This window comes from Cetorhinus maximus, chromosome 29 (genome assembly GCF_964194155.1).
Source record: "Cetorhinus maximus chromosome 29, sCetMax3.hap1.1, whole genome shotgun sequence".
Taxonomy (NCBI): Eukaryota; Metazoa; Chordata; class Chondrichthyes; order Lamniformes; family Cetorhinidae; genus Cetorhinus; species Cetorhinus maximus.
In genome coordinates this window covers 10,611,165-10,755,343 of record NC_135907.1, presented here as the reverse complement: position 1 = coordinate 10,755,343, position 144,179 = coordinate 10,611,165, and positions in this window count along the sequence as shown.

Below are 144,179 nucleotides of genomic sequence, written 5' to 3'. Positions count from 1 at the left end.
CTGCAGAATAACACACTGTCAACTGCAGAATAACACACTGTCAACTGCAGGATAACACACTTCCAACTGCAGGATAACACACTGCCCACTGTAGAATAACACACTGTCAACTGCAGAATAAAACACTGTCAACTGCATAATAACACACTGCCCACTGCAGGTTAACACACTGCCCACTGCAGGATAACACACTGCCCACTGCAGGATAACACATTACCCACTGCAGGATAACACACTGCCCACTGCAGGATAACACACTGCCCACTGCAGGATAACACACTGCCCACTGCAGGTTAACAGACTGCCACTGCTGGATAACACATTACCCACTGCAGGATAACACACTGCCCACTGCAGGATAAGACACTGCCCACTGCAGGATAACACAACGCCCACTGCAGGATAACACACTGCCCTCTGTAACATAAAACACTGCCCACTGCAGGTTAACACACTGCCCACTGCAGGATGATACACTGCCCACTGCAGGATAACATACTGCCCACTGCAACATAACACACTGCCCACTGCAGGTTAACACACTGCCCACTGCAGGATAACACACTGCCCACTGCAGGATAACACACTGCCCACTGCAACATAACACACTGCCCACTGCAGGATAACACACTGGCCACTGCAGGATAATCCTCTGCCCACTGCAACATAACACACTGCCCACTGCAGGATAACACACTCCCCACTGCAACATAACACACTGCCCACTGCTGGATAACACACTGCCCACTGCAGGATAACACACTCCCCACTGCAACATAACACACTACCAACTGCAGAATAACACACTGCCCACTGTCGGTTAACACACTGCCCACTGCAGCATTACACACTGCCCACTGCAGGATAACACACTGCCCACTGGAGTTTTACACACTGCCCACTTGCAGAATAACACACTGCCCACTGCAGATTAACACACTGCCCACTGCAGGTTAACACACAGCCCACTGCAGAATAACACACTGCCCACTGCAGGTTTACACACGGCCCACTGCAGGATAACACACTGCCCACTGCAGAATAACACACTGCCCACTGCTGAATAACACACTGCGCACTGCAGGATAACACACTGCCCACTGCAGGATAACACACTGCCCACTGCAGGATAACACACTGCCCACTGCAGGATAACACACTGCCCACTGCAGGTTAACACACTGCCCACTGCAACATAACACACTGCCCACTGAACCATTACACACTGTCCACAACAGGTTAACACAATGCCAACTGCAACATAACACACTGCCCACTGCCGCATAACACACTTCCCACTGCAGGATAACACACTGGCCACTGCAGGATAATCCTCTGCCCACTGCAACATAACACACTGCCCACTGCAGGATAACACACTCCCCACTGCAATATAATGCACTGCCCACTGCTGGATAACACACTGCCCACTGCAGGATAACACACTCCCCACTGCAACATAACACACTACCAACTGCAGAATAACACACTGCCCACTACAGCATAACACACTGCCCACTGCAGGTTTAAATATTCCCCACTGCAGGATAACACACAGCCCACTGCAGAATAACACACTGTCAACTGCAGAATAACCCACTGTCACCTGCAACATAACACACTGCCCACTGCAGGTTAACACACTGCCCACTGCAGGATAACACACTGCCCACTGCAGGATAACATATTAACCACTGCAGGATAACACACTGCCCACTGCAGGATAACACACTGCCCACTGCAGGTTAACAGACTGCCCACTGCTGGATAACACACTGCCCACTGCAGGATAACACACTGCCCACTGCAGGATAACACACTGCCCACTGCAGGATAACACACTGCCCACTGCAGGATAAGACACTGCCCACTGTAGGATAACACACTGCCCACTGCAACATAACACACTGCCCACAGCAACATAACACACTGCCCACTGCAACAGAACACTCTACCCAATCACAACATAATACACTGCCCACTGCAGGTTAACACACTGCACACTGCAGGTTAACACACTGCCCACTGCAACATAACACACTGCCCACTGCAACATAGGACACTGCCCACTGCAGGTTAACATAATGCTCACTGCAGGATAACACACTTCCCACTGCAGGTTAACACACTGCCCACTGCAGGTTAACATGCTGCCCACTGCAGGTTAACACACTGCCCATTGCAGGATAACACACTGCCCACTGCAGAATAACACACTGCCCACTTCAGGATAACACACTTCCCACTGCACATTAACACAGTGCCCACTGCAGAATAACACAATGCCCACTGCAGGTTAACACACAGCCCACTGCAGGTTAACACACTGCTCACTGCCGAATAACACACTGCTCATTGCAGGTTAACACAATGCCCACTGAAGAATTAAACGCTGCCGACTACAGGATAACACACTGCCCGCTGCAGGATAACACACTGCCCACTGCAGGTTTACACACCTCCCACTGCAGGTTAACACACTGCCCACTGCAGAATAACACACTGCCCACTGCAGGGTAACACACAGCACACTGCTGGATAACACGCTGCCCACTGCAGGTTAACACACTGCCCACTGCAGGATAACACACTGCCCACTGCAGGTTAACACACTGCCCACTGCAGGATAACACACTGCCCACTGCAGGATAACACATTACCCACTGCAGGATAACACACTGCCCACTGCAGGATAACACACTGCCCACTGCAGGATAACACACTGCCCACTGCAGGTTAACAGACTGCCCACTGCTGGATAACACATTACCCACTGCAGGATAACACACTGCCCACTGCAGGTTAACACACTGCCCACTGCAGAATAACACACTGCCCACTGTCGGTTAACACACTGCCCACTGCAGCATTACACGCTGCCCACTGCAGGATAACACACTGCCCACTGTAGTTTTACACACTGCCCACTTGCAGAATAACACACTGCCCACTGCAGATTAACACACTGCCCACTGCAGGTTAACACACTGCCCACTGCAGAATAACACACTGCCCACTGCAGGTTTACACACGGCCCACTGCAGGATAACACACTGCCCACTGCAGAATAACACACTGCCCACTGCAGGTGAACACACTGCACACTGCAGGATAACACACTGCCCACTGCAGGTTAACACACTGCCCACTGCAGCATAACACACTGCCCACTGCAGGTTAACACACTGCCCACTGCAATATAACACACTGCCCACTGCAGGATAATACACTGCCCACTGCAGGATAACACACTGCACACTGCAGAATAACACACTGCCCACTGCAGGTTATCACACTCCCACTGCCACATAACACACTGCCCACTGAACCATAACACACTGCCCACTGCAGGTTAACACACTGCCCACTTCAACATAACACACTGCCCACTGCCGCATAACACACTTCCCACTGCAGGATAACACACTGGCCACTGCAGGATAACACACTCCCCACTGCAACATAACACACTGCCCACTGCTGGATAACATACTACCAACTGCAGAATAACACACTGCCCACTACAGCTTAACACACTGCCCACTGCAGGTTTAAATATTCCCCACTGCAGGATAACACACAGCCCACTGCTGAATAACACACTGTCAACTGCAGAATAACACACTGTCAACTGCAGAATAACACACTGTCAACTGCAGGATAACACACTTCCAACTGCAGGATAACACACTGCCCACTGTAGAATAACACACTGTCAACTGCAGAATAAAACACTGTCAACTGCATAATAACACACTGCCCACTGCAGGTTAACACACTGCCCACTGCAGGATAACACACTGCCCACTGCAGGATAACACATTACCCACTGCAGGATAACACACTGCCCACTGCAGGATAACACACTGCCCACTGCAGGATAACACACTGCCCACTGCAGGTTAACAGACTGCCACTGCTGGATAACACATTACCCACTGCAGGATAACACACTGCCCACTGCAGGATAAGACACTGCCCACTGCAGGATAACACAACGCCCACTGCAGGATAACACACTGCCCTCTGTAACATAAAACACTGCCCACTGCAGGTTAACACACTGCCCACTGCAGGATGATACACTGCCCACTGCAGGATAACATACTGCCCACTGCAACATAACACACTGCCCACTGCAGGTTAACACACTGCCCACTGCAGGATATCACACTGCCCACTGCAGGATAACACACTGCCCACTGCAACATAACACACTGCCCACTGCAGGATAACACACTGGCCACTGCAGGATAATCCTCTGCCCACTGCAACATAACACACTGCCCACTGCAGGATAACACACTCCCCACTGCAACATAACACACTGCCCACTGCTGGATAACACACTGCCCACTGCAGGATAACACACTCCCCACTGCAACATAACACACTACCAACTGCAGAATAACACACTGCCCACTGTCGGTTAACACACTGCCCACTGCAGCATTACACACTGCCCACTGCAGGATAACACACTGCCCACTGGAGTTTTACACACTGCCCACTTGCAGAATAACACACTGCCCACTGCAGATTAACACACTGCCCACTGCAGGTTAACACACAGCCCACTGCAGAATAACACACTGCCCACTGCAGGTTTACACACGGCCCACTGCAGGATAACACACTGCCCACTGCAGAATAACACACTGCCCACTGCTGAATAACACACTGCGCACTGCAGGATAACACACTGCCCACTGCAGGATAACACACTGCCCACTGCAGGATAACACACTGCCCACTGCAGGTTAACACACTGCCCACTGCAACATAACACACTGCCCACTGAACCATTACACACTGTCCACAACAGGTTAACACAATGCCAACTGCAACATAACACACTGCCCACTGCCGCATAACACACTGCCCACTGCAGGATAACACACTGGCCACTGCAGGATAATCCTCTGCCCACTGCAACATAACACACTGCCCACTGCAGGATAACACACTCCCCACTGCAATATAATGCACTGCCCACTGCTGGATAACACACTGCCCACTGCAGGATAACACACTCCCCACTGCAACATAACACACTACCAACTGCAGAATAACACACTGCCCACTACAGCATAACACACTGCCCACTGCAGGTTTAAATATTCCCCACTGCAGGATAACACACAGCCCACTGCAGAATAACACACTGTCAACTGCAGAATAACCCACTGTCACCTGCAACATAACACACTGCCCACTGCAGGTTAACACACTGCCCACTGCAGGATAACACACTGCCCACTGCAGGATAACATATTAACCACTGCAGGATAACACACTGCCCACTGCAGGATAACACACTGCCCACTGCAGGTTAACAGACTGCCCACTGCTGGATAACACACTGCCCACTGCAGGATAACACACTGCCCACTGCAGGATAACACACTGCCCACTGCAGGATAACACACTGCCCACTGCAGGATAAGACACTGCCCACTGTAGGATAACACACTGCCCACTGCAACATAACACACTGCCCACAGCAACATAACACACTGCCCACTGCAACAGAACACTCTACCCAATCACAACATAATACACTGCCCACTGCAGGTTAACACACTGCACACTGCAGGTTAACACACTGCCCACTGCAACATAACACACTGCCCACTGCAACATAGGACACTGCCCACTGCAGGTTAACATAATGCTCACTGCAGGATAACACACTTCCCACTGCAGGTTAACACACTGCCCACTGCAGGTTAACATGCTGCCCACTGCAGGTTAACACACTGCCCATTGCAGGATAACACACTGCCCACTGCAGAATAACACACTGCCCACTTCAGGATAACACACTTCCCACTGCACATTAACACAGTGCCCACTGCAGAATAACACAATGCCCACTGCAGGTTAACACACAGCCCACTGCAGGTTAACACACTGCTCACTGCCGAATAACACACTGCTCATTGCAGGTTAACACAATGCCCACTGAAGAATTAAACGCTGCCGACTACAGGATAACACACTGCCCGCTGCAGGATAACACACTGCCCACTGCAGGTTTACACACCTCCCACTGCAGGTTAACACACTGCCCACTGCAGAATAACACACTGCCCACTGCAGGGTAACACACTGCACACTGCTGGATAACACGCTGCCCACTGCAGGTTAACACACTGCCCACTGCAGGATAACACACTGCCCACTGCAGGTTAACACACTGCCCACTGCAGGTTAACACACTGCCCACTGCAGAATAACACAATGCCCACTGCAGGGTAACACACTGCACACTGCAGGATAACACGCTGCCCACTGCAGGTTAACACACTGCCCACTTCAGGTTAACACACTGCCCACTGCAGGCTAACACACTGCCCACTGCAGAATAACACACTGCCCACTGTCGGTTAACACACTGCCCACTGCAGCATTACACGCTGCCCACTGCAGGATAACACACTGCCCACTGTTATTTTACACACTGCCCACTTGCAGAATAACACACTGCCCACTGCAGATTAACACACTGCCCACTGCAGGTTAACACACTGCCCACTGCAGAATAACACACTGCCCACTGCAGGTTTACACACGGCCCACTGCAGGATAACACACTGCCCACTGCAGAATAACACACTGCCCACTGCAGGTGAACACACTGCACACTGCAGGATAACACACTGCCCACTGCAGGTTAACACACTGCCCACTGCAGCATAACACACTGCCCACTGCAGGTTAACACACTGCCCACTGCAATATAACACACTGCCCACTGCAGGATAATACACTGCCCACTGCAGGATAACACACTGCACACTGCAGCATAACACACTGCCCACTGCAGGTTATCACACTCCCACTGCAACATAACACACTGCCCACTGAACCATAACACACTGCCCACTGCAGGTTAACACACTGCCCACTTCAACATAACACACTGCCCACTGCCGCATAACACACTTCCCACTGCAGGATAACACACTGGCCACTGCAGGATAACACACTCCCCACTGCAACATAACACACTGCCCACTGCTGGATAACATACTACCAACTGCAGAATAACACACTGCCCACTACAGCATAACACACTGCCCACTGCAGGTTTAAATATTCCCCACTGCAGGATAACACACAGCCCACTGCTGAATAACACACTGTCAACTGCAGAATAACACACTGTCAACTGCAGAATAACACACTGTCAACTGCAGGATAACACACTTCCAACTGCAGGATAACACACTGCCCACTGTAGAATAACACACTGTCAACTGCAGAATAAAACACTGACAACTGCATAATAACACACTGCCCACTGCAGGTTAACACACTGCCCACTGCAGGATAACACACTGCCCACTGCAGGATAACACATTACCCACTGCAGGATAACACACTGCCCACTGCAGGATAACACACTGCCCACTGCAGGATAACACACTGCCCGCTGCAGGTTAACAGACTGCCCACTGCTGGATAACACATTACCCACTGCAGGATAACACACTGCCCACTGCAGGATAAGACACTGCCCACTGCAGGATAACACAACGCCCACTGCAGGATAACACACTGCCCTCTGTAACATAAAACACTGCCCACTGCAGGTTAACACACTGCCCACTGCAGGATGATACACTGCCCACTGAAGGATAACATACTGCCTACTGCAACATAACACACTGCCCACTGCAGGTTAACAAACTGCCCACTGCAGGATAACACACTGCCCACTGCAGGATAACACACTGCCCACTGCAACATAACACACTGCCCACTGCAGGATAACACACTGCCCACTGCAGGATAATCCTCTGCCCACTGCAACATAACACACTGCCCACTGCAGGAAAACACACTCCCCACTGCAACATAACACACTGCCCACTGCTGGATAACACACTGCCAACTGCAGAATAACATACTGCCCACTGCAACATAACACACTGCCCACTGCAGGTTAACAAACTGCCCACAACAGGTTAACACAATGCCAACTGCAACATAACACACTGCCCACTGCCGCATAACACACTTCCCACTGCAGGATAACACACTGGCCACTGCAGGATAATCCTCTGCCCACTGCAACATAACACACTGCCCACTGCAGGATAACACACTCCCCACTGCAATATAATGCACTGCCCACTGCTGGATAACACACTGCCCACTGCAGGATAACACACTCCCCACTGCAACATAACACACTACCAACTGCAGAATAACACACTGCCCACTACAGCATAACACACTGCCCACTGCAGGTTTAAATATTCCCCACTGCAGGATAACACACAGCCCACTGCAGAATAACACACTGTCAACTGCAGAATAACCCACTGTCACCTGCAACATAACACACTGCCCACTGCAGGTTAACACACTGCCCACTGCAGGATAACACACTGCCCACTGCAGGATAACACATTAACCACTGCAGGATAACACACTGCCCACTGCAGGATAACACACTGCCCACTGCAGGTTAACAGACTGCCCACTGCTGGATAACACACTGCCCACTGCAGGATAACACACTGCCCACTGCAGGATAACACACTGCCCACTGCAGGATAACACACTGCCCACTGCAGGATAAGACACTGCCCACTGTAGGATAACACACTGCCCACTGCAACATAACACACTGCCCACAGCAACATAACACACTGCCCACTGCAACAGAACACTCTACCCAATCACAACATAATACACTGCCCACTGCAGGTTAACACACTGCACACTGCAGGTTAACACACTGCCCACTGCAACATAACACACTGCCCACTGCAACATAGGACACTGCCCACTGCAGGTTAACATAATGCTCACTGCAGGATAACACACTTCCCACTGCAGGTTAACACACTGCCCACTGCAGGTTAACATGCTGCCCACTGCAGGTTAACACACTGCCCATTGCAGGATAACACACTGCCCACTGCAGAATAACACACTGCCCACTTCAGGATAACACACTTCCCACTGCACATTAACACAGTGCCCACTGCAGAATAACACAATGCCCACTGCAGGTTAACACACAGCCCACTGCAGGTTAACACACTGCTCACTGCCGAATAACACACTGCTCATTGCAGGTTAACACAATGCCCACTGAAGAATTAAACGCTGCCGACTACAGGATAACACACTGCCCGCTGCAGGATAACACACTGCCCACTGCAGGTTTACACACCTCCCACTGCAGGTTAACACACTGCCCACTGCAGAATAACACACTGCCGACTGCAGGGTAACACACTGCACACTGCTGGATAACACGCTGCCCACTGCAGGTTAACACACTGCCCACTGCAGGATAACACACTGCCCACTGCAGGTTAACACACTGCCCACTGCAGGTTAACACACTGCCCACTGCAGAATAACACAATGCCCACTGCAGGGTAACACACTGCACACTGCAGGATAACACGCTGCCCACTGCAGGTTAACACACTGCCCACTGCAGGATAACACATTGCCCACTGCAGGTTAACACACTGCCCACTGCAGGTTAACACACTGCCCACTGCAGAATAACACACTGCCCACTGTCGGTTAACACACTGCCCCCTGCAGCATTACACGCTGCCCACTGCAGGATAACACACTGCCCACTGTTATTTTACACACTGCCCACTTGCAGAATAACACACTGCCCACTGCAGATTAACACACTGCCCACTGCAGGTTAACACACTGCCCACTGCAGAATAACACACTGCCCACTGCAGGTTTACACACGGCCCACTGCAGGATAACACACTGCCCACTGCAGAATAACACACTGCCCACTGCAGGTGAACACACTGCACACTGCAGGATAACACACTGCCCACTGCAGGTTAACACACTGCCCACTGCAGCATAACACACTGCCCACTGCAGGTTAACACACTGCCCACTGCAATATAACACACTGCCCACTGCAGGATAATACACTGCCCACTGCAGGATAACACACTGCACACTGCAGCATAACACACTGCCCACTGCAGGTTATCACACTCCCACTGCAACATAACACACTGCCCACTGAACCATAACACACTGCCCACTGCAGGTTAACACACTGCCCACTTCAACATAACACACTGCCCACTGCCGCATAACACACTTCCCACTGCAGGATAACACACTGGCCACTGCAGGATAACACACTCCCCACTGCAACATAACACACTGCCCACTGCTGGATAACATACTACCAACTGCAGAATAACACACTGCCCACTACAGCATAACACACTGCCCACTGCAGGTTTAAATATTCCCCACTGCAGGATAACACACAGCCCACTGCTGAATAACACACTGCCCACTGCAGGATAACACACTGCCCACTGCAGGTTAACAGACTGCCCACTGCTGGATAGCACATTACCCACTGCAGGATAACACACTGCCCACTGCAGGATAAGACACTTCCCACTGCAGGATAACACAACGCCCACTGCAGGATAACACACTGCCCTCTGTAACATAAAACACTGCCCACTGCAGGTTAACACACTGCCCACTGCAGGATGATACACTGCCCACTGCAGGATAACATACTGCCCACTGCAACATAACACACTGCCCACTGCAGGTTAACAAACTGCCCACTGCAGGATAACACACTGCCCACTGCAGGATAACACACTGCCCACTGCAACATAACACACTGCCCACTGCAGGATAACACACTGCCCACTGCAGGATAATCCTCTGCCCACTGCAACATAACACACTGCCCACTGCAGGATAACACACTCCCCACTGCAACATAACACACTGCCCACTGCTGGATAACACACTGCCAACTGCAGAATAACACACTGCCCACTGCAGCATAACACACTGCCCACTGCAGGTTTAAATATTCCCCACTGCAGGATAACACACAGCCCACTGCAGAATAACAAACTGTCAACTGCAGAATAACACACTGTCAACTGCAGAATAACACACTGCCCACTGCAGGATAACACACTGCCCACTGCAGAATAACAAACTGCCCAATGCAGGTGAACACACTGCCCACTGCAACAAAACACACTGCCCACCGCAACATAATACACTGCCCACTGCAGGTTAACATACTGCTCACTGCAGGATAACACACTGCCCACTGCAGGTTAACACACTATGCACTGCAGGTTAACATGCTGCCCACTGCAGGTTAATACACTGCCCTCTGCAGGATAACACACTGCCCACTGCAGAATAACACACTGCCCACTGCAGGATAACACACTTCCCACTGCACGTTAACACACTGCCCACTGCAGAATAACACACTGCCAACTGCAGGTAAACACACTGTCAACTGCAGGTTAACACAATTCCCACTGCCGAATAACACACTGCCCATTGCAGGTTAACAGACTGCCCACTGCAGAATTACACGCTGAAAACTGCAGGATAACACACTGCCCACTGCAGGTTTACACGCTGCCCACTGCAGAATAACAAACTGCCCACTGCAGGTTAACACACTGCCCACTGCAGGTTTACACGCTGCCCACTGCAGGATAACAAACTGCCCACTGCAGGATAACACACTGCCCGCTGCAGGTTAACAGACTGCCCACTGCTGGATAACACATTACCCACTGCAGGATAACACACTGCCCACTGCAGGATAAGACACTGCCCACTGCAGGATAACACAACGCCCACTGCAGGATAACACACTGCCCTCTGTAACATAAAACACTGCCCACTGCAGGTTAACACACTGCCCACTGCAGGATGATACACTGCCCACTGAAGGATAACATACTGCCTACTGCAACATAACACACTGCCCACTGCAGGTTAACAAACTGCCCACTGCAGGATAACACACTGCCCACTGCAGGATAACACACTGCCCACTGCAACATAACACACTGCCCACTGCAGGATAACACACTGCCCACTGCAGGATAATCCTCTGCCCACTGCAACATAACACACTGCCCACTGCAGGAAAACACACTCCCCACTGCAACATAACACACTGCCCACTGCTGGATAACACACTGCCAACTGCAGAATAACATACTGCCCACTGCAACATAACACACTGCCCACTGCAGGTTAACAAACTGCCCACAACAGGTTAACACAATGCCAACTGCAACATAACACACTGCCCACTGCCGCATAACACACTTCCCACTGCAGGATAACACACTGGCCACTGCAGGATAATCCTCTGCCCACTGCAACATAACACACTGCCCACTGCAGGATAACACACTCCCCACTGCAATATAATGCACTGCCCACTGCTGGATAACACACTGCCCACTGCAGGATAACACACTCCCCACTGCAACATAACACACTACCAACTGCAGAATAACACACTGCCCACTACAGCATAACACACTGCCCACTGCAGGTTTAAATATTCCCCACTGCAGGATAACACACAGCCCACTGCAGAATAACACACTGTCAACTGCAGAATAACCCACTGTCACCTGCAACATAACACACTGCCCACTGCAGGTTAACACACTGCCCACTGCAGGATAACACACTGCCCACTGCAGGATAACACATTAACCACTGCAGGATAACACACTGCCCACTGCAGGATAACACACTGCCCACTGCAGGTTAACAGACTGCCCACTGCTGGATAACACACTGCCCACTGCAGGATAACACACTGCCCACTGCAGGATAACACACTGCCCACTGCAGGATAACACACTGCCCACTGCAGGATAAGACACTGCCCACTGTAGGATAACACACTGCCCACTGCAACATAACACACTGCCCACAGCAACATAACACACTGCCCACTGCAACAGAACACTCTACCCAATCACAACATAATACACTGCCCACTGCAGGTTAACACACTGCACACTGCAGGTTAACACACTGCCCACTGCAACATAACACACTGCCCACTGCAACATAGGACACTGCCCACTGCAGGTTAACATAATGCTCACTGCAGGATAACACACTTCCCACTGCAGGTTAACACACTGCCCACTGCAGGTTAACATGCTGCCCACTGCAGGTTAACACACTGCCCATTGCAGGATAACACACTGCCCACTGCAGAATAACACACTGCCCACTTCAGGATAACACACTTCCCACTGCACATTAACACAGTGCCCACTGCAGAATAACACAATGCCCACTGCAGGTTAACACACAGCCCACTGCAGGTTAACACACTGCTCACTGCCGAATAACACACTGCTCATTGCAGGTTAACACAATGCCCACTGAAGAATTAAACGCTGCCGACTACAGGATAACACACTGCCCGCTGCAGGATAACACACTGCCCACTGCAGGTTTACACACATCCCACTGCAGGTTAACACACTGCCCACTGCAGAATAACACACTGCCGACTGCAGGGTAACACACTGCACACTGCTGGATAACACGCTGCCCACTGCAGGTTAACACACTGCCCACTGCAGGATAACACACTGCCCACTGCAGGTTAACACACTGCCCACTGCAGGTTAACACACTGCCCACTGCAGAATAACACAATGCCCACTGCAGGGTAACACACTGCACACTGCAGGATAACACGCTGCCCACTGCAGGTTAACACACTGCCCACTGCAGGATAACACATTGCCCACTGCAGGTTAACACACTGCCCACTGCAGGTTAACACACTGCCCACTGCAGAATAACACACTGCCCACTGTCGGTTAACACACTGCCCCCTGCAGCATTACACGCTGCCCACTGCAGGATAACACACTGCCCACTGTTATTTTACACACTGCCCACTTGCAGAATAACACACTGCCCACTGCAGATTAACACACTGCCCACTGCAGGTTAACACACTGCCCACTGCAGAATAACACACTGCCCACTGCAGGTTTACACACGGCCCACTGCAGGATAACACACTGCCCACTGCAGAATAACACACTGCCCACTGCAGGTGAACACACTGCACACTGCAGGATAACACACTGCCCACTGCAGGTTAACACACTGCCCACTGCAGCATAACACACTGCCCACTGCAGGTTAACACACTGCCCACTGCAATATAACACACTGCCCACTGCAGGATAATACACTGCCCACTGCAGGATAACACACTGCACACTGCAGCATAACACACTGCCCACTGCAGGTTATCACACTCCCACTGCAACATAACACACTGCCCACTGAACCATAACACACTGCCCACTGCAGGTTAACACACTGCCCACTTCAACATAACACACTGCCCACTGCCGCATAACACACTTCCCACTGCAGGATAACACACTGGCCACTGCAGGATAACACACTCCCCACTGCAACATAACACACTGCCCACTGCTGGATAACATACTACCAACTGCAGAATAACACACTGCCCACTACAGCATAACACACTGCCCACTGCAGGTTTAAATATTCCCCACTGCAGGATAACACACAGCCCACTGCTGAATAACACACTGCCCACTGCAGGATAACACACTGCCCACTGCAGGTTAACAGACTGCCCACTGCTGGATAGCACATTACCCACTGCAGGATAACACACTGCCCACTGCAGGATAAGACACTTCCCACTGCAGGATAACACAACGCCCACTGCAGGATAACACACTGCCCTCTGTAACATAAAACACTGCCCACTGCAGGTTAACACACTGCCCACTGCAGGATGATACACTGCCCACTGCAGGATAACATACTGCCCACTGCAACATAACACACTGCCCACTGCAGGTTAACAAACTGCCCACTGCAGGATAACACACTGCCCACTGCAGGATAACACACTGCCCACTGCAACATAACACACTGCCCACTGCAGGATAACACACTGCCCACTGCAGGATAATCCTCTGCCCACTGCAACATAACACACTGCCCACTGCAGGATAACACACTCCCCACTGCAACATAACACACTGCCCACTGCTGGATAACACACTGCCAACTGCAGAATAACACACTGCCCACTGCAGCATAACACACTGCCCACTGCAGGTTTAAATATTCCCCACTGCAGGATAACACACAGCCCACTGCAGAATAACAAACTGTCAACTGCAGAATAACACACTGTCAACTGCAGAATAACACACTGCCCACTGCAGGATAACACACTGCCCACTGCAGAATAACAAACTGCCCAATGCAGGTGAACACACTGCCCACTGCAACAAAACACACTGCCCACCGCAACATAATACACTGCCCACTGCAGGTTAACATACTGCTCACTGCAGGATAACACACTGCCCACTGCAGGTTAACACACTATGCACTGCAGGTTAACATGCTGCCCACTGCAGGTTAATACACTGCCCTCTGCAGGATAACACACTGCCCACTGCAGAATAACACACTGCCCACTGCAGGATAACACACTTCCCACTGCACGTTAACACACTGCCCACTGCAGAATAACACACTGCCAACTGCAGGTAAACACACTGTCAACTGCAGGTTAACACAATTCCCACTGCCGAATAACACACTGCCCATTGCAGGTTAACAGACTGCCCACTGCAGAATTACACGCTGAAAACTGCAGGATAACACACTGCCCACTGCAGGTTTACACGCTGCCCACTGCAGAATAACAAACTGCCCACTGCAGGTTAACACACTGCCCACTGCAGGTTTACACGCTGCCCACTGCAGGATAACAAACTGCCCACTGCAGGTTAACACACTGCCCACTGCACGTTAACACACTGTCCACTGCAGAATAACACACTGCCCACTGCAGGTTAACACACTGCCCACTTCAGGTTAACACACTGCCCACTGCAGAATAACACACTGCCCACTGCCGGTTAACACACTGCCCACTGCAGCATTACATGCTGCCCACTGCAGGATAACACACTGCCCACTGTAGGTTTACACACTGCCCACTGCAGAATAAAACACTGCCCACTGCAGATTAACACAATGCCCACTGCAGGTTAACACACTGCCCACTGCAGAATAACACACTGGCCAGTGCAGAATAAGACACTGCCCACTGCAGGGTAACACACTGCCAACTGCAGGATAACACACAGCCCACTGCAGGTTAACACACTGCCAACTGCAGGATAACAAACTGCCCACTGCAGGATAACACACTGCCCACTGTAACATAAAACACTGCCCACTGCAGGTTAACACACTGCCCACTGCAGGATGACACACTGCCCACTGCAGGATAACATACTGCCCACTGCAACATAACACACTGCCCACTGCAGGATAATACACGGCCCACTGCAGGATAACACACTGCCCACTGCAGGTTAACACACTGCCCACTGCAGGATAACACACTGCCCACTGCAGGATAACACACTGCCCACTGTAACATAACACAATGCCCACTGCAGGATAATACACGGCCCAAAGCAGGATAACACACTGCCCACTGCAGCATAACACACTGCCCACTGCATGTTATCACACTGCCCACTGCAACATAACACACTGCCCACTGAACCAATACACACTGCCCACAACAGGTTAACACACTGCCCACTGCAGAATAACACACTGCCCACTGCAGGTTAACAAACTGCCCACTGCTGGATAACACATTACCCACTGCAGGATAACACACTGCCCACTGCAGGATAACACAACGCCCACTGCAGGATAACACACTGCCCACTGTAACATAAAACACTGCCCACTGCAGGTTAACAGACTGCCCACTGCAGGATGATACACTGCCCACTGCAGGATAACATACTGCCCACTGCAACATAACACACTGCCCACTGCAGGTTAACACACTGCCCACTGCAGGATAACACACTGCCCACTGCAGGATAACACACTGGCCACTGCAACATAACACACTGCCCACTGCAGGATAACACACTGGCCACTGCAGGATAATCCTCTGCCCACTGCAACATAACACACTGCCCACTGCAGGATAACACACTCCCCACTGCAACATAACGCACTGCCCACTGCTGGATAACACACTACCAACTGCAGAATAACACACTGCCCACTGCAGCATAACACACTGCCCACTGCTGGATAACACACTGCCCACTGCAGGATAACACACTGCCCAATGCAGGATAACACACTGCCCACTGCAGGATAACACACTGCCCACTGCAGGTTAACAGACTGCCCACTGCTGGATAACACACTGCCCACTGCAGGATAACACAGTGCCCACTGCAGGATAACACACTGCCCACTGCAGGATAAAACATTACCCACTGCAGGATAACACACAGCCCACTGCAGGATAACACACTGCCCACTGCAGGATAACACAACGCCCACTGCAACATAACACACTGCCCACAGCAACATAACACACTACACACTGCAACAGAACACTCTACCCATCGCAACATAATACACTGCCCACTGCAGGTTAACACACTGCACACAGCAGGTTAACACACTGCCCACTGCAACACAACACACTGCCACTGCAACATAACACACTGCCCACTGCAGTATAACACACTGCCCACCGCAACATAATACACTGCCCACTGCAGGTTAACATACTGCTCACTGCAGGATAACACACTGCCCACTGCAGGTTAACACACTATGCACTGCAGGTTAACATGCTGCCCACTGCAGGTTAATACACTGCCCACTGCAGGATAACACACTGCCCACTGCAGAATAACACACTGCCCACTGCAGGATAACACACTTCCCACTGCACGTTAACACACTGCCCACTGCAGAATAACACACTGCCAACTGCAGGTTAACACACTGTCCACTGCAGGTTAACACAATGCCCACTGCCGAATAACACACTGCCCATTGCAGGTTAACACTCTGCCCACTGCAGAATTACACGCTGCCGACTGCAGGATAACACACTGCCCACTGCAGGTTTACACGCTGCCCACTGCAGGATAACAAACTGCCCACTGCAGGTTAACACACTGCCCACTGCAGGTTTACACGCTGCCCACTGCAGGATAACAAACTGCCCACTGCAGGTTAACACACTGCCCACTGCAGAATAACACACTGCCCACTGCAGAATAACACACTGGCCAGTGCAGGATAACACACTGCCCACTGCAGGGTAACACACTGCCCACTGCAGGATAACACACAGCCCACTGCAGGTTAACACACTGCCAACTGCAGGATAACAAACTGCCCACTGCAGGATAACACACTGCCCACTGTACCATAAAACACTGCCCACTGCAGGTGAACACACTGCCCACTGCAGGATGACACACTGCCCACTGCAGGATAACATACTGCCCACTGCAACATAACACACTGCCCACTGCAGGTTAACACACTACCCACTGCAGGATAACACACTGCCCACTGCAGGATAACACACTGCCCACTGCAACATAACACACTGCCCACTGCAGGATAATACACGGCCCAAAGCAGGATAACACACTGCCCACTGCAGCATAACAGACTGCCCACTGCATGTTATCACACGGCCCACTGCAACATAACACACTGCCCACTGAACCATTACACACTGCCCACAACAGCTTAACACACTGCCCACTGCAGAATAACACACTGCCCACTGCAGGGTAACACACTGCACACTGCAGGACAACACGCTGCCCACTGCAGGTTAACACACTGCCCACTGCAGGATAACACACTGCCCACTGCAGGTTAACACACTGCCCACTGCAGGTTAACACACTGCCCACTGCAGAATAACACACTGCCCACTGTCGGTTAACACACTGCCCACTGCAGCATTACACGCTGCCCACTGCAGGATAACACACTGCCCACTGTAGTTTTACACACTGCCCACTTGCAGAATAACACACTGCCCACTGCAGATTAACACACTGCCCACTGCAGGTTAACACACTGCCCACTGCAGAATAACACACTGCCCACTGCAGGTTTACACACGGCCCACTGCAGGATAACACACTGCCCACTGCAGAATAACACACTGCCCACTGCTGAATAACACACTGCGCACTGCAGGATAACACACTGCCCACTGCAGGATAACACACTGCCCACTGCAGGATAACACACTGCCCATTGCAGGATAACACACTGCCCACTGCAGGTTAACACACTGCCCACTGCAACATAACACACTGCCCACTGAACCATTACACACTGCCCACAACAGGTTAACACAATGCCCACTGCAACATAGCACACTGCCCACTGCCGCATAACACACTTCCCACTGCAGGATAACACACTGGCCACTGCAGGATAATCCTCTTCCCACTGCAACATAACACACTGCCCACTGCAGGATAAAACACTCCCCACTGCAACATAACGCACTGCCCACTTCTGGATAACACACTACCAACTGCAGAATAACACACTGCCCACTGCAGAATAACACACTGTCAACTGCAGGATAACACACTGTCAACTGCAGGATAACACACTGCCCACTGTAGAATAACACACTGTGAACTGCAGAATAACACACTGCCCACTGTAGAATAACCCACTGTCAACTGCAGAATAACACACTGCCCACTACAGCATAACACACTGCCCACTGCAGGTTTAAATATTCCCCACTGCAGGATAACACACAGCCCACTGCAGAATAACACACTGCCCACTGTAGAATAACACACTGTCAACTGCAGAATAACCCACTGTCACCTGCAACATAACACACTGCCCACTGCAGGTTAACACACTGCCCACTGCAGGATAACAGACTGCCCACTGCAGGATAACACATTACCGGCTGCAGGATAACGCACTGCCCACTGCAGGATAACACACTGCCCACTGCAGGTTAACAGACTGCCCACTGCTGGATAACACACTGCCCACTGCAGGATAACACACTGCCCACTGCAGGATAACACACTGCCCACTGCAGGATAACACATTACCCACTGCAGGATAACACACTGCCCACTGCAGGATAAGACACTGCCCACTGCAGGATAACACATCGCCCACTGCAGGATAACACACTGCCCACTGTAGGATAACACACTGCCCACTGCAACATAACACACAGCCCACAGCAACATAACACACTGCCCACTGCAACAGAACACTCTACCCACCACAACATAATACACGGCCCACTGCAGGTTAACACACTGCACACTGCAGGTTAACACACTGCCCACTGCAACATAACACACTGCCCACTGCAACATAACACACTGCCCACTGCAACATAACACACTGCCCACTGCAGGTTAACATAATGCTCACTGCAGGAGAACACACTGCCCACTGCAGGTTAACACACTGCCCACTGCAGGTTAACATGCTGCGCACTGCAGGTTAACACACTGCCCACTGCAGGATAACACACTGCCCACTGCAGAATAACACACTGCCCACTGCAGGATAACACACTGCCCACTTCAGGTTTACACACTGCCCACTGCAGGTTAACACACTGCCCACTGCAGAATTAAACGCTGCCGACTACAGGATAACACACTGCCCACTGCAGGATAACACACTGCCCACTGCAGGTTAACACAATGCCCACTGCAGAATTAAACGCTGCCGACTACAGGATAACACACTGCCCACTGCAGGATAACACAGTGCCCACTGCAGGTTTACACACCTCCCACTGCAGGTTAACACACTGCCCACTGTGGAATAACACACTGCCCACTGCAGGGTAACACACTGCACACTGCTGGATAACACACTGGCCACTGCAGGATAATCCTCTGCCCACTGCAACATAACACACTGCCCACTGCAGGATAACACACTCCCCACTGCAACTGCAGGTTTAAATATTCCCTACTGCAGGATAACACACAGCCCACTGCAGAATAACACACTGCCCACTGCAGGATAACACACTGCCCACTGCAGAATAACAAACTGCCCAATGCAGGTGAACACACTGCCCACTGCAGGTTAACACACTGCCCACTGCCGAATAACACACTGCCCACTGCAGGTTAACACACTGCCCACTGCAGCATTATAAGTTGCCCACTGCAGGATAACACACTGCCCACTGCAGGTTTACACACTGCCCACTGCAGAATAACACACTGCACACTGCAGGATAACACAATGCCCACTGCAGGTTCACAAACTGCCCACTGCAGATAAACACACTACCCAATGCAGAATAACACACTGCCCACTGCAGGATAACACACTGCCCACTGCTGGATCACACACTGCCCACTGCAGGATAACACACTGCCCACTGCAGGTTAACAGACTGCCCACTGCTGGATAACACACTGCCCACTGCAGGATAACACAGTGCCCACTGCAGGATAACACACTGCCCACTGCAGGATAACACATTACCCACTGCAGGATAACACACAGCCCACTGCAGGATAACACACTGCCCACTGCAGGATAACACAATGCCCACTGCAACATAACACACTGCCCACAGCAACATAACACACTGCACACTGCCAGAGAACACTCTACCCATCGCAACATAATACACTGCCCACTGCAGGTTAACACACTGCACACAGCAGGTTAACACACTGCCCACTGCAACACAACACACTGCCACTGCAACATAACACACTGCCCACTGCAACAAAACACACTGCCCACCGCAACATAATACACTGCCCACTGCAGGTTAACATACTGCTCACTGCAGGATAACACACTGCCCACTGCAGGTTAACACACTATGCACTGCAGGTTAACATGCTGCCCACTGCAGGTTAATACACTGCCCACTGCAGGATAACACACTGCCCACCGCAGAATAACACACTGCCCACTGCAGGATAACACACTTCCCAATGCACGTTAACACACTGCCCACTGCAGAATAACCCACTGCCAACTGCAGGTTAACAAACTGTCCACTGCAGGTTAACACAATGCACACTGCCGAATAACACACTGCCCATTGCAGGTTAACACACTGCCCACTGCAGAATTACACGCTGCCGACTGCAGGATAACACACTGCCCACTGCAGGTTTACACGCTGCCCACTGCAGGATAACAAACTGCCCACTGCAGGTTAACACACTGCCCACTGCAGGTTTACACGCTGCCCAATGCAGGATAACACACTGCCCACTGCAGGTTAACACACTGCCCACTGCACGTTAACACACTGTCCACTGCAGAATAACACACTGCCCACTGCAGGTTAACACACTGCCCACTTCAGGTTAACACACTGCCCACTGCAGAATAACACACTGCCCACTGCCGGTTAACACACTGCCAACTGCAGCATTACATGCTGCCCACTGCAGGTTAACACACTGCCCACTGCAGGTTTACACACTGCCCACGGCAGAATAAAACACTGCCCACTGCAGATTAACACAATGCCCACTGCAGGTTAACACACTGCCCACTGCAGAATAACACACTGCCCACTGCAGGTTAACACACTGCCCACTGCAGGATAACACACTGCCCACTGCAGAATAACACACTGCCCACTGCAGAATAACACAATGGCCAGTGCAGGATAACACACTGCCCACTGCAGGGTAATACACTGCCCACTGCAGGATAACACACAGCCCACTGCAGGTTAACACACTGCCAACTGCAGGATAACAAACAGCCCACTGCAGGATAACACACTGCCCACTGTAACATAAAACACTGCCCACTGCAGGTTAACACACTGCCCACTGCAGGATGACACACTGCCCACTGCAGGATAACATACTGCCCACTGCAACATAACACACTGCCCACTGCAGGTTAACACACTGCCCACTGCAGGATAACACACTGCCCACTGCAACACAACACACTGCCACTGCAACATAACACACTGCCCACTGCAACAAAACACACTCCCCACCGCAACATAATACACTGCCCACTGCAGGTTAACATGCTGCTCACTGCAGGATAACACACTGCCCACTGCAGGTTAACACACTATGCACTGCAGGTTAACATGCTGCCCACTGCAGGTTAATACACTGCAAACTGCAGGATAACACACTGCCCACTGCAGAATAACACACTGCCCACTGCAGGATAACACACTTCCCACTGCACGTTAACACACTGCCCACTGCAGAATAACACACTGCCAACTGCAGGTTAACACAATGCCCACTGCCGAATAACACACTGCCCATTGCAGGTTAACACACTGCCCACTGCAGAATTACACGCTGCCGACTGCAGGATAACACACTGCCCACTGCAGGTTTACACGCTGCCCACTGCAGGATAACAAACTGCCCACTGCAGGTTTACACACTGCCCACTGCAGGTTTACACGCTGCCCACTGCAGGATAACACACTGCCCACTGCAGGTTAACACACTGCCCACTGCACGTTAACACACTGTCCACTGCAGAATAACACACTGCCCACTGCAGGTTAACACACTGCCCACTTCAGGTTAACACACTGCCCACTGCAGAATAACACACTGCCCACTGCCGGTTAACACACTGCCAACTGCAGCATTACATGCTGCCCACTGCAGGTTAACACACTGCCCACTGCAGGTTTACACACTGCCCACGGCAGAATAAAACACTGCCCACTGCAGATTAACACAATGCCCACTGCAGGTTAACACACTTCCCACTGCAGAATAACACACTGCCCACTGCAGGCTAACACACTGCCCACCGCAGGATAACACACTGCCCACTGCAGAATAAGACACTGCCCACTGCAGAATAACACACTGGCCATTGCAGGATAACACACTGCCCACTGCAGGGTAACACACTGCCCACTGCAGGATAACACACAGCCCACTGCAGGTTAACACACTGCCAACTGCAGGATAACAAACTGCCCACTGCAGGATAACACACTGCCCACTGTAACATAAAACACTGCCCACTGCAGGTTAACACACTGCCCACTGCAGGATGACACACTGCCCACTGCAGGATAACATACTGCCCACTGCAACATAACACACTGCCCACTGCAGGTTAACACACTGCCCACTGCAGGATAACACACTGCCCACTGAACCATTACACACTGCCCACAACAGCTTAACACACTGCCCACTGCAGAATAACACGCTGCCCACGGCAGGTTAACACACTGCGCACTGCAGGATAACACACTGCCCACTGCAGGTTAACACACTGCCCACTGCAGGTTAACACACTGCCCACTGCAGAATAACACACTGCCCACTGTCGGTTAACACAGTGTCCACTGCAGCATTACACGCTGCCCACTGCAGGATAACACACTGCCCACTGTAGTTTTACACACTGCCCACTTGCAGAATAACACACTGCCCACTGCAGATTAACACACTGCCCACTGCAGGTTAACACACTGCCCACTGCAGAATAACACACTGCCCACTGCAGGTTTACACACGGCCCACTGCAGGATAACACACTGCCCACTGCAGAATAACACACTGCCCACTGCTGAATAACACACTGCCCACTGCAGGATAACACACTGCCCATTGCAGGATAACACACTGCCCACTGCAGGATAACACACTGCCCACTGCAGGATAACACACTGCCCATTGCAGGATAACACACTGCCCACTGCAGGTTAACACACTGCCCACTGCAACATAACACACTGCCCACTGAACCATTACACACTGCCCACAACAGGTTAACACAATGCCCACTGCAACATAACACACTGCCCACTGCCGCATAACACACTTCCCACTGCAGGATAACACACTGGCCACTGCAGGATAATCCTCTTCCCACTGCAACATAACACACTGCCCACTGCAGGATAAAACACTCCCCACTGCAACATAACGCACTGCCCACTTCTGGATAACACACTACCAACTGCAGAATAACACACTGCCCACTGCAGAATAACACACTGTCAACTGCAGGATAACACACTGTTAACTGCAGGAGAACACACTGCCCACTGTAGAATAACACACTGTGAACTGCAGAATAACACACTGCCCACTGTAGAATAACCCACTGTCAACTGCAGAATAACACACTGCCCACTACAGCATAACACACTGCCCACTGCAGGTTTAAATATTCCCCACTGCAGGATAAAACACAGCCCACTGCAGAATAACACACTGCCCACTGTAGAATAACACACTGTCAACTGCAGAATAACCCACTGTCACCTGCAACATAACACACTGCCCACTGCAGGTTAACACACTGCCCACTGCAGGATAACACACTGCCCACTGCAGGATAACACATTACCCACTGCAGGATAACACACTGCCCACTGCAGGATAACACACTGCCCACTGCAGGTTAACAGACTGCCCACTGCTGGATAACACACTGCCCACTGCAGGATAACACACTGCCCACTGCAGGATAACACATTACCCACTGCAGGATTACACACTGCCCACTGCAGGATAAGACACTGCCCACTGCAGGATAACACACTGACCACTGCAGGATAACACACTGCCCACTGTAGGATAACACACTGCCCACTGCAACATAACACACAGCCCACAGCAACATAACACACTGCCCACTGCAACAGAACACTCTACCCATCACAACATAATACACTGCCCACTGCAGCTTAACACACTGCACACTGCAGGTTAACACACTGCCCACTGCAGGATAACACACTGCCCACTGCAACATAACACACTGCCCACTGCACCATAACACACTGCCCACTGTAGGTTAACACACTGCCCACTGCAGGTTAAAATGCTGTGGACTGCAGGTTAACACACTGCCCACTGCAGGATAACACACTGCCCACTGCAGAATAACACACTACCCACTGCAGGATAACACACTTCCCACTGCACATTAACACACTGCCCACTGCAGAATAACACACTGCCCACTGCAGGTTTACACACTGCCCACTGCAGGTTAACACACTGCTCACTGTCGAATAACACACTGCCCATTGCAGGTTAACACAATGCCCACTGCAGAATTAAACGCTGCCGACTACAGGATAACACACTGCCCACTGCAGGATAACACACTGCCCACTGCAGGTTTACACACCTCCCACTGCAGGTTAACACACTGCCCACTGCGGAATATCACACTGCCCACTGCAGGTTAACACACTGCACACTGCTGGATAACACACTGCCCACTGCAGGTTAACACACTGCCCACTGCAGGATAACACACTGCCCACTGCAGGTTAACACAGTGCCCACTGCAGGTTAACACACTGCCCACTGCAGAATAACACACTGCCCACTGCAGGGTAACACACTGCACACTGCAGGATAACACGCTGCCCACTGCAGGTTAACACACTGCCCACTGCAGGATAACACACTGCCCACTGCAGGTTAACACACTGCCCACTGCAGGATAACACACTGCCCACTGCAGAATAACACACTGCCCACTGTCGGTTAATACACTGCCCACTGCAGCATTACACGCTGCCCACTGCAGGATAACACACTGCCCACTGTAGTTTTACACACTGCCCACTTGCAGAATAACACACTGCCCACTGCAGATTAACACCCTGCCCACTGCAGGTTAACACACAGCCCACTGCAGAATAACACACTGCCCACTGCAGGTTTACACACGGCCCACTGCAGGATAACACACTGCCCACTGCAGAATAACACATTGCCCACTGCTGAATAACACACTGCGCACTGCAGGATAACACACTGCCCACTGCAGGATAACACACTGCCCACTGCAGGATAACACACTGCCCACTGCAACATAACACACTGCCCACTGAACCATTACACACTGTCCACAACAGGTTAACACAATGCCAACTGCAACATAACACACTGCCCACTGCCGCATAACACACTTCCCACTGTCGGTTAACACACTGCCCACTGCAGCATTACACGCTGCCCACTGCAGGATAACACACTGCCCACTGTAGTTTTACACACTGCCCACTTGCAGAATAACACACTGCCCACTGCAGATTAACACACTGCCCACTGCAGGTTAACACACAGCCCACTGCAGAATAACACACTGCCCACTGCAGGTTTACACACAGCCCACTGCAGGATAACACACTGCCCACTGCAGGTTAACACACTGCCCACTGCAGGATAACACACTGCCCACTGCAGGATAACACACTGCCCACTGCAACATAACACACTGCCCACTGCAGGATAACACACTGGCCACTGCAGGATAATCCTCTGCCCACTGCAACATAACACACTGCCCACTGCAGGATAACACACTCCCCACTGCAATATAATGCACTGCCCACTGCTGGATAACACACTGCCCACTGCAGGATAACACACTCCCCACTGCAACATAACACACTACCAACTGCAGAATAACACACTGCCCACTACAGCATAACACACTGCCCACTGCAAGTTTAAATATTCCCCACTGCAGGATAACACACAGCCCACTGCAGGATAACACACTGCCCACTGCAGGATAACACAATGCCCACTGCAACATAACACACTGCCCACAGCAACATAACACACTGCACACTGCAACAGAACACTCTACCCATCGCAACATAATACACTGCCCACTGCAGGTTAACACACTGCACACAGCAGGTTAACACACTGCCCACTGCAACACAACACACTGCCACTGCAACATAACACACTGCCCACTGCAACAAAACACACTGCCCACCGCAACATAATACACTGCCCACTGCAGGTTAACATACTGCTCACTGCAGGATAACACACTGCACACTGCAGGTTAACACACTATGCACTGCAGGTTAACATGCTGCCCACTGCAGGTTAATACACTGCCCACTGCAGGATAACACACTGCCCACTGCAGAATAACACACTGCCCACTGCAGGATAACACAATTCCCAATGCACGTTAACACACTGCCCACTGCAGAATAACACACTGCCAACTGCAGGTTAACACACTGTCCACTGCAGGTTAACACAATGCCCACTGCCGAATAACACACTGCCCATTGCAGGTTAACACACTGCCCACTGCAGAATTACACGCTGCCGACTGCAGGATAACACACTGCCCACTGCAGGTTTACACGCTGCCCACTGCAGGATAACAAACTGCCCACTGCAGGTTAACACACTGCCCACTGCAGGTTTACACGCTGCCCACTGCAGGATAACACACTGCCCACTGCAGGTTAACACACTGCCCACTGCACGTTAACACACTGTCCACTGCAGAATAACACACTGCCCACTTCAGGTTAACACACTGCCCACTGCAGAATAAGACACTGCCCACTGCCGGTTAACACACTGCCAACTGCAGCATTACATGCTGCCCACTGCAGGATAACACACTGCCCACTGTAGGTTTACACACTGCCCACAACAGAATAAAACACTGCCCACTGCAGATTAACACAATGCCCACTGCAGGTTAACACACTGCCCACTGCAGAATAACACACTGCCCACTGCAGGTTAACACACTGCCCACTGCAGGATAATACACTGCCCACTGCAGAATAACACACTGCCCACTGCAGAATAACACACTGGCCAGTGCAGGATAACACACTGCCCACTGCAGGGTAACACACTGCCCACTGCAGGATAACACACAGCCCACTGCAGGTTAACACACTGCCAACTGCAGGATAACAAACTGCCCACTGCAGGATAACACACTGCCCACTGTAACATAAAACACTGCCCACTGCAGGTTAACACACTCCCCACTGCAGGATGACACACTGCCCACTGCAGGATAACATACTGCCCACTGCAACATAACACGCTGCCCACTGCAGGTTAACACACTGCCCACTGCAGGATAACACACTGCCCACTGCAGGATAACACACTGCCCACTGCAACATAACACACTGCCCACTGCAGGATAATACACGGCCCAAAGCAGGATAACACACTGCCCACTGCAGCATAACACACTGCCCACTGCAACATAACACACTGCCCACTGAACCATTACACACTGCCCACAACAGCTTAACACACTGCCCACTGCAGAATAACACACTGCCCACTGCAGGGTAACACACTGCACACTGCAGGACAACACGCTGCCCACGGCAGGTTAACACACTGCCCACTGCAGGATAACACACTGCCCACTGCAGGTTAACACACTGCCCACTGCAGAATAACACACTGCCCACTGTCGGTTAACACACTGTCCACTGCAGCATTACACGCTGCCCACTGCAGGATAACACACTGCCCACTGTAGTTTTACACACTGCCCACTTGCAGAATAACACACTGCCCACTGCAGATTAACACACTGCCCACTGCAGGTTAACACACTGCCCACTGCAGAATAACACACTGCCCACTGCAGGTTTACACACGGCCCACTGCAGGATAACACACTGCCCACTGCAGAATAACACACTGCCCACTGCTGAATAACACACTGCGCACTGCAGGATAACACACTGCCCACTGCAGGATAACACACTGCCCACTGCAGGATAACACACTGCCCATTGCAGGATAACACACTGCCCACTGCAGGTTAACACACTGCCCACTGCAACATAACACACTGCCCACTGAACCATTACACACTGCCCACAACAGGTTAACACAATGCCCACTGCAACATAACACACTGCCCACTGCCGCATAACACACTTCCCACTGCAGGATAACACACTGGCCACTGCAGGATAATCCTCTTCCCACTGCAACATAACACACTGCCCACTGCAGGATAAAACACTCTCCACTGCAACATAACGCACTGCCCACTTCTGGATAACACACTACCAACTGCAGAATAACACACTGCCCACTGCAGAATAACACACTGTCAACCGCAGGATAACACACTGTCAACTGCAGGAGAACACACTGCCCACTGTAGAATAACACACTGTGAACTGCAGATTAACACACTGCCCACTGTAGAATAACCCACTGTCAACTGCAGAATAACACACTGCCCACTACAGCATAACACACTGCCCACTGCAGGTTTAAATATTCCCCACTGCAGGATAACACACAGCCCACTGCAGAATAACACACTGCCCACTGTAGAATAACACACTGTCAACTGCAGAATAACCCACTGTCACCAGCAACATAACACACTGCCCACTGCAGGTTAACACACTGCCCACTGCATGATAACACACTGCCCACTGCAGGATAACACATTACCGACTGCAGGATAACACACTGCCCACTGCAGGATAACACACTGCCCACTGCAGGTTAACAGACTGCCCACTGCTGGATAACACACTGCCCACTGCAGGATAACACACTGCCCACTGCAGGATAACACACTGCCCACTGCAGGATAACCCATTACCCACTGCAGGATAACACACTGCCCACTGCAGGATAACACACTGCCCACTGCAGGATAACACATCGCCCACTGCAGGATAACACACTGCCCACTGTAGGATAACACACTGCCCACTGCAACATAACACACAGCCCACAGCAACATAACACACTGCCCACTGCAACAGAACACTCTACCCATCACAACATAATACACTGCCCACTGCAGTTTAACACACTGCACACTGCAGGTTAACACACTGCCCACTGCAACATAACACACTGCCCACTGCAACATAACACACTGCCCACTGCAACATAACACACTGCCCACTGCAGGTTAACACAATGCTCACTGCAGGATAACACACTGCCCACTGCAGGTTAACACACTGCCCACTGCAGGTTAACATGCTGCGCACTGCAGGTTAACACACTGCCCACTGCAGGATAACACACTGCCCACTGCAGAATAACACACTGCCCACTGCAGAATAACACACTGCACACTGCAGGTTTACACACTGCCCACTGCAGGTTAACACACTGCTCACTGCCGAATAACACACTGCCCATTGCAGGTTAACACAATGCCCACTGCAGAATTAAACGCTGCCGACTACAGGATAACACACTGCCCACTGCAGGGTAACACACTGCCCACTGCAGGTTTACACACCTCCCACTGCAGGTTAACACACTGCCCACTGCGGAATAACACACTGCCCACTGCAGGTTAACACACTGCACACTGCTGGATAACACACTGCCCACTGCAGGTTAACACACTGCCCACTGCAGGATAACACACTGCCCACTGCAGGTTAACACACTGCCCACTGCAGGTTAACACACTGCCCACTGCAGAATAACACACTGCCCACTGCAGGGTAACACACTGCACACTGCAGGATAACACGCTGCCCACTGCAGGTTAACACACTGCCCACTGCAGGATAACACACTGCCCACTGCAGGTTAACACACTGCCCACTGCAGGATAACACACTGCCCACTGCAGAATTACACATTGCCCACTGCTGAATAACACACTGCGCACTGCAGGATAACACACTGCCCACTGCAGGATAACACACTGCCCACTGCAGGATAACACACTGCCCACTGCAACATAACACACTGCCCACTGAACCATTACACACTGTCCACAACAGGTTAACACAATGCCAACTGCAACATAACACACTGCCCACTGCCGCATAACACACTTCCCACTGTCGGTTAACACACTGCCCACTGCAGCATTACACGCTGCCCACTGCAGGATAACACACTGCCCACTGTAGTTTTACACACTGCCCACTTGCAGAATAACACACTGCCCACTGCAGATTAACACACTGCCCACTGCAGGTTAACACACAGCCCATTGCAGAATAACACACTGCCCACTGCAGGTTTACACACAGCCCACTGCAGGATAACACACTGCCCACTGCAGGTTAACACACTGCCCACTGCAGGATAACACACTGCCCACTACAGGATAACACACTGCCCACTGCAACATAACACACTGCCCACTGCAGGATAACACACTGGCCACTGCAGGATAATCCTCTGCCCACTGCAACATAACACACTGCCCACTGCAGGATAACACACTCCCCACTGCAATATAATGCACTGCCCACTGCTGGATAACACACTGCCCACTGCAGGATAACACACTACCCACTGCAACATAACACACTACCAACTGCAGAATAACACACTGCCCACGACAGCATAACACACTGCCCACTGCAGGTTTAAATATTCCCCACTGCAGGATAACACACAGCCCACTGCAGAATAACACACTGTCAACTGCAGAATAACCCACTGTCACCTGCAACATAACACACTGCCCACTGCAGGTTAACACACTGCCCACTGCAGGATAACACACTGCCCACTGCAGAATAACACACTGCCCACTGCAGGTTAACACACTGCCCACTGCAGGATAATACACTGCCCACTGCAGAATAACACACTGCCCACTGCAGAATAACACACTGGCCAGTGCAGGATAACACACTGCCCACTGCAGGGTAACACACTGCCCACTGCAGGATAACACACAGCCCACTGCAGGTTAACACACTGCCAACTGCAGGATAACAAACTGCCCACTGCAGGATAACACACTGCCCACTGTAACATAAAACACTGCCCACTGCAGGTTAACACACTCCCCACTGCAGGATGACACACTGCCCACTGCAGGATAACATACTGCCCACTGCAACATAACACGCTGCCCACTGCAGGTTAACACACTGCCCACTGCAGGATAACACACTGCCCACTGCAGGATAACACACTGCCCACTGCAACATAACACACTGCCCACTGCAGGATAATACACGGCCCAAAGCAGGATAACACACTGCCCACTGCAGCATAACACACTGCCCACTGCAACATAACACACTGCCCACTGAACCATTACACACTGCCCACAACAGCTTAACACACTGCCCACTGCAGAATAACACACTGCCCACTGCAGGGTAACACACTGCACACTGCAGGACAACACGCTGCCCACGGCAGGTTAACACACTGCCCACTGCAGGATAACACACTGCCCACTGCAGGTTAACACACTGCCCACTGCAGAATAACACACTGCCCACTGTCGGTTAACACACTGTCCACTGCAGCATTACACGCTGCCCACTGCAGGATAACACACTGCCCACTGTAGTTTTACACACTGCCCACTTGCAGAATAACACACTGCCCACTGCAGATTAACACACTGCCCACTGCAGGTTAACACACTGCCCACTGCAGAATAACACACTGCCCACTGCAGGTTTACACACGGCCCACTGCAGGATAACACACTGCCCACTGCAGAATAACACACTGCCCACTGCTGAATAACACACTGCGCACTGCAGGATAACACACTGCCCACTGCAGGATAACACACTGCCCACTGCAGGATAACACACTGCCCATTGCAGGATAACACACTGCCCACTGCAGGTTAACACACTGCCCACTGCAACATAACACACTGCCCACTGAACCATTACACACTGCCCACAACAGGTTAACACAATGCCCACTGCAACATAACACACTGCCCACTGCCGCATAACACACTTCCCACTGCAGGATAACACACTGGCCACTGCAGGATAATCCTCTTCCCACTGCAACATAACACACTGCCCACTGCAGGATAAAACACTCTCCACTGCAACATAACGCACTGCCCACTTCTGGATAACACACTACCAACTGCAGAATAACACACTGCCCACTGCAGAATAACACACTGTCAACCGCAGGATAACACACTGTCAACTGCAGGAGAACACACTGCCCACTGTAGAATAACACACTGTGAACTGCAGATTAACACACTGCCCACTGTAGAATAACCCACTGTCAACTGCAGAATAACACACTGCCCACTACAGCATAACACACTGCCCACTGCAGGTTTAAATATTCCCCACTGCAGGATAACACACAGCCCACTGCAGAATAACACACTGCCCACTGTAGAATAACACACTGTCAACTGCAGAATAACCCACTGTCACCAGCAACATAACACACTGCCCACTGCAGGTTAACACACTGCCCACTGCATGATAACACACTGCCCACTGCAGGATAAGACATTACCGACTGCAGGATAACACACTGCCCACTGCAGGATAACACACTGCCCACTGCAGGTTAACAGACTGCCCACTGCTGGATAACACACTGCCCACTGCAGGATAACACACTGCCCACTGCAGGATAACACACTGCCCACTGCAGGATAACCCATTACCCACTGCAGGATAACACACTGCCCACTGCAGGATAACACACTGCCCACTGCAGGATAACACATCGCCCACTGCAGGATAACACACTGCCCACTGTAGGATAACACACTGCCCACTGCAACATAACACACAGCCCACAGCAACATAACACACTGCCCACTGCAACAGAACACTCTACCCATCACAACATAATACACTGCCCACTGCAGGTTAACACACTGCACACTGCAGGTTAACACACTGCCCACTGCAACATAACACACTGCCCACTGCAACATAACACACTGCCCACTGCAACATAACACACTGCCCACTGCAGGTTAACACAATGCTCACTGCAGGATAACACACTGCCCACTGCAGGTTAACACACTGCCCACTGGAAGTTAACATGCTGCGCACTGCAGGTTAACACACTGCCCACTGCAGGATAACACACTGCCCACTGCAGAATAACACACTGCCCACTGCAGAATAACACACTGCACACTGCAGGTTTACACACTGCCCACTGCAGGTTAACACACTGCTCACTGCCGAATAACACACTGCCCATTGCAGGTTAACACAATGCCCACTGCAGAATTAAACGCTGCCGACTACAGGATAACACACTGCCCACTGCAGGGTAACACACTGCCCACTGCAGGTTTACACACCTCCCACTGCAGGTTAACACACTGCCCACTGCGGAATAACACACTGCCCACTGCAGGTTAACACACTGCACACTGCTGGATAACACACTGCCCACTGCAGGTTAACACACTGCCCACTGCAGGATAACACACTGCCCACTTCAGGTTAACACACTGCCCACTGCAGGTTAACACACTGCCCACTGCAGAATAACACACTGCCCACTGCAGGTTAACACACTGCCCACTGCAGGATAACACACTGCCCACTACAGGATAACACACTGCCCACTGCAACATAACACACTGCCCACTGCAGGATAACACACTGGCCACTGCAGGATAATCCTCTGCCCACTGCAACATAACACACTGCCCACTGCAGGATAACACACTCCCCACTGCAATATAATGCACTGCCCACTGCTGGATAACACACTGCCCACTGCAGGATAACACACTCCCCACTGCAACATAACACACTACCAACTGCAGAATAACACACTGCCCACGACAGCATAACACACTGCCCACTGCAGGTTTAAATATTCCCCACTGCAGGATAACACACAGCCCACTGCAGAATAACACACTGTCAACTGCAGAATAACCCACTGTCACCTGCAACATAACACACTGCCCACTGCAGGTTAACACACTGCCCACTGCAGGATAACACACTGCCCACAGCAGGTTAACACATTACCCACTGCAGGATAACACACTGCCCACTGCAGGATAACACACTGGCCACTGCAGGATAATCCTCTGCCCACTGCAACATAACACACTGCCCACTGCAGGATAACACACTCCCCACTGCAATATAATGCACTGCCCACTGCTGGATAACACACTGCCCACTGCAGGATAACACACTCCCCACTGCAACATAACACACTACCAACTGCAGAATAACACACTGCCCACTACAGCATAACACACTGCCCACTGCAGGTTTAAATATTCCCCACTGCAGGATAACACACAGCCCACTGCAGAATAACACACTGTCAACTGCAGAATAACCCACTGTCACCTGCAACATAACACACTGCCCACTGCAGGTTAACACACTGCCCACTGCAGGATAACACACTGCCCACAGCAGGTTAACACATTACCCACTGCAGGATAACACACTGCCCACTGCAGGATAACACACTGCCCACTGCAGGTTAACAGACTGCCCACTGCTGGATAACACACTGCCCACTGCAGGATAACACACTGCCCACTGCAGGATAACACACTGCCCACTGCAGGATAACACACTGCCCACTGCAGGATAAGACACTGCCCACTGTAGGATAACACACTGCCCACTGCAACATAACACACTGCCCACAGCAACATAACACACTGCCCACTGCAACAGAACACTCTACGTATCACAACATAATACACTGCCCACTGCAGATTAACACACTGCACACTGCAGGTTAACACACTGCCCACTGCAACATAACACACTGCCCACTGCAACATAATACACTGCCCACCGCAGGTTAACATAATGCTCACTGCAGGATAACACACTTCCCACTGCAGGTTAACACACTGCCCACTGCAGGTTAACATGCTGCCCACTTCAGGTTAACACACTGCCCATTGCAGGATAACACACTGCCCACTGCAGAATAACACACTGCCCACTTCAGGATAACACACTTCCCACTGCACATTAACACAGTGCCCACTGCAGAATAACACACTGCCCACTGCAGGTTGACACACAGCCCACTGCAGGTTAACACACTGCTCACTGCCGAATAACACACTGCCCATTGCAGGTTAACACAATGCCCACTGCAGAATTAAACGCTGCCGACTACAGGATAACACACTGCCCACTGCAGGATAACACACTGCCCACTGCAGGTTTACACACCTCCCACTGCAGGTTAACACACTGCCCACTGCAGAATATCACACTGCCCACTGCAGGGTAACACACTGCACACTGCTGGATAACACGCTGCCTGCTGCAGGTTAACACACTGCCCACTGCAGGATAACACACTGCCCACTGCAGGTTAACACACTGCCCACTGCAGGTTAACACACTGCCCACTGCAGAATAACACACTGCCCACTGCAGGGTAACACACTGCACACTGCAGGATAACACGCTGCCCACTGCAGGTTAACACACTGCCCACTGCAGGATAACACACTGCCCACTGCAGGTTAACACACTGCCCACTGCAGGTTAACACACTGCCCACTGCAGAATAACACACTGCCCACTGTCGGTTAACACACTGCCCACTGCAGCATTACACGCTGCCCACTGCAGGATAACACACTGCCCACTGTAGTTTTACACACTGCCCACTTGCAGAATAACACACTGCCCACTGCAGATTAACACACTGCCCACTGCAGGTTAACACACTGCCCACTGCAGAATAACACACTGCCCACTGCAGGTTTACACACGGCCCACTGCAGGATAACACACTGCCCACTGCAGAATAACACACTGCCCACTGCAGGTTAACACACTGCACACTGCAGGATAACAGACTGCCCACTGCAGGTTAACACACTGCCCACTGCAGCATAACACACTGCCCACTGCAGGTTAACACACTGCCCACTGCAATATAACACACTGCCCACTGCAGGATAATACACTGCCCACTGCAGGATAACACACTGCACACTGCAGCATAACACACTGCCCACTGCAGGTTATCACACTGCCCACTGCAACATAACACACTGCCCACTGAACCATAACACACTGCCCACTGCAGGTTAACACACTGCCCACTTCAACATAACACACTGCCCACTGCCGCATAACACACTTCCCACTGCAGGATAACACACTGGCCACTGCAGGATAACACACTCCCCACTGCAACATAACACACTGCCCACTGCTGGATAACATACGACCAACTGCAGAATAACACACTGCCCACTACAGCATAACACACTGCCCACTGCAGGTTTAAATATTCCCCACTGCAGGATAACACACAGCCCACTGCTGAATAACACACTGTCAACTGCAGAATAACACACTGTCAACTGCAGAATAACACACTGTCAACTGCAGGATAACACACTTCCAACTGCAGGATAACACACTGCCCACTGTAGAATAACACACTGTCAACTGCAGAATAAAACACTGTCAACTGCATAATAACACACTGCCCACTGCAGGTTAACACACTGCCCACTGCAGGATAACACACTGCCCACTGCAGGATAACACATTACCCACGGCAGGATAACACACTGCCCACTGCAGGATAACACACTGCCCACTGCAGGATAACACACTGCCCACTGCAGGATAACAGACTGCCCACTGCTGGATAACACATTACCCACTGCAGGATAACACACTGCCCACTGCAGGATAAGACACTGCCCACTGCAGGATAACACAACGCCAACTGCAGGATAACACACTGCCCACTGTAGGATAACACATTGCCCACTGCAACATAACACACTGCCCACAGCAACATAAAACACTGCCCACTGCAACAGAACACTCTACCAATCGCAACATAATACAGTGCCCACTGCAGGTTAACACACTGCCCACCGCAGGTTAACACACTACCCACTGCAACATAACACACTGCCCACTGGAACATAACACACTGGCCACCGCAACATAATACACTGCCCACTGCAGGTTAACATACTGCTCACTGCAACATAACACACTGCCCACTGCAACATAACAAACTGCCCACTGCAACATTACACACTGCCCACCGCAACATAATACACTGCCCACTGCAGGTTAACACACTGCCCACAGCAACATAACACACTGCCCACCGGAACATAATAGACTGCCCACTGCAGGTTAACATGCTGCCCACTGCAGGTTAACACACTGCCCACTGCAGGATAACACACTGCCCACTGCAGAATAACACACTGCCCACTGCAGGATAACACACTGCCCACTGCATGATAGCACACTGCCCACTGCAGCATAACACACTGCCCACTGCAACATAACACACTGCCCACTGCAGGTTAACACACAGCCTACTGCTGCATAACACACTGCCCACTTAAGGATAAGACACTGCCCACTGCAACATAGCACACTGCCCACTGCAGGTTAACACAATGTCCACTGCAGCATAACACACTGCACACTGCAGGATAACACACTGCCCACTGCAACATAACCCATTGCCCACTGCAGGATAATACACTGCCCACTGCAACATAATACACTGCCCACTGCAGCATAACATACCGCCCACTGTAGGTTATCACACTGCCCACTGCAACACAACACACTGCCCACTGCACCAAAACACACTGCCCACTGCAGGTTAACACATTGCCCACTGCAACATAACACACTGCCCACTGCCGCATAACACGCTTCCCACTGCAGGTTAACACACTGGCCACTGCAGGATAATCCTCTACCCACTGCAAAATAACACACTGCCCACTGCTGGATAACACACTACCAACTGCAGAATAACACTCTGCCCACTGCAGGATAACAGACTGCCCACTGCAGGATAACACACTGCCAAATGCAGTTTTAAATATACCCCACTGCAGGATAACACACAGCCCACTGCAGAATAACACACTGCCCACTGCAGAATAACACACTGTCAACTGCAGAATAACACACTGTCCATTGCAGGATAACAGACTGCCCACTGCAGGATAACACACTGCCCAATGCAGTTTTAAATATTCCCCACTGCAGGATAACACACAGCCCACTGCTGAATAACACACTGTCAACTGCAGAATAACACACTGCCCACTGCAGAATAACACACTGTCAACTGCAGTATAACACACTGTCCATTGCAGGATAACAGACTGCCCACTGCAGGATAACACCCTGCCCACTGCAGGATAACACACTGACCACTGCAGAATAACATAATGCCAACTGCAGAATAACACACTGCCCACTGCAGGATAACACACTACCCACTGCAGAATAACACACTGTCAACTGCAGGATATCACACTGCCCACTGCAGGTTAACACACTGCCCACTGCTGGATAACAAACTGCCCACTGCAACATAACACACTGCCCACAGCAACATAACACACTGCCCACTGCAACATAACACACTACCCACCGCAACAGAATACACTGCCCACTGCAGGTTAACATACTGCCCACTGCAGGATAACACACTGCCCACTGCAAGTTAACACAATGCCCACTGCAGTATAACACACTACCCACTGCAGGATAACACGCTGCCCACTGCAGGTTAACACACTGCCCATTGCAGGATAACACACTGCCCACTGCAGAATAACACACTGTCAACTGCAACATAACACACTGCCCACTGCAGGTTAACAGATTGCCCACTGCTGGATAACACACTGCCCACTGCAGGATCACACACTGCCCTCTGCAGGATAACACACTGCCCACTGCAGGATAACACATTACCCACTGCAGGATAACACACTGCCCACTGCAGGATAAGACACTGCCCACTGCAGGATAACACATCGCCCACTGCAGGATAACACACTGCCCACTGTAGGATAACACACTGCCCACTGCAACATAACACACTGCCCACAGCAACATAACACACTGCCCAATGGAACAGAACACTCTACCCAGCACAACATAATACACTGCCCACTGCAGGTTAACACACTGCACACTGCAGGTTAAAACACTGCCCACAGCAACATAACACACTGCCCACTGCAACATAACACACTGCCCACTGCAGGTTAACATGCTGGCAACTGCAGGTTAACACACTGCCCACTGCAGGATAACACACTGCCCACTGCAGAATAACACACTGCCCACTGCAGAATAACACACTGCCCACTGCCGAATAACACACTGCCCATTGCAGGTTAAAACAATGCCCACGGCAGAATTACACGCTGCAGACTACAGAATAACACAATGCCTACTGCAGGATAACACACTGCCCACTGCAGGTTAACACACCTGCCACTGCAGGTTAACACACTGCCCACGGCAGAATAACACACTGCCCACTGCAGGGTAACACACTGCACAGTGCAGGATAACACGTTGCCCACTGCAGGTTAACACACTGCCCACTGCAGGATAACACACTGCCCACTGCAGGTTAACACACTGCCCACTGCAGGTTAACACACTGCCCACTGCAGAATAAAACACTGCCCACTGAAGGGTAACACACTGCACACTGCAGGATAACACGCTGCCCACTGCAGGTTAACACACTGCCCACTGCAGGTTAACACACTGCCCAATGCACGTTAACACACTGCCCACTGCAGGTTAACACACTGCCCACTGCAGAATAACACACTGCCCACTGTCGGTTAACACACTGCCCACTGCAGCATTACACGCTGCCCACTGCAGGATAACACACTGCCCACTGTAGGTTTACACACTGCCCACTGCAGATTAACACACTGCCCACTGCAGGTTAACACACTGCCCACAGCAGAATAACACACTGCCCACTGCAGGTTAACACACAGCCCACTGCAGGTTAACACACTGCCCACTGCAGAATAACACACTGCCCACTGCAGAATAACACACTGCGCACTGCAGGATTACACACTGCCCACTGCAGGATAACACACTGCCCACTGCAGGATAACACACTGCCCACTGCAGGATAACACACTGCCCACTGCAGGTTAACACACTGCCCACTGCAGGATAACACACTGCCCAATGCAGGATAACACAATGCCCACAGCAATATAACACACTGCCCACTGCAGGTTAACAAACTGCCCACTGCAGGATAACACACTGCCCACTGCAACATAACACACTGCCCACTGCAGGTTAACACACTGCCCACTGCAGCATAACACACTTCCCACTGCAGGATAACACACTGCCCACTGCAACATAACACACTGCCCACTGCAGGATAATACACTGCCCACTGCAGGATAACACACTGCCCACTGCAGCATAACACACTGCCCGCTGCAGGTTATCACACTGCCCACTGCAGGATAACACACTCCCCACTGCAACATAACACACTGCCCACTGCTGGATAACACACTTCCAACTGCAGAATAACACACTGCCCACTACAGCATAACACACTGCCCACTGCAGGTTTAAATATTCCCCACTGCAGGATAACACACAGCCCACTGCTGAATAACACACTGTCAACTGCAGAATAACACACTGTCAACTGTTGAATAACACACTGTCAACTGCAGGATAACACACATCCAACTGCAGGATAACACACTGCCTACTGTAGAATAACACACTGTCAACTGCAGAATAAAACACTGTCAACTGCAGAATAACACACTGCCCACTGCAGGTTAACACACTGCCCACTGCAGGATAACACACTGCCCACTGCAGGATAACACATTACCCACTGCAGGATAACACACTGCCCACTGCAGGATAACACACTGCCCACTGCAGGATAACACACTGCCCACTGCAGGTTAACAGACTGCCCACTGCTGGATAACACACTGCCCACTGCAGAATAACACGCTGCCCACCGCAGGATAACACACTGCCCACTGCAGGATAACACATTACCCACTGCAGGATAACACATTACCCACTGCAGGATAACACATTACCCACTGCAGGCTAACACACTGCCCACTGCAGGATAACACACTGCCCACTGTTGGATAACACACTGCCCACTGTAGGATAACACACTGCCCACTGCAATATAACACACTGCCCACAGCAACATAACACACAGCCCACTGCAACAGAACACTCTACCCATCACAACATAATACACTGCCCACTGCAGGTTAACACACTGCACACTGCAGGTTAACACACTGCCCACTGCAACATAACACACTGCCCAGTGCAACATAACACACTGCCCACTGCAGAATAACACACTCCCCACTGCAGGATAACACACTTCCCACTGCACATTAACACACTGCACACTGCAGAATAACACACTGCCCACTGCAGGACAACACACTTCCCACTGCACATTAACACACTGCACACTGCAGAATAACACACTGCCCACTGCAGGTTAACACAATGCCCACTGCAGGTTAACACACTGCCCACTGCCGAATAACACACTGCCCACTGCAGGGTAACACACTGCACACTGCAGGATAACACGCTGCCCACTGCAGGTTAACACACTGCCCACTGCAGGTTAACACACTGCCCACTGCAGGTTAACACACTGCCCACTGCAGAATAACACACTGCCCACTGAAGGGTAACACACTGCACACTGCAGGATAACACGCTGCCCACTGCAGGTTAACACACTGCCCACTGCAGGTTAACACACTGCCCACTGCACGTTAACACACTGCCCACTGCAGGTTAACACACTTCCCACTGCAGAATAACACACTGCCCACTGTCGGTTAACACACTGCCCACTGCAGCATTACACGCTGCCCACTGCAGGATAACACACTGCCCACTGTAGGTTTCCACACTGCCCACTGAAGAATAACACAATGCCCACTGCAGATTAACACACTGCCCACTGCAGGTTAACACACGGCCCACTGCAAAATAACACGCTGCCCACTGCAGGTTTACACACGGCCCACTGCAGGATAACACACTGGAAACTGCAGAATCACACACTGCCCACTGCAGAATAACACACTGCGCACTGCAGGATTACACACTGCCCACTGCAGGATAACACACTGCCCACTGCAGGATAACACACTGCCCACTGCAGGATAACACACTGCCCACTGCAGGTTAACACACTGCCCACTGCAGGATAACACACTGCCCAATGCAGGATAACACACTGCCCACAGCAACATAACACACTACCCACTGCAGGTTAACACACTGCCCACTGCAGGATAACACACTGCCCACTGCAACATAACACACTGCCCACTGCAGGTTAACACACTGCCCACTGCAGCATAACACACTGCCCACTGCAGGATAACACACTGCCCACAGCAACATAACACACTGCCCACTGCAGGATAATACACTGCCCACTGCAGGATAACACACTGCCCACTGCAGCATAACACACTGCCCACTGCAGGTTATCACACTGCCCACTGCAGGATAACACACTGCCCACTGCAGGTTAACACACTGCCCACTGCAGGATAACACACTGCCCACTGCAGGATAACACACTGCCCACTGCAGAATAACACACTGCCCACTGCAGGATAACACACTGCCCACTGCAGGATAACACACTGCCAAATGCAGGTTAACACACTGCCCACTGCAGGTTAACACACTGCACACTGCAGGATAACACGTTGCCCACTGCAGGTTAACACACTGCCCACTGCAGGATAACACACTGCCCACTGCAGGTTAACACACTGCCCACTGCAGGTTAACATGCTGCCCACTGCAGGTTAACACACTGCCCACTGCAGGATAACACACTGCCCACTGCAGGATAACACACTGCCCACTGCAGAATAACACACTCCCCACTGCAGGATAACACACTTCCGACTGCACATTAACACACTGCACACTGCAGAATAACACACTGCCCACTGCAGGACAACACACTTCCCACTGCACATTAACACACTGCACACTGCAGAATAACACACTGCCCACTGCAGGTTAACACAATGCCCACTGCAGGTTAACACACTGCCCACTGCCGAATAACACACTGCCCACTGCAGGGTAACACATTGCACACTGCAGGATAACACGCTGCCCACTGGAGGTTAACACACTGCCCACTGCAGGTTAACACACTGCCCACTGCAGGTTAACACACTGCCCACTGCAGAATAACACACTGCCCACTGCAGGGTAACACACTGCACACTGCAGGATAACACGCTGCCCACTGCAGGTTAACACACTGCCCACTGCAGGTTAACACACTGCCCACTGCACGTTAACACACTGCCCACTGCAGGTTAACACACTTCCCACTGCAGAATAACACACTGCCCACTGTCGGTTAACACACTGCCCACTGCAGCATTACAGGCTGCCCACTGCAGGATAACACACTGCCCACTGTAGGTTGACACACTGCCCACTGCAGAATAACACAATGCCCACTGCAGATTAACACACTGCCCACTGCAGGTTAACACACGGCCCACTGCAAAATAACACGCTGCCCACTGCAGGTTTACACACGGCCCACTGCAGGATAACACACTGGAAACTGCAGAATCACACACTGCCCACTGCAGAATAACACACTGCGCACTGCAGGATTACACACTGCCCACTGCAGGATAACACACTGCCCACTGCAGGATAACACACTGCCCACTGCAGGATAACACACTGCCCACTGCAGGTTAACACACTGCCCACTGCAGGATAACACACTGCCCAATGCAGGATAACACACTCCCCACAGCAACATAACACACTACCCACTGCAGGTTAACACACTGCCCACTGCAGGATAACACACTGCCCACTGCAACATAACACACTGCCCACTGCAGGTTAACACACTGCCCACTGCAGCATAAGACACTGCCCACTGCAGGATAACACACTGCCCACAGCAACATAACACACTGCCCACTGCAGGATAATACACTGCCCACTGCAGGATAACACACTGCCCAATGCAGAATAACACACTGCCCACTGCAGGTTATCACACTGCCCACTGCAGGATAACACACTGCCCACTGCAGGTTAACACACTGCCCAGTGCAACATAACACACTGCCCACTGCAACATAACACACTGCCCACTGAACCATAACACACTGCCCACTGCAGGTTAACACACTGGCCACTGCAGGATTACACACTCCCCACTGCAACATAACACACTGCCCACTGCTGGATAACACACTACCAACTGCAGAATAACACACTGCCCACTACAGCATAACACACTGCCCACTGCAGGTTTAAATATTCCCCACTGCAGGATAACACACAGCCCACTGCTGAATAACACACTGTCAACTGCAGAATAACACATTGTCAACTGCAGAATAACACACTGTCAACTGCAGGATAACACACTTCCAACTGCAGGATAACACACTACCCACTGTAGAATAACACACTGTCAACTGCAGAATAAAACACTGTCAACTGCAGAATAACACACTGCCCACTGCAGGTTAACACACTGCCCACTGCAGGATAACACACTGCCCACTGCAGGATAACACATTACCCACTGCAGGATAACACACTGCCCACTGCAGGATAACACACTGCCCACTGCAGGATAACACACTGCCCACTGCAGGATAACACACTGCCCACTGCAGGATAACACACTGCCCACTGCAGGATAACACACTGCCAAATGCAGGTTAACACACTGCCCACTGCAGTTTAACACACGGCACACTGCAGGATAACAGGTTGCCCACTGCAGGTTAACACACTGCCCACTGCAGGATAACACACTGCCCACTGCAGGTTAACACACTGCCCACTGCAGAATAACACACTGCCCACTGCAGGGAAAGACACTGCACACTGCAGGATAACACGTTGCCCACTGCAGGATAACACGCTGCCCACTGCAGGTTAACACATTGCCCACTGCAGGTTAACACACTGCCCACTGCACGTTAACACACTGCCCACTGCAGGTTAACACACTGCCCACTGCAGAATAACACACTGCCCACTGCCGGTTAACACACTGCCCACTGCAGCATTACACGCTGCCCACTGCAGGATAACACACTGCCCACTGTAGGTTTACAAACTGCCCACTGCAGAATAACACACTGCCCACTGCAGATTAACACACTGCCCACTGCAGGTTAACACACTGCCCACAGCAGAATAACACACTGCCCACTGCAGGTTTACACACAGCCCACTGCAGGTTAACACACTGCCCACTGCAGAATATCACACTGCCCACTGCAGAATAACACACTGCGCACTGCAGGATTACACACTGCCCACTGCAGGATAACACACTGCCCACTGCAGGATAACACACTGCCCACTGCAGGATAACACACTGCCCACTGCAGGTTAACACACTGCCCACTGCAGGATAACACACTGGCCAATGCAGGATAACACAATGCCCACAGCAACATAACACACTGCCCACTGCAGGTTTACACACGGCCCACTGCAGGATAACACACTGGAAACTGCAGAATCACACACTGCCCACTGCAGAATAACACACTGCGCACTGCAGGATTACACACTGCCCACTGCAGGATAACACACTGCCCACTGCAGGATAACACACTGCCCACTGCAGGATAACACACTGCCCACTGCAGGTTAACACACTGCCCACTGCAGGATAACACACTGCCCAATGCAGGATAACACACTGCCCACAGCAACATAACACACTACCCACTGCAGGTTAACACACTGCCCACTGCAGGATAACACACTGCCCACTGCAACATAACACACTGCCCACTGCAGGTTAACACACTGCCCACTGCAGCATAACACACTGCCCACTGCAGGATAACACACTGCCCACAGCAACATAACACACTGCCCACTGCAGGATAATACACTGCCCACTGCAGGATAACACACTGCCCACTGCAGCATAACACACTGCCCACTGCAGGTTATCACACTGCCCACTGCAGGATAACACACTGCCCACTGCAGGTTAACACACTGCCCACTGCAGGATAACACACTGCCCACTGCAGGATAACACACTGCCCACTGCAGAATAACACACTGCCCACTGCAGGATAACACACTGCCCACTGCAGGATAACACACTGCCAAATGCAGGTTAACACACTGCCCACTGCAGGTTAACACACTGCACACTGCAGGATAACACGTTGCCCACTGCAGGTTAACACACTGCCCACTGCAGGATAACACACTGCCCACTGCAGGTTAACACACTGCCCACTGCAGGTTAACATGCTGCCCACTGCAGGTTAACACACTGCCCACTGCAGGATAACACACTGCCCACTGCAGGATAACACACTGCCCACTGCAGAATAACACACTCCCCACTGCAGGATAACACACTTCCGACTGCACATTAACACACTGCACACTGCAGAATAACACACTGCCCACTGCAGGACAACACACTTCCCACTGCACATTAACACACTGCACACTGCAGAATAACACACTGCCCACTGCAGGTTAACACAATGCCCACTGCAGGTTAACACACTGCCCACTGCCGAATAACACACTGCCCACTGCAGGGTAACACATTGCACACTGCAGGATAACACGCTGCCCACTGGAGGTTAACACACTGCCCACTGCAGGTTAACACACTGCCCACTGCAGGTTAACACACTGCCCACTGCAGAATAACACACTGCCCACTGCAGGGTAACACACTGCACACTGCAGGATAACACGCTGCCCACTGCAGGTTAACACACTGCCCACTGCAGGTTAACACACTGCCCACTGCACGTTAACACACTGCCCACTGCAGGTTAACACACTTCCCACTGCAGAATAACACACTGCCCACTGTCGGTTAACACACTGCCCACTGCAGCATTACAGGCTGCCCACTGCAGGATAACACACTGCCCACTGTAGGTTGACACACTGCCCACTGCAGAATAACACAATGCCCACTGCAGATTAACACACTGCCCACTGCAGGTTAACACACGGCCCACTGCAAAATAACACGCTGCCCACTGCAGGTTTACACACGGCCCACTGCAGGATAACACACTGGAAACTGCAGAATCACACACTGCCCACTGCAGAATAACACACTGCGCACTGCAGGATTACACACTGCCCACTGCAGGATAACACACTGCCCACTGCAGGATAACACACTGCCCACTGCAGGATAACACACTGCCCACTGCAGGTTAACACACTGCCCACTGCAGGATAACACACTGCCCAATGCAGGATAACACACTCCCCACAGCAACATAACACACTACCCACTGCAGGTTAACACACTGCCCACTGCAGGATAACACACTGCCCACTGCAACATAACACACTGCCCACTGCAGGTTAACACACTGCCCACTGCAGCATAAGACACTGCCCACTGCAGGATAACACACTGCCCACAGCAACATAACACACTGCCCACTGCAGGATAATACACTGCCCACTGCAGGATAACACACTGCCCAATGCAGAATAACACACTGCCCACTGCAGGTTATCACACTGCCCACTGCAGGATAACACACTGCCCACTGCAGGTTAACACACTGCCCAGTGCAACATAACACACTGCCCACTGCAACATAACACACTGCCCACTGAACCATAACACACTGCCCACTGCAGGATTACACACTCCCCACTGCAACATAACACACTGCCCACTGCTGGATAACACACTACCAACTGCAGAATAACACACTGCCCACTACAGCATAACACACTGCCCACTGCAGGTTTAAATATTCCCCACTGCAGGATAACACACAGCCCACTGCTGAATAACACACTGTCAACTGCAGAATAACACATTGTCAACTGCAGAATAACACACTGTCAACTGCAGGATAACACACTTCCAACTGCAGGATAACACACTACCCACTGTAGAATAACACACTGTCAACTGCAGAATAAAACACTGTCAACTGCAGAATAACACACTGCCCACTGCAGGTTAACACACTGCCCACTGCAGGATAACACACTGCCCACTGCAGGATAACACATTACCCACTGCAGGATAACACACTGCCCACTGCAGGATAACACACTGCCCACTGCAGGATAACACACTGCCCACTGCAGGATAACACACTGCCCACTGCAGGATAACACACTGCCCACTGCAGGATAACACACTGCCAAATGCAGGTTAACACACTGCCCACTGCAGTTTAACACACGGCACACTGCAGGATAACAGGTTGCCCACTGCAGGTTAACACACTGCCCACTGCAGGATAACACACTGCCCACTGCAGGTTAACACACTGCCCACTGCAGAATAACACACTGCCCACTGCAGGGAAAGACACTGCACACTGCAGGATAACACGTTGCCCACTGCAGGATAACACGCTGCCCACTGCAGGTTAACACATTGCCCACTGCAGGTTAACACACTGCCCACTGCACGTTAACACACTGCCCACTGCAGGTTAACACACTGCCCACTGCAGAATAACACACTGCCCACTGCCGGTTAACACACTGCCCACTGCAGCATTACACGCTGCCCACTGCAGGATAACACACTGCCCACTGTAGGTTTACAAACTGCCCACTGCAGAATAACACACTGCCCACTGCAGATTAACACACTGCCCACTGCAGGTTAACACACTGCCCACAGCAGAATAACACACTGCCCACTGCAGGTTTACACACAGCCCACTGCAGGTTAACACACTGCCCACTGCAGAATATCACACTGCCCACTGCAGAATAACACACTGCGCACTGCAGGATTACACACTGCCCACTGCAGGATAACACACTGCCCACTGCAGGATAACACACTGCCCACTGCAGGATAACACACTGCCCACTGCAGGTTAACACACTGCCCACTGCAGGATAACACACTGGCCAATGCAGGATAACACAATGCCCACAGCAACATAACACACTGCCCACTGCAGGTTAACAAACTGCCCACTGCAGGATAACACACTGCCCACTGCAACATAACACACTGCCCACTGCAGGTTAACACACTGCCCACTGCAGCATAACACACTGCCCACTGCAGGATAACACACTGCCCACTGCAACATAACACACTGCCCACTGCAGGATAATACACTGCCCACTGCAGGATAACACACTGCCCACTGCAGCATAACACACTGCCCACTGCAGGTTATCACACTGCCCACTGCAGGATAACACACTCCCCACTGCAACATAACACACTGCCCACTGCTGGATAACACACTTCCAACTGCAGAATAACACCCTGCCCACTACAGCATGACACACTCTTCACTGCAGGTTTAAATATTCCCACTGCAGGATAACACACAGCCCACTGCTGAATAACACACTGTCAACTGCAGAATAACACACTGTCAACTGTTGAATAACACACTGTCAACTGCAGGATAACACACTTCCAACTGCAGGATAACACACTGCCCACTGCAGGTTAACACACTGCCCACTGCAGGATAACACACTGCCCACTGCAGGATAACACATTACCCACTGCAGGATAACACACTGCCCACTGCAGGATAACACACGGCCCACTGCAGGATAACACACTGCCCACTGCAGAATATCACACTGCCCACTGCAGGATAACACACTGCTCTCTGCAGGATAACACACTGCCAAATGCAGGTTAACACACTGCCCACTGCAGGTTAGCACACTGCACACTGCAGGATAACACGTTGCCCACTGCAGGTTAACACACTGCCCACTGCAGGATAACACACTGCCCACTGCAGGTTAACACACTGCCCACAGCAGGTTAACACAATGCCCACTGCAGAATAACACACTGCCCACTGCAGGGTAACACACTGCACACTGCAGGATAACACGCTGCTCACTGCAGGTTAACACACTGCCCAATGCAGGTTAACATACTGCCCACTGCACGTTAACACACTGCCCAGTGCAGGTTAACACACTGCCCACTGCAGAATAACACACTGCCCACTGCCGGTTAACACTCTGCCCACTGCAGCATTACACGCTGCACACTGCAGGATAACACACTGCCCACTGTAGGTTTACACACTGCCCACTGCAGAATAACACTCTGCCCACTGCAGTTTAACACACTGTCCACTGCAGGTTAACACACTGCCCACAGCAGAATAACACACTGCCCACTGCAGGTTTACACACAGCCCACTGCAGGTTAACACACTGCCCACTGCAGAATAACACACTGCCCACTACAGAATAACACACTGCGCACTGCAGGATTACACACTGCCCACTGCAGGATAACACACTGCCCACTGCAGGATAACACACTGCCCACTGCAGGATAACACACTGCCCACTGCAGGTTAACACACTGCCCACTGCAGGATAACACACTGCCCAATGCAGGATAACACAATGCCCACAGCAACATAACACACTGCCCACTGCAGGTTAACACACTGCCCACTGCAGGATAACACACTGCCCACTGCAACATAACACACTGCCCACTGCAGGTTAACACACTGCCCACTGCAGCATAACACACTTCACACTGCAGGATAACACACTGCCCACTGCAACATAACACACTGCCCACTGCAGGATAATACACTGCCCACTGCAGGATAACACACTGCCCACTGCAGCATAACACACTGCCCAATGCAGGTTATCACACTGCCCACTGCAGGATAACACACTCCCCACTGCAACATAACACACTGCCCACTGCTGGATAACACACTTCCAACTGCAGAATAACACACTGCCCACTACAGCATAACACACTGCCCACTGCAGGTTTAAATATTCCCCACTGCAGGATAACACACAGCCCACTGCTGAATAACACACTGTCAACTGCAGAATAACACACTGTCAACTGTTGAATAACACACTGTCAACTGCAGGATAACACACTTCCAACTGCATGATAACACACTACCCACTGTAGAATAACACACTGTCAACTGCAGAATAAAACACTGTCAACTGCAGAATAACACACTGCCCACTGCAGGTTAACACACTGCCCACTGCAGGATAACACACTGCCCACTGCAGGATAACACATTACCCACTGCAGGATAACACACTGCCCACTGCAGGATAACACACTGCCCACTGCAGGATAACACACTGCCCACTGCAGGTTAACAGACTGCCCACTGCTGGATAACACACTGCCCACTGCAGAATAACACGCTGCCCAACGCAGGATAACACACTGCCCACTGCAGGATAACAAATTACCCACTGCAGGATAACACATTACCCACTGCAGGATAACACATTACCCACTGCAGGATAACACACTGCCCACAGCAACATAACACACAGCCCACTGCAACAGAACACTCTACCCATCACAACATAATACACTGCCCACTGCAGGTTAACACACTGCACACTGCAGGTTAACACACTGCCCACTGCAACATAACACACTGCCCAGTGCAACATAACACACTGCCCACTGCAGAATAACACACTGCCCACTGCAGGTTAACATAATGCTCACTGCAGGATAACACACTGCCCACTGCAGGTTAACACACTGCCCACTGCAGGTTAACATGCTGCCCACTGCAGGTTAACACGCTTCCCACTGCAGGATAACATACTGCCCACTGCAGGATAACACACTGCCCACTGCAGAATAACACACTCCCCACTGCAGGATAACACACTTCCCACTGCACATTAACACACTGCACACTGCAGAATAACACACTGCCCACTGCAGGACAACAGACTTCCCACTGCACATTAACACACTGCACACTGCAGAATAACACACTGCCCACTGCAGGTTAACACAATGCCCACTGCTGGTGAACACACTGCCCACTGCAGAATAACACACTGCCCACTGCAGGGTAACACACTGCACACTGCAGGAAAACACGCTGCCCACTGCAGGTTAACACACTGCCCACTGCAGGTTAACACACTGCCCACTGCAGGTTAACACACTGCCCACTGCAGAATAACACACTGCCCACTGCAGGGTAACACACTGCACACTGCAGGATAACACGCTGCCCACTGCAGGTTAACACACTGCCCACTGCAGGTTAACACACTGCCCACTGCACGTTAACACACTGCCCACTGCAGGTTAACACACTTACCACTGCAGAATAACACACTGCCCACTGTCGGTTAACACACTGCCCACTGCAGCACTACACGCTGCCCACTGCAGGATAACACACAGCCCACTGTAGGTTTACACACTGCCCACTGCAGAATAACACAATGCCCACTGCAGATTAACACACTGCCCACTGCAGGTTAACACACGGCCCTTGCAAAATAACACGCTGCCCACTGCAGGTTTACACACGGCCCACTGCAGGATAACACACTGGAAACTGCAGAATCACACAATGCCCACTGCAGAATAACACACTGCGCACTGCAGGATTACACACTGCCCACTGCAGGATAACACACTGCCCACTGCAGGATAACACACTGCCCACTGCAGGATAACACACTGCCCACTGCAGGTTAACACACTGCCCACTGCAGGATAACACACTGCCCAATGCAGGATAACACACTGCCCACAGCAACATAACACACTACCCACTGCAGGTTAACACACTGCCCACTGCAGGATAACACACTGCTCACTGCAGGTTAACACACTGCCCACTGCAGCATAACACACTGCCCACTGCAGGTTAACACACTGACCACTGCAGCATAACACACTGCCCACTGCAGGATAACACACTGCCCACAGCAACATAACACACTGCCCACTGCAGGATAATACACTGCCCACTGCAGGATAACACACTGCCCACTGCAGCATAACACACTGCCCACTGCAGGTTATCACACTGCCCAATGCCGGATAACACACTGCCCACTGCAGGTTAACACACTGCCCACTGCAGGTTAACATGCTGCCCACTGCAGGTTAACACACTGCCCACTGCAGGATAACACACTGCCCACTGCAGGATAACACACTGCCCACTGCAGAATAACACACTCCCCACTGCAGGATAACACACTTCCCACTGCACATTAACACACTGCACACTGCAGAATAACACACTGCCCACTGCAGGACAACACACTTCCCACTGCACATTAACACACTGCACTCTGCAGAATAACACACTGCCCACTGCAGGTTAACACAATGCCCACTGCAGGTTAACACACTGCCCACTGCCGAATAACACTCTGCCCACTGCAGGGTAACACATTGCACACTGCAGGATAACACGCTGCCCACTGCAGGTTAACACACTGCCCACTGCAGGTTAACACACTGCCCACTGCAGGTTAACACACTGCCCACTGCAGAATAACACACTGCCCACTGCAGGGTAACACACTGCACACTGCAGGATAACACGCTGCCCACTGCAGGTTAACACACTGCCCACTGCAGGTTAACACACTGCCCACTGCACATTAACACACTGCCCACTGCAGGTTAACACACTTCCCACTGCAGAATAACACACTGCCCACTGTCGGTTAACACACTGCCCACTGCAGCATTACAGGCTGCCCACTGCAGGATAACACACTGCCCACTGTAGGTTGACACACTGCCCACTGCAGAATAACACAATGCCCACTGCAGATTAACACACTGCCCACTGCAGGTTAACACACGGCCCACTGCAAAATAACACGCTGCCCACTGCAGGTTTACACACGGCCCACTGCAGGATAACACACTGGAAACTGCAGAATCACACACTGCCCACTGCAGAATAACACACTGCGCACTGCAGGATTACACACTGCCCACTGCAGGATAACACACTGCCCACTGCAGGATAACACACTGCCCACTGCAGGATAACACACTGCACACTGCAGGTTAACACACTGCCCACTGCAGGATAACACACTGCCCAATGCAGGATAACACACTCCCCACAGCAACATAACACACTACCCACTGCAGGTTAACACACTGCCCACTGCAGGATAACACACTGCCCACTGCAACATAACACACTGCCCACTGCAGGTTAACACACTGCCCACTGCAGCATAACACACTGCCCACTGCAGGATAACACACTGCCCACAGCAACATAACACACTGCCCACTGCAGGATAATACACTGCCCACTGCAGGTTAACACACTGCCCACTGCAGGATAACACACTGCCCACTGCAGGATAACACACTGCCCACTGCAGGATAACACATTACCCACTGCAGGATAACACACTGCCCACTGCAGGATAACACACGGCCCACTGCAGGATAACACACTGCCCACTGCAGAATAACACACTGCCCACTGCAGGATAACACACTGCTCACTGCAGGATAACACACTGCCAAATGCAGGTTAACACACTGCCAACTGCAGGTTAGCACACTGCACACTGCAGGATAACACGTTGCCCACTGCAGGTTAACACACTGCCCACTGCAGGATAACACACTGCCCACTGCAGGTTAACACACTGCCCACAGCAGATAACACAATGCCCACTGCAGAATAACACACTGCCCACTGCAGGGTAACACACTGCACACTGCAGGATAACACGCTGCTCACTGCAGGTTAACACACTGCCCAATGCAGGTTAACATACTGCCCACTGCACGTTAACACACTGCCCACTGCAGGTTAACACACTGCCCACTGCAGAATAACACACTGCCCACTGCCGGTTAACACACTGCCCACTGCAGCATTACACGCTGCACACTGCAGGATAACACACTGCCCACTGTAGGTTTACACACGGCCCACTGCAGAATAACACACTGCCCACTGCAGTTTAACACACTGTCCACTGCAGGTTAACACACTGCCCACAGCAGAATAACACACTGCCCACTGCAGGTTTACACACAGCCCACTGCAGGTTAACACACTGTCCACTGCAGAATAACACACTGCCCACTACAGAATAACACACTGCGCACTGCAGGATTACACACTGCCCACTGCAGGATAACACACTGCCCACTGCAGGATAACACACTGCCCACTGCAGGATAACACACTGCCCACTGCAAGTTAACACACTGCCCACTGCAGGATAACACACTGCCCAATGCAGGATAACACAATGCCCACAGCAACATAACACACTGCCCACTGCAGGTTAACAAACTGCCCACTGCAACATAACACACTGCCCACTGCAGGATAATACACTGCCCACTGCAGGATAACACACTCCCCACTGCAACATAACACACTGCCCACTGCTGGATAACACACTTCCAACTGCAGAATAACACACTGCCCACTACAGCATAACACACTGCCCACTGCAGGTTTAAATATTCCCCACTGCAGGATAACACACAGCCCACTGCTGAATAACACACTGTCAACTGCAGAATAACACACTGTCAACTGTTGAATAACACACTGTCAACTGCAGGATAACACACTTCCAACTGCAGGATAACACACTGCCCACTGTAGAATAACACACTGTCAACTGCAGAATAAAACACTGTCAACTGCAGAATAACACACTGCCCACTGCAGGTTAACACACTGCCCACTGCAGGATAACACACTGCCCACTGCAGGATAACACATTACCCACTGCAGGATAACACACTGCCCACTGCAGGATAACACACTGCCCACTGCAGGATAACACACTGCCCACTGCAGGTTAACAGACTGCCCACTGCTGGATAACACACTGCCCACTGCAGAATAACACGCTGCCCAACGCAGGATAACACACTGCCCACTGCAGGATAACACATTACCCACTGCAGGATAACACATTACCCACTGCAGGATAACACATTACCCACTGCAGGATAACACACTGCCCACTGCAGGATAACACACTGCCCACTGTTGGATAACACACTGCCCACTGTAGGATAACACACTGCCCACTGCAACATAACACACTGCCCACAGCAACATAACACACAGCCCACTGCAACAGAACACTCTACCCATCACAACATAATACACTGCCCACTGCAGGTTAACACACTGCACACTGCAGGTTAACACACTGCCCACTGCAACATAACACACTGCCCAGTGCAACATAACAAACTGCCCACTGCAGAATAACACACTGCCCACTGCAGGTTAACATAATTCTCACTGCAGGATAACACACTGCCCACTGCAGGTTAACACACTGCCCACTGCAGGTTAACATGCTGCCCACTGCAGGTTAACACACTTCCCACTGCAGGATAACACACTGCCCACTGCAGGATAACACACTGCCCACTGCAGAATAACACACTCCCCACTGCAGGATAACACACTTCCCACTGCACATTAACACACTGCACACTGCAGAATAACACACTGCCCACTGCAGGACAACAGACTTCCCACTGCACATTAACACACTGCACACTGCAGAATAACACACTGCCCACTGCAGGTAAACACAATGCCCACTGCTGGTGAACACACTGCCCACTGCAGAATAACACACTGCCCACTGCAGGGTAACACACTGCACACTGTAGGAAAACACGCTGCCCACTGCAGGTTAACACACTGCCCACTGCAGGTTAACACACTGCCCACTGCAGGTTAACACACTGCCCACTGCAGAATAACACACTGCCCACTGCAGGGTAACACACTGCACACTGCAGGATAACACGCTGCCCACTGCAGGTTAACACACTGCCCACTGCAGGTTAACACACTGCCCACTGCACGTTAACACACTGCCCACTGCAGGTTAACACACTTACCACTGCAGAATAACACACTGCCCACTGTCGGTTAACACACTGCCCACTGCAGCACTACACGCTGCCCACTGCAGGATAACACACTGCCCACTGCAGGGTAACACACTGCACACTGCAGGATAACACGCTGCCCACTGCAGGTTAACACACTGCCCACTGCAGGTTAACACACTGCCCACTGCACGTTAACACACTGCCCACTGCAGGTTAACACACTTCCCACTGCAGAATAACACACTGCCCACTGTCGGTTAACACACTGCCCACTGCAGCATTACAGGCTGCCCACTGCAGGATAACACACTGCCCACTGTAGGTTGACACACTGCCCACTGCAGAATAACACAATGCCCACTGCAGATTAACACACTGCCCACTGCAGATTAACACACGGCCCACTGCAAAATAACACGCTGCCCACTGCAGGTTTACACACGGCCCACTGCAGGATAACACACTGGAAACTGCAGAATCATACACTGCCCACTGCAGAATAACACACTGCGCACTGCAGGATTAAACACTGCCCACTGCAGGATAACACACTGCCCACTGCAGGATAACACACTGCCCACTGCAGGATAACACACTGCCCACTGCAGGTTAACACACTGCCCACTGCAGGATAACACACTGCCCAATGCAGGATAACACACTGCCCACAGCAACATAACACACTACCCACTGCATGTTAACACACTGCCCACTGCAGGATAACACACTGCCCACTGCAACATAACACACTGCCCACTGCAGGTTAACACACTGCCCACTGCAGCATAACACAGTGCCCACTGCAGGATAACACACTGCCCACAGCAACATAACACACTGCCCACTGCAGGATAATACACTGCCCACTGCAGGTTAACACACTGCCCACTGCAGGATAACACACTGCCCACTGCAGGTTAACACACTGCCCACAGCAGGTTAACACAATGCCCACTGCAGAATAACACACTGCCCGCTGCAGGGTAACACACTGCACACTGCAGGATAACACGCTGCTCACTGCAGGTTAACACACTGCCCAATGCAGGTTAACACACTGCCCACTGCACGTTAACACACTGCCCACTGCAGGTTAACACACTGCCCACTGCAGAATAACACACTGCCCACTGCCGGTTAACACACTGCCCACTGCAGCATTACACGCTGCACACTGCAGGATAACACACTGCCCACTGTAGGTTTACACACTGCCCACTGCAGAATAACACACTGCCCACTGCAGTTTAACACACTGCCCACTGCAGGTTAACACACTGCCCACAGCAGAATAACACACTGCCCACTGCAGGTTTACACACAGCCCACTGCAGGATAACACACTGCCCACTGCAGAATAACACACTGCCCACTACAGAATAACACACTGCGCACTGCAGGATTACACAATGCCCACTGCAGGATAACACACTGCCCACTGCAGGATAACACACTGCCCACTGCAGGATAACACACTGCCCACTGCAGGTTAACACACTGCCCACTGCAGGATAACACACTACCCAATGCAGGATAACACAATGCCCACAGCAACATAACACACTGCCCACTGCAGGTTAACACACTGCCCACTGCAGCATAACACACTTCCCACTGCAGGATAACACACTGCCCACTGCAACATAACACACTGCCCACTGCAGGATAATACACTGCCCACTGCAGGATAACACACTGCCCACTGCAGCATAACACACTGCCCACTGCAGGTTATCACACTGCCCACTGCAGGATAACACACTCCCCACTGCAACATAACACACTGCCCACTGCTGGATAACACACTTCCAACTGCAGAATAACACACTGCCCACTACAGCATAACACACTGCCCACTGCAGGTTTAAATATTCCCCACTGCAGGATAACACACAGCCCACTGCTGAATAACACACTGTCAACTGCAGAATAACACACTGTCAACTGTTGAATAACACACTGTCAACTGCAGGATAACACACTTCCAACTGCAGGATAACACACTGCCCACTGTAGAATAACACACTGTCAACTGCAGAATAAAACACTGTCAACTGCAGAATAACGCACTGCCCACTGCAGGTTAACACACTGCCCACTGCAGGATAACACACTGCCCACTGCAGGATAACACATTACCCACTGCAGGATAACACACTGCCCACTGCAGGATAACACACTGCCCACAGCAGGATAACACACTGCCCACTGCAGTTTAACAGACTGCCCACTGCTGGATAACACACTGCCCACTGCAGAATAACACGCTGCCCAACGCAGGATAACACACTGCCCACTGCAGGATAACACATTACCCACTGCAGGATAACACATTACCCACTGCAGGATAACACATTACCCACTGCAGGATAACACACTGCCCACTGCAGGATAACACACTGCCCACTGTTGGATAACACACTGCCCACTGCAGGTTAACACACAGCCCACTGCAACATAACACGCTGCCCACTGCAACATAACACACTGCCCACTGAACCATAACACACTGCCCACTGCAGGTGAACACACTGCCCACTGCAACATAACACACTGCCCACTGCCGCATAACACACTTCCCACGGCAGGATAACACACTGGCCACTGCAAGATAACACACTCCCCACTGCAACATAACACACTGCCCACTGCAGGATAACACACTGCCCACTGTAGGTTTACACACTGCCCACTGCAGAATAACACACTGCCCACTGCAGTTTAACACACTGCCCACTGCTGGTTAACACACTGCCCACAGCAGAATAACACACTGCCCACTGCAGGTTTACACACAGCCCACTGCAGGTTAACACACTGCCCACTGCAGAATAACACACTGCCCACTACAGAATAACACACTGCGCACTGCAGGATTACACACTGCCCACTGCAGGATAACACACTGCCCACTGCAGGATAACACACTGCCCACTGCAGGATAACACACTGCCCACTGCAGGTTAACACACTGCCCACTGCAGTATAACACACTGCCCAATGCAGAATAACACAATGCCCACAGCAACATAACACACTGCCCACTGCAGGTTAACAAACTGCCCACTGCGGGATAACACACTGCCCACTGCAACATAACACACTGCCCACTGCAGGTTAACACACTGCCCACTGCAGCATAACACACTGCCCACTGCAGGATAACACACTGCCCACTGCAACATAACAAACTGCCCACTGCAGGATAACACACTGCCCACTGCAGCATATCACACTGCCCACTGCAGGTTATCACACTGCCCACTGCAGGATAACACACTCCCCACTGCAACATAACACACTGCCCACTGCTGGATAACACACTTCCAACTGCAGAATAACACACTGCCCACTACAGCATAACACACTGCCCACTGCAGGTTTAAATATTCCCCACTGCAGGATAACACACAGCCCACTGCTGAATAACACACTGTCAACTGCAGAATAACACACTGTCAACTGTTGAATAACACACTGTCAACTGCAGGATAACACACTTCCAACTGCATGATAACACACTGCCCACTGTAGAATAACACACTGTCAACTGCAGAATAAAACACTGTCAACTGCAGAATAACACACTGCCCACTGCAGGTTAACACACTTCCCACTGCAGGATAACACTCTACCCACTGCAGGATAACACATTACCCACTGCAGGATAACACATTGCCCACTGCAGGATAACACACTGCCCACTGCAGGATAACACACTGCCCACTGCAGGTTAACAGACTGCCCACTGCTGGATAACACACTGCCCACTGCAGAATAACACGCTGCCCAACGCAGGATAACACACTGCCCACTGCAGGATAACACATTACCCACTGCAGGATAACACATTACCCACTGCAGGATAACACATTACCCACTGCAGGATAACACACTGCCCACTGCAGGATAACACACTGCCCACTGTTGGATAACACACTGCCCACTGTAGGATAACACACTGCCCACTGCAACATAACACACTGCCCACAGCAACATAACACACTGCCCACTGCAACAGAACACTCTACCCATCACAACATAATACACTGCCCACTGCAGGTTAACACACTGCACACTGCAGGTTAACACAATGCCCACTGCAACATTACACACTGCCCAGTGCAACATAACACACTGCCCACTGCAGAATAACACACTGCCCACTGCAGGTTAACATAATGCTCACTGCAGGATAACACACTGCCCACTGCAGGTTAACACACTGCCCACTGCAGGTTAACATGCTGCCCACTGCAGGTTAACACACTGCCCACTGCAGGATAACACACTGCCCACTGCAGGATAACACACTGCCCACTGCAGAATAACACACTCCCCACTGCAGGATAACACACTTCCCACTGCACATTAACACACTGCACACTGCAGAATAACACACTGCCCACTGCAGGACAACACACTTCCCACTGCACATTAACACTCTTCACACTGCAGAATAACACACTGCCCACTGCAGGTTAACACAATGCCCACTGCTGGTTAACACACTGCCCACTGCCGAATAACACACTGCCCACTGCAGGGTAACACACTGCACACTGCAGGAAAACACGCTGCCCACTGCAGGTTAACACACTGCCCACTGCAGGTTAACACACTGCCCACTGCAGGTTAACACACTGCCCACTGCAGAATAACACACTGCCCACTGCAGGGTAACACACTGCACACTGCAGGATAACACGCTGCCCACTGCAGGTTAACACACTGCCCACTGCAGGTTAACACACTGCCCACTGCACGTTAACACAATGCCCACTGCAGGTTAACACACTTCCCACTGCAGAATAACACACTGCCCACTTTCGGTTAACACACTGCCTACTGCAGCATTACACGCTGCCCACTGCAGGATAACACACTGCCCACTGTAGGTTTACACACTGCCCACTGCAGAATAACACAATTCCCACTGCAGATTAACACACTGCCCACTGCAGGTTAACACACGGCCCACTGCAAAATAACACGCCGCCCACTGCAGGTTTACACACGGCCCACTGCAGGATAACACACTGGAAACTGCAGAATCACACACTGCCCACTGCAGAATAACACACTGCGCACTGCAGGATTACACACTGCCCACTGCAGGATAACACACTGCCCACTGCAGGATAACACACTGCCCACTGCAGGATAACACACTGCACACTGCAGGTTAACACACTGCCCACTGCAGGATAACACACTGCCCAATGCAGGATAACACACTGCCCACAGCAACATAACACACTACCCACTGCAGGTTAACACACTGCCCACTGCAGGATAACATACTGCCCACTGCAACATAACACACTGCCCACTGCAGGTTAACACACTGCCCACTGCAGCATAACACACTGCCCACTGCAGGATAACACACTGCCCACAGCAACATAACACACTGCCCACTGCAGGATAATACACTGCCCACTGCAGGATAACACACTGCCCACTGCAGCATAACACACTGCGCACTGCAGGTTATCACACTGCCCACTGCAGGATAACACACTGCCCACTGCAGGTTAACACACTGCCCACTGCAACATAACACACTGCCCACTGCAACATAACACACTGCCCACTTAACCATAACACACTGCCCACTGCAGGTTAACACACTGCCCACTGCAACATAACACACTGCCCACTGCTGGATAACACACTACCAACTGCAGAATAACACACTGCCCACTACAGCATAACACACTGCCCACTGCAGGTTTAAATATTCCCCACTGCAGGATAACACACAGCCCACTGCTGAATAACACACTGTCAACTGCAGAATAACACACTGTCAACTGCAGAGTAACACACTGTCAACTGCAGGATAACACACTTCCAACTGCAGGATAACACACTACCCACTGTACAAAAACACACTGTCAACTGCAGAATAAAACACTGTCAACTGCAGAATAACACACTGCCCACTGCAGGTTAACACACTGCCCACTGCAGGTTATCACACTGCCCACTGCAGGATAACACACTGCCCACTGCAGGTTTACACGCTGCCCACTGCATAATAACAGACTGCCCACTGCAGGATAACAAACTGCCCACTGCAGGTTAACACAGTGCCAATGCAGGTTAATACACGGCCCACTGCAGAATAAAACACTGCCCACTGCAGGGTAACACACTGCCCACTGCAGGATAACACACTGCCCACTGCAGTTTAACACATGCCCACTGCAGGATAACACACTGCCCACTGCAGGTTAACACACTGCCCACTGCAGGTTAACACACTGCCCACTGCAGAATAACACACTGCCCACTGCAGTATAACACACTGTCCACTGCAGGTTAATACACTGCCCACTGCAGGATAACACACTGCCCACTGCAGATTAAAATATTTGCCCACTGCAGGATAACACACTGCCCACTGCAACATAACACACTGCCCACTGCAGGTTAACACACTGCCCACTGCAGGTTAAAACACTGCCCACTGCAGCATAACACACTGCCCACTGCAGGATAAGACACTGCCCACTGCAACATAACACACTGCCCACTGCAGGTTAACACACTGCCCACTGCAGCATAACACACTGCCCACTGCAGGTTAACACACTGCCCACTGCAACATAACACACGGCCCACTGCAGGATAATACACTGCCCACTGCAGGATAACACACTGCCCACTGCAGCATAACACATTGCCCACTGCAGGTTATCACACTGCCCAATGCAACATAACATACTGCCCACTGCACCATAACACACTGCCCACTGCAGCTTAACACACTGCCCACTTCTGCGTAACACACTGCCCACTGCCGCATAACTCACTTCCCACTGCAGGAGAACACACTGCCCACTGCATGTTAACACACTGCCCACTGCAGGATAACACACTGCCCACTGCAGCATAACACACTGCCCACTGCAGGTTATCACACTGCCCACTGCAGGATAACACACTGCCCACTGCAGCTAAACACACTGCCCACTGCTACATAACACACTGCCCACTGCCGCATAACTCAATTCCCACTGCAGGAGAACACACTGCCCACTGCAGGATAATCCTCTGCCCACTGCAACATAACACACTGCCCACTGCCGCATAACACACTGTCAACTGCAGAATAACACACTGTTAACTGCAGGATATCACACTGCCCACTGCAGGATAACACACTGCGCAATGTAGAATAACACACTGTCAACTGCAGAATAACACACTGTCAACTGCAGAATAACACACTGCCCATTGCAGGATAACACACTGCCCACTGCAGCATAACACACTGCCCACTGCAGAATAACACACTGTCAATTGCAGGATAACACACTGCCCACTGCAGAATAACACACTGTCAACTGCAGAATAACACACTGTCAACTGCAGAATAACACACTGTCAACTGCAGAATAACACACTGTCAACTGCAGAATAACACACTGCCCACTGCAGGATAACACACTGCCCACTGCAGGATAACACATTACCCACTGCAGGATACCACATTGCCCACTGCAGGATAACACACTGTCCACTGCAGGATAACAAACTGCCCACTGTAGGATAACACACTGCCCCCTGCAGGATAACACACTGACCACTGCAGGTTAACAGACTGCCCACTGCTGCATAACACACTGCCCACTGCAGAATAACACACTGCCCACTGCAGGATAACACGCTGCCGACTGCAGGATAACACACTGCCCACCGCAGGTTAACACGCAGCACACTGCAGAATAAAACACTGCCCACTGCAGGATAACACACTGCCCACTGCAGGTTAACACACTGCCCACTGCAACATAACACACTGTCCACTGAAACATAACACACTGCCCACTGCAACATAACACACTGCCCACCGGAACATAATACACTGCCCACTGCAGGTTAACACACTGCCCACTGCAGGTTAACATGCTGCCCACTGCAGGTTAACACACTGCCCACTGCAGGATAACACACTGCCCACTGCCGGTTAACACGCTGCCCACTGCAGGATAACACACTGCCCATTGCAGCATAACACACTGCCCACTGCAGGTTAACACACAGCCCACTGCAGCATAACACACTGCCCACTGCAGGATAACACACTGCCCACTGCAACATAACACACTGCCTACTGCAGGATAATACACTGCCCACTGCAGGATAACACACTGCCCACTGCAGGTTAACACAATGCCCACTGCAGCATAACACACTGCCCACTGCAGGATAACACACTGCCCACTGCAACATAACCCACTGCCCACTGCAGGATAATACACTGCCCACTGCAGGATAACACACTGCCCACTGCAGTATAACATACTGCCCACTGCAGATTACCACACTGCCCACTGCAGCATAACACACTGCCCACTGCAGGTTAACACATTGCCCACTGCAACATAACACACTGCCCACTGCCGCATAACACACTGCCCACTGCAGAATAACACACTGTCAACTGTAGAATAACACACTGTCAACTGCAGGATATCACACTGCCCACTGCAGGATAACACACTGCCCACTGCAGATTAACACACTGGCCACTGCAGGTTAACACCATGCCAACTGCAGAATAACACACTGCCCACTGCAGGATAACACACTGCCCACGGCAGGATAACACACTGCCCACTGGAGCAAAACACACTGCACACTGCAGGATAACACACTGCCCACTGAAGGATAACACACTGCCCACTGCAGGATAACCCACTGCCCACTGCAACACAACACACTGCCCACTGCAGGATAAAACACTGCCCACTGCAGGATAACACACTGCACACTGCAGGATCACACACTGCACACTGCAGGATAAGTCATTGCCCACTGCAACATAACACACTGCGCACTGCAGGATAAAACACTGCCCACTGCAGGATAACACACTGCCCACTGCAGGATAACCCACTGCCCACTGCAACACAACACACTGCCCACTGCAGGATAAAACACTGCCCACTGCAGGATAACACACTGCCCACTGCAGGATAACACACTGCACACTGCAGGATAAGTCATTGCCCACTGCAGCATAACACACTGCCCACTGCAGTATAACAGACTACCCACTGCAGCATAACACACTGCCCAGTGCAGGATAACATACTGCCCCTTGCAGGATAAGACACTGCCCACTGCATGATAACACACTGCCCACTGCAACACAACACACTGCACACTGCAGGATAACACACTGCACACTGCAGGATAAGTCATTGCCCACTGCAACATAACACACTGCGCACTGCAGGATAAAACACTGCCCACTGCAGGATAACACACTGCCCACTGCAGGATAACCCACTGCCCACTGCAACACAACACACTGCCCACTGCAGGATAAAACACTGCCCACTGCAGGATAACACACTGCCCACTGCAGGATAACACACTGCACACTGCAGGATAAGTCATTGCCCACTGCAGCATAACACACTGCCCACTGCAGTATAACAGACTACCCACTGCAGCATAACACACTGCCCAGTGCAGGATAACATACTGCCCCTTGCAGGATAAGACACTGCCCACTGCATGATAACATACTGCCCACTGCAACATAACACACTGCCCACTGCAGGATAACAGACTGCCCACTGCAGGATAACACACTGCCCACTGCAACAAAACACACTGCCCACTGCAGGATAACACACTGCCCTCTGCAGGATAACACACTGCCCACTGCAACATAACACACTGCCCACTGGAAGATAACACACTGCCCACTGCAGGATAACACACTGCCCACAGCAGGATAACACACTGCCCACTGCAACATAACACACTGCCCACTGCAGGATAACACACTGCCCACTTCAGGATAACACACTGCCCACTGCAACATAACGCACTGCCCACTGGAAGACAACACACTGCCCACTGCAATATAACACACTGCCCACTGCAGGATAACACAGTGCCCACTGCAGAATTACACACTGCCGACTGCAGAATAACACACTGCCCACTGCAGGATAACACACTGCCCACTGCAACATAACACACTGCCCACTGCAGGATAACACACTGTCCACTGCAGGTTATCACACTGCCCACTGCAGGTTAACACACTGCCCACTGCAGGTTAACACACTGCCCTCTGCAGGATAACACACTGCCCTCTGAAGGTTAACACACTGCCCACTGCAGGATAACACACTGCCCACTGCAGGTTAACACACTGCCCAATGCAGGATAACACACTGCGCACTGCAGGTTAACACACTGCCCACTGCAGGTTAACACACTGCCCACTGCAGGATAACACACTGCCTACTGCAGGATAAGACACTGCCCACTGCAGCATAAGACACTGCCCACTGCAACATAACACACTGCCCACAGCAGGTTAACAACCGGCAGACTGCAGGTTAACACACTGCCCACTGCAGGTTAACACACTGCCCACTGCAGTATAACACACTGCCCACTGCAACATAACACACTGCCCACTGCAGGTTAACAGACTGCCCACTGCTGGATAACACACTGCCCACTGTAGGATAACACACTGCCCACTGCAGGATAACACACCCAACTGCAGGAAAACACACTGCCCACTGTAGGATAACACACTGCCCACTGCAACAGAAGACTCTACCCACCGTAACATAATACACTGCCCACTGCAGGTTAACACACTGCCCACTGCAGGTTAACACACTGCCCACTGCAGGATAACACACTGCCCACTGCAACATAACATGCTGCCCACCGCAACATAATACACTAGCCACTGCAGGTTAACATACTGCCCACTGCAGGATAACACACTGCCCACTGCAGTTTAACACACTGCCCACTGCAGGTTAACATGGTGCCCAATGCAGGTTAACACACTGCCCACTGTAGGTTAACATACTGCCCACTGTAGGATAACACGCTGCCGACTGCAGGATAACACAATGCCCACTGCAGGTTAACACACTGCCCACTGCAGGGTAACACGCTGCCCACTGCAGAATAACACACTGCCCACTGCAGGATAACACACTGCCCACTGCAGGTTAACACACTGCCCACTGCAACATAACACACTGCCCACTGCAGGATAACACACTGCCCATTGCAGGTTAACACGATGCCCACTGCAGAATAACACACTGCCCACTGCAACATAACACACTGCCCACTGCAGGTTAACACGCTGCCCACTGCAGATTAACACACTGCCCACTGCAGGATAACACACTGCCCACTGCAGGATAACACACTGCCCACTGCAGGTTAAAACACTGCCCACTGCAGGATAACACACTGCCCTTTGCAGAATAACACACTGCCCACTGCAGAATAACACACTGCCCACTGCAGAATAACACACTGTCAACTGCAGAATAACACACTGTCAACTGCAGAATGACACACTGCCCATTGCAGGATAACAGACTGCCCACTGCAGGAGAACACACTGTTACTGCAGCATAACACACTGCCCACTGCAGAAAAACATACTGCCCACTGCAGAATAACACACTGCCCACTGCAGGAAAACACACTACCCACTGCAGAATAACACACTGTCAACTGTAGGATAACACACTGCCCACTGCAGGATAACACACTGCCCACTGCAGGTTAACACACTGCCCACTGCTGGATAACACACTGCCCACTGCAACATAGCACACTGCTCACTGCAACATAACACACTGCCCACTGCAACATAACACGCTGCCCACCGCAACATAATACACTGCCCACTGCAGGTTAACATACTGCCCACTGCAGGATAACACACCGCCCATTGCAGGTTAACACAATGCACACTGCAGGTTAACACACTGGCCACTGCAGGTTAACACGCTGCCCACTGCAGGTTAACACACTGCCCACTGTAGGATAACACACTGCCCATTGCAGAATAACACACTGCCCACTGCAGGATAACAGACTGCCCACTGCAGATTAACACACTGCCCACTGCAGAATAACACACTGCCCACTGCAGGTTAACACACTGCTCATTTCAGGTTAACACCCTGCCCACTGCCGAATAACACGCTGCCCACTGCAGGTAAACACACTGCCCACTGCAGGGTAACACACTGCCCACTGCAGCATAACACACTGCCCACAGCAGAATAACACACTGCCAACTGCAGGTTAACACACTGCCCACTACAGGATAACACACTGCCCACTGCAGATTAACACACTGCCCACTGCAGGTTAACACAATGCCAACTGCAGAATAACACACTGCCCACTGCAGGATAACACACAGCCCACTGCAGGATAACACACTGCCCACTGCAGCATAACACACTGCACACTGCAGGATAACACACTGCCCACTGAAGGATAACACACTGCCCACTGCAGGATAACCCACTGCCCACTGCAACATAACACACTGCCCACTGCAGGATAACACACTGCCCACTGCAGGATAACACACTGCCCACTGCAGGATAACACACTGCACACTGCAGGATAAGTCATTGCCCACTGCAACATAACACACTGCGCACTACAGTATAACAGACTACCCACTGCAGCATAACACACTGCCCAGTGCAGGATAACATACTGCCCCTTGCAGGATAAGACACTGCCCACTGCAGGATAACACACTGCCCACTGCAACATAACACACTGCACACTGCAGGATAACAGACTGCCCACTGCAGGATAACACACTGCCCACTGCAACATAACACACTGCGCACTGCAGGATAACACACTGCCCACTGCAGGATAACACACTGCCCACTGCAACATAACACACTGCCGACTGGAAGATAACACGCTGCCCACTGCAGGATAACACACTGCCCACTGCAACATAACACACTGCCCACTGCAGGATAACACACTGCCCATTGCAGGTTAACACGATGCCCACTGCAGAATAACACACTGCCCACTGCAACATAACACACTGCCCACTGCAGGTTAACACGCTGCCCACTGCAGATTAACACACTGCCCACTGCAGGATAACACACTGCCCACTGCAGGATAACACACTGCCCACTGCAGGTTAAAACACTGCCCACTGCAGGATAACACACTGCCCTTTGCAGAATAACACACTGCCCACTGCAGAATAACACACTGCCCACTGCAGAATAACACACTGCCCACTGCAGAATAACACACTGTCAACTGCAGAATGACACACTGCCCATTGCAGGATAACAGACTGCCCACTGCAGGAGAACACACTGTTACTGCAGCATAACACACTGCCCACTGCAGAAAAACATACTGCCCACTGCAGAATAACACACTGCCCACTGCAGGAAAACACACTACCCACTGCAGAATAACACACTGTCAACTGTAGGATAACACACTGCCCACTGCAGGATAACACACTGCCCACTGCAGGTTAACACACTGCCCACTGCTGGATAACACACTGCCCACTGCAACATAGCACACAGCTCACTGCAACATAACACACTGCCCACTGCAACATAACACGCTGCCCACCGCAACATAATACACTGCCCACTGCAGGTTAACATACTGCCCACTGCAGGATAACACACCGCCCATTGCAGGTTAACACAATGCACACTGCAGGTTAACACACTGGCCACTGCAGGTTAACACGCTGCCCACTGCAGGTTAACACACTGCCCACTGTAGGATAACACACTGCCCATTGCAGAATAACACACTGCCCACTGCAGGATAACAGACTGCCCACTGCAGATTAACACACTGCCCACTGCAGAATAACACACTGCCCACTGCAGGTTAACACACTGCTCATTTCAGGTTAACACCCTGCCCACTGCCGAATAACACGCTGCCCACTGCAGGTAAACACACTGCCCACTGCAGGGTAACACACTGCCCACTGCAGCATAACACACTGCCCACAGCAGAATAACACACTGCCAACTGCAGGTTAACACACTGCCCACTACAGGATAACACACTGCCCACTGCAGATTAACACACTGCCCACTGCAGGTTAACACAATGCCAACTGCAGAATAACACACTGCCCACTGCAGGATAACACACAGCCCACTGCAGGATAACACACTGCCCACTGCAGCATAACACACTGCACACTGCAGGATAACACACTGCCCACTGAAGGATAACACACTGCCCACTGCAGGATAACCCACTGCCCACTGCAACATAACACACTGCCCACTGCAGGATAACACACTGCCCACTGCAGGATAACACACTGCCCACTGCAGGATAACACACTGCACACTGCAGGATAAGTCATTGCCCACTGCAACATAACACACTGCGCACTACAGTATAACAGACGACCCACTGCAGCATAACACACTGCCCAGTGCAGGATAACATACTGCCCCTTGCAGGATAAGACACTGCCCACTGCAGGATAACACACTGCCCACTGCAACATAACACACTGCCCACTGCAGGTTAACATACTGCCCACTGCAGGATAACACACCGCCCATTGCAGGTTAACACAATGCACACTGCAGGTTAACACACTGGCCACTGCAGGTTAACACGCTGCCCACTGCAGGTTAACACACTGCCCACTGTAGGATAACACACTGCCCATTGCAGAATAACACACTGCCCACTGCAGGATAACAGACTGCCCACTGCAGATTAACACACTGCCCACTGCAGAATAACACACTGCCCACTGCAGGTTAACACACTGCTCATTTCAGGTTAACACCCTGCCCACTGCCGAATAACACGCTGCCCACTGCAGGTAAACACACTGCCCACTGCAGGGTAACACACTGCCCACTGCAGCATAACACACTGCCCACAGCAGAATAACACACTGCCAACTGCAGGTTAACACACTGCCCACTACAGGATAACACACTGCCCACTGCAGATTAACACACTGCCCACTGCAGGTTAACACAATGCCAACTGCAGAATAACACACTGCCCACTGCAGGATAACACACAGCCCACTGCAGGATAACACACTGCCCACTGCAGCATAACACACTGCACACTGCAGGATAACACACTGCCCACTGAAGGATAACACACTGCCCACTGCAGGATAACCCACTGCCCACTGCAACATAACACACTGCCCACTGCAGGATAACACACTGCCCACTGCAGGATAACACACTGCCCACTGCAGGATAACACACTGCACACTGCAGGATAAGTCATTGCCCACTGCAACATAACACACTGCGCACTACAGTATAACAGACGACCCACTGCAGCATAACACACTGCCCAGTGCAGGATAACATACTGCCCCTTGCAGGATAAGACACTGCCCACTGCAGGATAACACACTGCCCACTGCAACATAACACACTGCCCACTGCAGGTTAACATACTGCCCACTGCAGGATAACACACCGCCCATTGCAGGTTAACACAATGCACACTGCAGGTTAACACACTGGCCACTGCAGGTTAACACGCTGCCCACTGCAGGTTAACACACTGCCCACTGTAGGATAACACACTGCCCATTGCAGAATAACACACTGCCCACTGCAGGATAACAGACTGCCCACTGCAGATTAACACACTGCCCACTGCAGAATAACACACTGCCCACTGCAGGTTAACACACTGCTCATTTCAGGTTAACACCCTGCCCACTGCCGAATAACACGCTGCCCACTGCAGGTAAACACACTGCCCACTGCAGGGTAACACACTGCCCACTGCAGCATAACACACTGCCCACAGCAGAATAACACACTGCCAACTGCAGGTTAACACACTGCCCACTACAGGATAACACACTGCCCACTGCAGATTAACACACTGCCCACTGCAGGTTAACACAATGCCAACTGCAGAATAACACACTGCCCACTGCAGGATAACACACAGCCCACTGCAGGATAACACACTGCCCACTGCAGCATAACACACTGCACACTGCAGGATAACACACTGCCCACTGAAGGATAACACACTGCCCACTGCAGGATAACCCACTGCCCACTGCAACATAACACACTGCCCACTGCAGGATAACACACTGCCCACTGCAGGATAACACACTGCCCACTGCAGGATAACACACTGCACACTGCAGGATAAGTCATTGCCCACTGCAACATAACACACTGCGCACTACAGTATAACAGACGACCCACTGCAGCATAACACACTGCCCAGTGCAGGATAACATACTGCCCCTTGCAGGATAAGACACTGACCACTGCAGGATAACACACTGCCCACTGCAACATAACACACTGCACACTGCAGGATAACAGACTGCCCACTGCAGGATAACACACTGCCCACTGCAACATAACACACTGCGCACTGCAGGATAACACACTGCCCACTGCAGGATAACACACTACCCACTGCAACATAACACACTGCCGACTGGAAGATAACACGCTGCCCACTGCAGGATAACACACTGCCCACTGAAACATAACACACTGCCCACTGCAGGATAACACACTGCCCACTGAAGGATAACACACTGCCAACTGCAACATAACACACTGCCCAGTGCAATATAACACACTGCCCACTGCAGGATAACACACTGCCCACTGCAACATAACACACTGCCCACTGCAACATAACACACTGCCCACTGCAGGATAACACACTGTCCACTGCAGGTTATCACACTGCCCACTGCAGGTTAACACACTGCCCTCTGCAGGGTAACACACTGCCCTCTGAAGGTTAACACACTGCCCACTGCAGGATAACACACTACCCACTGCAGGTTAACACACTGCCCACTGCAGGATAACACACTGCCCACTGCAGGTTAACACACTTCCCACTGCAGGTTAACACACTGCCCACTGCAGGATAACACACTGCCCACTGCAGGATAAGACACTGCCCACTGCAGGATAAGACACTGCCCACTGCAACATAACACACTGCCCACTGCAGGATAACACACTGCCCACTGCAGGTTAAGACACTGCCCACTGCAGGATAAGACACTGCCCACTGCAGGATAAGACACTGCCCACTGCAACATAACACACTGCCCACTGCAGGATAACACACTGCCCACTGCAGGTTAAGACACTGCCCACTGCAGGTTAACACCCGGCACACTGCAGGTTAACACACTGCCCACTGCAGGATAACACACTGCCCACTGCAGGATAACACACTGCCCACTGCAACATAACACGCTGCCCACAGCAGGATAACACAGTGCCCACTGCAGGATAACACACAATGCCCACTGCAGGTGAACACACTGCCCACTGCAGGATAAGACACTGCCCACTGCAGGATAAGACACTGCCCACTGCAACATAACACACTGCCCACTGCAGGATAACACACTGCCCACTGCAGGTTAAGACACTGCCCACTGCAGGTTAACACCCGGCACACTGCAGGTTAACACACTGCCCACTGCAGGATAACACACTGCCCACTGCAAGATAACACACTGCCCACTGCAACATAAGAAACTGCCCACTGCAGGATAACACAGTGCCCACTGCAGGATAACACACAATGCCCACTGCAGGTGAACACACTGCCCACTGCAGGATAACACACTGCCCACTGCAGGATGACACACTGCCCACTGCAGGATAACACACTGCCCACTGCAGGATAACGCACTGCCCACTGCAGGATAACACACTGCCCACTGCCGGGTAACACACTGCCCGCTGCAGGTTAACACACTGCCCACTGCAGGTTAACACACTGCCCACTGCAACATAACACACTGCCCACTGCAGGATAACACACTGCCCACTGCATCATAACACACTTCCCACTGCAACATAACACACTGCCCACCGAAGGATAACACACTGCCCACTGCAGGATAACACACTGCCCATTGCAGAATAAGACTCTGCCCACTGCAGGTTAACACACTGCCCACTGCAGGATAACACACAGCCCACTGCAGGATAACACACTGCCCACTGCAGGATAACACACTGCCCACTGCAGGTTAACACACTGCCCACTGCAGGTTAACACACTGCCCACTGCAGGTTAACACACTGCCCACTGCAGGATAACACACTGCCCACTGCAGGTTAACACACTGCCCACTGCAGGATAACACCCTGCCCACTGCAGGATAACACACTGACCACTGCATGTTAACACACTGCCCACTGCAGGATATCACACTGCCCACTGCAGGACAACACACTGCCCACTGCAGGGTAACACACTGCCCACTGCAGGTTAACACACTGCCCACTGCAGGATAACACAATGCCAACTGCAGGATAAAACACTGCCCACTGCAGGATAACACACTGCCCCCTGCAGGTTAACACACTGCCCACTGCAGCATAACACACTGCCCACTGCAGGATAACACACTCCCCACTGCAACATAACACACTGCCCACTGCAGCATAACACACTGCCTACTGCAGAATAACACACTGTCAACTGCAGAATAAAACACTGCCCGCTGCAGGATAACACACTGCCCACTGCAGCATAACACACTGCCTACTGCAGGTTAACACACTGCCGACTGCAGGTTTAAATATTCCCTACTGCAGGATAACACACAGCCCACTGCAGATTAACACACTGCCCACTGCAGGAGAACAGACTGCCCACTGCAGAATAACACACTGTCAACTGCAGAATAACACACTGTCAACTGCAGAATAAAACACTGCCCGCTGAAGATTACCACACTGCCCACTGCAGGATAACACACTGCCCACTGCAGGATAACACACTGCCCATTGCAGCATAACACACTGCCCAATGCAGAATAACACAATGTCAACTGCAGAATAACACACTGCCCACTGCAGGATAACACACTGCCCACTGCAGGTTAACACACTGCCCACTGCAGCATAACACATTGCCCACTGCAGAATAACACACTGTCAACTGCAGAATAACACATTGACCACTGCAGGATAACATACTGCCCACTTCAGGATAACACACTGCCCACTACAGGTTAACACACTGCCAACTGCAACATGACACGCTGCCCACTGCCGCATAACACACTTCCCACTGCAGGATAATCCTCTGCCCACTGCAGGATATTCCTCTGCCCACTGCAGCATAACAGACTGCCCACTGCAGGATAACACACTTTTCACTGCAGGTTAACATACTGCCTACTGCAGGATAACACACTGCCCACTGCAGGTTAACACACTGCCCACTGCAGGTTAACACACTGCCCACTGCAGGTTAACACGCTGCCCACTGCAGGTAATCACACTGCCCACTGCAGGATAACACACTGCCCACTGCAGAATAACACACTGCCCACTGCAGGATTACATACTGCCCACTGCAGGTTAACACACTGCCCACTGCAGGTTAACAGACTGCCCACTGCAGGATAACACACTGCCCACTGCAGGTTAACACACTGCCCACTGCAGCATTACACGCTGCCCACTGCAGGATAACACACTGCCCACGGCAGGATAACACACTGCCCACTGCAGGTTAACACACTGCCCACTGCAGAATAACACACTGCCCACTGCAGGATAACACACTGCCCACTGCAGGATAACACACTGTCCACTGCAGGATAACACACTGCCCACTGCAGGTTAACACACTGCCCACTGCAGGATAATACACTGCCCACTGCAGGATAACACACTGCCAACTGTAGGATAACACACTGCCCACTGCAACATAACACACTGCCCACTGCAGGTTAACACACTGCCCACTGCAGGATAACACACTGCCCGCTGCAACATAACACACTGCGCACTGCAGGATAACACACTGCCCACTGCAGGATAACACACTGCCCACTGCAACATAACACACTGCCGACTGGAAGATAACACGCTGCCCACTGCAGGATAACACACTGCCCACTGAAACATAACACACTGCCCACTGCAGGATAACACACTGCCCACTGAAGGATAACACACTGCCAACTGCAACATAACACACTGCCCAGTGCAATATAACACACTGCCCACTGCAGGATAACACACTGCCCACTGCAACATAACACACTGCCCACTGCAACATAACACACTGCCCACTGCAGGATAACACACTGTCCACTGCAGGTTATCACACTGCCCACTGCAGGTTAACACACTGCCCTCTGCAGGGTAACACACTGCCCTCTGAAGGTTAACACACTGCCCACTGCAGGATAACACACTACCCACTGCAGGTTAACACACTGCCCACTGCAGGATAACACACTGCCCACTGCAGGTTAACACACTTCCCACTGCAGGTTAACACACTGCCCACTGCAGGATAACACACTGCCCACTGCAGGATAAGACACTGCCCACTGCAGGATAAGACACTGCCCACTGCAACATAACACACTGCCCACTGCAGGATAACACACTGCCCACTGCAGGTTAAGACACTGCCCACTGCAGGATAAGACACTGCCCAGTGCAGGATAAGACACTGCCCACTGCAACATAACACACTGCCCACTGCAGGATAACACACTGCCCACTGCAGGTTAAGACACTGCCCACTGCAGGTTAACACCCGGCACACTGCAGGTTAACACACTGCCCACTGCAGGATAACACACTGCCCACTGCAGGATAACACACTGCCCACTGCAACATAACACGCTGCCCACAGCAGGATAACACAGTGCCCACTGCAGGATAACACACAATGCCCACTGCAGGTGAACACACTGCCCACTGCAGGATAAGACACTGCCCACTGCAGGATAAGACACTGCCCACTGCAACATAACACACTGCCCACTGCAGGATAACACACTGCCCACTGCAGGTTAAGACACTGCCCACTGCAGGTTAACACCCGGCACACTGCAGGTTAACACACTGCCCACTGCAGGATAACACACTGCCCACTGCAAGATAACACACTGCCCACTGCAACATAAGAAACTGCCCACTGCAGGATAACACAGTGCCCACTGCAGGATAACACACAATGCCCACTGCAGGTGAACACACTGCCCACTGCAGGATAACACACTGCCCACTGCAGGATGACACACTGCCCACTGCAGGATAACACACTGCCCACTGCAGGATAACGCACTGCCCACTGCAGGATAACACACTGCCCACTGCCGGGTAACACACTGCCCGCTGCAGGTTAACACACTGCCCACTGCAGGTTAACACACTGCCCACTGCAACATAACACACTGCCCACTGCAGGATAACACACTGCCCACTGCATCATAACACACTTCCCACTGCAACATAACACACTGCCCACCGAAGGATAACACACTGCCCACTGCAGGATAACACACTGCCCATTGCAGAATAAGACTCTGCCCACTGCAGGTTAACACACTGCCCACTGCAGGATAACACACAGCCCACTGCAGGATAACACACTGCCCACTGCAGGATAACACACTGCCCACTGCAGGTTAACACACTGCCCACTGCAGGTTAACACACTGCCCACTGCAGGTTAACACACTGCCCACTGCAGGATAACACACTGCCCACTGCAGGTTAACACACTGCCCACTGCAGGATAACACCCTGCCCACTGCAGGATAACACACTGACCACTGCATGTTAACACACTGCCCACTGCAGGATATCACACTGCCCACTGCAGGACAACACACTGCCCACTGCAGGGTAACACACTGCCCACTGCAGGTTAACACACTGCCCACTGCAGGATAACACAATGCCAACTGCAGGATAAAACACTGCCCACTGCAGGATAACACACTGCCCCCTGCAGGTTAACACACTGCCCACTGCAGCATAACACACTGCCCACTGCAGGATAACACACTCCCCACTGCAACATAACACACTGCCCACTGCAGCATAACACACTGCCTACTGCAGAATAACACACTGTCAACTGCAGAATAAAACACTGCCCGCTGCAGGATAACACACTGCCCACTGCAGCATAACACACTGCCTACTGCAGGTTAACACACTGCCGACTGCAGGTTTAAATATTCCCTACTGCAGGATAACACACAGCCCACTGCAGATTAACACACTGCCCACTGCAGGAGAACAGACTGCCCACTGCAGAATAACACACTGTCAACTGCAGAATAACACACTGTCAACTGCAGAATAAAACACTGCCCGCTGAAGATTACCACACTGCCCACTGCAGGATAACACACTGCCCACTGCAGGATAACACACTGCCCATTGCAGCATAACACACTGCCCAATGCAGAATAACACAATGTCAACTGCAGAATAACACACTGCCCACTGCAGGATAACACACTGCCCACTGCAGGTTAACACACTGCCCACTGCAGCATAACACATTGCCCACTGCAGAATAACACACTGTCAACTGCAGAATAACACATTGACCACTGCAGGATAACATACTGCCCACTTCAGGATAACACACTGCCCACTACAGGTTAACACACTGCCAACTGCAACATGACACGCTGCCCACTGCCGCATAACACACTTCCCACTGCAGGATAATCCTCTGCCCACTGCAGGATATTCCTCTGCCCACTGCAGCATAACAGACTGCCCACTGCAGGATAACACACTTTTCACTGCAGGTTAACATACTGCCTACTGCAGGATAACACACTGCCCACTGCAGGTTAACACACTGCCCACTGCAGGTTAACACACTGCCCACTGCAGGTTAACACGCTGCCCACTGCAGGTAATCACACTGCCCACTGCAGGATAACACACTGCCCACTGCAGAATAACACACTGCCCACTGCAGGATTACATACTGCCCACTGCAGGTTAACACACTGCCCACTGCAGGTTAACAGACTGCCCACTGCAGGATAACACACTGCCCACTGCAGGTTAACACACTGCCCACTGCAGCATTACACGCTGCCCACTGCAGGATAACACACTGCCCACGGCAGGATAACACACTGCCCACTGCAGGTTAACACACTGCCCACTGCAGAATAACACACTGCCCACTGCAGGATAACACACTGCCCACTGCAGGATAACACACTGTCCACTGCAGGATAACACACTGCCCACTGCAGGTTAACACACTGCCCACTGCAGGATAATACACTGCCCACTGCAGGATAACACACTGCCAACTGTAGGATAACACACTGCCCACTGCAACATAACACACTGCCCACTGCAGGTTAACACACTGCCCACTGCAGGATAACACACTGCCCGCTGCAGGTTAACACACTGCACACTGCAGCATAACACATTGCCCACTGCAGAATAACACACTGTCAACTGCAGAATAACACACTGCCTACTGCAGGATAACACACTGCCCACTGCAGGATAACACACTACCCACTGCAGTATAACACAGTGTCAACTGCAGGAGAACACAATGCCCACTGCAGGTTAACACATTGCCCACTGCAGGTAAACACACTGCCCACTGCAACATAACGCACTGCCCACTGCAGGTTAAATAATTGCCCACTGCAGGATAACACACTGCCCAGTGCAGGATAACACACTGCCCACTGCAGGATAACACACTACCCACTGCAGTATAACACAGTGTCAACTGCAGGAGAACACAATGCCCACTGCAGGTTAACACATTGCCCACTGCAGGTAAACACACTGCCCACTGCAACATAACGCACTGCCCACTGCAGGATAACACACTGCCCACTGCAGGATAACACACTGCCCACTGCAGGATAACACACTGCACACTGCAGGATAAGTCATTGCCCACTGCAACATAACACACTGCGCACTACAGTATAACAGACTACCCACTGCAGCATAACACACTGCCCAGTGCAGGATAACATACTGCCCCTTGCAGGATAAGACACTGCCCACTGCAGGATAACACACTGCCCACTGCAACATAACACACTGCACACTGCAGGATAACAGACTGCCCACTGCAGGATAACACACTGCCCACTGCAACATAACACACTGCCCACTGCAGGATAACACACTGCCCACTGCAGGATAACACACTGCCCACTGCAACATAACACACTGCCGACTGGAAGATAACACGCTGCCCACTGCAGGATAACACACTGCCCACTGCAACATAACACACTGCCCACTGCAGGATAACACACTGCCCATTGCAGGTTAACACGATGCCCACTGCAGAATAACACACTGCCCACTGCAACATAACACACTGCCCACTGCAGGTTAACACGCTGCCCACTGCAGATTAACACACTGCCCACTGCAGGATAACACACTGCCCACTGCAGGATAACACACTGCCCACTGCAGGTTAAAACACTGCCCACTGCAGGATAACACACTGCCCTTTGCAGAATAACACACTGCCCACTGCAGAATAACACACTGCCCACTGCAGAATAACACACTGTCAACTGCAGAATAACACACTGTCAACTGCAGAATGACACACTGCCCATTGCAGGATAACAGACTGCCCACTGCAGGAGAACACACTGTTACTGCAGCATAACACACTGCCCACTGCAGAAAAACATACTGCCCACTGCAGAATAACACACTGCCCACTGCAGGAAAACACACTACCCACTGCAGAATAACACACTGTCAACTGTAGGATAACACACTGCCCACTGCAGGATAACACACTGCCCACTGCAGGTTAACACACTGCCCACTGCTGGATAACACACTGCCCACTGCAACATAGCACACTGCTCACTGCAACATAACACACTGCCCACTGCAACATAACACGCTGCCCACCGCAACATAATACACTGCCCACTGCAGGTTAACATACTGCCCACTGCAGGATAACACACCGCCCATTGCAGGTTAACACAATGCACACTGCAGGTTAACACACTGGCCACTGCAGGTTAACACGCTGCCCACTGCAGGTTAACACACTGCCCACTGTAGGATAACACACTGCCCATTGCAGAATAACACACTGCCCACTGCAGGATAACAGACTGCCCACTGCAGATTAACACACTGCCCACTGCAGAATAACACACTGCCCACTGCAGGTTAACACACTGCTCATTTCAGGTTAACACCCTGCCCACTGCCGAATAACACGCTGCCCACTGCAGGTAAACACACTGCCCACTGCAGGGTAACACACTGCCCACTGCAGCATAACACACTGCCCACAGCAGAATAACACACTGCCAACTGCAGGTTAACACACTGCCCACTACAGGATAACACACTGCCCACTGCAGATTAACACACTGCCCACTGCAGGTTAACACAATGCCAACTGCAGAATAACACACTGCCCACTGCAGGATAACACACAGCCCACTGCAGGATAACACACTGCCCACTGCAGCATAACACACTGCACACTGCAGGATAACACACTGCCCACTGAAGGATAACACACTGCCCACTGCAGGATAACCCACTGCCCACTGCAACATAACACACTGCCCACTGCAGGATAACACACTGCCCACTGCAGGATAACACACTGCCCACTGCAGGATAACACACTGCACACTGCAGGATAAGTCATTGCCCACTGCAACATAACACACTGTGCACTACAGTATAACAGACTACCCACTGCAGCATAACACACTGCCCAGTGCAGGATAACATACTGCCCCTTGCAGGATAAGACACTGCCCACTGCAGGATAACACACTGCCCACTGCAACATAACACACTGCACACTGCAGGATAACAGACTGCCCACTGCAGGATAACACACTGCCCACTGCAACATAACACACTGCGCACTGCAGGATAACACACTGCCCACTGCAGGATAACACACTGCCCACTGCAACATAACACACTGCCGACTGGAAGATAACACGCTGCCCACTGCAGGATAACACACTGCCCACTGAAACATAACACACTGCCCACTGCAGGATAACACACTGCCCACTGAAGGATAACACACTGCCAACTGCAACATAACACACTGCCCAGTGCAATATAACACACTGCCCACTGCAGGATAACACACTGCCCACTGCAACATAACACACTGCCCACTGCAACATAACACACTGCCCACTGCAGGATAACACACTGTCCACTGCAGGTTATCACACTGCCCACTGCAGGTTAACACACTGCCCTCTGCAGGGTAACACACTGCCCTCTGAAGGTTAACACACTGCCCACTGCAGGATAACACACTACCCACTGCAGGTTAACACACTGCCCACTGCAGGATAACACACTGCCCACTGCAGGTTAACACACTTCCCACTGCAGGTTAACACACTGCCCACTGCAGGATAACACACTGCCCACTGCAGGATAAGACACTGCCCACTGCAGGATAAGACACTGCCCACTGCAACATAACACACTGCCCACTGCAGGATAACACACTGCCCACTGCAGGTTAAGACACTGCCCACTGCAGGATAAGACACTGCCCACTGCAGGATAAGACACTGCCCACTGCAACATAACACACTGCCCACTGCAGGATAACACACTGCCCACTGCAGGTTAAGACACTGCCCACTGCAGGTTAACACCCGGCACACTGCAGGTTAACACACTGCCCACTGCAGGATAACACACTGCCCACTGCAGGATAACACACTGCCCACTGCAACATAACACGCTGCCCACAGCAGGATAACACAGTGCCCACTGCAGGATAACACACAATGCCCACTGCAGGTGAACACACTGCCCACTGCAGGATAAGACACTGCCCACTGCAGGATAAGACACTGCCCACTGCAACATAACACACTGCCCACTGCAGGATAACACACTGCCCACTGCAGGTTAAGACACTGCCCACTGCAGGTTAACACCCGGCACACTGCAGGTTAACACACTGCCCACTGCAGGATAACACACTGCCCACTGCAAGATAACACACTGCCCACTGCAACATAAGAAACTGCCCACTGCAGGATAACACAGTGCCCACTGCAGGATAACACACAATGCCCACTGCAGGTGAACACACTGCCCACTGCAGGATAACACACTGCCCACTGCAGGATGACACACTGCCCACTGCAGGATAACACACTGCCCACTGCAGGATAACGCACTGCCCAATGCAGGATAACACACTGCCCACTGCCGGGTAACACACTGCCCGCTGCAGGTTAACACACTGCCCACTGCAGGTTAACACACTGCCCACTGCAACATAACACACTGCCCACTGCAGGATAACACACTGCCCACTGCATCATAACACACTTCCCACTGCAACATAACACACTGCCCACCGAAGGATAACACACTGCCCACTGCAGGATAACACACTGCCCATTGCAGAATAAGACTCTGCCCACTGCAGGTTAACACACTGCCCACTGCAGGATAACACACAGCCCACTGCAGGATAACACACTGCCCACTGCAGGATAACACACTGCCCACTGCAGGTTAACACACTGCCCACTGCAGGTTAACACACTGCCCACTGCAGGTTAACACACTGCCCACTGCAGGATAACACACTGCCCACTGCAGGTTAACACACTGCCCACTGCAGGATAACACCCTGCCCACTGCAGGATAACACACTGACCACTGCATGTTAACACACTGCCCACTGCAGGATATCACACTGCCCACTGCAGGACAACACACTGCCCACTGCAGGGTAACACACTGCCCACTGCAGGTTAACACACTGCCCACTGCAGGATAACACAATGCCAACTGCAGGATAAAACACTGCCCACTGCAGGATAACACACTGCCCCCTGCAGGTTAACACACTGCCCACTGCAGCATAACACACTGCCCACTGCAGGATAACACACTCCCCACTGCAACATAACACACTGCCCACTGCAGCATAACACACTGCCTACTGCAGAATAACACACTGTCAACTGCAGAATAAAACACTGCCCGCTGCAGGATAACACACTGCCCACTGCAGCATAACACACTGCCTACTGCAGGTTAACACACTGCCGACTGCAGGTTTAAATATTCCCTACTGCAGGATAACACACAGCCCACTGCAGATTAACACACTGCCCACTGCAGGAGAACAGACTGCCCACTGCAGAATAACACACTGTCAACTGCAGAATAACACACTGTCAACTGCAGAATAAAACACTGCCCGCTGAAGATTACCACACTGCCCACTGCAGGATAACACACTGCCCACTGCAGGATAACACACTGCCCATTGCAGCATAACACACTGCCCAATGCAGAATAACACAATGTCAACTGCAGAATAACACACTGCCCACTGCAGGATAACACACTGCCCACTGCAGGTTAACACACTGCCCACTGCAGCATAACACATTGCCCACTGCAGAATAACACACTGTCAACTGCAGAATAACACATTGACCACTGCAGGATAACATACTGCCCACTTCAGGATAACACACTGCCCACTACAGGTTAACACACTGCCAACTGCAACATGACACGCTGCCCACTGCCGCATAACACACTTCCCACTGCAGGATAATCCTCTGCCCACTGCAGGATATTCCTCTGCCCACTGCAGCATAACATACTGCCTACTGCAGGATAACACACTGCCCACTGCAGGTTAACACACTGCCCACTGCAGGTTAACACACTGCCCACTGCAGGTTAACACGCTGCCCACTGCAGGTAATCACACTGCCCACTGCAGGATAACACACTGCCCACTGCAGAATAACACACTGCCCACTGCAGGATTACATACTGCCCACTGCAGGTTAACACACTGCCCACTGCAGGTTAACAGACTGCCCACTGCCGAATAACACACTGCCCACTGCAGGTTAACACACTGCCCACTGCAGCATTACACGCTGCCCACTGCAGGATAACACACTGCCCACGGCAGGATAACACACTGCCCACTGCAGGTTAACACACTGCCCACTGCAGAATAACACACTGCCCACTGCAGGATAACACACTGCCCACTGCAGGATAACACACTGTCCACTGCAGGATAACACACTGCCCACTGCAGGTTAACACACTGCCCACTGCAGGATAATACACTGCCCACTGCAGGATAACACACTGCCAACTGTAGGATAACACACTGCCCACTGCAACATAACACACTGCCCACTGCAGGTTAACACACTGCCCACTGCAGGATAACACACTGCCCGCTGCAGGTTAACACACTGCACACTGCAGCATAACACATTGCCCACTGCAGAATAACACACTGTCAACTGCAGAATAACACACTGCCTACTGCAGGATAACACACTGCCCACTGCAGGATAACACACTACCCACTGCAGTATAACACAGTGTCAACTGCAGGAGAACACAATGCCCACTGCAGGTTAACACATTGCCCACTGCAGGTAAACACACTGCCCACTGCAACATAACGCACTGCCCACTGCAGGTTAAATAATTGCCCACTGCAGGATAACACACTGCCCAGTGCAGGATAACACACTGCCCACTGCAGGATAACACACTACCCACTGCAGTATAACACAGTGTCAACTGCAGGAGAACACAATGCCCACTGCAGGTTAACACATTGCCCACTGCAGGTAAACACACTGCCCACTGCAACATAACGCACTGCCCACTGCAGGTTAAATAATTGCCCACTGCAGGATAACACACTGCCCAGTGCAGAATAACACACTGCCAACTGCAGAATAACACACTGCCCACTGCAACATAACGCACTGCCCACTGCAGGTTAAATAATTGCCCACTGCAGGATAACACACTGCCCACTTCAGGATAACACACTGCCCACTGCAGGATAACACACTGCCCACTGCAAGTTAACACACTGCCCACTGCAGGATATCACACTGCCCACTGCAGGACAACACACTGCCCACTGCAGGGTAACACACTGCCCACTGCAGGTTAACACACTGCCCACTGCAGGATAACACAATGCCAACTGCAGGATAAAACACTGCCCACTGCAGGATAACACACTGCCCACTGCAGGATAACACACTCCCCACTGCAACATAACAAACTGCCCACTGCTGGATAACACACTACCAACGGCAGAATAACACACTGCCCACTGCAGCATAACACACTGCCCACTGCAGGTTAACACACTGCCGACTGCAGGTTTAAATATTCCCTACTGCAGGATAACACACAGCCCACTGCAGATTAACACACTGCCCACTGCAGGATAACAGACTGCCCACTGCAGAATAACACACTGTCAACTGCAGAATAACACACTGTCAACTGCAGAATAAAACACTGCCCGCTGCAGGATAACACACTGCCCACTGAAGATTAACACACTGCCCACTGCAGGATAACACACTGCCCACTGCAGGATAACACACTGCCCACTGCAGCATAACACACTGCCCAATGCAGAATAACACAATGTCAACTGCAGAATAACACACTGCCCACTGCAGGATAACACACTGCCCACTGCAGGTTAACACACTGCCCACTGCAGCATAACACATTGCCCACTGCAGAATAACACACTGTCAACTGCAGAATAACACATTGACCACTGCAGGATAACATACTGCCCACTTCAGGATAACACACTGCCCACTACAGGTTAACACACTGCCAACTGCAACATGACACGCTGCCCACTGCCGCATAACACACTTCCCACTGCAGGATAATCCTCTGCCCACTGCAGGATATTCCTCTGCCCACTGCAGCATAACAGACTGCCCACTGCAGGATAACACACTGTCCACTGCAGGTTAACACACTGCCCACTGCAGGATAACACACTGTCCACTGCAGGTAATCACACTGCCCACTGCAGGATAACACACTGCCCACTGCAGAATAACAAACTGCCCACTGCAGGATTACATACTGCCCACTGCAGGTAAACACACTGCCCACTGCAGGTTAACAGACTGCCCACTGCCGAATAACACACTGCCCACTGCAGGGTAACACACTGCCCACTGCAGCATTACACGCTGCCCACTGCAGGATAACACACTGCCCACGGCAGGATAACACACTGCCCACTGTAGGTTTACACACTGCCCACTGCAGAATAAAACACTGCCCACTGCAGGTTAACACACTGCCCACTGCAGGTTAACACACTGCCCACTGCAGGTTAACACACTGCCCACTGCAGAATAACACACTGCCCACTGCAGGATAACACACTGCCCACTGCAGGATAACACACTGTCCACTGCAGGATAATACACTGCCCACTGCAGGTTAACACACTGCCCACTGCAGCATAATACACTGCCCACTGCAGGATAAAACACTGCCAACAGTAGGATAACACACTGCCCACTGCAACATAACACACTGCCCACTGCAGGTTAACACACTGCCCACTGCAGGATAACACACTGCCCGCTGCAGGTTAGCACACTGCACACTGCAGCATAACACATTGCCCACTGCAGAATAACACACTGTCAACTGCAGAATAACACACTGCCTACTGCAGGATAACACACTGCCCACTGCAGGATAACACACTACCCACTGCAGTATAACACAGTGTCAACTGCAGGAGAACACGATGCCCACTGCAGGTTAACACACTGCCCACTGCAGGTTAACACACTGCCCACTGCAACATAACACACTGCCCACTGCAGGTTAAATAACTGCCCACTGCAGGATAACACACTGCCCCGTGCAGGATAACACACTGCCCACTGCAGGTTAACACGCTGCCCACTGCAGTTTAACACACTGCCCACTGCAGGTTTACACACTGCCACTGCAGGATAACACACTGCCCACTGCAGGATAACACACTGCCAACTGCAACATAACACACTGCCCACTGCAGGGTTACACACTGCCCACTGCAGAATAACACACTGCCGACTGCAGAATAACACACTGCCCACTGCAGGTTAACACACTGCTCACTGCAGGTTAACACACTGCCCACTGCAGAATAACACACTGCCCACTGAGGGATAACACACTGCCCACTGCAGAATAACACACTGCCCACTGCAGGTTAACACACTGCCCACTGCCGAATAACACACTGCCCACTGCAGCTTAACACACTGCCCACTGCAGGTTAACAGACTGCCCACTGCCGAATAACACACTGCCCACTGCAGGTTAACACACTGCCCACTGCAGCATTACACGCTGCCCACTGCAGGATAACACACTGCCCACGGCAGGATAACACACTGCCCACTGTAGGTTTACACACTGCCCACTGCAGAATAAAACACTGCCCACTGCAGGTTAACACACTGCCCACTGCAGGTTAACACACTGCCCACTGCAGGTTAACACACTGCCCACTGCAGAATAACACACTGCCCACTGCAGGATAACACACTGCCCACTGCAGGATAACACACTGTCCACTGCAGGATAACACACTGCCCACTGCAGGTTAACACACTGCCCACTGCAGCATAATACACTGCCCACTGCAGGATAAAACACTGCCAACAGTAGGATAACACACTGCCCACTGCAACATAACTCACTGCCCACTGCAGGTTAACACACTGCCCACTGCAGGATAACACACTGCCCGCTGCAGGTTAGCACACTGCACACTGCAGCATAACACATTGCCCACTGCAGAATAACACACTGTCAACTGCAGAATAACACACTGCCTACTGCAGGATAACACACTGCCCACTGCAGGATAACACACTACCCACTGCAGTATAACACAGTGTCAACTGCAGGAGAACACGATGCCCACTGCAGGTTAACACACTGCCCACTGCAGGTTAACACACTGCCCACTGCAACATAACACACTGCCCACTGCAGGTTAAATAACTGCCCACTGCAGGATAACACACTGCCCCGTGCAGGATAACACATTGCCCACTGCAGGTTAACACGCTGCCCACTGCAGTTTAACACACTGCCCACTGCAGGTTTACACACTGCCACTGCAGGATAACACACTGCCCACTGCAGGATAACACACTGCCAACTGCAACATAACACACTGCCCACTGCAGGGTTACACACTGCCCACTGCAGAATAACACACTGCCGACTTCAGAATAACACACTGCCCACTGCAGGATAACACACTGCTCACAGCAGGTTAACACACTGCCCACTGCAGAATAACACACTGCCCACTGAGGGATAACACACTGCCCACTGCAGAATAACACACTGCCCACTGCAGGTTAACACACTGCCCACTGCCGAATAACACACTGCCCACTGCAGCTTAACAAACTGACCACTGCAGGTTTACACACTGCCCACTGCAGAATAACACACTGCCCACTGAAGGATAACACACTGCCCACTGCAGCATAACACACTGCCCACTGCAGGTTAACACACTGCCCACTGCAGCATAACACACTGCCCACTGCAGGATAACACACTGCCCAATGCAACGTAACACACTGCTCACTGCAGGATAATACACTGCCCACTGCCGGATAACACACTGCACACTACAGGTTATCGCACTGCCCACTGCAACATAACACACTGCCCACTGCTCCATAACACACTGCCCACTGCCGCATAACACACTGCCCACTGCAGGTTAACACACTGCCCACTGCAACATAACACACTGCCCACTGCCGCATAACACACTTCCCACTGCAGGATAACACACTGCCCATTGCAGGATAATCCTCTGCCATCTGCAACATAACACACTGCCCACAGCAGGATAACACACTCCCCACTGCAACATACCACGCTGCCCACAGCTGGATAACACACTACCAACTGCAGAATAACACACTGCCCACTGCAGCTTAACACAATGCCCACTGCAGGTTTAAATATTCCCCACTGCAGTATAACACACTGCCCACTGGAGGATAACACACTGCCCACTGCAGAATAACATACTGTCAACTGCAGAATAACACACTGTCAACTGCAGAATAACACACTGCCCATTGCAGGATCACACAGTGCCCACTGCAGGATAACACACTGCCCACTGCAGGATAACACACTGCCCACTGCAAGTTAACACACTGCACACTGCAGCATAACTCACTGCCCACTGCAGGATAACACACTGCCTACTGCAGAATAACACACTGCCCACTGCAGAAAAACACACTGCCCAATGTAGGTTAACACACTGCCCACTGCAGGATAACACACTGCCCAATGCAGATTAACACACTGCCCACTGTTGGTTAACACACTGCCCACTGCAGAATAACACACTGCCCACTGCAGGTTAACACACTGCCCACTGCAGCATAACACACTGCCCACTGAAGGATAACACACTGCCCACTGCAGGATAACACACTGCCCACTGCAGGTTAACACACTGCCCACTGCAGCATAACACACTGCCCACTGCAGGATAACACACTGCCCACTGCAACGTAACACACTGCCCACTGCAGGATAACACACTGCCCACTGCCGCATAACACACTGCCCATTGCAGGTTAACACACTGCCCACTGCAACATAACAGACTGCCCACTGCCGCATAACACACTTCCCACTGCAGGATAACACACTGCCCACTGCAGGATAACACACTACCCATTGCAGTATAACACAGTGTCAACTGCAGGAGAACACAATGCCCACTGCAGGATAACACACTGCCCACTGCAACATAACACACTGCCCAGTGCTGGATAACAGACTGCCCACTGCAGGATAACACAGTGCCAACTGCAGGATTACACACTGCCCACTGCAGCATAACACATTGCCAACTGCAGAATAACACACTGTCAACTGCAGAATAACACACTGCCTACTGCAGGATAACACACTGCCCACTGCAGGATAACACACTACCCACTGCAGAATAACACACTGTCAACTGCAGGAGAACACAATGCCCACTGCAGGAAAACACACTGCCCACTGCAGGATAACACACTGCCCACTGCAGGATAACACACTGCCCACTGCAGGTTAACACGCTGCTCACTGCAACATAACACACTGCCCACTGCAGGATAACACACTGCCCACTGCAGGATAACACACTTCCCACTGCAACATAACACACTGCCCACTGCAACATAACACACTGCCCACCGCAACATAATACACTGCCCACTGCAGGTTAACACAATGCCCACTGCAGGTTAACACACTGCCCACTAAAACATAACACACTGCCCAATAAAACATAACACACTGCCCACTGCAACATAACACACTGCCCACTGCAACATAACACACTGCCCACTGCAGGTTAACAGACTGCCCACTGCTGGATAACACACTGCCCACTGCAGGATAACACACTGCCCACTGCAGGTTAACAGACTGCCCACTGCTGGATAACACACTGCCCACTGCAGGATAACACACTGCACACTGCAACATAACACACTGCCCAATAAAACATAACACACTGCCCACTGCAACATAACACACTCCCCACCGCAACATAACACACTGCCCACTGCAGGTTAACACACTGCCCACTGTAGGTTAACATGCTGCCAACTGCAGGATAACACACTGCCCACTGCAGGTTAACAGACTGCCACTGATGGATAACACACTGCCCACTGCAGGATAACACACTGCCCACTGCAACATAACACACTGCCCAATAAAACATAACACACTGCCCACTGCAACATAACACACTCCCCACCGCAACATAACACACTGCCCACTGTAGGTTAACAGACTGCCCACTGCAGGACAACACACTGCCCACTGCAGGATAACACAACGTCCACTGCAGGTTAACACACTGCCCACTGCAGGTTAACACACTGCCCAATGCCGAATAACACACTGCCGACTGCAGGTAAACACACTGCCCACTGCAGCATTACACGCTGCCCACTGCAGGATAACACACTGCCCACTGCAGGTTAACACACTGCCCACCTCAGAATAACACACTGCCCAGTGGAGGATAACACACTGCCCACTGCAGGATAACACAATGCCCACTGCAGGTTAACACACTGCCCACTGCAGGATAACACACTGCCCACTGCAGGTCTACACACTGCTCACTGTAGGATAACACACTGCCCACTCCAGGATAACACACTGCCCACTGCAGTTTAACACATTGCCCACTGCAGGATAACACACTGCCCACTGCAGGATAACACACTGCCCACTGCAGTATAACACACTGCTCACTGCAGCATAACACACTGCCCACTGCAGGATAAGACACTGCCCACTGCAGGATAACACACTGCCCACTGCAGGATAACACACTGCCCACTGCAGGTTAACACACTGCCCACTGCAGGATAACACACTGCCCACTGCAGGATAACAAACTGCCCACTGCAGGATAACACACTGCCAACTGCAACATAACACACTGCCCACTGCAGGATAACACACTGCCCACTGCAGGATAACACACTGCCCACTGCAACATAACACACTGCCCACTGCAGGTTAACACACTGCCCACTTAAGCATAACACAGAGCCCACTGCAGGTTAAAACACTGCCCACTGCAGCATAACACACTGCCCACTGCAGGTTAACACGCTGCCCATGGCAGGTTAACACACTGCCCACTGCTGGATAACACACTGCCCACTGCAGGTTAACACACTGCCCACAGCAGAATAACACACTGCCCACTGCAGGATAACACACTGCCCACTGCAGGGTTACACACTGCCCACTGCAGAATAACACATTGCGCACTGCAGGTTAACACACTGCCCACTGCAGGATAACACACTGCCCACTGCAGGTTTACACACTGCCCACTGCAGAATAACACACTGCCCACTGCAGAAAAACACACTGCCCAATGCAGATTAACACACTGCCCACTGCAGGATAACACACTGCCCAATGCAGATTAACACACTGCCCACTGTAGGTTAACAAACTGCCCACTGCAGAATAACACACTGCCCACTGCAGGTTAACACACTGCCCACTGCAGCATAACACACTGCCCACTGAAGGATAACACACTGCCCACTGCAGAAAAACACACTGCCCAATGCAGATTAACACACTGCCCACTGTAGGTTAACACACTGCCCACTGCAGAATAACACACTGCCCACTGCAGGTTAACACACTGCACACTACAGGTTATCACACTGCCCACTGCAACATAACACACTGCCCACTGCTCCATAACACACTGCCCACTGCCGCATAACACACTGCCCATTGCAGGTTAACACACTGCCCACTGCAACATAACAGACTGCCCACTGCCGCATAACACACTTCCCACTGCAGGACAACACACTGCCCACTGCAGGATAACACACTACCCATTGCAGTATAACACAGTGTCAACTGCAGGAGAACACAATGCCCACTGCAGGATAACACACTGCCCACTGCAGGTTAACACACTGCCCAGTGCTGGATAACACACTGCCCACTGCAGGATAACACAGTGCCAACTGCAGGATTACACACTGCCCACTGCAACATAACACACTGCCCACTGCAGGTTAACTCACTGCCCACTGCAGGATAACACACTGACCACTGCAGGTTAACACACTGCCCACTGCAGCATAACACATTGCCAACTGCAGAATAACACACTGTCAACTGCAGAATAACACACTGCCTACTGCAGGATAACACACTGCCCACTGCAGGATAACACACTACCCACTTCAGAATAACACACTGTCAACTGCAGGAGAACACAATGCCCACTGCAGGAAAACACACTGCCCACTGCAGGATAACACACTGCCCACTGCAGGATAACACACTGCCCACTGCAGGTTAACACGCTGCTCACTGCAACATAACACACTGCCCACTGCAGGATAACACACTGCCCACTGCAGGATAACACACTTCCCACTGCAACATAACACACTGCCCACTGCAACATAACACACTGCCCACCGCAACATAATTCACTGCCCACTGCAGGTTAACACAATGCCCACTGCAGGTTAACACACTGCCCACTAAAACATAACACACTGCCCAATAAAACATAACACACTGCCAACTGCAACATAACACACTGCCCACTGCAACATAACACACTGCCCACTGCAGGTTAACACACTGCCCACTGTAGGTTAACATGCTGCCAACTGCAGGATAACACAGTGCCCACTGCAGGTTAACAGACTGCCCACTGCTGGATAACACACTGCCCACTGCAGGATAACACACTGCCCACTGCAACATAACACACTGCCCAATAAAACATAACACACTGCCCACTGCAACATAACACACTCCCCACCGCAACATAACACACTGCCCACTGCAGGTTAACACACTGCCCACTGTAGGTTAACATGCTGCCCACTGCAGGTTAACAGACTGCCCACTGCAGGACAACACACTGCCAACTGCAGGATAACACACTTCCCACTGCAGGTTAACACACTGCCCACTGCAGGATAACACAATGTCCACTGCAGGTTAACACACTGCCCACTGCAGGTTAACACACTGCCCAATGCCGAATAACACACTGCCGACTGCAGGTAAACACACTGCCCACTGCAGCATTACACGCTGCCCACTGCAGGATAACACACTGCCCACTGCAGGTTAACACACTGCCCACCTCAGAATAACACACTGCCCAGTGGAGGATAACACACTGCCCACATCAGGATAACACAATGCCCACTGCAGGTTAACACACTGCCCACTGCAGGATAACACACTGCCCACTGCAGGTCTACACACTGCCCACTGCAGTTTAACACATTGCCCACTGCAGGATAACACACTGCCCACTGCAGGATAACACACTGCCCACTGCAGTATAACACACTGCTCACTGCAGCATAACACACTGCCCACTGCAGGATAAGACACTGCCCACTGCAGGATAACACACTGCCCACTGCAGGTTAACACACTGCCCACTGCAGGATAACACACTGCCCACTGCAGGATAACACACTGCCCACTGCAGGTTAACACACTGCCCACTGCAGGATAACACACTGCCCACTGCAGGATAACAAACTGCCCACTGCAGGATAACACACAGCCCACTGCAACATAACACACTGCCCACTGCAGGATAACACACTGCCCACTGCAGGATAACACACTGCCCACTGCAACATAACACACTGCTCACTGCAGCATAACACAGAGCCCACTGCAGGATAAAACACTGCCCACTGCAACATAACACACTGCCCACTGCAGGTTAAAACACTGCCCACTGCAGCATAACACACTGCCCACTGCAGAATAACACACTGCCCAATGCAGGATAACACACTGCCCACTGCAGGATAACACACGGCCCACTGCAGCATAACACACTGCCCACTGCAGCATACCACACTGCCCACTGCAGCATAACACACTGCCCACTGCAGCATAACACACTGCCCACTGCAGGTTAACACACTGCCCACTGCAGGATAAGACACTGCCCACTGCAGCATAACACACTGTCCACTGCAGCATAACACACTGCCCACTGCAGCATAACACACTGCCCACTGCAGGATAAGACACTGCCCATTGCAGGATAAGACACTGCCCACTGCAGGATAAGACACTGCCCACTGCAGGATAACACTCTGCCCACTGCAACATAACACACTGCCCACTGCAGCATAACACACTGCCCACTGCAGCATAACACACTGCCCGCTGCAGGATAACACACTGCCCACTGCAGCATAACACACTGCCAACTGCAGGATTACACACTGCCCAGTGCAGGATAACACACTGCCCACTGCAGCATAACACATTGCCCACTGCAGATTAACACACTGCCCAGTGCAGGTTAACACACTGCCCAATGCAGGACAACACACTTCCCACTGCAGCATAACACACTGCCCACTGCAGGATAACACACTGCCCACTGCAGGATAACACACTGCCCACTGCAGGATAACATACTGCCCACTGCAAGATAACACACTGCCCATGCAGGATAACACACTGCCCACTGCAGGATATCACACTGCCCACTGCAGAATAACACACTGCCCACGGCAGGATAACACACTGCCCACTGCAGGATAACACACTGCCCACTCCAGGATAACACACTGCCCACTGTAGTTTAACACATTGCCCACTGCAGGATAACACACTGCCCACTGCAGGATAACACACTGCCCACTGTAGGTTAACACACTGCCCACTGCAGCATAACACACTGCCCACTGCAGGATAAGACACTGCCCACTGCAACATAACAAACTGCTCACTGCAGGAAAACACACTGCCCACTGCAGGATAACACACTGCCCACTGCAACATAAAACAATGCCCACTGCAGGATAACAAACTGCCCACTGCAACATAACACATTGCCCACTGCAGGTTAACACACTGCCCACTGCAGCATTACACACTTCCCACTGTCACATAACACACTGCCCAATGCAGCATAGCACACTGCCCACTGCAGGATAACACACTGCCCACTGCAACATAACACACTGCCCAATAAAATATAACACACTGCCCACTGCAACATAACACACTCCCCACCGCAACATAACACACTGCCCACTGCAGGTTAACACACTGCGCACTGTAGGTTAACATGCTGCCCACTGCAGGTTAACAGACTGCCCACTGCAGGACAACACACTGCCAACTGCAGGATAACACACTTCCCACTGCAGGTTAACACACTGCCCACTGCAGGATAACACAATGTCCACTGCAGGTTAACACACTGCCCACTGCAGGTTAACACACTGCCCAATGCCGAATAACACACTGCCCTCTGCAGGTAAACACACTGCCCACTGCAGCATTACACGCTGCCCACTGCAGGATAACACACTGCCCACTGCAGGTTAACACACTGCCCACCTCAGAATAACACACTGCCCAGTGGAGGATAACACACTGCCCACTGCAGGATAACACAATGCCCACTGCAGGTTAACACACTGCCCACTGCAGGATAACACACTGCCCACTGCAGGTCTACACACTGCCCACTGCAGGATAACACACTGCCCACTCCAGGATAACACACTGCCCACTGTAGTTTAACACATTGCCCACTGCAGGATAACACACTGCCCACTGCAGGATAACACACTGCCCACTGTAGGTTAACACACTGCCCACTGCAGCATAACACACTGCCCGCTGCAGGATAAGACACTGCCCACTGCAACATAACAAACTGCTCACTGCAGGATAACACACTGCCCACTGCAACATAAAACAATGCCAACTGCAGGATAACAAACTGCCCACTGCAACATAACACACTGCCCACTGCAGGTTGACACACTGCCCAGTGCAGGTTAACACACTGCCCACTGCAGGATAACACGCTGCCCACTGCAGGATAACACACTGCCCACTGCAGGACAACACACTGCCCACTGCAGGATAACACACTGCCCACTGCAGGTTAACAAACTGCCCACTGCAGGTTAACACACTGCCCACTGCAGGATAACACACTGCCCACTGGAGGACAACACACTGCCCATTGCAGGTTAACACACTGCCCACTGCAGGATAACACACTGCCCACTGCAGGATAACACACTGCCCACCGCAGCTTAACACACTGCCCACTGCAGGATATCACTCTGCCCACTGCAGGATAACACACTGCCCACTGCAGGTTAACACACTGCCCACTGCAGGATAACAGACGGCCCACTGCAGGATAACACACTGCCCACTGCAGGATAACACACTGCCCACTGCTGGATAACACACTGCCCACTGCAGGATAACACACTGCCCACTGCAGCATAATACACTGCCCACTGCAGGATAAAACACTGCCAACAGTAGGATAACACACTGCCCACTGCAACATAACACACTGCCCACTGCAGGTTAACACACTGCCCACTGCAGGATATCACTCTGCCCACTGCACGATAACACACTGCACACTGCAGGTTAACACACTGCCCACTGCAGGATAACAGACGGCCCACTGCAGGATAACACACTGCCCACTGCAGGATAACACACTGCCCACTGCTGCATAACACACTGCCCACTGCAGGATAACACACTGCCCACTGCAGCATAATACACTGCCCACTGCAGGATAAAACACTGCCAACAGTAGGATAACACACTGCCCACTGCAACATAACACACTGCCCACTGCAGGTTAACACACTGCCCACTGCAGGATAACACACTGCCCGCTGCAGGTTAGCACACTGCACACTGCAGCATAACACATTGCCCACTGCAGAATAACACACTGTCAACTGCAGAATAACACACTGCCTACTGCAGGATAACACACTGCACACTGCAGGATAACACACTACCCACTGCAGTATAACACAGTGTCAACTGCAGGAGAACACGATGCCCACTGCAGGTTAACACACTGCCCACTGCAGGTTAACACACTGCCCACTGCAACATAACACACTGCCCACTGCAGGTTAAATAACTGCCCACTGCAGGATAACACACTGCCCCGTGCAGGATAACACACTGCCCACTGCAGGTTAACACGCTGCCCACTGCAGTTTAACACACTGCCCACTGCAGGTTTACACACTGCCACTGCAGGATAACACACTGCCCACTGCAGGATAACACACTGCCAACTGCAACATAACACACTGCCCACTGCAGGGTTACACACTGCCCACTGCAGAATAACACACTGCCGACTGCAGAATAACACACTGCCCACTGCAGGTTAACACACTGCTCACTGCAGGTTAACACACTGCCCACTGCAGAATAACACACTGCCCACTGAGGGATAACACACTGCCCACTGCAGAATAACACACTGCCCACTGCAGGTTAACACACTGCCCACTGCCGAATAACACACTGCCCACTGCAGCTTAACACACTGCCCACTGCAGGTTAACAGACTGCCCACTGCCGAATAACACACTGCCCACTGCAGGTTAACACACTGCCCACTGCAGCATTACACGCTTCCCACTGCAGGATAACACACTGCCCACGGCAGGATAACACACTGCCCACTGTAGGTTTACACACTGCCCACTGCAGAATAAAACACTGCTCACTGCAGGTTAACACACTGCCCACTGCAGGTTAACACACTGCCCACTGCAGGTTAACACACTGCCCACTGCAGAATAACACACTGCCCACTGCAGGATAACACACTGCCCACTGCAGGATAACACACTGTCCACTGCAGGATAACACACTGCCCACTGCAGGTTAACACACTGCCCACTGCAGCATAATACACTGCCCACTGCAGGATAAAACACTGCCAACAGTAGGATAACACACTGCCCACTGCAACATAACTCACTGCCCACTGCAGGTTAACACACTGCCCACTGCAGGATAACACACTACCCACTGCAGTATAACACAGTGTCAACTGCAGGAGAACACGATGCCCACTGCAGGTTAACACACTGCCCACTGCAGGTTAACACACTGCCCACTGCAACATAACACACTGCCCACTGCAGGTTAAATAACTGCCCACTGCAGGATAACACACTGCCCCGTGCAGGATAACACACTACCCACTGCAGGTTAACACGCTGCGCACTGCAGTTTAACACACTGCCCACTGCAGGTTTACACACTGCCACTGCAGGATAACACACTGCCCACTGCAGGATAACACACTGCCAACTGCAACATAACACACTGCCCACTGCAGGGTTACACACTGCCCACTGCAGAATAACACACTGCCGACTGCAGAATAACACACTGCCCACTGCAGGTTAACACACTGCTCACTGCAGGTTAACACACTGCCCACTGCAGAATAACACACTGCCCACTGAGGGATAACACACTGCCCACTGCAGAATAACACACTGCCCACTGCAGGTTAACACACTGCCCACTGCCGAATAACACACTGCCCACTGCAGCTTAACACACTGACCACTGCAGGTTTACACACTGCCCACTGCAGGTTAACACACTGCACACTACAGGTTATCGCACTGCCCACTGCAACATAACACACTGCCCACTGCTCCATAACACACTGCCCACTGCCGCATAACACACTGCCCACTGCAGGTTAACACACTGCCCACTGCAACATAACACACTGCCCACTGCCGCATAACACACTTCCCACTGCAGGATAACACACTGCCCATTGCAGGATAATCCTCTGCCATCTGCAACATAACACACTGCCCACAGCAGGATAACACACTCCCCACTGCAACATACCACGCTGCCCACAGCTGGATAACACACTACCAACTGCAGAATAACACACTGCCCACTGCAGCTTAACACAATGCCCACTGCAGGTTTAAATATTCCCCACTGCAGTATAACACACTGCCCACTGGAGGATAACACACTGCCCACTGCAGAATAACATACTGTCAACTGCAGAATAACACACTGTCAACTGCAGAATAACACACTGCCCATTGCAGGATCACACAGTGCCCACTGCAGGATAACACACTGCCCACTGCAGGATAACACACTGCCCACTGCAAGTTAACACACTGCACACTGCAGCATAACTCACTTCCCACTGCAGGATAACACACTGCCTACTGCAGAATAACACACTGCCCACTGCAGAAAAACACACTGCCCAATGTAGGTTAACACACTGCCCATTGCAGGATAACACACTGCCCAATGCAGATTAACACACTGCCCACTGTTGGTTAACACACTGCCCACTGCAGAATAACACACTGCCCACTGCAGGATAACACACTGCCCACTGCAGAATAACACACTGCCCACTGCAGAAAAACACACTGCCCAATGTAGGTTAACACACTGCCCACTGCAGGATAACACACTGCCCAATGCAGATTAACACACTGCCCACTGTTGGTTAACACACTGCCCACTGCAGAATAACACACTGCCCACTGCAGGTTAACACACTGCCCACTGCAGCATAACACACTGCCCACTGAAGGATAACACACTGCCCACTGCAGGATAACACACTGCCCACTGCAGGTTAACACACTGCCCACTGCAGCATAACACACTGCCCACTGCAGGATAACACACTGCCCACTGCAACGTAACACACTGCCCACTGCAGGATAATACACTGCCCACTGCAGGATAACACACTGCACACTACAGGTTATCACACTGCCCACTGCAACATAACACACTGCCCACTGCAGGATAACACACTGCCCACTGCCGCATAACACACTGCCCATTGCAGGTTAACACACTGCCCACTGCAACATAACAGACTGCCCACTGCCGCATAACACACTTCCCACTGCAGGATAACACACTGCCCACTGCAGGATAACACACTACCCATTGCAGTATAACACAGTGTCAACTGCAGGAGAACACAATGCCCACTGCAGGATAACACACTGCCCACTGCAACATAACACACTGCCCAGTGCTGGATAACAGACTGCCCACTGCAGGATAACACAGTGCCAACTGCAGGATTACACACTGACCACTGCAGCATAACACATTGCCAACTGCAGAATAACACACTGTCAACTGCAGAATAACACACTGCCTACTGCAGGATAACACACTGCCCACTGCAGGATAACACACTACCCACTGCAGAATAACACACTGTCAACTGCAGGAGAACACAATGCCCACTGCAGGAAAACACACTGCCCACTGCAGGATAACACACTGCCCACTGCAGGATAACACACTGCCCACTGCAGGTTAACACGCTGCTCACTGCAACATAACACACTGCCCACTGCAGGATAACACACTGCCCATTGCAGGTTAACACACCGCCCACTGCAACATAACAGACTGCCCACTGCCGCATAACACACTTCCCACTGCAGGATAACACACTGCCCACTGCAGGATAACACACTACCCATTGCAGTATAACACAGTGTCAACTGCAGGAGAACACAATGCCCACTGCAGGATAACACACTGCCCACTGCAGGTTAACACACTGCCCAGTGCTGGATAACACACTGCCCACTGCAACATAACACACTGCCCACTGCAGGTTAACTCACTGCCCACTGCAGGATAACACACTGACCACTGCAGGTTAACTCACTGCCCACTGCAGGATAACACACTGACCACTGCAGGTTAACACACTGCCCACTGCAGCATAACACATTGCCAACTGCAGAATAACACACTGTCAACTGCAGAATAACACACTGCCTACTGCAGGATAACACACTGCCCACTGCAGGATAACACACTACCCACTTCAGAATAACACACTGTCAACTGCAGGAGAACACAATGCCCACTGCAGGAAAACACACTGCCCACTGCAGGATAACACACTGCCCACTGCAGGATAACACACTGCCCACTGCAGGTTAACACGCTGCTCACTGCAACATAACACACTGCCCACTGCAGGATAACACACTGCCCACTGCAGGATAACACACTTCCCACTGCAACATAACACACTGCCCACTGCAACATAACACACTGCCCACCGCAACATAATTCACTGCCCACTGCAGGTTAACACAATGCCCACTGCAGGTTAACACACTGCCCACTAAAACATAACACACTGCCCAATAAAACATAACACACTGCCAACTGCAACATAACACACTGCCCACTGCAACATAACACACTGCCCACTGCAGGTTAACACACTGCCCACTGTAGGTTAACATGCTGCCAACTGCAGGTTAACACACTGCCCACTGCAGGTTAACAGACTGCCCACTGCTGGATAACACACTGCCCACTGCAGGATAACACACTGCCCACTGCAACATAACACACTGCCCAATAAAACATAACACACTGCCCACTGCAACATAACACACTCCCCACCGCAACATAACACACTGCCCACTGCAGGTTAACACACTGCCCACTGTAGGTTAACATGCTGCCCACTGCAGGTTAACAGACTGCCCACTGCAGGACAACACACTGCCAACTGCAGGATAACACACTTCCCACTGCAGGTTAACACACTGCCCACTGCAGGATAACACAATGTCCACTGCAGGTTAACACACTGCCCACTGCAGGTTAACACACTGCCCAATGCCGAATAACACACTGCCGACTGCAGGTAAACACACTGCCCACTGCAGCATTACACGCTGCCCACTGCAGGATAACACACTGCCCACTGCAGGTTAACACACTGCCCACCTCAGAATAACACACTGCCCAGTGGAGGATAACACACTGCCCACATCAGGATAACACAATGCCCACTGCAGGTTAACACACTGCCCACTGCAGGATAACACACTGCCCACTGCAGGTCTACACACTGCCCACTGCAGTTTAACACATTGCCCACTGCAGGATAACACACTGCCCACTGCAGGATAACACACTGCCCACTGCAGTATAACACACTGCTCACTGCAGCATAACACACTGCCCACTGCAGGATAAGACACTGCCCACTGCAGGATAACACACTGCCCACTGCAGGTTAACACACTGCCCACTGCAGGATAACACACTGCCCACTGCAGGATAACACACTGCCCACTGCAGGATAACACACTGCCCACTGCAGGATAACAAACTGCCCACTGCAGGATAACACACTGCCAACTGCAACATAACACACTGCCCACTGCAGGATAACACACTGCCCACTGCAGGATAACACACTGCCCACTGCAACATAACACACTGCTCACTGCAGCATAACACAGAGCCCACTGCAGGATAAAACACTGCCCACTGCAACATAACACACTGCCCACTGCAGGTTAAAACACTGCCCACTGCAGCATAACACACTGCCCACTGCAGAATAACACACTGCCCAATGCAGGATAACACACTGCCCACTGCAGGATAACACACGGCCCACTGCAGCATAACACACTGCCCACTGCAGCATACCACACTGCCCACTGCAGCATAACACACTGCCCACTGCAGCATAACACACTGCCCACTGCAGGTTAACACACTGCCCACTGCAGGATAAGACACTGCCCACTGCAGCATAACACACTGTCCACTGCAGCATAACACACTGCCCACTGCAGCATAACACACTGCCCACTGCAGGATAAGACACTGCCCATTGCAGGATAAGACACTGCCCACTGCAGGATAAGACACTGCCCACTGCAGGATAACACTCTGCCCACTGCAACATAACACACTGCCCACTGCAGCATAACACACTGCCCACTGCAGCATAACACACTGCCCGCTGCAGGATAACACACTGCCCACTGCAGCATAACACACTGCCAACTGCAGGATTACACACTGCCCAGTGCAGGATAACACACTGCCCACTGCAGCATAACACATTGCCCACTGCAGATTAACACACTGCCCAGTGCAGGTTAACACACTGCCCAATGCAGGACAACACACTTCCCACTGCAGCATAACACACTGCCCACTGCAGGATAACACACTGCCCACTGCAGGATAACACACTGCCCACTGCAGGATAACATACTGCCCACTGCAAGATAACACGCTGCCCATGCAGGATAACACACTGCCCACTGCAGGATAACACACTGCCCACTGCAGAATAACACACTGCCCACGGCAGGATAACACACTGCCCACTGCAGGATAACACACTGCCCACTCCAGGATAACACACTGCCCACTGTAGTTTAACACATTGCCCACTGCAGGATAACACACTGCCCACTGCAGGATAACACACTGCCCACTGTAGGTTAACACACTGCCCACTGCAGCATAACACACTGCCCACTGCAGGATAAGACACTGCCCACTGCAGGATAACACACTGCTCACTGCAGGATAACACACTGCCCACTGCAGGATAACACACTGCCCACTGCAACATAAAACAATGCCCACTGCAGGATAACAAACTGCCCACTGCAACATAACACATTGCCCACTGCAGGTTAACACACTGCCCACTGCAGCATTACACACTTCCCACTGTCACATAACACACTGCCCAATGCAGCATAGCACACTGCCCACTGCAGGATAACACACTGCCCACTGCAACATAACACACTGCCCAATAAAATATAACACACTGCCCACTGCAACATAACACACTCCCCACCGCAACATAACACACTGCCCACTGCAGGTTAACACACTGCGCACTGTAGGTTAACATGCTGCCCACTGCAGGTTAACAGACTGCCCACTGCAGGACAACACACTGCCAACTGCAGGATAACACACTTCCCACTGCAGGTTAACACACTGCCCACTGCAGGATAACACAATGTCCACTGCAGGTTAACACACTGCCCACTGCAGGTTAACACACTGCCCAATGCCGAATAACACACTGCCCTCTGCAGGTAAACACACTGCCCACTGCAGCATTACACGCTGCCCACTGCAGGATAACACACTGCCCACTGCAGGTTAACACACTGCCCACCTCAGAATAACACACTGCCCAGTGGAGGATAACACACTGCCCACTGCAGGATAACACAATGCCCACTGCAGGTTAACACACTGCCCACTGCAGGATAACACACTGCCCACTGCAGGTCTACACACTGCCCACTGCAGGATAACACACTGCCCACTCCAGGATAACACACTGCCCACTGTAGTTTAACACATTGCCCACTGCAGGATAACACACTGCCCACTGCACGATAACACACTGCCCACTGTAGGTTAACACACTGCCCACTGCAGCATAACACACTGCCCACTGCAGGATAAGACACTGCCCACTGCAACATAACAAACTGCTCACTGCAGGATAACACACTGCCCACTGCAACATAAAACAATGCCCACTGCAGGATAACAAACTGCCCACTGCAACATAACACACTGCCCACTGCAGGTTGACACACTGCCCAGTGCAGGTTAACACACTGCCCACTGCAGGATAACACGCTGCCCACTGCAGGATAACACACTGCCCACTGCAGGACAACACACTGCCCACTGCAGGATAACACACTGCCCACTGCAGGTTAACAAACTGCCCACTGCAGGTTAACACACTGCCCACTGCAGGATAACACACTGCCCACTGGAGGACAACACACTGCCCACTGCAGGTTAACACACTGCCCACTGCAGGATAACACACTGCCCACTGCAGGATAACACACTGCCCACCGCAGGTTAACACACTGCCCACTGCAGGATATCACTCTGCCCACTGCACGATAACACACTGCCCACTGCAGGTTAACACACTGCCCACTGCAGGATAACAGACGGCCCACTGCAGGATAACACACTGCCCACTGCGGGATAACACACTGCCCACTGCAGGATAACACACTGCCCACTGCAGGTTAACACACTGCCCACTGCAGGTTAACACACTGCCAACTGCAGGATAACACACTGCCCACTGCAGGATAACATACTGCTCACTGCAACATAACACACTGCCCACTGCAGGTTATCACACTGCCCACTGCAGATTAACACACTGCCCACTGCAGGTTTACACAATGCCCACTGCAGAATAACACACTGCCCCCTGCAGGATAACACACTGCCCACTGCAGGATAACACACTGCCCACTTCAGCATAACACACTGCCCACTGAAGGATAACACACTGCCCACTGCAGGATAACACACTGCCCACTGCAGGATAACACACTGCTCTCTGCAACATAACACACTGCCTACTGCAGGATAACACACTGCCCACTGCAGGATAACACACTGCCCACTGCAGGATAACACACAGCCCACTGCAGGATAAGACACTGCCCACTGCAACATAACACACTGCCCACTGCAGGTTAACACACTGACCATTGCAGGATAACACACTGTCCACTGCAGGATAACACACTGCCCACTGCAGGATAACACACAGCCCACTGCAGGATAAGACACTGCCCACTGCAACATAACACACTGCCCACTGCAGGTTAACACACTGACCATTGCAGGATAACACACTGTCCACTGCAGGATAACACACTGCCCACTGCAGGATAACACACTGCCCACTGCAGCATAACACACTGCCCACTGCTGGATAACACACTGCCCACTGCAGGATCACACACTGTCTACTGCAGGATAACACACTGCCCACTGCAAAATAACACACTGCCCACTGCAGGATAACGCACTGCCCACTGCAACATAACACACTGCCCACTGCAGGTTAACACACTGCCCACTGCAGGTTAACACACTGCCCTCTGCAGGTTAACACACTGCCCATTGCAGGAAAACACACTGCCCTCTGCGGGATAACACACTGCCCACTGCAGGATAACACACTGCCCACTGCAGGTTAATACACTGCCCACTGCAGGATAACATACTTCCCACTGCTGGTTAACACACGGCCCACTGCAGGTTAACACACTGCCCACTGCAGGTTAACACACTGCCCACTGCGTGTTAACACACTGCCCACTGCAGGATAACACACTGCCCACTGCAGGTTACACACTGCCCACTGTAGGATAACACACTGCCCACTGCAGGTTAACACACAGACCACTGCAGGTTATCACACTGCCCACTGCAGGATAACAGACTGCCCACTGCAGGTTAACAAACTGTCCACTGCAGGATAACACACTGCCCACTGCAGGTTAACACACTGCCCACTGCAGGTTAACACACTGCCCACTGCAGGTAAACACACTGCACACTGCTGCATAACACACTGCCCACTGCAGGATAACACACTGCCCACTGCAGGATAACACACTGCCCGCTGCAACATAACACACTGCCCACTGCAGGATAACACACTGCCCACTGCAGGATAACCCACTGCCCACTGCAACATAACACACTCCCCACTGCAACATAACACACTGCCCACTGCAGGTTAACACACTGCCCACTGCAGGATAACACACTGCACACTGCAGGATAACAGACTGCCCACTGCAGATTAACACACTGCCCACTGCAGGATAACACACTGCCCACTGCAGGATAACACACTGCCCACTGCAGGATAACACACTGCCCACTGCAATATAACACACTGCCCACTGCAGGATAACACGCTGCCCACTGCAGGTTAACACACTGCCCACTGCAGGTTAACACACTGCCCACTGAAGGTTAACACACTGCCCACTGCAGGACAACACACTGCCCACTGCAACATAACACACTGCCCACTGCAGGATTACACACTTCTACACTGCAACATAACACACTGCCCACTGCAGAATAACACACTGCCCACTGCAGGATAAGACACTGCCCACTGCAGGTTTATACACTGCCCACTGCAGGTTAACACACTGCCCACTGCAGGTTATCACACTGCCCACTGCTGGATAACACACTGCCCATTGCAGGATAACACACTGCCCACTGCAGGACAACACACTGCCCACTGCAGGATAACACACTGCCCACTGCAGGTTAACACACTGCCCACTGCAGGTTAACACTCTGCCCACTGCAGGATAACACACTGCCCACTGGAGGATAACACACTGCCCACTGCAGGTTAACACACTGCCCACTGCAGGATAACACTCTGCCCACTGCAGGATAACACACTGCCCACTGCAGGTTAACACACTGCCAATGCAGGATATCACACTGCCCACTGCACAATAGCACACTACCCACTGCAGGTTAACACACTGCCCACTGCAGGTTAACACACTGCCCACTGTAGGATAACACACTGCCCACTGCAGGATAACACACTGCCCAATGCTGGATAACACACTGCCCACTGCAGGATAACACACTGCCCACTGCAGTTTAACACACTGCCCACTGCAGGTTAACACACTGCCAACTGCAGGATAACACACTGCCCACTGCTGCATAACACACTGCTCACTGCAACATAACACACTGCCCACTGCTGGTTATCACACGGCCCACTGCAGATTAACACACTGCCCACTGCAGGTTTACACACTGCCCACTGCAGAATGACACACTGCCCTCTGCAGGATAACACACTGCCCACTGCAGGATAACACACTGCCCACTGCAGCATAACACACTGCCCACTGAAGGATAACACACTGCCCACTGCAGGTTAACACACTGCCCACTGCAGGATAACACACTGCCCACTGCACGATAACACACTGATCACTGCAGGTTAACACACTGCCCACTGCAAGTTAACACACTGCCCACTGCAGGATAACACACTGCCCATTGCAGGATAACACACTGCCCACTGCACGATAACACACTGATCACTGCAGGTTAACACACTGCCCACTGCAGGTTAACACACTGCCCACTGCAGGATAACACACTGCCCATTGCAGGATAACACACTGCCCACTGCAGGACAACACACTGCCCACTGCAGGACAACATACTGCCCACTGCAGGATAATACACTGCCCACTGCAGGTTAACACACTGCCCACTGCAGGTTAACACTCTGCCCACTGCAGGATAACGCACTGCCCACTACAGGTTAACGCACTGCCCACTGCCGGATATCACACTGCCCACTGCACGATAACACACTGCCCACTGCAGGTTAACACACTGCCCACTGCAGTTTAACACACTGCCCACTGCAGGATAACACACTGCCCTCTGCAGGATAACACACTGCCCACTGCTGGATAACACACTGCCCACTGCAGGTTAACACACTGCCCACTGCAGGTTAACACACTGCCCACAGCAGGTTAACACACTTGCCAACTGCAGGATAACACACCACCCACTGCAGGTTAACACACTGCCTACTGCTGGATATCACACTGTCCACTGCTGGTTAACACACTGCCCACTGCAGGATAACACACTGCCCACTGCAGGATATCACACTGTCCACTGCAGGATAACACACTGCCCACTGCAGGTTAACACACTGCCCACTGCAGGATAACACACTGCCCACTGCAGGATAACACACTGCCCACTGCCGGATAACACACTGCCCACTGCAGTATAACACACTGCCCACTGCAGGATAACACACTGCCCACTGCAGTCTTTTGTTACCTAAATGATAAAACGTGGGAACGACGTTGGGCTGCACCTCAATTTGGCCTGGATGCCCTTTGCTGATTAGGGTGGTCATCCCCCAAGAGTTCACCACTCCCCCTCCTCGCCACCTGCCCTCCAAAACCCTGCCCCCGACTCCCCCTGTCCCCTGATGCCCCCCCTCCCGAACCCCTTTTCTCTGGGCCCATCTCCCCAATCCCCTTGTCCCCTGACCCCCCTCTCTCCTCCAGTCCTCCTCTCCTCCAAACCCCCTCTCCCTCTCCTCCGACAAACCCAGTCTCCCCCCGACGCCCCCCTCTCCCGACCATTCCCCTCCCCTGACCCTCTGTCCCCTTTCCCTGGTCTCTCTGCCTTTCGCCATTTCAGTGGGAATGGTGGGGGGGTGGGGTTCGAAAGAGCACATCCGTGGTTCACGGAGCCAACTGCCCGTATAGATCAGCAGCTGCCTCCATGATTTTAGTGAGGCAGGCATCTGAGACCCAAAGTGTGCAGCTTAGTCCTGGTCGGAGCAGGTCTGAACCTTGTTGGTTCGTTTGGGTAGCCGGGGTACACTTTTGGAGAGGTATGGTACACCTTTGGATAGGGTTCCATGATACCTTTGGAAGAGGTCATACACCCTTTGGGAGAGGTAAGGTGCATCTTCGGCATTGTTAAAAATAGACATGAATGTGCATTAAGAAGTGCATACACTATTTGGAACTGTCAAACCTGTCAAGGGATTTAACTCTGGCCTTTAAATTTTAATAAAAAGTAAAGTTTTAAAAAAAATCAGCACTTGCTATTTCTCTCTGTCTGTTGAAACAGGCCTGAGGGTTATCATTACAGGATTTGTGCTGATTGCTTGATTTTACAACCTAACATTATCACATTAAGTGAGCAGATTGATTGACAGCTCCAAGTGGTTATAGAATAGAGATGTTTGTTTTCATAAGAGATCAGTTGAAGGAATTTTAATGTACTGAATGTTTTTTTTTAATCAATGAGAGTTTTTTAAATATTGATTTCATCAATGGACACGTTAGTTTATGTCAAGATGGTTCCTGAGGTTTGCTCATGGTGAATACTAGGCACATTGGGATGGAGGGGGTAAGGGAAATGAGTGATGGGTGGGGGGAATATGGGTTGGCATGAGTTTGCACTAAGTTGGCATGGGAATGGGCCATGGGGATGGGTTGGAGCATGGGTTGGCATGGAGGGGATGAGGGGCCATGTGATGGGTCAAGGGCACAGGGTGGCGCAGGGGGTATGAGGACATGTGGAGTGGGTGGGGTGCATGAGGTTTTCACAGGCTGGCATGGAAGGGGCATGGGGAGTGTGGGGTGGGGGGAATAAGGGCTGGAGGGATTTTCTTTTTTGCTTTATTCGTTTTTTATTTAACAACTTTAACAAAATGCCGGTGCACCAAGTCAGGCTTTCGGCCTAGCGGCCTCCACACACAACCGCCTCCACCCTCGTTACAAATCGCCCGGCCCAACACCCAGCATACCCACCACCCCGGAATGAAAATCCAAATTCCAGGCCACGTTCCCCTGGTTGGGTTTGTGTAGCCGGGTAATATCCCAGCTCTGCATTCCTGACAGGGGAGCGAAATTTCATCAAAATCCCTCTCATACAAACCTACCCAGGGCCAGGATTTCACGGTCCCAATTGGAACCAAAATGGAGGTGGGGCTGGGAGAAACTGGAGTCTGGTCCCGGCTCTGGTAGGGGGTGAAAGGGGTAAGGGGGAGTGAGGGTGGGTAAGAGGGAGTGAGGGTGGGTGTGGGGGGGTGAAGAAGGCAATGGGGAATGAGGGCAGGTATGGGGTGAAGGGGTAAGGGGGAGTGAGGGTGGGTATGGGGGTGAAGGGGTAAAGGGAGTGAGAGTGTGTATGGGGTGGTGAAGGGGTAAGGGGAGTGAGGGTGGGTATGGGGTGAAGGGGTAAGGGGGAGTGAGAGTGGGTATAGGGTGAAGGGTAAGGGGGAGTGAGGGTGGGTATGGGGGGTAAAGGGGTAAGGGGAGTGAGGGTGTGTATGGGGTGAAGGGTAAGGGGGAGTGAGAGTGGGTATGGTGTGAAGGGTAAGGGGGTGAGGGTGGGTATGGGGGTAAAGGGGTAAGGGGAGTGATGGTGCGTATGGGGTGAAGGGTAAGGGGGAGTGAGGGTGGGTATGGGGGGTAAAGGGGTAAGGGGAGTGATGGTGGGTATGGGGTGAAGGGTAAGGGGGAGTGAGGGTGAGTATGGGGGTAAAGGGGTAAGGGGAGTCAGGGTGGGTATGGAGGTAAAGGGGTAATGGGAGTGAGGGTGGGTATGGGGGGTAAAGGGGTAAGGGGAGTGAGGGTGGGTATGGTGGGTTGGGGGTGTGAAGGGTTGTGGGGTGGGTTGGGGGGTGACATAATACTGATCCACGTTGTTTTATTTTTTGTTTTGAGCCAGTGATGTTCTCATCCCCAGAGACAGGCTGCGAAACTGGGCTGGATCAGCATTGGCCCATCTCCATCTCAGGGCCTGTTTCTGCCTCTGGAGACAGGGGGTCTCTATCCAGCCCACACCCACCTCCCTAAAATGAAAATAGAGCAGATGGGCTCCTCCTGGGCAGAGATGAGGTCGCGGGTTTGGGAAAATTCCCAACTTGGTTGGCCAGCAGCTCACAGGAGCCGGGATTTCCATCCCCTGGGTCTTTGATCCCGGGAAAGGCCCAGATTGGCACTTAAAATGGCGGACATTCCCCACAGGAGATGACACAGGGCTCTCGGCATCTCTCCAACCAGCGGGTGAGTACCCCATCGCCTGGATTAAACTCCAGAATGATAAGGGCAGCAGACATGTAGAAAAACCACCAAGATCCCCTCCAATCCACTCACCATCCTGACTTGGAAATATATCGGCCGTTCCTTCACTGTCGCTGGGTCAGAATCCTGGAGCTCGGTCCCTAACAGCACTGTGGGTGTACCTACACCACATGGACTGCAGTGGCTCAAGAAGGCAGCTCACCCCCCACCTTCTCACAGAATCACAGAATTGTTACAGCAGAGAAGGAGGCCATTGGGCCCATCGTGTCTGCACTGGCTCTGCGAATGAGCAATTTACTGAGCACCATTCTCCTACCTTCCCCCCATAACCCTGCACATTCTTCCTTTTCATATGACAAAGGATGATAATCCCTTTGAACCTGCCCCATCCACACTCTCAGGCAGTGCCTTCCAAACCCTAACCACTCGCTGCATGAAAGAGCTTTTCCTCAGATCACTTTGCTTCTTTTATTAATCGCTTTAAATCTGTGCCCTCTCACTCTCGATCCATTCACGAGTTTTACAGTTTCTCCCTATCTACTCTGCCCAGACCCCTCATGATTTTGAATATCTCTGTCAAACCTCCTCTCAGCTTTCTTATCTCATAGAAAACGGTCCTAACTTCTCCAATCTATTCTCTTAACTGAAGTTCCCCATTCCTGGAAACATACTCGTGAGTCTTTTCTACACTCGTTCTGATGCCTTCACATCCTGGGCAGTGCCCAGGACTGGACACAATCCTCCGGCTGAGGCCGAACTAGTGTCTTTGTGTCAAGATAACCTCCTTGGCCCTTGTACTTTATGACCCTATTAATAAAGTTTAGGACATCCTTTAAAAAGTACCTGGATGAGCTCTTGGCACGTCATAACATTCAAGGCTATGGGCCAAGTGCTGGTAAATGGGATTAGCTAGGTAGGTCGGTGCAGACTCGATGGGCTGAAGGGCCTCTTCTGCACTGTGTGATTCTGTGATTCTGTGGTACCTTATGCTTTATTACCCACTCTCTCAACCTTTCCTGCCACCTTCAATGACTTATGCACATATACACCCAGGCCCCTCTGCTCCTGCAACCCCTCTACAGTTGTATCCTTTATTTTATAAAGTCTCTCCATATTCTTCCTACCAAAATGAATCACTTTGTGTTTCTCTGCATTGAACTTTATCTGCCAACCTGTCTATGTCCTTTTAAAGTCCTACACTGTCCTCCTCACAGCCCGCAATGCTTCCGAGTTTTGTATGGTCTGCAAACTTTAACATTGCCCCCTGCGCACCAAGGGCTAAGGCCGGAATTTCCTGACCCCTCCCGCCGACGGGGTCTTCCGGTCCCACTGAAGTCGACGGGCGTTTGAGGGGCTCGCCGCACCCGCTGCCATGGTGGGGGTCAGAAAATCCCGGCCGAGGTCATCTCAAGGGCAATTGGGGATGGGCCACAACGACCGGCCTTGCCAGCGACATCCACATCCCATTAACGGAGGATAAAAGAGGCCCGGATACCGGGCTCGAGTCTCCGCAGTGGGGCGCAACACGCTGAGCCACGGCTGACCTGTACCTGAGTAAAAACGCAACAAAACCGGATGGAGATATTCAGTTGTGGTCTATCCTTGATGACTGACCTCAATTCACCAACAGAATTCTCACTAATCCATCACAGCACCGATCGCTTTTTATCCTCCTTGATCTGTGTTGATTGCCGCAAGCACAATTTCTGACTGTTACTCTAATCTCTTCCCTTTCATTTGTTTTTGAACTGTTATCTATCCTACCTTTGCTACATAATCCCTTCCTGCTGTTTACTGGCTTAAGGTCCTTGTGACTCTCGCCCTATTTATCCTTCCCATGAGGAGCCTGGCCCAGTCTGCTTCAGCTGGAGCCCGGCCTCAATGGGACACATCCTTTCTGTGTCCCATCTAATGGGTTCCCCCTTTCCACACCGCTCCTTCAGCCTCGTCTTCCATCTGCTTATCCCCAATTTTACATGTGGCTCGGGTAATCACCCAGAGATTTTAAACCTTGAGGGTCCCGCTTTTTGATAGAGCCTACTAGCTCCTCAAGGGACAACACCACTAACTCTCGCGCGCACACCCTCACATCTCCGTCAGGCTCATACCCTCACGAGCTCGCGCCCTCCATCCCGTCCATGGCTCCGCTCACCACACAAACACTCCACTCAGTGCCGCGCCTACTGCTCACAATCTCTCCATTTGTTTTCAGGCAGGAGAAGCTGGCTCACAACAGCAGGACTTGTTCCCTACTCTTCCCTATGGTTTTGGCCCCAACATTGATCGCAGTAACTGGATTCTCTCTCTCTCCCTCTCCAATATCCCTGGCACCAAGTAGGCAACAAACCAACTAGGCCTCAATCCTGCTTATAAAGGATGTGATCTGTCCTCCGAATTATCAAAACCCCTATAACTACATTACAATCCCATGTCCTGGTCCTCCTCCCTCCCCCAACTTTGGACAGCTTCCTACTCCAAGGTGCCATGCTCCTAATCCCGGCTGTCATTCCGACAGTCCTTATCATTCTCCTGACGTTGTACCTGTTGGATAAGGTCAGTTTCTGCAGGTCCGCGTTCTCCATCTCAGCTGAGTTTGCCTTACTCCGTATGCCATCGGTCACACAAACCCTGGCCTGAACTTGTACCTCTCTATGAGGTGTGGCCAAGGTCTGGAGTAAGCTGTCCAGAAACTGCTCCCTCTCTCTAATGTGCTGTAATGTCTCAAAGGCCTCTTGGCCAGGAGGTTTGAGATGGAGGCATCAATTCTAGATGAGGCAGTCTCATAATCTCACTCAGACAGTCTGAGTCTCAAACTCTCTCAGTCTCCATTCCAAGCACACTGTGTGCTCTGCCATGTCTTAGCCTAGATTATTTATGCCTATTTCTTACCTGCTGTAATTTGTGTTTCTTTCTTTAATCACTAACTTGCACTAAGCACTGAAGAACTGGACCCAAGCTGACTCGAATCGCTATCAGTGGAATCGGCCCAGATTCGCACTCAGTGCGGAATCGGGCGGGAAAAAGGACATTTTACCCGCCGACTGCAATGGCGGCTTTTCACGTCCTCATTAATCATGCATCCCCAGGAAACACGGCCATGAATTCGCCCACCAAGCCATCACCTCGCTGCTTCCTCATGCTGGGCGCCATGTTTAAAGTGCAGCCATGCGCACACCTCTCAGCGCTACCAGCCCAGGGCTGCTGTACAGGAGACATGGCCCCGAAAGGCAAGAAGACTGCAGCCTCCCCGATTCAGTGACGCATCCCTGGGACACCTTTTAGAGGCCTCACCGTGATGCCCTCTGCCCCCACTCTGGGCGAAGGCCAGCAAGCAAGGTCACCAATCCAGCATGGCAGCCGGTGGCAGTGGTGGTCAGTGCCAACACCCTGCAAAAGAGGGCAACCACCCAGTGCTGCAAGAGAGTGAATGGTCTCGTCCGTTCTGCCAGGGTAATTCACTCTTCTCATCGCTCTCAACTCACACACTCCCAAACCCATCACACATCCACAGGGATCTCACACCTCAAGGGACAACACCACTAACTCTCACACACACCCTCACATCCCCATCAGGCTCATATCCTCTGGAGCACGTGTCCTCATCCCGTCCATGGCTCCGCTCACCACACAAACATTCCACTCAGTGCCGTGTGTCCTGCTCACACTCTCTCTATTTGTTTTCATGCAGGAGAAGCTGGCTCACAACAGCAGGGAGAGGTCCCAGACAAGTGGTGGAGTGGCCCACATTAGGCCCCTCACTCACTTTGAGGAGTGTGCCATTGCGCTGACTGGTGAGGATGTGGACCATGCCTGTGGTGACAGTGAGGTCAGTGGCGAACACCCACGTGAGGATCCTGCACCACATCATCCCTCTCTCAACACAACTGTGAGTGTCTCTCTCTCTCTCTCCTGCTTTTGACTCTGTTGCCAGGCACTAATTATCTCTACTTTGGTTCACAGGGAGCTCTGCCAAGCGACCGACACCCTCAGCCAGCCAGTCCCTCAGCTCCACCCACATCCTCGCCTCCAGCCAAGAGGACACCTCCTCCATTGAAGAGCTGGAAATAAGCAGCCTGGAAGACCCATCACAGCGCTTACCCACACCCTGCACCAGCGCAGAGACACACACCTCGGTAGGGCCTGGATCTAGAGCAGGCTCGGGTTCACAATCTGGTGGTCACCGCACGGACACGTGTCCACAGCAGGAGGAGGCAGGTTCAGCCGATCTCCCCGGCACTCGGAGGGCTGCTGGAGAAGAGGCATCTGTCAGGTCCGAGTCAGATGACGAGCCTCTAGATTCGGCCTCCCAACTCATCCTGGAGAGTCAGCAGAAGGAGGGGGAACATCACGCAGAGCTGTTAGAAACCCTCAACAGAGTGGCACCTGAGTCGGAGGAGTGCGTCCGCCTGCTCTCTGATGAAGTGGTGCCCACATGTGCGTATGGAGGTCTCCATGGAGACCCTGGTCCAGCAGAGCGCAGAGATGCGCACAGGCCTGAACTCCCTCGTGGTAACCATGAGCGAGTTCCTGCAGTGGCAACGCGAGAGGGAAACGGGGCATCTCGACATCTCTCCAGGTGCTCCTTCCCCTGAAGGAATCAGGCTGGGGCACTCGGAAGGGAGGAGAAGCAGCAGCTGGACACCCCTGGGTCATCCACTCAGGAATCTCAGAGGCTGTCCTCTCCCTCCGAGTCCCCTTTGCCTGTGACCCCCTCATCCTCATCCTCTGTCACCACAAAGGGCCCACAGCCTCCTGACACCATCATTGCCCCCTCCCAATTTCACCCCCCCCGCCAGTACACTTTCCTCCCCCACTCACAGCTGGACCACTCTCCACCCCCTCGACAATTATCCGTTGCAGCCCGTGGCCAAGACACTGATGTCCCGAAGCAGACCCTCAACGGTGACCTTCCACCTTCCTTGAGCTGCTTCATGGAGGAGCCGCGTCCATGACAACCCACCCAGCACACGATGGGCGTGTGTTCCTCCAGGTTCCGGTTGCTGTTGGGCTCCAGCATCTTCTGCTCTTCAGGGATGTCCTCAATGTGAGCAAGGCCCTGATGGTAAAGTCCCAACTACTGCACATCACACTCGTCAAGGCCTGTTCTAAACCTGCCTGTTTTCCTGCTGACGCGGGCAGTAAATTTGACGTGGGGGTGGGGAGGAGGTTGATTCTGGTGAGCTGGGCTTATAATGACATGCAGATGAATCGAAAATGAAATTCCCGGTGTCCAGCGGTGGTAAAGGCGGCCGCCATTGACGGGCAGAGTGGACAACCACAAACCGACAGCGTCAAACCAATTGTTGGGCCTTCCCGCCATCTTGTCTGCTCACACCCACCATGACTCCCGACGACGAGGGTGAGAGGTGGACAGCAGCACCTCCGAGTGATAGAAGTGTTCAAAATAATGAGCGGTTCGGGCAGAGTGCACAGGGAGGGAACTGTTCCCACCGGCGGAAGGGTCCGGAACTGGGTGGGGGGACGCCAGCACAAGGCGATTGGCAAAAGGAGCGGCTATGAGATAAGGGAAATATTGTTCAGACGGTGAGTGGTGAGGGTCTGGAATGCGCTGCCTGAGAGCGTGGTGGAGGCAGGTTCAATCGGGGCCTTCCAAAGAGAATTGGATAATTATCTGAAGAGAAAACAAATTGCAGGGCTGGAGGGGAAAAGGTAGGGGAACAGAACTAGGCGTGTTGCTCTGACAGAGAGTGGGTACAGACTAGACAAGCTGAATTGTCTCCTGCTGTTACAATCCCATGACTCAACGATTCTATGATATTCAGGCAATCACTTACAGTCAATTGACATTTAAGTGTCAGTGTGCACACAGATTCCATTGATTGCTGACTAACTCTGTCGACTTATTTTTTTACAATTTTTTCAAATTTCTGAGTTAAATTTAAAAAGCTAAACTAAAAACTCAACTGTTAAACTAAATTTCAGCTCCATACAACTCACCCACTACCACATAGCAGAGAGTGTCCACTTGCTCCAAAAACCCAACCTTTGAACTTGGTTTTATGATGCACTCACTTCTGTGATCGCTGACTGTGACATCGAGCTGACAAACTAACTGGTGGAACAACATGACTGCGCCCAGGATGGGTTAAAGTTAATGGCACCAACCCTCTGTGTTTGGAAGATTCTTGGATAGATATGTGTGTGTGTGTAATGTGTTGTGTGTTTGTGCATGCACGTGTGTGTGTGTGTGTATGTGTGAGTGTGTGTGTGTATGTGTGAGTGTGTGTATGTGTGAGTGTATGTGTGTGTGTGTGTGTATGTGTGAGTGTGTGTATGTGTGAGTGTATGTGTGTGTGTGTGTGTATGTGTGAGTGTGTGTATGTGTGTGTGTATGTGTGATTGCGTGTATGTGTGTGTGTATGTGTGATTGCGTGTATGTGTGTGTGTGTGCATGTGTGTGTAAGTGTGAGTGTGAATGTGAGTGTGTGTATGTGTGAGTGTATGTGTGTGTGTGTGTGCGCATGTGTGTGTGTATGTATGTGAGTGTGTGTATGTATGTGAGTGTGTGTATGTGTATGTGTGTGTGTATGTATGTGTGAGTGTATGTGTGTATGTATGTGTGATTGTGTGTATGTGTGTGTGTATGTGTGTGTGTGTATGTGTGTGTGTATGTGTGTGTGTGTATGTGTGAGTGTGTGTATGTGTGACTGTATGTGTGTGTGTATGTATGTGTGTGTGTGTATGTGTGAGTGTATGTGTGTGTGTATGTATGTGTGAGTGTGTGTGTGTATGTATGTGTGATTGTGTGTATGTGTGTGTGTATGTGTGAGTGTGTGTATGTGTGAGTGTGTGTATGTGTGTGTGTATGTGTGAGTGTGTGTATGTGTGTGTGTGTATGTGTGTGTGTATGTGTGTGTGTGTGTATGTGTATATGTGTGTGTGTTTTGGTTTATATGGGTTTCCACACATCTGTATATGCATGTAAAGTAGTGAATTTTCATCTGTGTCTCTCTTTGTATGTAGGTACAGGTGTGTGTATGATTATATCAATGTGTGTACATGTGCACAGATGTGGACAGCTGTGAATTGTGTGTTCCTTTTATTCATTCTCAGGAGGTGGTCTGCAACCTCAGAAAGCACGGCAGACTCTTATCCTCGAATTTTTTATAATTCATTCATGGGATGTGGGTGTCGCTGGCTAGGCCAGCATTTATTGCCCATCCCTAGTTGCCCTTGAGAAGGTGGTGTTGAGCTGCCTTCTTAAACCGCTGCAGTCCATGTGGTGTAGGTACACCCACAGTGCTGTTAGGGAGGGAGTTCTAGGATTTTGACCCAGTGACAGTGAAGGAACGGCGATATATTTCCAAGTCAGGATGGTGAGTGGCTTGGAGGGGAACTTGCAGGTGGTGGTGTTCCCATGTATCTGCTGTCCTTGTCCTTCTAGATGGTAGGAGTCATGGGTTTGGAAGGTGCTGTCTAGGGAGCCTTGCTGAGTTCCTGCAGTGCATCTTGTAGATGGTCCACACTGCTGCTACTGTGCGTCTGGGGTGGAGGAAGTGAATGTTTGTGGATGGGGTGCCAATCAAGTGGGCTGCTTTGTCCTGAATGGTGTCAAACTTCTTGGTTCATTCCATGTGCTGATGGTTCCTCCACAATGATATTAAGGATAGAATTCCAAGGTCTGGGGCCGTTGACATTGAAGGAATGCTGATAAATCCCGAAGATGTAAAGGAAATAAAGTATCTTTCATGAACGCAGGGTGACCCAAAATGCTTTACAACCAACGAAATACTGTTGAAGCAGAGCCACTCTTGTAAGGATGGAAATGTAGCAACCAATTTGCACACAGCAAGGTCCCACAGACAGAAATGTGAGAATGACCGGAGAATCTCGAGGAATGAATATTGGCCAGGACACAGGGAGATCTCCCCTCTCTACTTCAAAATAGGGCCATGGGATCTTTCACATCGACCTGAGAGAGCGGGTGGCATTTGAGTTTAACAATCCCCCCGAAAGATGCCCCTCAATACTGAACTGGAGCGTGAGCCTGGGTATTGTGCTCAACTTCCTTTAATCCACAACCTATTGACTCAGAGGCGGGAGCGGCTAACAACTGAGCCACAGCTGAAGCCACACAGGGTTCATGGAGGAAATTTCAGAGCTTGGGGCCTTGGTGGCTCAAGGCAATGATGGAGAGAAGGGAGTCGGAGCCAGGTTTCGAGGAGCGCAGATATCCCGGAGGGTTGTAGAGCTGAAGGAGATCATAAAAGAAATAGGGAAGGGCGAGGCCATGGAGGGAGCCGAAAACAAGGATAAGGATTTTAAAATCGACGCACTGCTGGACCGGGAGCCAATGTAGGTCAACGAGCACAGGAGGTGACAGGCAAACAGGACTTGGTGAGAGTTTGGACATGGTCAGCAGAGTTTTGGATGAGTTGAAGTTGAAGGAGGGCGGAAGATGGGAGGCCTGGAAGGAGCGTGTTACAATAGCCAAGCCCCGAGGTCACGGAGGGCATGGATGAGGGTTTCTGCAGCAGATGAGCTGAGACAAGAGACCAACGTCTCTAGGCACTGAAATCATCCTTTCAATGGACGGGCAAGGTTAGAAATTCTTCCCCTCTATCCTGTCAAAAACAATTTCTAAAAAAATGAATTATCAGCAAATGGAAAAGCTGCCAACAACTCCATATTACCATGGTAACCAAGGATGACATAATCAGGTCATGATGGAAGAGATCCAGCAACCCACAATCTGTGGTAAATGATGTTAAGAAGCAGGTAGCACTAACACAATGGGCTTATAACAACAATCTGTTCCAGGAGGAAGAATCAATTCACAGAATCGCATTTAAAATATAACATTCTTCAGCAGGACAGACAGTCATTAGATCATTTCAGCTGACCTTAGGGGGCAGGATTGGAGGCAAAAATGATAAATGCTTTTGCTCCCAGGGACTATTACAGAAAGTAATAGCAATTATCTCCACAGACGACATATGAACCAGTATTTCTCTGCAAAAATTTGAAGTAAGGCATCCATTTACCCCTGAGTGCCTGTCCTAAGAGCACATTAACCCCTCTGTCTGATACACCCCAAAATACAGCACATTAACCCCTCTGTCTGATATACCCCAAAATACAGCACATTAACCCCTCTGTCTGATACACCCCAATACCACAGCACATTAACCCCTCTGTCTGATACAACCCAAAATACAGCACATTAACCCCTCTGTCTGATACACCCCAAAATACAGCACATTAACCCCTCTGTCTGATACACCCCAATACCACAGCACATTAACCCCTCTGTCTGATACACCCCAAAATACAGCACATTAACCCCTCTGTCTGATACACCCCAAAATACAGCACATTAACCCCTCTGTCTGATACACCCCAAAATACAGCACATTAACCCCTCTGTCTGATACACCCCAAAATACAGCACATTAACCCCTCTGTCTGATACATCCCAATACCACAGCACATTATCCCCTCTGTCTGATACACCCCAAAATACAGCACATTAACCCCTCTGTCTGATACACCCCAAAATACAGCACATTAACCCCTCTGTCTGATACACCCCAAAATACAGCACATTAACCCCTCTGTCTGATACACCCCAAAATACAGCACATTAACCCCTCTGTCTGATACACCCCAAAATACAACACATTAACCCCTCTGTCTAATACACCCCAAAATACAGCACATTAACCCCTCTGTCTGATACACCCCAAAATACAGCACATTAACCCCTCTGTCTGATATACCCCAAAATACAGCACATTAACCCCTCTGTCTGATACACCCCAAAATACAACACATTAACCCCTCTGCCTGATATACCATAATACCACAGCACATTAACCCCTCTGTCTGATACACCCCAATACCACAGCACATTAACCTCTCTGTCTGATACACCCCAAAATACAGCACATTAACCCCTCTGTCTGATACACCCCAAAATACAGCACATTAACCCCTCTGTCTGATACACCCCAAAATACAGCACATTAACCCCGCTGTCTGATACACCCCAAAATACAGCACGTTAACCCCTCTGTCTGATACACCCCAAAATACAGCACATTAACCCCTCTGTCTGATACACCCCAAAATACAGCACATTAACCCCTCTGTCTGATATACCCCAACATACAGCACATTAACCCCTCTGTCTGATACACCCCAAAATACAGCACATTAACCCCTCTGTCTGATACACCCCAAAATACAACACATTAACCCCTCTGTCTAATACACCCCAAAATACAGCACATTAACCCCTCTGTCTGATACACCCCAAAATACAGCACATTAACCCCTCTGTCTGATATACCCCAAAATACAGCACATTAACCCCTCTGTCTGATACACCCCAAAATACAACACATTAACCCCTCTGCCTGATATACCATAATACCACAGCACATTAACCCCTCTGTCTGATACACCCCAATACCACAGCACATTAACCTCTCTGTCTGATACACCCCAAAATACAGCACATTAACCCCTCTGTCTGATACACCCCAAAATACAGCACATTAACCCCTCTGTCTGATACACCCCAAAATACAGCACATTAACCCCGCTGTCTGATACACCCCAAAATACAGCACGTTAACCCCTCTGTCTGATACACCCCAAAATACAGCACATTAACCCCTCTGTCTGATACACCCCAAAATACAGCACATTAACCCCTCTGTCTGATATGCCCCAAAATACAGCACATTAACCCCTCTGTCTGATACACCCCAATACCACAGCACATTAACCCCTCTGTCTGATACACCCCAATAGCACAGCACATTAACCCCTCTGTCTGATATACCCCAAAATACAGCACATTAACCCCTCTGTCTGATACACCCCAAAATACAGCACATTAACCCCTCTGTCTGATATATCCCAAAGTACAGCACATTAACCCCTCTGTCTGATACACCCCAAAATACAGCACATTAACCCCTCTGTCTGATACACCCCAATACCACAGCACATTAACCCCTCTGTCTGAAATACCCCAAAATACAGCACATTAACCCCTCTGTCCGATACACCCCAAAATACAGCACATTAACCCTTCTGTCTCATACACCCCAAAATACAGCACATTAACCCCTCTGTCTGATACACCCCAAAATACAGCACATTAACCCCTCTGTCCGATACACCTCAAAATACAGCACATTAACCCCTCTGTCCGATACACCCCAAAATACAGCACATTAACCCCTCTGTCTGATACACCCCAATACCACAGCACATTAATCCCTCTGTCTGATACACCCCAAAATACAGCACATTAACCCCTCTGTCTGATACACCCCAAAATACAGCACATTAACCCCTCTGTCTGATACACCCCAAAATACAGCACATTAACCCCTCTGTCTGATACACCCCAAAATACAGCACATTAACCCCTCTGTCTAATACACCCCAAAATACAGCACATTAACCCCTCTGTCTGATACACCCCAAAATACAGCACATTAACCCCTCTGTCTGATATACCCCAAAATACAGCACATTAACCCCTCTGTCTGATACACCCCAATACCACAGCACATTAACCCCTCTGTCTGATACACCACAAAACCACAGCACATTAACCCCTCTGTCTGATACACCCCAAAATACAGCACATTAACCCCTCTGTCTGATACACTCCAAAATACAGCACATTAACCCCTCTGTCTGATACATCCCAAAATACAGCACATTAACCCCTCTGTCTGATACACCCCAAAATACAGCACATTAACCCCTCTGTCTGGTATATCCCAAAATACAGCACATTAACCCCTCTGTCTGATACACCCCAAAATACAGCACATTAACCCCTCTGTCTGATACACCCCAAAATACAGCACATTAACCCCTCTGTCTGATACACCCCAAAATACAGCACATTAACCCCTCTGTCTGATACACCCCAAAATACAGCACATTAACCCCTCTGTCTGATACACCCCAAAATACAGCACATTAACCCCTCTGTCTGATATACCCCAATACCACAGCACATTAACCCCTCTGTCTCATACACCCCAATACCACAGCACATTAACCCCTCTGTCTGATACACCCCAATACCACAGCACATTAACCCCTCTGTCTGATACACCCCAAAATACAGCACATTAACTCCTCTGTCTAATATACCCCAAAATACAGCACATTAACCCCTCTGTCTAATACACCCCAAAATACAGCACATTAACCCCTCTGTCTGATATATCCCAAAATACAGCACATTAACCCCTCTGTCCGATACACTCCAATACCACAGCACATTAACCCCTCTATCTGATATATCCCAAAATACAGCACATTAACCCCTCTGTCCGATACACCCCAATACCACAGCACATTAACCCCTCTGTCTGATATATCCCAAAATACAGCACATTAACCCCTCTGTCTGATACACCCCAAAATACAGCACATTAACCCCTCTGTCTGATACACCCCAAAATACAGCACATTAACCCCTCTGTCCGATATACCCCAAAATACAGCACATTAACCCCTCTGCCCGATACACCCCAAAATACAGCACATTAACCCCTCTGTCTGATACACCCCAATACCACAGCACATTAATCCCTCTGTCTGATACACCCCAAAATACAGCACATTAACCCCTCTGTCTGATACACCCCAAAATACAGCACATTAACCCCTCTGTCTAATACACCCCAAAATACAGCACATTAACCCCTCTGTCTGATACACCCCAAAATACAGCACATTAACCCCTCTGTCTGATATATCCCAAAATACAGCACATTAACCCCTCTGTCTGATACACCCCAAAATACAGCACATTAACCCCTCTGTCTGATATATTCCAAAATACAGCACATTAACCCCTCTGTCTGATACACCCCAAAATACAGCACATTAACCCCTCTGTCTCATACACCCCAAAATACAGCACATTAACCCCTCTGTCTCATACACCCCAAAATACAGCACATTAACCCCTCTGTCTGATACACCCCAAAATACAGCACATTAACCCCTCTGTCTGATATACCCCAAAATACAGCACATTAACCCCTCTGTCTGATACACCCCAAAATACAGCACATTAACCCCTCTGTCTCATACACCCCAAAATACAGCACATTAACCCCTCTGTCTGATACACCCCAAAATACAGCACATTAACCCCTCTGTCTGATACACCCCAAAATACAGCACATTAACCCCTCTGTCTGATATATCCCAAAATACAGCACATTAACCCCTCTGTCTGATACACCCCAAAATACAGCACATTAACCCCTCTGTCTGATATATCCCAAAATACAGCACATTAACCCCTCTGTCTGATACACCCCAATACCACAGCACATTAACCCCTCTGTCTGATATATCCCAAAATACAGCACATCAACCCCTCTGTCTGATACACCCCAAAATACAGCACATTAACCCCTCTGTCTGATACACCCCAAAATACAGCACATTAACCCCTCTGTCTGATACACCCCAAAATACAACACATTAACCCCTCTGTCTGATACACCCCAATACCACAGCACATTAACCCCTCTGTCTGATACACCCCAAAATACAGCACATTAACCCCTCTGTCTGATACACCCCAAAATACAGCACATTAACCCCTCTGTCTGATATACCCCAAAATACAGCACATTAACCCCTCTGTCTGATACACCCCCAAATACAACACATTAACCCCTCTGTCTGATACACCCCAATACCACAGCACATTATTTTCTTTTATTCATTCATGGGATGTGGGCTTCGCTGGCTGGGCCAGCATTTATTGCCCATCTCTAGTCGCCCTTGAGAAGGTGGTGGTGAGCTGCCTTCTTGAACTGCTGCAGTCCATGTGGTGTAGGTACACCCACAGTGCTGTTAAGAAGGGAGTTCCAGGGTTTTGACCCAGCGACAGTGAAGGAACGGCCGATATATTTCCAAGTCAGGGTGGTGAGCGGAATGGAGGGGAACTTCCAGGTGGTGGTGTTACCATGTATCTGCTGCCCTTGTCCTCCTAGATGGTAGTGGTCGTGGGTTTGGAAGGTGCTGTTGAAGGAACCTTGGTGAATTCCTGCAGTGCATCTTGTAGATGTATACACTGCTGCTACTGTGTGTCGGAGGTGGAGGGAGTGAATGTTTGTAGATGTGGTGCCAATTGAACAGACTGCTTTGTACTGGACGGTGCCAAGCCTCTTGAGTGTTGTACAAGCTGCACTCATCCAGGCAAGTGGAGAGTATTCCATCAAACTCCTGACTTGTGCCTTGTAGATGGTGGACAGGCTTTGGGGAGTCAGGAGGTGAGTTACTCGTCGCATGATTTCTAGCCTCTGACCTACTCTTGTAGCCACAGTATTTATATGGCTAGTCCAGTTCAGCTTCTGGTCAATGATAACCCCTAGGATTTTGATAGTGGAGGATTCACTGATGGTAATGCCATTGAACATCAAGGGGTGATGGTTAGATTCTCTCTTGTTGGAGATGGTCATTGCCTGACACTTGTGTGGCACGAATGTTACTTGCCACTTGTCAGCCTAAACCTGGTTATTGTTCAGGTCTTGCTGCATTTGAAATGAAGACTTTCTCAAACAGCAGAACAGAAGTACAGCAGAAGGAACTCGTGGAGACTCTGCTGAATTACGAGATAACTCAAGATGAAGCAAGCAAGCTTCACAAAGGAAAGAAAAAGCCTGTTGAAGGATCTTCACGGATTACAAGGATCCCTAGGACAAAACGTGCTCCTCTGGAATTGTAGGCCGCTCAAGGACGAAGGCACCATGGATGTTCCCCAGGATGGGGGCATTCATGAAGATCAAATTCTTGATGTGGTCACACGCCAAGTGCACCCTTATTGAGTTGTCACTCTTATGAAAGCTACAAGAAAAAGACTGAGGAGCTGAAGAACTGGCTGAATAAAAATGAGGAGGCATTGAAAGGAAAAGCCATTTTTTTCCCTCAGAGGGTTGTGAGTCTTTGGAACTCTCTTCCTCCAAAGGCGGTGAAAGTCTCTGAATATTTTTAAGGCAGAGCTAGATAGATTCTTGATGAACAAGGGGGTGAAAGGTTATTGGAGGTAGGTAAGAATGTGGGGTTGAGATTACAATCAGATCAGCCATGATCTTATTGAATGGCGGAGCAGGCTCGAGGGGCCGAGTGGCCTATTCCTGCTCCTAGTTCGTATGCCGTAGATCTTCCCAAGCTGCGAGTGGATAGTGAAGTCTCGAGTAACACAACTGCAGAAATGAAACAAATTAAGACTTTACTGGGCCTGGGCAACAGCGAGACCAAAATGAAGGACGAGGGCAAAGTTCTGCAGCAGACAGAGAAAGAAGAGACAGAAATAAGATCGGAAAACGTAAATCCGACACTGAAGTGCAAGGACGTAGGAGAAGAAATAGCGCCGGACGTCCCAGACGCACTGTGAACTATTGAGCTGTTGATAAATGAAATGGTTGAAATGAAAATTAAGAACCAAGGATATCAAGAAAAAAACTGAACGGTTGCAAGGAAAAGTAGAAAAGGGGTTTCATAAAGGAGAGCGAACAGTATCAGGTACAACTAGCAGAAGCAAAATTAAAGAACGTGAGCTCGAAGGATAGCACATACAAATCAAACTCTGCTAAGGAGAACAGATGCAGAGAACCAACTTTCACATACAGGAGGTGAGTTTGATGAAATGTTGGAGTTTCAATGTGAAAAGAGCAATTACACTTTGGAACTTTGATCCAATCTGAAGAAAATGAAGGATGAGATGCACCATATGGAACAGCAAATCCAGGTTTTAAAGGCAGAACGGGAAAATCCTAAGGAACAGGCTGATGATCTAGCAAGTGCATTGGGAGAATCTAAGGAGCATTGTCAGTGTCCATGGAAGAAAGACCCCGAAAGGAACTGAATTCCCAGGAGCAGCTGGAAAGTGCGATTAAGCTACAGAACTCTATTTTGGCCGGCACAGTAAGGATGGGCTGAATGGCCACCTTCTGTCTGGTAAATTTTCCGCAGCTGAAATATACGGGGTTCAGTGGCCCCCCCCGATCCCCTGGTTAAAAGGTCAGTGGGGATCCCGCTGAGGGGACTGGCTGCCCCACGGCAATTTAACGACCAACTGGCCGTTAATCTGGAGGCGGGAATTCCGCCTTTCAGGGACAGGAAGTCCCGCCTCAGAGAGCTAAAATTGCCCATTCTTGGTAAACCTCCTCCGTACCCTTTCTACATACATCTGTCCTGTAATGCAGCGACCAGATCTACATGTAGCTAGTGTTTTATGACGTTCTAGTATTTATTCATACTAGGCCAGCCTGTATTGCCCATCCCTAGTTTCCTGTGTTCAGAGGGCATTGCTGTAGGTATGGAATCACATGTAGGCCAGACAGGGTGAGGACAGTAGATTTCCTTCCCTAAAGGGGCATTAGGGAACCCGGTGGGTTTTTACAACAATCGACAATGGCTTCATGGCCATCATTAGACTTTTAATTCCATCATCTGCGGTGGTGGGATTCGAACCCGGGTCCCCAGAGGATTACCCTGGGTCTGCTGGATTACTAGCCCAGCGACAACACCACTACACCATCACCCCCCCTTTTCGCATGTACTATGCCTTGGCCAATCAAGTATCCCGCCTGCTTTCTTAACCATCTTATCTATCTGTCTTTTTACCTTTGGGGTCAGTGGACATGCACTCCAAGGTCCCTCGCTTCCTCCACATTTCCTCTACCATTTATTGTGTGTTCCCTTAGAGAGGAAAAAAGAAGTCAATGATAACACTCATTAACCACTCGCTTACCCAGTGTCCTGTTGTATCGCTCCTCTTTGTTTATTTGTTGAATAAATCCCTCTGCTTCCGCTCTGGTCTGCGCTCTCTCCCCTGAGTGTCTTTTTTCCCCCCCTCTGTTTATACTCCTGTTGCCTCCGCTCAGCTCCGCGTTCCCTGAGGCTTGGTTCTGCCAGGTTCCCTGAAGCTCCCTGGATGGGTAGATAGGAAGGCGACCCTGCGGGCAAGAGAGCAGGCCCCGCGCTCCTGGGCAAACCGAGACTCGAGCTTCCTGAGTAGCCTGGGTTTGGAGGTGTCGAGCGGAAGGTGATAGGCTTTAGCTTCTGTCAAAGCCAACGCCACCGTTAAAGAGAAATGGAAGCCAGAGACAGAGAGCTCATTCCGAGAACTGATTCAAGTCCCACTCAAGGAATTCTGGTAACAATATAATATGACAAGCTGCCGATGGATTCGAGCCCAGTCTGTGAAGCTAAATGGGATTAAATGGGAACCAATCCAAGCTGTTAATTGAATCACTACAACTCAATTTGATTAAGAAACAAGGTTGAGTTATAGTTAAGCGCTATGCCAGGTGCCATCTGTAAGAACACAAGAGATAGAAGCAGGAGTAGGCCACTCGGCCCCTCAAACCTGCTCCACTATTCAATAAGATCATGACTGATCTTATTGTGGCCTTAACTCCACTTTCCTGCCTGCCCCCATAACCCTTGGCTCTCTTGTAAATCAAAAGTCTGTTTAACTCAGCCTTGACTATATTCAATGGCCCAGCCTCCACTGCTCTCTGTGGAAGACAATTCCAAAGATTAATGACCTTCTGAGAGAAGAAATCCCTCCTCATCTGAGTATTAAATGGGAGACCCCTCACTTTGAAACAGTGCCCTCTAGTCCTAGTTTCCCCCAAGAGGTGAAACATTCTCTCAGCATCTACCCTCTCAAGCCCCCTGAGAATTTTAGTTTCAATAAGATCACCTCTCATTCTTTTAGACTCCAATGAGTATAGGCCTAGCCTGCTCAGTCATTCCTTCATCCAAGGGATCAGCCTGGTGAATCTTCTCTAAACCACTTCCAATGCAAGTTTGTCCGTGCTTAAGTAGGGAGATCAAAACTGTACACAGTACTCTAGATGTATCTGGTGTTTAGATGAGCACTTGAAATGCCATACAGGGCTATGGGCCAAGTGTTGGAAAATGGGATTAGAATAGATGGGTACTTGATGGCTGGCAAGCACATGATGGGCCGAAGGGCCTGCTTCTATGCTGTATAGCTCTATGACGCTGTGGGCAGAATTTTCTGCCTGTCGGGCGGGCGGGCGGGTCCGACCCAATCTCCGGCGGGCATGGAGCCGATCCCTGCCAGTAAAGTGGGCCCCGCCGCCATTTTATGTGGGCGGGCCAATTAAGGCCCGCCCATCATGATGTCCAGCGGGAAGCGCTATGCGCTCCCTGTGCGGGCGGGGAGAATCCCTAAATACGAAAGCGCGCTCTTTCACGCATGCGTACAAAAGAGCGCACATCTCCCTGAGGCTAAGTGCAGCCTCAGGGAGATCGCCTGGACTTTGAAAAATATTAAAAATTGAAAAAAAATCCCTTACATGTCCCCATCGTGTGACAATGTCACATGAGTTGGGACATGTTCATAATTTACAGAATAATTTTATTAAACTTTTTAAAACCCTGCATGAAACATCATCCCGCCGCTGGGTGAGGTTTCATGTTTTCTCTATTTGCCGCCGGGGCTCCTGGCCAACCCGCCAGCCTTAAGGTTGGACGGGCAGGTCCTTTAATTGTTTAAATGATCCTGTCAATGGCCTCCATTGGCCATTGACAGGTTGGCGGGCCCGCGGCTGATTTTGCTGCGCCCCCGCCTTCCTGAAAATTTTAATGGGGCGGGATGACGTGGGGGAGTTCCGCCTGACATCATTCCGCGTCATTTTACATGTCTGCAAGCGGGCCCCGCCCCCTGCTCGCCGATGGCAAAATTCTGCCCTATGACTCTATGTGGTCTCACTAATGCCCTGAATGGTTGTAGCAAGACTTCCCTACTTTTATACTCCACCCCCCTCGCAATAAAGGCCAACATTCCATTTGCCTTTCTAATCACTTGCTGTACCTACATGCTAACTTTTTGTGATTCATGTACAAGGACACTCAAATGCCTCTGTACTGCAGAATTCTGAAGTCTCTCTCCATTAAAATAATATTCTGCTTCTCTATTCTTCCTGACAAAGTGGACAACCTCGCATTTTCCTACATCATATTCCATATGCCTAATTTTTGCCCACTCACTTAACCTATCCATATCCCTTTGCCGACTCTTTGCATCCTCCTCACAACTCACTTTCCTACCCATCTTCGTATAGTCAGCAAGTTTTGCTACAATATTGTCGTTAATTTAGATTGGAAATAGCTGAGGCTCCAGCATTGATCCCTTTGGCACTCCACTAGTTACAGTTTACCACCCTGAGAATGACCCATTTATCCCAAGGCTGTTTCCTACCAGTTAGCCAGTCATGTCTCCATGCTAATATATCACCCCCAAACACCATGAGCTTGTGTCTATGTGGCACCTTTTATATGGCACCTTATCGAATGCCTTTTGGAAATCCAAATACATTACATCTACTGGTTCCTTTCTATCCATCCTGCTTGTTACATCCTCAAGGAACTCTAATAAACTTGTTGAACACAACTTCCCTTTCACAGAACCATGTTGACTTTGCCCGATTGTATTCTGATTTTCCAAATATCCTGCTACTATGTCTTGAATAATGGATTCAAGCGTTTTCTTTATGGCAGGTTTTGGGCTAAGTGGTCCATAGTTCCTGCTTTCTGTCTCCCTCCCTTCTTGAACAGGGATGTTACATTTGTGACTTTCCAATCTGCTGGGACCTTTCCAAGATCTGGAGAATTTTGGAAGATTACGACCAATGCATTCACTATCTCTGCAGCCACCTCTTCAAAGACCCTTGGGTCATCAGGTCAAAGGAACTTGTCAATTTTCAATCCCACTAGTATTCCCCATACTTTTTCTCTCGTGATCGTGATTGTTTTAAGTTCTTCGCTCCTTTTGGTTCTTGATTTTCTACTATTCTTCGGATGCCTTTTGTGTCTTCTCTGCGAAGACAGATCTAAAATCCTTTTCAATGCCTCTGTCATTTCCTCACTCGCCCTTGTTAATTCCACAGTCTCACCCTCCACGGGGCCGACGCTCATTTTAGTGGCTCTTTACCTTTGGCCATTCTTAGCCAGTTTAATTACTTTTTTAACGGCCTTAATAGGCCGTTGACAGTTCGGCGGGCGCGCAGCCACCTCCGGGGTGCACCCGCCGAGCGGAATATCGAGATGACGCACGATGACGTCGGGACGCACACCCGATGTTATCGTGCGCTGTTTTACGTGTCGGTGTGTCAGGCCCGCCCCCGCACGCTGATGGCAGAATTCAGGCCCTATATGTTGTTGTTGACCGTGCAGCGAGGGCACTGACAGATCTTGTCCTTCCAACATTGCCCGTTGAGTCCTGACAATGCCCTCAGGACAGTGTTGCAGGACTGAGTTCCAGGATAATGTTATATTGACAATGAAGTAACAGCCATGTCAGGATGGAGTGGAACATAGAGGCGATACTTTCATCCCTGATTTGTTCTTCTTAGTTGGAACGCTCACAGGGGAAGGTATAACCTTGATGAGCTGCTGAGAGCAATGGTGGTACACCTGTGTGGAGGTAATGGGGAATTGAAGGCTGCAGAGATGACAGGAACATTGTTTAATCTTCACATCGATTGGACAAATCAATGTTCTGCAATGTTCCTTCTGTCTTGAGCTTTAGGCGTGGGACTTGGTTAGTAGACAGACTGTAGCCTGCAGTGCATTGCTTTAACTTGCCTTTTATAGAGGACTGCAGCTCTAAACAGAGGGAGCTGCCCTGGAGTGTGTGCTGTCTTACTGTCCCCCCCTGGAACGTTCAGAGGAGACCAGCACAGAAATCTAGTCCAGGGCAATGCAGGAGTGGAGACAACCACACTACAACCATGAAAAATTAAATACATAGACAATACTGGGACTAATCCGCCTCATTTCCAACAGGCTCGGTCATGTCACCAATTGTCCAAGCCCAAAATAGCAGGAACCTTGTATCTTATAAAGAATAACAGTCCCTGTGGATTTTATAGAGGATAGCAGCTGCCGTGCAAATTATAGAGAATAGCTGGTCCTGTGTATAGTACAGAGAATAGAAGCCACTTGTGTATATTGTAGAGAATAGCACCCCTGTCGATATTATACAGTACAGCAGCTGCTTTGTACATTATATAGAACAACAGTTGTTGAGTACATTATAGAGAATAGCAGTTCCCCTGTATATTGCAGAGAATAGCAGCCCCTGTATATATTATAGAGAATAGCAGTCCCTGTGTATTATAGAGAATAGCAGCCCCTGGGTATATTATAGAGAATAGCAGTCCCTGTGTATTATAGAGAATAGCAGCCCCTGGGTATATTGCAGAGAATAGCAGTCCCTGTGTATATTATAGAGAATAGCAGCCCCTGTATATATTATAGAGAATAGCAGTCACTGTGCATATTATAGAGAATAGCAGCCCCTGTGTATATTATAGAGAATAGCAATCGCTGAGTATAATATCGAGAATAGCAGCCCCTGTATACATTATAGAGAATAGCAACCCCTGTGTATATTATAGAGAATAGCAATCGCTGAGTATAATATCGAGAATAGCAGTCCCTGGGTATATTATAGAGAATAGCAGCCCCTGGGTATATTATAGAGAATAGCAGTCCCTGGGTATATTATAGAGAATAGCAGCCCCTGTGTATATTATAGAGAATAGCAGCCCGTGTGTATATTATAGAGAATAGCAGCCCCTGTGTATATTATAGAGAATAGCAGTCCCTGGGTATATTATAGAGAATAGCAGTCGCTGTGCATATTATAGAGAATAGCAGTCCCTGTGTATATTATAGAGAATAGCAGCCCCTGTGTATATTATAGAGAATAGCAGCCCCTGCGTATATTATAGAGAATAGCAGTCCCTGTGTATATTATAGAGAATAGCAGCCCCTGGGTATATTATAGAGAATAGCAGCCCCTGTGTGTATTATAGAGAATAGCAGTCACTGCATATTATAGAGAATAGCAGTCCCTGTGTATATTATAGAGAATAACAGCCCCTGTGTATATTATAGAGAATAGCAGCCCCTGTGTATATTATAGAGAATAGCAGCCCCTGTGTATATTATAGAGAATAACAGCCCCTGTGTATATTATAGAGAATAGCAGTCCCTGGGTATATTGTAGAGAATAGCAACCTCTGTATATATTATAGAGATTAGCAGTCCCTTTTATATTATAATGAATAGCAGTCCCTGTGTTATTATAGAGAATAGCAGTCCCTGGGTATTTTATAGAGAATAGTAGCCCCTGTGTATATAATGGAGAATAGCAGTCCCTGGGTATTTTATAGAGAATAGTAGCCCCTGTGTATATTATGGAGAATAGCAGTCCCTGGCTATTTTATAGAGAATAGCAGTCCCTGGGTATATTATAGAGAATAGCAGTCCCTGGGTATATTATAGAGAATAGCAGTCCCTGGGTATTTTATAGAGAATAGCAGTCCCTGGGTATGTTATAGAGAATAGCAACCCCTGTATATATTATAGAGATTAGCAGCCCCTTTTATATTATAATGAATAGCAGTCCCTGTGTTATTATAGAGAATAACAATCCCTGGGTATGTTATAGAGAATAACAATTCCTGTATAGAATTTAGAGAATTGTAGTCCCTGTGTATATTAGATAGAATAGCAGTCCCTGGGTATATTATAGAGAATAGCAGCCCCTGTGTATATTATAGAGAATAGCAGCCCCTGTGTATATTATAGAGAATAGCAGCCCCTGGGTATATTATAGAGAATAGCAGCCCCTGTGTATATTATAGAGAATAGCAGCCCCTGGGTATTTTATAGAGAATAGCAGCTCCTGTGTATATTATAGAGAATAGCAGCCCCTGGGTATTTCATAGAGAATAGCAGCCCCTGTGTATATTATAGAGAATAGCAGCCCCTGTGTATATTATAGAGAATAGCAGCCCCTGTGTATATTATAGAGAATAGCAGCCCCTGTGTATATTATAGAGAATAGCAGCCCCTGTGTATTTTATAGAGAATAGCAGCCCCTGTGTATATTATAGAGAATAGCAGTCCCTGGGTATATTATAGAGAATAGCAGCCCCTGGGTATATTATAGAGAATAGTATTCCCTGGGTATATTATAGAGAATAGCAGTCCCTGGGTATATTATAGAGAATAGCAGTCCTTGGGTATTTTATAGAGAATAGCAGTCCCTGGGTATATTATAGAGAATAGCAGCCCTTGGGTATTTTATAGAGAATAGCAGCCCCTGGGTATATTATAGAGAATAGCAGTCCCTGGGTATTTTATAGAGAATAGCAGTCCCTGGGATTATTATAGAGAATAGCAGTCCCTGGGTATTTTATAGAGAATAGTAGCCCCTGTGTATATAATGGAGAATAGCAGTCCCTTTTATATTATAGAGAATAGCAGTCCCTCGGTATATTATAGAGAATAGCAGCCCTTGTGTATATTGTAGAGAATAGCAGTCCCTGGGTATTTTATAGAGAATAGCAGTCCCTGGGTATATTATAGAGAATAGTAGCCCCTGTGTATATAATGGAGAACAGCAGTCCCTTTTATATTATAGAGAATAACAGTACCTGTCTTCTTATAGAGAATAGCAGTACCTGTGTTCTTATAGAGAATAGCAGTCCCTGTATATATTATTGAAAATTGCAGTCCCTGTGTATAGTATAGATATATCAGCCTATGTATATATTACAGAGAATAGCAGCTACTGTGTACATTATTGAGAATAGCAGTCCTGTATATATTGTAGATAATAGCAGACCCTATATATATTCTAGAGAATAGCAGGTGTGGTATATTGTACAGAAGAGTGTTAAAGAGAAGGTAACTGCTGTGTATATTATGTTGTAATATTCCTTAAAGGGATATCAGCATGACATCACTAGAAGGGAAATGTGTCATGTGATCCAGTCTTAGTTTCACTTTTGCCTTGAGCAGAGTGCACACACACAGCTCTGATGCCTTCAAGCTTTATACCTATGTCTAACTGTTCTCATGTGCCTAGTCTTAATAAATGAACCCATAACGTGTTTACCCAATCCCTTATGAGCGATTGATGCCTTGTGTCTTGTACAGTAAATAATAATAACACGACATGGTGATCAGCGGTGGTCAGACAGGTGACAGCAAGATTAAGTATAAGTACGACATGGTGAACAGCCTTAGACCGTGCTATGTGGTGTGAAATGACCCGCGACGTTTTGGTCGGACCACAATGAAGTTGCAGCATTGGGGAGCATTGACGAGGCAATGGGGTGACTGCGAAGATCAGCTCTAGAGACGCAGCGCCGAGCTGGTGCTCAAGTAATGAGCTGGTAAGCAGATGGATCCATCGTGGTGAGGTTGCAGCACATTGCCTGTTAGTTCCGTGAGCGGGACATCATGTCGAAAGGATCACCACTGGGTTAGCTCGGTCGGGAAAGGTGAGTGACCAGGGTGTGGGCCGGAGCAAGGGAGAGCCAAACAAAAAAAAAACAAAAAATGCTGTATTAAAATCGGGCCAGAGAAGGTTGCGATTATAATGGGCGGCTTTGGGAGTTGCTGAACCATGAGTTGAATAAAAAGCAAAGACTCCACTACTCCGTGGTGCGTTCCCGCCTCAACCTGTTTTTGTGGGCAGATCTTCAGAAAAGCATGTGAAAACGTCTACAGCAACACCCACCCCAGTTACTACAGAAGAAGGAAAGTCAAAGGGACATTGTCAGAATGTCCAGAAAAGACTCCAGTTTGAACTGGGATGCAGCTGACTTACTTCCCGAATTTAAGATGTTTGAACAGCGTACAGAGCTATGGTATGTTGATTCAGCTGTGTCTGAACCAGACAAGCAAGCCATAAAAATTCACCCAGCAATTGAAAATGAAGATCTACACAGGCTGAACACATCAGGATTAACAGAAGAGCTAAAAGATCCCCAAAAGATATGGACTACACTGGAAGACTGGTTCAGAATTAGGTTAAACTTCCGTATTCATCGGCTAGAGTTCATGTCATTTTGACAACAGTCTGCAGAATTCACAGCAGATGCAGTGAAAGGGTACGAACTGTGATTTTTCAAATGCAGAGCTAACAAGACAGAATTGTTGAGTTGGTGTTCGCCTCAACTCCCTTGGAAACATCCCAGAAAGATCTGCTAGACAAATCCAAAATGTATAGCATCAAAGAGCTACTCAAGGACGGACGTGGATGGTGGGTAGAGTTGAGGAACCGCAAAGGTAAAAAAACCATAATGGGAGTTATGTACAGGCCTCCGAACAGTAGTCAGGATGTGGGGCACAAGATAGACCAGGAGATAGAAAGGGCGTGTAAGAAAGGCAAGGTTACAGTGATCATGGGGGATTTCAATATGCAGATAGACTGGGAAAATCAGGTTGGTAGTGGATCCCAAGAAAGGGAATTTGTGGAATGTCTACGAGATGGCTTTTTGGAGCAGCTTGTGGTGGAGCCCACTAGGGAACAGGCAATTCTAGATTTAGTGATGTGTAATGAGGCAGATTTGATAAGGGAGCTTAAGGTGAAGGAACCCTTAGGAGGAAGTGACCATAATATGATATAATTTACCCTGCAATTTGAGAGAAAAAAGCTGGAATCAGATGTAACGGTATTACAGTTCAATAAAGGCAACTACAGAGGCATGAGGGAGGAGCTGGCCAGAATTGAGTGGGAGATGAGCCTAGCAGGAAAGACAGTGGAACAGCAATGGCAGGAGTTTCTGGGAGTAATTTGGGAGACACAGCAAAAATTCATCCCTAGGAAGAAGAAGCATACTAAAGGGAGGACGAGGCAACCATGGCTGACAAGGGAAGTCAGGGACAGCATAAAAGCTAAAGAGAAAGCATACAATGCGGCAAAGAGCAGTGGGAAACCAGGGGATTGGGAAGCCTACAAGGACCAACAGAGGACAACTAAAAAAGAAATAAGGAGGGAGAAGATTAAATATGAGGGTAAACTAGCCAGTAATATAAAAGAAGATTGCAAGAGTTTTTTAGATATATAAAGGGTAAGAGAGAGGCAAAAGTGGACATTGGGCTGCTGGAAAATGACGCTGGAGAAGTAGTAGTGGGGAACAAAGAAATGGCAGAGGAACTGAATAGGTACTTTGCGTCAGTCTTCACGGTGGAAGACACGAGTAACATCCCCAAAGTTCAAGAGGGTTGGGGGGCAGAGGTGAGTATGGTGGCCATTACCAAGGAGAAGGTGCTAGGAAAACTGAAAGGTCTGAAGGTGGATAAATCACCTGGACCAGATGGATTACACCCCAGAGTTCTGAAGGAGATAGCTGAAGAGATAGTGGAGGCGTTAGTAGTGACCTTTCAGGAATCACTGGAGTCAGGGAGGGTCCCAGAGGACTGGAAAATCGCTAATGTAACCCCCCTGTTTAAGAAGGGAGTGAGGCAAAAGACGCGAAATTACAGGCCGATTAGCCTGACCTCGGTCATTGGTAAGATTTTAGAGTCCATTATTAAGGATGAGATTTCAGAATACTTCGAAGTGCATGGTAAAAATAGGGCAAAGTCAGCATGGTTTCATCAAGGGGAGGTCATGCCTGATAAATCTGTTAGAATTCTTTGAGGAGGTAACGAGTAGGTTAGACAAAGGAGAGCCAGTGGATGTTATCTACTTGGACTTCCAGAAGGCCTTTGACAAGGTGCTGCACAGGAGGCTGCTCAGTAAGATAAGAGCCCATGGTGTTAGAGGCAAGGTACTAGCATGGATAGAAGGTTGGCTGTCTGGCAGGACGCAGAGAGTGGGGATAAGGGGGTCCTTCTCAGGATGGCGGCCGGTGACTAGTGGAGTTCCGCAGGGGTCAGTGTTGGGACCACAGCTTTTCACTTTATACATTAATGATCTAGATGAAGAAACTGAGGGCATCCTGGCTAAGTTTGCAGATGATACAAAGATAAGTGGAGGGACAGGTAGTATTGAGGAGGCGGGGAGGCTGCAGAAGGATTTAGACAGGTTAGGAGAATGGGCAGATGGAATACAATGTGGGGAAGTGTGAGGTCATGCACTTTGGTAGGAAGAATAGGGGCATAGACTATTTTCTAAATGGGGAGAGAATTCAGAAATCTGGAGTGCAAAGGGACTTGGGAGTCCTAGTCCAGGATTCTCCTAAGGTTAACTTGCAGGTTGAATCGGTAGTTAGGAAGGCAAATGCAATGTTGGCATTTATTTCGAGAGGACTAGAATATAAAAGCAGGGATGTGCTGCTGTGGCTTTATAAGGCTCTGGTCAGACCACATTTAGAATATTGTGAGCAATTTTGGGCCCTGTATCCCAGGAAGGATGTGCTGGCCCTGTAGAGGGTCCAGAGGAGGTTCACGAGAACGATCCCAGGAATGAAAGGCTTAACGTATGAGGAACGTTTGAGGACTCTGGGTCTATACGCGATGAAGTTTAGAAGGATGAGGGGGGATCTGATTGAAACTTACAGAATACTGAAAGGCCTGGATAGAGTGGACGTGGGGAAGATGTTTCCATTAGTAGGAGAGACTAGGACCCGAGGGCACAGCCTCAGAGTAATGGGAAGACCTTTTAGAACAGAGATGAGGAGAAACTTCTTTAGCCAGAGAGTGGTGAATCTATGGAATTCATTGCCACAGAAGGCTGTGGAGGCCAGATCATTGAGTGTATTTAAGACCGGGATAGATAGGTTCTTGATTGGTAAGGGGATCAAAGGTTACGGGGAGAAGGCGGGAGAATGGAGTTGAGAAACTTATCAGCCATGATTGAATGGCGGAGCAGACTCGATGGGCCGAATGGCCTAATTTCTGCTCCTATGTCTTATGGTCTTATGGTCTTATGGACGTAAATACAAAGCAATTCTCACAGGTCGACAAATCTTACAGGTCCTAAGTGCAACTCCAGTTGCTGATGCAGTCAAAAAAACACCTAAACGTAGCAAGACCTGTGGAAGGTGTGGCCTTCTGCAAACACCAAGGAAATGCCCAACTTTCCAGCGATTCTACAAGTCATGTGGTGGAAAGGACCATTAGCAGAGCACTGGAGCAAAGACTGATGTGGCTACAAAGAGCCGTGCATTGATCCAAACAGACCATACACAATGGATACCTTCAAACAATGAGAATGACCATCTGGTATCCCATCAAAAACATACACACGAGGTGATTGACAAACCAGAAAATGACAATGAAGTGCACAACGAGACAAAGAGCAGTGAACGCATGCTTCACACCATCAATCTCATGGAAAACATGGCTACTGTCACACTGTCCAAAGTGTTTGCCAAGATTCAAATTATCTGTCCTAAGAAAGTTGGTAATTACTTGTTATTGGCCAAGATTGACACGGGGCAAGTGCCAACATACAATCCCTGCGAATTCTAAAAGACGCATCCACAGATGTGGAAGGCCATGGCAAAACCTACTACCGTGAAACTTTCAGTGTACAACACTTCACTAATTCCATGTGCAGGATCCGTAGTCCTGGGGGGCAAGTACGATCAATCCTCCTGAGTGTCACAGGGGTTCTACCTCATGGAAACTAAAAGCCCAGTGATTGCTGGTCTACTGGCGTGCCCTGACCTCACACTAGTCACAAACCATGGAATCTGTCAAATGTCACAACGCAGATTAACCTAAGAAACTACTCTTATCACCTCAGTTCACAATCTATCATCAAAATATCCAGAGTGTTTTGACAAAATTGGCAGTTTCAAGGGAACTGAAACATTACACTTGTAGGAGAATGCAAGTCTGACAATTGATCTACCGTGTAAGTGCAGCATCCAAATAGAAGACAAATTGTAGATTGAACTGGACAAAATGGAGAAAGATGGAATTGTCAAGAGTACAAGAACATACAGATTGGTGCAGCTTAATCACGAGTGTCATAAAGAAGGGTGGATCATTGAGAGTATGCCTTGATCCACCATGTTTAAACACAGCTTCGAAATGTTGTCCTTACAAAATACCCACCTTAGAAGGGTTAAATCCAAGATTTGCAGATGCAAAATTCTTTTTGAAGCTTGATGTCAAGCATGGTTACTGGCCAGTACATCTAGCAGAGAAGTCCCAAGAACTTACTACATTTCATATACCATTCGGACGATACTGTTTTCAATGACTTGTTTTCGGGTATTAGTTAGCCAGGATCTCTTTCAAGCTCACATGCACTGTACCCAGGATGAATCTGTATCCCCAGTGACATAGCCGTTGTGGGAAGAACAAAGCAAGAACATGACCACAATCTGCATTTAGTGATGCAAGCACCATGCAATGTTCAACAGTCTGAAATGTGACATCAGCGTGCAGCAGATCAATTTCTTTGGTTCTATTTATTCCAGTGCTGACATATGTGCCGATCCAAGTAAAATCGAGGATATTAAAGTCATGCCGACTCCTCAAGATAAGGACAATCTTCAAGGTTGTCTAGGTCTATTTAATTTTATGTATCCATATGTTCCCAATTCCACTCAAAAATCTTCATCACTAAGGGAATTGTTGAGTAAGGATGTGCCTCTCCTGTGGCATCAAGACCATCAGTGCATCTTCGAAACACTGAAACAACCATTATCAGGAGCGTCGATACTGCAATTTTATGATCCTAGGGAGACAACTACCCTGGAGATAGATGCCTCACAGAAAGGTATGAGAGCATGCAGACTACGAAAAGGCAAACCCATCGCATTTGCTTCAAAATCTCAGTCCATAAAGTAATCCAACTACTCCAACATCAAGCAGGAAACATAAGCTTTAGTGTTTGGAATCATGCATTTTCAAACCTATCTATTTGGCAGAAGATTTGTGGTAGAGACCGAGCACCAGCCACTGGAGATGATTTGGTGAAAACCATTGACCAGTGCACCACCAAGATTGCAATGTCTCTTGATTGTGAGATTAGGTACAAGCCAAGTAACATGATGGTCACACAGATACACCTAACTGACTGCCTAACCCAGTGGATAAGAAGATATATCCTTAGATCTACAAGTTGACTTCATTGACATCGAACTTGAAGATGTCCCCAAATTGATCTGGTGCATTTTGAGCAATGCAAATGCCAACAGCTACAAGAAGACACAGCGAAAGATTCTGCACCACAGGAACTGTGCAAAATAATAATCAAGGACGGCCTGATTCAATGGATACTGCAAAGTGTTATGATATGGCAGGTGGTATTTGCCAGGCTGACCAAATCCACAAGGGAAACTTGGCCACACTATCACAACGATTTTACAATTTGTATTTAT